The sequence below is a fragment of the Coffea arabica genome, chromosome 6c, assembly GCF_036785885.1.
Source record: "Coffea arabica cultivar ET-39 chromosome 6c, Coffea Arabica ET-39 HiFi, whole genome shotgun sequence".
NCBI lineage: Eukaryota > Viridiplantae > Streptophyta > Magnoliopsida > Gentianales > Rubiaceae > Coffea > Coffea arabica.
This window is the reverse complement of record NC_092320.1, coordinates 10,746,745-10,874,631: the sequence shown is the minus strand read 5'-3', so window position 1 is coordinate 10,874,631 and position 127,887 is coordinate 10,746,745. Positions and strand designations below refer to the sequence as shown.

At 37.3% G+C, this 127,887-nt stretch overlaps 16 protein-coding genes, 2 long non-coding RNA genes and 3 pseudogenes across 41 annotated transcripts; 11 read left to right on the top strand and 10 right to left on the bottom strand.

Moving 5' to 3' along the window:
* The first annotated feature begins 10,131 nt into the window (after window positions 1-10,131).
* On the top strand, window positions 10,132-12,380 carry LOC113694337 (protein ELF4-LIKE 4). 4 transcript variants are annotated; one of them, XM_027213263.2, is made up of 2 exons: window positions 10,132-10,406; window positions 11,737-12,380. In XM_027213263.2, exons 1-2 carry the CDS (start codon window positions 10,388-10,390, stop codon window positions 12,081-12,083), a joined length of 366 nt encoding a protein of 121 aa, XP_027069064.2. In that variant the 5' UTR covers window positions 10,132-10,387; the 3' UTR covers window positions 12,084-12,380. The 4 variants fall into 4 exon arrangements, with proteins under 4 accessions (XP_027069064.2, XP_027069067.1, XP_027069065.1 ...); XM_027213266.2 differs by having other exon boundaries at window positions 10,133-10,406; window positions 11,701-12,380; XM_027213264.2 differs by having other exon boundaries at window positions 10,385-10,524; window positions 11,701-12,380.
* A 5,422-nt stretch (window positions 12,381-17,802) lies between these two features.
* On the top strand, window positions 17,803-20,626 carry LOC113692739 (small ribosomal subunit protein uS3x-like; annotated as a pseudogene).
* Window positions 20,627-20,769: 143 nt separating this feature from the next.
* LOC113692738 (replication protein A 70 kDa DNA-binding subunit A) lies at window positions 20,770-24,618 on the top strand. The gene is made up of 2 exons (XM_027211261.2): window positions 20,770-21,813; window positions 22,724-24,618. Exons 1-2 carry the CDS (start codon window positions 21,554-21,556, stop codon window positions 24,387-24,389), a joined length of 1,926 nt encoding a protein of 641 aa, XP_027067062.1. The 5' UTR covers window positions 20,770-21,553; the 3' UTR covers window positions 24,390-24,618.
* Window positions 24,619-24,924: 306 nt separating this feature from the next.
* On the bottom strand, window positions 24,925-25,493 carry LOC113692740 (uncharacterized). The gene has a single exon (XM_027211263.2). The coding sequence runs from the start codon at window positions 25,389-25,391 to the stop codon at window positions 25,017-25,019; it is 375 nt and encodes a 124-aa protein (XP_027067064.1). The 5' UTR covers window positions 25,392-25,493; the 3' UTR covers window positions 24,925-25,016.
* A 442-nt stretch (window positions 25,494-25,935) lies between these two features.
* LOC140008446 (mechanosensitive ion channel protein 10-like) lies at window positions 25,936-29,620 on the bottom strand. Its single transcript, XM_072052824.1, has 5 exons — window positions 27,650-29,620; window positions 27,423-27,546; window positions 26,856-27,149; window positions 26,555-26,760; window positions 25,936-26,458 (listed from the first exon to the last, which is right to left on the bottom strand). Exons 1-5 carry the CDS (start codon window positions 29,137-29,139, stop codon window positions 26,179-26,181), a joined length of 2,394 nt encoding a protein of 797 aa, XP_071908925.1. The 5' UTR covers window positions 29,140-29,620; the 3' UTR covers window positions 25,936-26,178.
* A 7,751-nt stretch (window positions 29,621-37,371) lies between these two features.
* LOC113692869 (mechanosensitive ion channel protein 10) lies at window positions 37,372-41,491 on the bottom strand. Of its 5 annotated transcripts, none has more exons than XM_027211470.2 (6): window positions 40,170-41,490; window positions 39,727-40,070; window positions 39,521-39,644; window positions 38,844-39,137; window positions 38,554-38,756; window positions 37,372-37,743 (listed from the first exon to the last, which is right to left on the bottom strand). In XM_027211470.2, the coding sequence occupies exons 1-6, from the start codon at window positions 41,217-41,219 to the stop codon at window positions 37,479-37,481; spliced, it is 2,280 nt and encodes a 759-aa protein (XP_027067271.2). In that variant the 5' UTR covers window positions 41,220-41,490; the 3' UTR covers window positions 37,372-37,478. The 5 variants fall into 5 exon arrangements, with proteins under 5 accessions (XP_027067271.2, XP_071908923.1, XP_071908921.1 ...); XM_072052822.1 differs by having other exon boundaries at window positions 39,727-40,332; window positions 40,618-41,490; XM_072052820.1 differs by having other exon boundaries at window positions 39,524-39,644; window positions 39,727-41,491.
* A 5,727-nt stretch (window positions 41,492-47,218) lies between these two features.
* LOC113692903 (RING-H2 finger protein ATL52) lies at window positions 47,219-47,770 on the top strand. Its single transcript, XM_027211510.2, has one exon. It carries the CDS (start codon window positions 47,219-47,221, stop codon window positions 47,768-47,770), a length of 552 nt encoding a protein of 183 aa, XP_027067311.2.
* A 1,536-nt stretch (window positions 47,771-49,306) lies between these two features.
* Window positions 49,307-52,636, bottom strand: LOC113693884 (vacuolar protein sorting-associated protein 2 homolog 1). Its single transcript, XM_027212645.2, has 5 exons — window positions 52,320-52,636; window positions 51,733-51,863; window positions 50,737-50,841; window positions 49,782-50,042; window positions 49,307-49,658 (listed from the first exon to the last, which is right to left on the bottom strand). Exons 1-5 carry the CDS (start codon window positions 52,354-52,356, stop codon window positions 49,521-49,523), a joined length of 672 nt encoding a protein of 223 aa, XP_027068446.1. The 5' UTR covers window positions 52,357-52,636; the 3' UTR covers window positions 49,307-49,520.
* A 554-nt stretch (window positions 52,637-53,190) lies between these two features.
* LOC113694397 (U6 spliceosomal RNA) lies at window positions 53,191-53,299 on the top strand (annotated as a pseudogene).
* Window positions 53,300-59,252: 5,953 nt separating this feature from the next.
* LOC113692164 (protein BIG GRAIN 1-like A) lies at window positions 59,253-60,793 on the bottom strand. Its single transcript, XM_027210531.2, has one exon. The coding sequence runs from the start codon at window positions 60,460-60,462 to the stop codon at window positions 59,392-59,394; it is 1,071 nt and encodes a 356-aa protein (XP_027066332.1). The 5' UTR covers window positions 60,463-60,793; the 3' UTR covers window positions 59,253-59,391.
* Window positions 60,794-61,996: 1,203 nt separating this feature from the next.
* LOC113694091 (uncharacterized) lies at window positions 61,997-63,186 on the top strand. Its single transcript, XR_003449249.2, has 2 exons — window positions 61,997-62,113; window positions 62,426-63,186. It is a non-coding gene; the product is annotated as an uncharacterized lncRNA (long non-coding RNA).
* Window positions 62,591-66,699, bottom strand: LOC113694090 (omega-amidase, chloroplastic). The gene is made up of 10 exons (XM_072052818.1): window positions 66,357-66,699; window positions 66,013-66,129; window positions 65,352-65,576; window positions 65,115-65,208; window positions 64,746-64,820; window positions 64,099-64,177; window positions 63,919-63,934; window positions 63,746-63,826; window positions 63,434-63,516; window positions 62,591-62,969 (listed from the first exon to the last, which is right to left on the bottom strand). Exons 1-10 carry the CDS (start codon window positions 66,444-66,446, stop codon window positions 62,885-62,887), a joined length of 945 nt encoding a protein of 314 aa, XP_071908919.1. The 5' UTR covers window positions 66,447-66,699; the 3' UTR covers window positions 62,591-62,884.
* Window positions 66,700-67,718: 1,019 nt separating this feature from the next.
* On the bottom strand, window positions 67,719-73,136 carry LOC113691424 (protein Brevis radix-like 4). 2 transcript variants are annotated; one of them, XM_027209553.2, is made up of 6 exons: window positions 72,975-73,136; window positions 72,644-72,887; window positions 72,061-72,461; window positions 69,337-69,472; window positions 68,692-69,086; window positions 67,719-68,282 (listed from the first exon to the last, which is right to left on the bottom strand). In XM_027209553.2, the coding sequence occupies exons 2-6, from the start codon at window positions 72,749-72,751 to the stop codon at window positions 68,204-68,206; spliced, it is 1,119 nt and encodes a 372-aa protein (XP_027065354.1). In that variant the 5' UTR covers window positions 72,752-72,887; window positions 72,975-73,136; the 3' UTR covers window positions 67,719-68,203. The 2 variants fall into 2 exon arrangements, with proteins under 2 accessions (XP_027065354.1, XP_071908918.1); XM_072052817.1 differs by lacking the exon at window positions 72,975-73,136 and having other exon boundaries at window positions 68,082-68,282; window positions 72,644-72,893.
* A 2,838-nt stretch (window positions 73,137-75,974) lies between these two features.
* On the bottom strand, window positions 75,975-77,470 carry LOC113692902 (uncharacterized; annotated as a pseudogene).
* A 369-nt stretch (window positions 77,471-77,839) lies between these two features.
* LOC113691711 (phospholipid:diacylglycerol acyltransferase 1) lies at window positions 77,840-85,738 on the top strand. Of its 3 annotated transcripts, none has more exons than XM_027209983.2 (8): window positions 78,869-79,009; window positions 80,103-80,189; window positions 81,143-81,365; window positions 81,734-82,017; window positions 82,409-82,733; window positions 83,731-83,990; window positions 84,290-84,783; window positions 85,380-85,738. In XM_027209983.2, exons 3-7 carry the CDS (start codon window positions 81,165-81,167, stop codon window positions 84,771-84,773), a joined length of 1,554 nt encoding a protein of 517 aa, XP_027065784.2. In that variant the 5' UTR covers window positions 78,869-79,009; window positions 80,103-80,189; window positions 81,143-81,164; the 3' UTR covers window positions 84,774-84,783; window positions 85,380-85,738. The 3 variants fall into 3 exon arrangements, with proteins under 3 accessions (XP_027065783.2, XP_027065784.2, XP_071908917.1); XM_072052816.1 differs by having other exon boundaries at window positions 78,874-79,009; window positions 80,112-80,189; XM_027209982.2 differs by lacking the exon at window positions 80,103-80,189 and having other exon boundaries at window positions 77,840-79,009.
* A 7,260-nt stretch (window positions 85,739-92,998) lies between these two features.
* On the top strand, window positions 92,999-98,522 carry LOC113691496 (nuclear transcription factor Y subunit A-8-like). 13 transcript variants are annotated; one of them, XM_072052812.1, is made up of 7 exons: window positions 92,999-93,305; window positions 93,544-93,829; window positions 95,646-95,976; window positions 96,490-96,644; window positions 96,735-96,806; window positions 97,117-97,284; window positions 97,758-98,522. In XM_072052812.1, the coding sequence occupies exons 3-7, from the start codon at window positions 95,670-95,672 to the stop codon at window positions 98,124-98,126; spliced, it is 1,071 nt and encodes a 356-aa protein (XP_071908913.1). In that variant the 5' UTR covers window positions 92,999-93,305; window positions 93,544-93,829; window positions 95,646-95,669; the 3' UTR covers window positions 98,127-98,522. The 13 variants fall into 13 exon arrangements, with proteins under 13 accessions (XP_071908913.1, XP_071908914.1, XP_071908912.1 ...); XM_072052809.1 differs by having other exon boundaries at window positions 93,000-93,262; window positions 95,588-95,976; XM_072052808.1 differs by having other exon boundaries at window positions 93,000-93,305; window positions 93,551-93,829; window positions 95,588-95,976.
* Window positions 98,523-100,865: 2,343 nt separating this feature from the next.
* Window positions 100,866-105,141, top strand: LOC113692483 (alpha/beta hydrolase domain-containing protein WAV2). Of its 2 annotated transcripts, none has more exons than XM_072052805.1 (8): window positions 100,866-101,328; window positions 102,101-102,136; window positions 102,252-102,330; window positions 102,428-102,482; window positions 102,566-102,682; window positions 103,752-103,916; window positions 104,283-104,520; window positions 104,813-105,141. In XM_072052805.1, the coding sequence occupies exons 1-8, from the start codon at window positions 101,091-101,093 to the stop codon at window positions 104,830-104,832; spliced, it is 948 nt and encodes a 315-aa protein (XP_071908906.1). In that variant the 5' UTR covers window positions 100,866-101,090; the 3' UTR covers window positions 104,833-105,141. The 2 variants fall into 2 exon arrangements, with proteins under 2 accessions (XP_071908906.1, XP_027066695.1); XM_027210894.2 differs by having other exon boundaries at window positions 100,867-101,328; window positions 104,708-105,141.
* LOC113692484 (PHD finger protein ALFIN-LIKE 4) lies at window positions 104,381-111,979 on the top strand. The gene is made up of 6 exons (XM_027210895.2): window positions 104,381-104,520; window positions 107,208-107,320; window positions 107,518-107,550; window positions 109,697-109,925; window positions 110,769-110,904; window positions 111,383-111,979. The coding sequence occupies exons 2-6, from the start codon at window positions 107,221-107,223 to the stop codon at window positions 111,629-111,631; spliced, it is 747 nt and encodes a 248-aa protein (XP_027066696.1). The 5' UTR covers window positions 104,381-104,520; window positions 107,208-107,220; the 3' UTR covers window positions 111,632-111,979.
* Window positions 105,772-107,244, bottom strand: LOC113692485 (uncharacterized). The gene is made up of 2 exons (XR_003448960.2): window positions 106,099-107,244; window positions 105,772-106,027 (listed from the first exon to the last, which is right to left on the bottom strand). It is a non-coding gene; the product is annotated as an uncharacterized lncRNA (long non-coding RNA).
* Window positions 111,980-117,307: 5,328 nt separating the features above from the next.
* On the top strand, window positions 117,308-119,872 carry LOC113691635 (uncharacterized). Its single transcript, XM_027209863.2, has 2 exons — window positions 117,308-118,224; window positions 118,620-119,872. The coding sequence occupies exons 1-2, from the start codon at window positions 117,652-117,654 to the stop codon at window positions 119,451-119,453; spliced, it is 1,407 nt and encodes a 468-aa protein (XP_027065664.1). The 5' UTR covers window positions 117,308-117,651; the 3' UTR covers window positions 119,454-119,872.
* Window positions 119,873-121,958: 2,086 nt separating this feature from the next.
* On the bottom strand, window positions 121,959-126,555 carry LOC113693777 (protein PLASTID MOVEMENT IMPAIRED 1-RELATED 1). The gene is made up of 3 exons (XM_027212461.2): window positions 126,414-126,555; window positions 123,727-126,001; window positions 121,959-123,599 (listed from the first exon to the last, which is right to left on the bottom strand). Exons 2-3 carry the CDS (start codon window positions 125,982-125,984, stop codon window positions 122,432-122,434), a joined length of 3,426 nt encoding a protein of 1,141 aa, XP_027068262.1. The 5' UTR covers window positions 125,985-126,001; window positions 126,414-126,555; the 3' UTR covers window positions 121,959-122,431.
* Window positions 126,556-127,887: the final 1,332 nt, after the last annotated feature.

The following is a 127,887-nucleotide window of genomic DNA, read 5'->3' as shown; positions in this document are numbered from 1 at the left end:
GATAAACAGCAAATCTCTTTACTTCAAATTTGTCATGCATAAATCGCATCGTTATCATGCATAGTAGCAAGACCATCTTTGCTTGTTTATTTATGGTAAGAAAAGTAAGTATTTAACCACATCAAGTTATTTTATTCTCACATTCAACAGTCAAGCAATTGTGAATTAACATGACATTATCAAGTGCTCTTCCGAGATTAAAAAGCAAAGCTACATTTTCATTTTTTTTTTTTTTCACATTGAACAGGGCGAGGAAGAGGATGGTAATTCCATTGACTTCACTGTAATTGTTTGGATTTGGGCCTTGGTGTTAGGTAAGGACTGCGAAGTTGCCCCATGGGTTGCAAGTCAGTGGTCCACTGGCCCACTTGAGAGATGTGACAAAATAAAATGTTAACTCAAGGTCAAGTAGGTCCGGTCGGTCTTCGTCAACGTTGCAAGTGTTCACACTTTCGACTTTAATTCTTTTTGAACACAAAAATAGGAGTTTCCACTGAGGAAATGAAAAATTATTATTTTTATGCCTAGATTTCACACGACTTTCGACTTTAATTCTTTTTTGACACAAAAGATTTTCCGGTAAAGAGATGAAAAACAATTAGTATTAATATCTAAACAAAGGCTTATGAAAGGTTTACCGCTGTAATGCCTGAGATGAGGTACTAGGGTGTGTTTGGATTGTCTCTTTTCAAAGAAAAATTGCTACGTTTTTCATGGACATATTTTTCAATCACCTTTTTATCTCATATATATCAAATTGTTACAGTAATTTTTCTATAAAAGAGGTCAGAAAAATGCAATCCAAACAAAACCTTAGTGTCTAGTCATATTTAAATTCTGATTATGCAAGTGAATTATTAATCAAGCCCTATATAGGTTGTCTTTCAGAGCAACCATAAATTAAATGCAACGTATATAATATGCAAAAAAAAAAATATTAAATGCAATGTTTATACACCAATTACCTTTGCATGATTTTGTATTTTAGCTAAACAAAACATAAAATCTCTAAACCCTTCTTTGGCAGTATGAAAGCAAGAATTCTTTTTGCTGCATTTGCACTAATTTGAAACAAAATGATTGATTGCATCACAAAATGATTTTAACTATCCTATATATCTTTCCAATCATTTTTTATTATATCTTTATATATATATATCTTTATATATATATTATCACAAAAAAATGATGTAGTATTATTATTTCCAAAAGAAATTTAAAGTACTTACCTGGGATTTATTGTTTTTGGTGGGGGTGGGGTTTGGAGATCAAAGTAGTTGATCGTTATTCTCAATCATTGTCAGAGAAAGAGGACAACCTTGTAATATTCCCAGAAATTCAGGGACTGGCATAAAATATCAGAAAGAGTCTGGAGGTACGTGGCAGGGTATTGGAGTACATCGTAGGAGCAGTAGGTTACGTCAGGGGCCTAACGTTGGCATAGGGAGGCGTGTCTCACAATGGCCAAATTGTGGGGCCCACTGATGTATCGAGTCTGAGTTAGGCTTGGATCCGAAGCTGTAGATTTCCCGAACCTAACTGTCCACGCGTCCTCGATTCTTTCGTGCAGAACCAGTCATTCGGGAAGACTTAAGACGCTGAATAATAGATTAAACTTCAAAGAGAAAATTCCATTCTCGGCCAAAACGAAGATCTTCGGGTGGCCTTGAGGCAGGCAGGTGAGAGACATTATTGGGTTCCTTAATTCTTGTGTGACCATTCCATGTTCCATAAACACCAAAATAGCCTGCCAACCCTTAATAATAATACCTTAGCAAATCATTAAAAACTGCAACTAGCCAGTAACGGTGATTCATTCGATAGACTGTACGGGTGGCAATCGGGTCAGAAACGGATTGATGAATCGGGTTGAAATTAAAATACAATAAGAAATTCGTTGATTCGACGTCAATCCGAAAACGGAGTCAGAATATCTGATTCGAACTCCAAAATTTCGGGTTGACGGGTAAACCCGAATGACTTGAAATATAATTTCTACTTATTAATTTATCATTATAGTTTCTAATAAAACTAATTTCGCACAATACTAATTATATAATCAAGTAATAAAAATTTTGATAAAACAATTCCAAACCAAATCTGAAATAATTTAAAACACCATAAAAGTGTTTTATTCCAAATCAGATCTAAAATAAAATAAAATACTATAAAAATATAAAATAATGTAATATATCATTTATCCAAACTTAATAATTCCAACTTTCACACAAGTTAAACGAATTCATTTAGGATCAAGTGGTTAATGCCTTTAGGGAAAAAAGAATAACTTACTTTAGTTAGATAAAATGTTTTTATATTTATTAAATTATTTTTAACTTTATAAACAGGTCATCGGATTAACTCGTTTGTGACCTGAATTCGACTTGTTTTTTTTTTTTCGAATTCATCGGGTTCGACCCAATTATGATTCAAACACGCGAAATCTCAATCTAAACCCATTAATTTCGAAGTCGCAATTGAACATTGCCACCCCTAAATAGACATTAACTAATCTTTATAATTTTTTTCCTTTCTTGTGGGTAGAGGATGATAATCTCATCCTAGCAGTTGTATGATTAATCAATCCTTGAGGAAGAATAATCTGAAAGTGTTGCAGTGTTTTGGAGGGCTGCTTACTCAATTTATGGTATTTATCATATACAAAAAAAGAAGGAAAAGGAACTATAAATTTACAGTGGATTTTTTCAGAGGTGCACTCGATGCTATATATAATTACACCTAACTTCGATGTGAATACATACATGGACTTTTCCTTGCATCTAGACGTTTTTAAAAAAAAAAAATGAAAGGCGACATTAATATGAAGTTTGATCCAAGTACGCATGCTCTTAATCTGTCATCAAAAAATATATACACTCTCCTCTCATTGTTCAATAATAATACCGTATACCAGTAATTAATACGTACATAGTGTGAACTCACATGCGTACTTTTATCAAATATCTCGACTTGAAAGAAACAAGGCATTCATCCAGTCGAAAACTGACTGAAACGGTGGTTACCTTAATACTGACAGGAACAGCTCAGAAGCATTAATTACAAGCGGGTGAAGTCCTCATAGAAACATGACTATTATTATTATTGCCACATCTTTTACGGGTCAATCCTTTATTTTATGCTTGGAACTTGTATGTTCTAGCTGTAAATGGCTGTCAATTTTTATGTGGTGGATTATGCATAATTTAAACAACAGCAAAATTCCATAACTGGATATTAGAAGCATGTTAGCACTAAAGCATTGGCCGGTTATATATGGAGGCAAAAACTATGCATCTGCTCTTTGAAGCATGTGGCGTCCAAATCAATGTTTCAACAATTTTATATGTTTAGCATGAACTATTTGGTGTTGGTGTTTAAGTCCTTTTTTTCCCCCATCCCATCGATCGATCCCTGCCACCTGTCATCGACGTTTCTTGTTGCTACCCTTTCCAGTTTTGTTCCTTTTACCGAACCATTAATGATAATGGACGTACGTCATAGAGAGAAGCTGGGTACAGGTCAAATTAATAGCTGATTGGTGCGATGAAAATCAATTACAATACTGTAATTACAATACTTTTTCACAAAATTATCTCAAATAATTTACAATCCAAACACACTAATGTCAAGCGGGAAAAAGACGTCAGAACCATGGACTACTAATAAAGGATTAATAATCAAGTGTATGTTATAAAACTAATAAAATACTATAATATGAATAGAGATATTAGATAAAGGAATAGAGAAAGGAAGAATGATATTCTTATATTTCAACAAGATACAAAAGTATTTTCAAAGGGTTTCAATGTACCTCTATATATAGGCACTACAAGATTAAAGGTACATAAATCCTATTAAACATCCACTACTACAATAATATGAAAAAACCTATGAAACGGTTTTTCCACTACATGAATAGATTTATGAATTGTAACTTCTATACATAATGTAATCATAAATCATGAATTAATTCTCTTGAGAATACAAAGGGACATCCATATTTTTAATTGTTTCATAACACTCCCCCTTGGATGTCCATTACACGAAAAATATGCCTCGTTAAAACCTTACTAGGGAAAAATCCAGTGGGACCAAAAACCCTAGTGAAGGAAAAAGAGTACACTATTCTTGTGTATTAATTTCTCCCCCTGATGCAAACATCATTTGAGATCTTTTAATCGTCGCATTCCAATATTCTTTGCCAATTGCACTGAGATATGGTACTTCAGGACCAAGTATCTCTTCATCTTCCTCTCACGATCTAAAAGGATCTTTATTAGGATCTAATGATCTGACGATCATTGGAATACTTAATATATGTGTCTTATCCATATAAAACCGCTTTAATACCTTCCGGGTATATGCAGTTTGGTGGACAAAAATTCTACATTTCAAATGCTCAATTTGTAAACCAAGGCAGAATTTTGTCTTTCCAAAATCTTTGATCTCAAATTCTTTTCTCAAATATTCAACATTATTTTGAATCTCTTCAGGAGTTCCAACCAAATTTAGATCATCAACATATACAGCAATTATCACAAAATTTGATCCATTTTTCTTAATAAAAACACATGGACATATTGGATCATTGGTATAACCTTCTTTTGTCAGACATTCATTGAGACGGTTATACCACATACGTCCAGATTGTTTGAGCCCATACAGAGACCTTTGTAATTTAATAGAATAAATATTTTTAGGTTTTGATTTGCATGCTTCAAGCATGTTGAATCCTTCGGAAATTCTCATATAAATATCATTTTCAAGATTCCCATATAAATATGCAGTAACGACGTCCATTAGACGCATATCTAATTTTTCCTGTACTGCAAAACTCACAAGATATCTAAATGTGATAGTATCCACTACAGGTGAATACGTTTCATCATAATCAAATTCAGGCCTTTGTGAAAATTCTTGGGTTACAAGTCTTGTTTTATATCTCATAATTTCTTTTTTCTAATTTCTTTTTCTCACAAATACCCATTTATGTTTTACTGGCTTTACACCTTCAGGTGTTTGGACTACATGTCCAAAAACTTTTCTTGTAGCCAGTGAGTCCAATTCAAATTGAATCACATATTTCCATTTTTCCAATCATTTCTATACCGATATTCATCAACCGATCTAGATTCATGATTCTCATCAACTTCTATAATATCAAGTGCTGCATTTTATTATGCTCCAATTAAATTTTTTTTTTTTATGATTTCATTCTCTTCAGAAATTGGCTCTTCAGGAGCAACCTCTTCAAGAGTTTGAATTTTGTCATGACATTTATTTAATCTCCGGAGATATTTGAAATCAATTTATACCTTGTTTAGGTAGGCCGGCGTTACATTTATTTGTAGCACTTGTGTATGTCCTTCAGGGACATCAATTTTAACCAGAGTATTTCCTGCAGGAATAGTTGATTTAATGACTCTTCTGGAGTCGATAAATATAACTTTCTACAAGAAGAATTTCTTGAACTTGTAGTTCATATTATTTTGTATGAGAATCGAGGAAATTCAATTTTTCAGGTAATTTCCTTTCGGTTGATTTTTTCCTCCCCCTAATGTCGGAAATCGTAACTCATCAAAATAAATAAATCATTCATACCCAACATAAATTTTAAATTTCTTTTGGAGCCATATATAATATAAAGGGGGTATGTATAAATACTTGTCGGCTTTCAAATATTCTCACTTTTGTCAAATCATATATCCATTGGAATCAGTAAACTTCTGGTTTACTACAGGTGATGATTATAAATCAAATGAGAATGAAGACAACTATATCGATAACCATTTCTCTCTCGAATGGTTATTATGATATAATTAACCTTTATCTCATTTGATTTCTAAACACGATCTCTATTATTGTCTCATTTAGTGTCTCAATTTGATATCCTTTTCGACGAATATTCTAATTCAATAATTTTTCAAGACATGGTAAAAAGTAGTGCTTTATTTATGATAAATTTTTCTTTTACAGGGAGAAATATAGTAGTGGCTCTTCTGGAGCTTTCAATCATTTAAACACTACAACTGATTGTGTTTGTCTCTCTCATTAGAATATAGTGTATATAGTAGCACTTATTAATGAGACACATATCATTGTCACCATAATTCTTATAGGACAAATATCATCACCATAATCCTTTGATCCCAAATATTTAACATCCATTTCTTCTTCAGGAAGAAAAGTCAATTAGTATCATAAATTAAATTAATCATCATACACCTTCAGGGCGTTTAAAGAAATTTGCCATATGAAAATGCTATTATAATTTTGATTCGTCAAATGTACTTCGGGACATTTATTTTTAGGATCTTTAGTTTCTTGTCCTTATCATTATTATCCCACTTCAAGTGGTAACTTTTTCTTTTGTCATGATAAAATATATATTTACCAAAATCATAGTCATGGCAGCAACCATAACTAAAAATTGAAATTTAGTCACATTCACTTCTGGAAATGGACTAGAACTAGTATGCAATAAGTACAAAATACGGCTCAAATTTTCTCTCAATATTGCTACTACAAGAGCATATTTGAGAAGTATGTAGAGAATATTATTTTCAACTAAAAAATAATTCTAAACATAGCAGAATCGTGTACTTACAACCATAAGTAAATTTATCATACCAAATTTCGAAATAATGACCATCTTCTGGTGGCCAAATCTTTTTGTTAAAGAATGACCATCTTCAGGCGATCGGATCTTTTTTTTTTTAAATATTTCAAAGGACATGTAGATTTTCAAATATAATTGATTTTCTATAATAATATCTCCAAAATTCATTGCATCAGAATATAAGTATCTATAACGAATAATTCTAAAGATAAATAAATAGAATTAAAAGGAGAAATATTACCTCAAAGATGTCAAACAGTATATATTTGTGTTTAATGGTTGCTCAGCAATAGACACTTGTATTTTTCGATCATTCAAATATTAGCCATAAGAAATTGAAATAAGTTTGTGGGTTAGAAGTTTACCTCAAGATTTTCTTGAAGAAATACGGGCAAAATTTTAGCAAAATCTTGTGTTTCACTTTTGTTCACGGTAGAGGCTCCGTTTTCACCTTTTGCTCAAAAATAGAGACTCGTGCTGATAACGTGTTATAAAACTAATAAAATACTATAATATGAATAGAAATATTAGAGAAAGGAATAGAGAAAGGGAGAATGATATTCTTATATTTCAACAAGATACAAAAGTATTCTCAAAGGGTTTCAATGTACCTCTATATATAGGCACTACAAGATTAAAGGTACATAAATTCTATTAAACATCCACTACTACAATAATATGAAGAAACTTATGAAACGGTTTCTCCACTACATGAATAGATTTATGAATTGTAACTTCTATACATAATGTAATCATAAATCATGAATTAATTCTCTTGAGAATACAAAGAGACATCCATATTTTTAATTGTTTCATAACAGTGTATATATATATTTTTTTTATATGCACGAGTAGTAAGGTAGAACTCTTCATGGTGAATGTGTACGGGGGAATTAATCTTGATGCAGACTTCGTAGTCATCAAGACATGTTATGGATATGGATGATAGATACATGTGCTTATTTCAGTAGTAGGGTTTAAGGGTACAATCCAATGAAGATGAGGGATGCGGTTGGCTTGCCACTATAAACCAAGGACCACAGCAGACCCTGGCCCATAATTTTTGTTGACAATTCCACTTTCTTGGAGGACATTTTGTAATGTTTCTGGTACAATTTTATCAGCATACCACTTGGAATTGTTTTTAGATCATTGAGGGCATGCATGCTATACACTGAGCATTGGATATTTTTGTTCAAATTTAGTAGTATATCAGTTAGCTCCACGGAAGGCGCCTGGTGTTTCATGTTTCTGGGCCAGGCGACTTCAGATGGGATGATTGGCAGCCAATGGTTGAGGAGAAAATCTGAAATTAAGACCAAGATTTGCGAAGAAATTTCGTACTCTTTTCTTTGGGACATACGAGATTTAATGGTCTACCTCTATACTACTACTATATCTTATGGGACCACTGCGATATAGCTTCTTTTTTTTTTCTTTATTTTCAACGGAATAGTTTTCTATTCATTTTAAATCTATTCCTACTCTATATTGAGAGATAGAGAGAGGGTAGGCTCAAATGGACTAAAAGAAAAATTTGAAGAGGACTAAACTACCATCAGATCATCATTAGACGGATGACTCTGCACCCGCTGGCGAGACTTTCGAAAAATCTTGAAATAGAATGCAAGTAAGGGTTTCGATTCCTTGACCTACTACACCTAAAGAGAGCCTCCTTAGCGGCCGGCAATTCTAAAAGTAGCCGAATGAAGTATAGTTCGTGAGGATAACGTATTCTACATTTTTCTTGGGGATGAAGTTGATGAGGAACCAGCTGCTTGCGACTAATACATGACTGCATTTTACTTGCTGATGTGAGTCAAATGACCGGAAAGTATTCAAATGTTGACGGCCAGCCGTATTGCAATTATGTAACGGACCTATGAATATAGTGCACACTTTATTTGTTTTTGCAAGGTATTGTTTGCAAGCATTTTAATTTTTCCCGAAGACTGGCTGGCATTTCATGCATGTTTGCTACTCTGATAAGTACTGCTAAAAAAAGGGGTAATTTGCTCCTGTATTTAAAGTGAGAGGTCAAAGACAAATTTTTCCAAAATTAATTTAGTTTTCATTAAGAATGGATCGCCGGTTGACCATAGCTTGGGAAGAACGTTAAAATTTTAAGGGGAAAAAAAAAAAATTCCTTTCTACTGTTTCCCGAGATAAGAAACTTGTGACAAATCCAAACCTCGTAGGGTCTTGGGGTCCTACCGAGAAATTTTCAACGCTGGACACCCTGGCTGATTTTAGTTTAGTTTGTTATTATTTTTTTAATAGGAAAGAGTTGGAATTTAAGGAACAAGAAACAGAGAGGAGAATTGAACTTAAAATCTTGCCTTGTTTGGATTGCGATTTTTCGCCGAAAAATTATGTTGTTTTCCGTGATCACTTTCAAGTTGAATCGCTACAGACTCACATTGATACATGGCGCCGAAAAATTATGTTATTTTCTGTGATCACTTTCGAGTTGAATCGCTACAGACTCACATTGATACGACTGCATTTTACTAGTTCGAGTTGCAGTTACCCGTACAAGGCTTCCTTCTCTCGGTTTTCTTTAACAAGAGATTTGACCCATACCAGGCCTTTTTTTTCCTTCTTTTGAGCAGAAGGATAAGATTAAGTTGGACAGATATCACATATATAGTCCAGAATCAAAATAGAATCAAGATTTGGTGTCGTCGGAATAAGACAGTCACAGGTGAAGTTGGGTCAAATCAATTCTGCCTCCTAGCTTAACTTCAACCCTTCCGCATAATTATACAAGGAATGACTTTTGGAGCATCATTGAATTGTGGGATTAACGATAGGGATCTACACAAAGGAATAATTTCAGATTACATGGACGTAAATGTAGTTGCTTCCAAGGATATAACTCTTTCAACCTTTTTTTTCCCCCCTTTTAACGCTCAAGCCTTAGATGGGTCTAGAGAAAAAGGAACCCGTTTGAAAATGAAACGCTCGCGATCATTTGATTAATATTTTAATCAACCGAGTTAGATTCTGAAGACATTTACATGTACCATTATTTCATGCTTAAGAAGTCGTATTAGGAGCCTCTCTCCGAAAGTTTGTTTGGATAGAGTATTATTTAAAATGTTTACTGTAGCACTTTTTGTGATGTGAAATATATGAGATAAAAAGTTGATTGAAAATATAAAAAAATGAGTTAAAAAATGTGTTTATGAGACAAGCGAAATATTATTTAAAATAATTTCACTGACCAAACACTCCCATTAATAGTTGGAAATGTTTTGTCAGGTTAATTTTATTTTAGACAATTGTTGAATATTGTAGGAGTAGTTTCTACGTCCAAAATATGGAAAGTTGGAAAGTAAGCCAGTGTTCATTTATTCACTATGCAAATGCAAAGCAAAAAGAGAGGTAGAAAAACAAAATGGCTAATATCCTATCTAAAAACAAAAAGAGCAGAAAATTAGATGCTACTATTTGGACATAAGGTAATACTAGTTTTTTTTTTTTTAGTACTATTTATTAGATGCTATTATTTGGAGATACGGTGGAGGGTCGGATCGGAGCGTGACTGTCAAATCTACATATTCTCTCTCTTTCTCTCAGTTTCTCTCACAAATTCAGGCAGAGGGGTCTATTTCTGTTTTCTCTCTACTACTGCTCCTCCTCCTCCCCCTCCCTCTCCCTCTCTATTTGTCTTTCTCTCTCCTCTGGAGATTCGATTTAATCGCCGATCTTTTCTATTGTTTCAATCTCTGTCCCCACTCCCTCTCTTCTCTCTTACCCGCAATAATGTTCCCAGATTTTCACGGTAAGTGTACAAATACTCTCTTACTCCCACACAAGCCTTTTTAGCTATATACACGTAAAAAAGAATCAAATTTCGTGTCTCTGTACGGACGCATATGGTATATCTCCGCAAACCAAAGGTGTGAACTTTGTTTCTGTTAAAAAAAATTTTTTCTGGGCTCAAATAAGTTCTGGGATTGTTGAGTTCTTGGAGTTTTCTTAAGTTGTTTTGATGGTAAGCGCTTAAAGTTTTGATTTTTATTATCCACAGCTTCTCCATGCAGCAAAATTTTCAGTTATTTATGTGTTTGTTTCAAGTCTTGCAAATGTATCATTGGAGAATTTTCTATATTTGTTGGCTTGATAATTCATTCCTTGAATTTGAGATCCTTTGGCCTTGTTTGGTCTTATTAGAGGAGTTTCATGGGTTCATTCAGATTTTCCTTAACTGTGCTAAAATCATTTCCATACTCTTCTGTAACTACAAGGAGTTGTTGATATGGTTCCTATTATTTGAATTCCCAATTTCGTCATTCTTTTCTGCTTTTCCAGAATTCCATGCAAAACCCGTTTTCATAGTCTCCTCATAGTTTCTTTTACTAGTGCGTTTTTATTTTTCACTTTTTCATTTAGTCAATTGAAGAAGAAAAAATAAAAAGAACACAGCTTTTGTTGAATGTTAGGTTTGTTAATATGCTTTGTTCGGTCATTGGTGATTGTGATTACTGTACACTGCATCATTAACTGTGTTTATCTTCTTTTTTTTTTAATTAGTTTGATTTTTTTGGGTTTTTAAGATTCTTCTTTTGAAGCACTCTAACTTAGGTTTGGGTGGGTATTTGGAATACACATTGAAAAGTTCCCTTTTATGGAAATGGGATCTGCTTTTAACATATCATCATGTCAAAAACAATAATAAACAGTAATAATGATGATGATAATGATAAAAAAAATAATAGTAAACGATTTTTGTAAATTTGCGCGTACTACACTGTTTGTTACATGATCCCTTTTCCTGTGAAAAGAAGAACCCTGGAGGAGACTAGGGAGAGAGGTCATGATTTCGAGTTCAGACCTCAGAGCTTGTCTCTTCCTGCACAAATTGTCTTAAACAAATAAATACCTTATCATGTTTTGTCTGGGCATTTTTTTTCTTTTATTTATATAAGCAAAGTACAGATGAGAGGATATGATGATGCTTGCTCCTTAAAAGTTAGTTATAAAATTCTGCAAAATTGTCTCATCCTCTAGTGTTTGTAATCTCATTATCATTATTCTGCTGTTTTATGTTCTTCAATTTGCAATTTGTGCTGCAGCACTGGCTTTATTTTGATTGAATCCCGTTGACCCAGAGATGGAGGGGGATGCATTTTCTGGCCTTGGTAACGGGACCCAAATAGATGGCAAGGTATTGCAGACATTTCAGAAGAGCTTTGTTCAAGTACAGAACATTTTGGATCAGAATAGGTTGTTAATCAATGAGATTAACCAGAATCACGAGTCCAAGATCCCTGACAACTTGAGCAGGAATGTGGGACTAATCAGAGAGCTCAACAACAATATCAGAAGGGTTGTTGATCTTTATGCGGATCTTTCGACTTCTTTCACAAAATCCATGGACGCTTCATCTGAAGGGGACTCAAGTGGTGCCTTTAAATCAGATGGAAAAGCTGGTCACAAAAGGAACAGGCCTGGTTAGATATAGTTCAAAGGTTTAGTGCCTCATTCTTTCTAGTGGACGGAGTACACAAGAAGAGGATGCACAATTGTGTTGAGGTAGTCAGGGGGAACGTGTTTTAAGGTTGCATTACTCGTGAACTCTCTTTAGTGGCCCGTAAAAAATAATGGCTCAAAAAATCTCTTAGATTGTATCTATGTACCTGCAGATCTAATTGAACAAGTACTCATGTCTGTATCATCTAATCTTGTGGCTTTTTACTGGTGTTCTTCTAGAATACATGTTTCATAGTAATAAAGTTTTGATCTTTGTTGATAATTGAGATGAATAATATAGCTTATCTCTTTCTTTGGAGTAGGCAGGCAAAATTAATATATATTTTTATGAAAGGTGACTGCATTAGCTGTTCAACTTTTTCAGTTTGTCAAAAAGCTATAATATCTGATGTGGGAATTGGGAGATTGTTCCCATCTTTCAAATGTAATGGAGTTTCCATCTACTTTTTGGTGGAAACTCCCTTTATTCCCTTTTCCAATCTCTGTCCAAAGGCATTTTTCTTTTAGAACTTACATAGAGAGACTGAAGTTGAAGTGGTGACAGATACTGTTTTCAACCTCTCCTATGAAATGCAAACTCCTTTTCTGCTTTGATTTTGCTGGGAAATTACTGTGCATGATCCGTATGTGAAGAACTGGTCCACATTTATGCATCCCTGCAAAGATGCTCTGAAACAATTGGAGGAAAGCAGCTTTTTGAGATAATCTTTTTAGTTCCCAATCACACAGCACCACAAGAACAGAATCTCAGAAAGAGATGATGGTCGTTTGACCCCAATTTATAATTTTTTGGTTCTCCTCATTTGTTTACCAATTTGTTTGTTGTATCCAATGAGATTATATTGATAGGGAAATAAATTGATAAACAATTCAATGGTGGAAACAATCAATAAAAAAAAAGCTTGCTTAGTTCAAAACAAGGCACCACACTTCCAAGAGACGGACAGATTTATGTGAACAGTGACCCCCAACAACATGACCGGGGGCCCTAAAGGTTCTCCTTTTGGAATGGGAAGAACTAAGTATTTCAGCATACTTATCCCCTTCCCGTCTCTACTACTATTATTACTACTATGTTCTTTCTCTTTGCATCTGATTAGTTTATAGTACATAGATTTTCTTGTATCCTCTTATCTTTAGACAAAGAATCCGTTTTTCCTCTTTTCAGAAGGCAAATATTTCTCAAAATATAGCGTGTGAATCAAACTCATGTTTGAATTGAAATTGTAACCCTGATGCAAGTTCTTCCCTTATGAATCACATACATAGATTCATATCTGAAAGAAGTTGACGATAAGTTCTTTCAAAATTGACTAAAGTTCTTTATTGCTCATTGTATTCATTTCTTGCGACTGTTTCAAGTCTCTGTTGGAATTAAATGGCCTTTTTATGAGTGGCTTCCACTGCCTCTCATTTCTCTCTTTCACACAGACACATGCACACACTAACAAAAGATACGGAAATACACACACCCCAAATTCAACCACTGGGCAGATGGCTCAGTAGCCATCAGGAAAAAACTACTTCATCAGCAGCGAAAAAAGATCTAAGGGTTGTGTCATAATACTCTTTTGATTTAGTGGCTCTTTATACCCATTAGCCCCTATCACAGCCTCCTTAGGCTCCCCTCCCCCTAGATTAGGATATAGTAGGTTATACAAATGTATCGTTGCTGAAAAAAAAAAAACACACCCCCAAATTCATTGATTGAGTAGGTGGCCCCGGTAAATGGGATACTAATTTACTCATCTTAGATCTTAGGAATGAGAGGTCCACAACACAAGGGTTTACTGCTGCTGCGAGAGAATGGTTTCTTTATGTTGTATTGAGATTTTATTGTCACTTATCTAATGCATACTTGATGAGGTTGGGGTTTTTCTTCCTTGATATAGTGATTTCTCTCCAACCTTGTGAGGTCGATGCTCTGACCTTTTTGAGATGGGAATTATTGAAAAAGAATATGATCATCATTCTATCATTGATTCCCAGGTACCTCATGTCATCCACCACCTGTACTATTGAAAATGGGACACTTTCTCCTATGTTGAATTTCCTGTATTGGTCGTGAGATTTACCGTACTTGTTGGAGGTGCAAACAAGTCGAATCGATTTCAAGAAGTATCATGTTCGAGCTCGACTTAATATAGTAGTGTTGGGGATTGAAGTTGACTCGATCAGTATTAATTTTAATGATTGAATTTGATTCATTAAACTTTATGAAGTATTCTAAATCGACTCGTTTAAGATCGAGTAAGTTTGAGCCTATCTATGTAATTTGAACTATGTACTAATATATATATATATATATATATATATATATATATATATATATCATTCAATAAGGTTTGTCGAACTCTCGAATTTAACATATCAACATATTCAACGTTTGATACTCGATTCGCTTGACTAATCGAGCAGCTCGAGATCAACTCGAACTCAATCAATACTGAGTAGAGTCGATCGTTTGAACGAGTTGCTCTAGTGTTATTTGTGAGTTGTTCGATTCGTTTACAATCTTATTATCAAAGGATTTTCCATTACAACGAAAGGTGGGACTTGCGAATTATGATTTTTGAGGAATAATTTGGGTTCACATCACTTAGGACTTTGGAGCCTCGACATCCAGGAAACATGAAATAGAAAGCGTAGTTGAGATTTTTTTTTTTCCTGCTAGAATATGATCAAAATAAAATTTAATTAACTATAAGGTAATTATAGAGTTACTTTTAAAACCAATAAGCTTCTTGTTTGGCATGTTGCTAATAGTAGAAAATTGGGCATGTACTTTTTGCTATTCAATCATTTGTTGGAGTAAATATATTTCATCCGTCATCTAGATTAAACATCTTTGAGTTGCCTCATGCCGGATTCGTCGAGACGGTTTACATGTAATTATATATTAAGCTTTTAACAACCTATTAATTAGTTATTGGGTTGTACACTAAAACCTATACTTTAACAAAAAGATGTCAAACATAAGATTTCTTGTAACGTCATTTTCTGAAATCAAAACCTAGGTTTAGCAATTACGACACCAATAATTTGCACTAACCCTTCTAGATCTCAGACACTTTTCCTCAGTCAAGCCCCATTAGGAATCTCCCCATGAGATTATCAAAATAGCCGCCTACCTTTCAGGAAAATGTGGATGAAAACCACCGGATCAAGATGCAGGATTGTCATACTCATAATCGAATATTTTACAACATACTTAAGCTTAAGGTAATCATGAAGGGGGCAGAAGATCAGATCAGTTGGTCCCCAAGTCCAAGCCAAGACAAACTAAACATGCTACTACTATAAAAACATAACATGTGAAGTGGGAATCTACTTTTGCCTTTCTTTCCTTGCGGTTCCAGCAAATAGCCATGGAAAGAAACCATACTCTATTTTTGCCATACACCTAATACGGTAGTGCATCTTATAGCCACCTGCATCATTAGTCGGATCCAGTTACGTTTGTCTCGCTATAATAATCCACGCTCGTGCTTGCATTACCTTATTAAATAAATTACCACATCACTTCTTTGCAATGATGATAGATGCTGCAGCGTTAAAGCTAACCAAATCAGGATGGTTTTTCTTTTTCTTTTTTTTTTTTTTTAAAAAAGAGCTCTTTTACGTGGTGTGGTTCTAAGAAGTTTCCTTTGAATAGCTTGCAAATTTCTATGGGCAAATAAATTTGTTGGGAAAACTGTAACGCGTTGCTTGGATTGCATTTTTCTGAATTTTGTTGCAGAAAAATTGTCGTAGTAATTTGATATATGTGAGATAAAAAAGTGATTAAAAAATGAGTTTACATAGCAATCCAAACAGTGAGATCCAAGTCTGAAAACGAAAGCAAAAGAAAAAAAAAAAAAAAGAGGCTGGATTGAAACTTTTTATCCTTTGGACTCCAAAATGGTTAGCGTATGTCAGTTGCAAAAGAAGTAAAAAGGACACATGGATTCCAGTTCTTCTTCCCAGGTCCACCAAACAAACATGGCCTAAATGCGTTCTTTGAAAATGACAAGCGAGGTCGAGGTGGGATGATAAATGTTAAAATCCCATGACCGAGGAATCCCATGAACCGCTAATACTAGTATTGCTTTTCATTGCTTTTGAGGCCCTTATCTGTCTTTTCCTGACACCTCGCAATATGTACGGATATCCTGACTAATTTCTCCTCTACCATGCCCTCCAGAAAACACAACTCCCAAAGAAAAAAATGCAAGTATTTCTACATCATTGCCAAACGTTTACGGCTACGTTTGGATAGCAAATTTTTTCAAAAAAATTTTTTCGCTTATATCACAACTATATTTTTTAATCCATCATTTTATATTTCTAACCGTTTTTTTATTTCACATACATCACATCACAAAAAATATTACAGTAATGATTTCAAATAATACTCTATCCAAATAAAGCTGCACAGATTTTTTAGCTACTACAAAATGGAATATTTATTGGACATAATTATTAGAAATGCTGACTTCGATCACAGGATTGAACATCTTCAATTGTTTTCCTTCACTTTCAAGCATGCACTGCTGCACCCAAAAACCTTTTTTTTTTAAAAAAAAATTTCTATAATACAAGCAGTTGATGGTAGGATTGCGATCTTTTTTCTTTCCAGGTGAAAAAAGAAAAATCTTTGTAAAATTGCAAATGCAGATGCCCCCCTTTCTGTCTCTCTACAGGTTGCAATTTTGATCACTGATTTCCTTGTCAAGCATTAGTTAGATTTATAGATGCAGGCAACACTGCAGCAAAACGGCAACCTGGAACCTAGTCAAGCGTAGAATGATTCAGCTTTTGATCATTGTGGGTCAAAAGTACGATCAACAGTGCGATGATTTTTGTCATGGTATAGCATAGCATAGCATAGCATGAATGATTGTGTTACCAGGACCAAAGTGGTGACATCACTTCTAAGCAACTTCGCAGCAGCATTATCAGAATCCTTTCCCCGTCCTATCATTTCAAGAAAGCTTAGAAAGTGCTCGGGCTCTTTGCATGTACTAATTAGCAGTTGCTTCAGGTATCACTTAAATGGCCGGTGATTAGTAATATCCCAATCCTTTTAATCATCCTCCAACAATGCGTACTTGCTTAATGTTCAGTTTAACACTCTCTTGAATTACCTTTTTACTTACCTCAAATCATTTATAATACTATGTCTTTTTATGAACACTTCAAAAAAAAGAAACAAAAAAATAGCAATACGTCTTTTCTTTTTTGCATATTCCTGTAATATCCCAATCTTCTCAATCATTCTCCAATAATGCGCGAGTGCTTCTTCTTTCTTCAATAAAGCAGGCTATAAAAGAAGATTTCAAACTTTACAAAAGAGAAGGAAAAAAAAAATTTATTTTTGATGTAAAGGGGGACTCCAAACTTCAATAGAGAAAAAGAAGGTTTAAAAGGTGGGCTCGTCAGCCTTGAGAGTAGAATCAAAATCCCATGGCCCAGCAGCACCGACTTCTTACAGGGCCCAATATTTCCACGCCGTATGATTTTAGAGACTCCAAACAAAGTGGACTTTTTCAACAGGCTTAACAAAGATTTCCCCAGACACTAACTTGTATACGGCCCCGCCCGACCGGAGGCAAAGGGAGCCCAATTCGCTAAATCGATTGACAAACAGCGCTGCACAGAAACCGATCTCGACCGTCCGCTACCCTCAGGCCGAGATGGGTTAGATCCCATTTCCGCCGTCGGATTATTTCTTCCTTCCCCACATATAAAATAAAACCCTCTGGAAAATAACCCACCCCATAAACCCTAAATCAAACGAAAGCATCATAAAGCCTTGCGCGCTGCATCTGCAGTATACTCGCGTCGGAGATCCCACCCCGGCATGGCTTCTCAAATGAGCAAAAAGAGAAAGGTCAGTCCTCAGTCCATACTGTTTTTTCAAATAATGCCACACTTGTAGGTGTAAACACAACTGTTGGCGAATATTCATTATTTATTATTATTTTTTTTTTTTTGGGGTAACGAATTTCTGGTGGGCAAATTGCAGTTCGTAGCAGATGGAGGTGTTCTATGCGGAGTTGAACGAGGTGTTGACTCGTGAGCTGGCGGAGGATGGATACTCTGGCGTGGAGGTCAGGGTAACTCCCATGAGGACAGAAATCATTATCCGAGCCACTCGCACCCAGAATGTTCTCGGTAACTACTACCAGAGTTTAATTATTATTAACTTTCCCGATGTTTGTTGAATTCAATTTTTGTTTAATTAGGACCTGTAGTTGATGATTTTTAGTTGGTTATGCAGTGTTGGACTGTTTCGTTTAGTGTTGGTGTAGAAATTTAGTGGATAGGGTTTCTGAGAAGGGCTCTTCTGATTCGTTTAGGCGAGAAGGGGAAGAGGATTAGAGAGCTTACGTCGGTGGTGCAGAAGAGATTTAAGTTTCCGGAGAACAGCGTGGAGTTGTATGCCGAGAAGGTTAACAACAGGGCACTCTGTGCCATTGCTCAAGCTGAGTCGCTTCGATACAAGCTGCTTGGTGGCCTTGCCGTCAGGAGGTAATGATGTTGGGTCCGTATGCTAGTTTATTAGTAATGTTTTGTTCATTGCATCCTCTTGTAGTTTTTGCCTGTTTGATTAAATGGTGGGATGTTGGTATGATCTCATAGATGTGAACAGTCTTAGCAGAATTTCGTCTTTGTCTGTATGAAGAATGATGATGACCGTGTCTTTATTTCTTTGTCATATTTTGCCATGTGTTCTTGTTTGTTGCAATTATGTGCCAGTAAGTTGATAATGTTATGATGTTTTGCAACTTGTACCATACTGTTAAGTAATAAAGTTTTCTTTTGCAACTTGGTAGGTTAAAAGGAGTTGCATATCCTTATCATTCTACATTTTAATTGATTTGTCATCGACAAAGCAGATTGGTCTTCTGGTACCAATTTTGTGTCGGATGATGACTATAGAAAATGTTTTCCTCTGTGCTATTATTTTCATGAACCTTATGATTGTTCATGCGATAATGTTTCAGAAGGTACATTTATTTGGGATAAGGAAATCCTAAGTTCTTTCATTATTTGTTTCTAGGGTCTCAGCAGTGGATGTTCTAATCAGCACTATGAACTATTAAACAAAAGTTTTTCTTCTGTTTGTTGACAAATGAAAGGGAACTATGCTCATTAGCGTGCTGTGTTCCATTTGCTCCGTCATCAACAAAGCAGATTGGTATACTTAGTATCAATTTTGTGTCGGATGATGACTAAAAAAAATTGTTGTCCTTAGCATCTCGAGTCCTTGTCAAATTGATGATTGTTCATGGAATATGTTTTAGAGGACACATTTGGTTTACAAAGGGAAATCAGAGGTTACTCTTAGTATTATAAACATACAGGTGGTGGCTGTTTTATCAGTCCAAACAATCAACCATGTGGATTTTGGTAGTTGCTTCTTTGCTACCATTTTTTTTTTTAGTTTCTTTGTCATTGACAAAGCAGTGGTATTCTCGTACCAATAGTGTGTCAGATGATGGCTAGAAAAATGGCCTCCTCTATGAGGTCATCTTCGCAAATGTAACAGGTTTTCATGCTGTTGTTTTGTGAGAGGATGAATTTGTCCCAAAATGTGAAATGACATGTCCTTGCAATACTGTGATCTTCTCAATGCTGGAATGTGAAACATGCATAATATTCTTTTACTAGCAGTACTTCAATTTTCTCAACTAGAAGCTTTTCTGACTTGGGTTCTGTATTTCAGGGCGTGTTATGGTGTTTTGCGATTTGTGATGGAGAACGGAGCCAAGGGATGTGAGGTACGTACTTAATTCATATGAATTTGACCTTGCACTGTAGTTTAGCCCATCCTACTTCATTAGTATAACATACTTGTTTCATCTTACAGGTCATTGTCAGTGGAAAGCTGAGGGCTCAACGTGCTAAGTCTATGAAATTCAAAGATGGTTACATGATCTCTTCTGGACAGCCAGTCAAGGAATATATCGATTCTGCTGTCAGACACGTTCTTTTGAGGCAGGTTGGTTCTCCCCCTCCTCTCCCATCTCCTTTCCTTCTTTGGCGATCTGGTTATGCATTCAGGTTACCTCTGATTGTGGCCCAATCATGATATTGTGCTGCGATATTCTTATCATCTAACTGGTCGTGTGTACATATACAGGGCGTACTTGGTATCAAGGTAAAGATTATGCTATCTTGGGATCCGAAGGGTAAGATGGGGCCAACAACTCCCCTCCCTGATCTTGTCACAATTCATCCCCCCAAGGAGGAGGAAGACTACATCAGGCCGACACTGGTGGCATCTGAGATTGAGGTCCTTGCATAAAGCAACATTTGCTGTCTCCTGTGACGGTTGCTGATGTTATATTTATTCAAATATTTTTAAGGATTCTTTTGGTGAAAATTAATATGCTAGGTGATGTAGAACGCGCCTTGACAAAATTTTTGACTGTAGAGCCTGAGTTTTGTTCAACTGTATCTTCAAAGAGATTTTGTTTTCTACCCTGTTGTCAAATCTAAAAGGCACTTATTTGTCTGTTCTCTTCTGTTTGATTTGAATGTTTAAGCTCCAATGCATTAATCATTTTTCTCTTTTGGGTATTGAGATATTGACTGCTGTTCTCTAGAATTGGAGCTGTGTGAGAATAGATGTATTCAAGTCCCAGATTTAGGAAAAGCATATTTGATTGGCTATAAGCTGGTACGCGGTAAAATGGCTAATTGGCTGTTTTACCCGCGTATTAGGTAAAAAATTGTGGAATTCATTTGCTAGGATTAGGTTTAAATTAGGTGGCAGCAGTATTAAAATCAAACTCTCTGTAGTGGCTATAAATATTTTTAGGTACCTGTACCAAACGGAAAAGAGCAATTCTTAGACTGTCATTTAACGTGTAAAAATATTTGTGGGAAACATAAACGAAATAAATCTGGAAAATGTTGACCGTGATGCTGCTGTTCTCGGCTGCCTGACTTTCATTTCAAATCTGGACATTTATGCGTATAAATTTGGGTGACTTGGGCCACGGTTTTGGCATAGTTTCAATTTTCAAGGGGGGAAAGCATGAGGCTTACGGCCCAATTTGGGGATGAACCAAGTGTTTAGTGATTAGTGACAAAGGCAATCTGTGTCGTACTAATAAAGAAGAGTAAAAATCCCTAATCTGAAGGTTATTTGTCGTTTGTAATTTGATCGCGAGTAATTTACTAATTTATCCTCCAACGACCTCAGCAGCCGCGGTTTCTCCAAGACTTGGAAGTCAGTTGCGGTTGCTGACCCCCCGCCATTTTTTTCCCCTCCTAAACTTCAATCTCTTTCCCGAAAATACCCCTAAGCTCTCCACCATTTTCCTATTTAAAATCCTTTCTTCAACCGCACGAGTTTCCTCTTCGGCAGGCAGAATTCTAATTCAATTTCTCATTTTCCTAGGGTTTCCCCACCCATTTTCGTCTATTGAAAAGAATTCAAAAATGCCGGTGAACCTGACGCAGAATGCCGTCTCGGCTATAACCGCCGGCGACGTGAACTCGAAGCCGCTTGTACAGGTTCTGGATATTAAGCTCATTGGCTCCACTCAGGAACGGTACCGCCTTTTGATCTCCGATTCGGTTCTGACTCAGCACGCGATGCTCGCCACTCAGCTCAACGACTTGGTCAAGTCAGGCCGCATCCGCAAGGGTACCGTCGTTCAGTTGATTGACTATATCTGCAGCACCGTCCAGAATCGCAAGTATGTTAATACTCTCAGCTTTAAGCATTTGACGAATGATATGTGTCTTACATTAGGTCTGGAGGTAATCAGATAGTTATGTCTTTGAATTTATGATAATCTAGCTTTCAATTCTGTATGATAATTTTTTTTCCATGTATTTTTTTTTTTACCATAAAGATGTCTACGAGCAAATCTTTGCTTTGGCATCTCGCTAATTATTTCATTTTAATAATTTCATTTTAATAGCTCGTGCCAGTTGCATTGATTAAGTTATGTGTTTTAGCTGTCGTTTGCTTTATTCAGTTATAATAAAATTAAAAATGGTGAAACATGGGCGTGTAGGACAATGTTCAAACCCGCCTTTCATATACTTTCTGAGGAGTTTAGTTATGTTTTCCTATGATTTGAAAGCAAAAGATATGATTTCACTTTCACCTTAGACCTGCTTGTTTGGATGTACTCAAAATTTTAAGGACTGAGAGACAGCGGGTGGAGGAAAACTGGCTTGGATTGGAGAAAAACAGCCAATGCTGCTATTTATGAACGTGTAATTGAATTTGAACCTACCAGGGTAAAAGATAGTTACATCTCTTACTTTTCAATTAGCACCAGGAAGAGATAAATCTATTAAAATGAGAAATCAGATGGTACTACTTCAGCAAACTAAGATGAGCATTACTTCTGCCAAACTGCTGGATTAAGTATATGCTTTGTACTTTGTTAAGTTAGGCGTCCACATTGCTTGGTTTGTCAAGAAGATTACTCTGTTGGATAGCTTGTTTAGGAAAAAGTGTTTCATGAATTTATGTTCAGGCTTCAGAGAGTACTACTATGCCAAAAAGCAGCTTCTATGATCTTTTTCTGATTGAAAGTTGATTTTATCTCTTGTTTAATTTTGACTTGAAAATTTTTTTAATCGTTCTTGCAGGATAATAGTTATCCTAAATATGGAAACTATAATTCCGGATTGTGACATAATTGGGAACCCAAAAATGATTGGCGACTTGGATACAGGGGTTCAAAGATCAGTGCCTGATAGGAATAACGGGTCTGCTACATTGACTAACAATAACAATTTGGGTACTCAAAACTCTGGGCGTTCAAACTTCTCAAACAGCAATAATTTGATCTCTCGTAATTCAGGGAGCAATAATGTACAGAGTTTCAGGCCAACAGTTCAACCCGCATACCTACCTCCTCCAATTTACAAAAACCATGGTGCTATCGTAAAAAATGAAGCCCCAGCACGCATTGTTCCAATTGCAGCATTGAATCCTTATCAGGGTCGTTGGGCTGTTAAGGCAAGAGTGACTGCAAAAGGAGATCTTCGTCGCTACAACAATGCCAGGGGAGACGGAAAGGTCTTTTCTTTTGATCTTCTTGATTCTGATGGAGGGGAAATACGAGTTACCTGTTTCAATGCCGTTGTTGACCGATTTTATGATATTATTGAAGTTGGGAAAGTTTACATGATATCAAAAGGTAGCTTAAAACCAGCTCAAAAGAACTTCAACCATTTGAAGAATGAATGGGAAATATTTTTGGACACGAGTTCAACTGTAGATCTTTGCCCAGATGAAGATGCTTCAATACCACAACAGCAGTTCTCATTCAGGCCTATTAGTGATATTGAAAATGTTGAGAATAATTCCATATTGGATGTTATTGGTATAGTAATTAGTGTTAATCCTTCTGTTCCTATCTTGAGAAAGAATGGAATGGAAACACAGAGGAGAATCCTGAATTTAAAGGATAGGTCTGGAAGGAGTGTTGAGTTAACTCTCTGGGGAGACTTCTGCAACCGGGAAGGCCAAAAGCTACGGGAAATGGTAGAAGCTGGGCATTTCCCTGTTTTAGCTGTCAAAGCTGGAAAAGTTAATGACTTCACTGGGAAATCAGTGGGGACTATTTCTTCCACTCAGCTGTTCATAGACCCTGATTTTTCAGAGGCTCACGTCTTAAGGGACTGGTTTGATGGAGGAGGAAAAGATGTTGCTTCCCAGTCCATATCTAGGGAAATTATGCCTGGAGGATTGAAGAATGAAATACGTAAAACTGTGTCTCAGATCAGAGATGAAGGCCTTGGAAGATCAGATAAACCAGATTGGATCACTGTCAAGGCCACAATATCTTTCATAAAGACTGACACTTTTTGCTATACAGCTTGTCCACTAATGATTGGGGAAAGACAGTGCAATAAGAAAGTAGCGAGGTCGGGAAACTCTAGATGGCTATGTGACAGATGCAATCAAGAATTTGAGGAATGTGATTACAGATATCTTCTTCAAACCCAAATTCAGGATCATACGGGGCTGACATGGGTGACTGCTTTCCAGGAATCTGGTGAGGAGATATTGGGTTGTTCAGCAAAGGATTTGTACTTGTTAAAGTATGAAGAAGAAAATGAGTTGAGATTCGCTGAGATGATTAAGAGCTGTCTGTTTACACAATTTATGTTCAGGCTAAAAATCAAAGAGGAATTATATGGTGATGAACAGAGAGTGAAAATTACAGTTGTCAAGGCTGAGAAGGTGAATAGCTCTACAGAATGCAGATATCTACTTGAACAAATTTCTAAATTTTCTTTCCGTTGACTACATAGGAAGACAGAATAACTCAAGGAACAAGGTGTTCCCATTGCCATAGTTCTAGTTCTTTGTATATTGGAGATACAAATTTAATTAGAGATTTCCATTGGTTTCTCGCCATATTCACGCTGAGAAAAAGTGTCTTAGATTGATTACTGACGTTTGAGTTGGGCTCCACGATTACCAACTCATTTATTAGTGTGATTTATCATCTTATAGATATCTTCGTCATCCATTTTTTTTTCCCCATCTAACAGTGACATCGTCTTTTATTTATTTATTCATTCTTTTGTTGAAAACTGACACGGGACTGAGGCATAGCAAATGATGATGAAGATCCAGGATTTCTCCGCTTGTCTTGCTCTCAGTTTTGCTTCTAAGTTGGTCTTCTTTTCTGTGATAGGAGATTCAGTGTTTTGTTTGAGCCAGTAAATTGCCATTTGGTAAGCTCAAGCTGGTTTTCCTTGCTCGACTTTGGACTGGAACTTAAAAAACTTTGACATTCACGTCTTTCCAGCACAATAATAATTGGAGGCATGAATAACTCAAAAGTACAAACATTAGTCATTACTAGCAACATAGATACAAGTTGGGAGAGAAAATTGGAATGTGTGTATTATTCCGAACAGTTTTTCAGCTCCGCTTGACAGGATCAAAGTTGGCAACAGCTATTACAGCACCAAAGAGCAAAGCAAGGACCACTCCTCCAGCAACAATGCTCAGCAAGAAGCTCTTGAGGGACGGTGAAAGACCAGAATCAGCAGCCTCAGCCACATCCGGAATCATCATCGAAGCAGTCAATGCAGCTGCTGTCAATCCAGTCACCGCCTTTTCCTTGAGTGAAGAAGCGTTGACCTGAAACTTGGCAATGGGCTTTGCTGCTGCAGCAGCATTGGAGGGCCTCACTGGCAATGGCTTGAAGAAACTGTCTGCAGCTGGTAGCCTCTTTCGGCTTGCGTAGGTCAAAGGCATGCCGCCCATAGAGACTGCTGATGTAGAGGCCATCATTGCTTCTCTCAACCTCTGAAGCCCAACAGTTTCTTTCTCTGAATTTTGAGAGTTGGATGTTGTTGATATTGCTGTCTTTACATAAAAATGATGGAGCAAAGAGTGTTGACGAGAGGTGGAAAATGGAGATGCGATTGTCTCTCTTATTCTTTGTCCTACGTGGCAGCTCCTCCAATGGGCTATCTTGGATAGGGTTATCTAATACACAAGCCCGCCAATCAAATAATAGAGAAAAAGAAAAGGGCTTATGGAACAAAAAAGAGTTTTTTAGTGAATTTGGAGCCCAAATTTTATCTCTGAGCATTAGAAATTCTGTTTGGATTAGTATTTACCTTTATAGGGTCTACTTCAAAACAAACTCACAGTTTCAGTCTCGGTTCAAAAAAAAAAAAAGAAGAAATGGACTACACCCAAGATTTTTATGCATTGTGGAGAAGCATCAGACGACATTCTTTTATACATTCAAGCCGGTTATGTAAATCCAATGTTGAGAACTTCTAACTTTATATTACTAGTATTAAAAAGGAACCATGAGCTTCAAAACTCAAGCAAACACACTCTGCCCGGTGTCCGTTTTACTGCTTGCATTCACTCAGACTCGGGTCTACATTGGTTTATTGCCCAAAGGCCATGGCTACCTGCCTACCAGCATTTTTAATTATTACTAGTCTATTACAATTGGATAAGTGCTTTAGTAGCAGTTTTGATGACTGGAATATGCATACATTCTAGTCATACATAGTACTCTACTACAAGATAGGCGTCGGCTGTCTTCATCTCTGAGAACTCATCTCGTCTGCATGACAGATGCAGAAGTTGCCACTGCAGATCCAATGTAACTGATATGCAGTTCTTGAGGGAGAAGATGATATTTGATACCAACATCTTCAAAAATCTTCTTGAGTGCTAGCATAAGCTCAGTCCGACGATTCATCTTCTGCAGGAAATCTTGAAAGTTCATTTTGTGATTGACAAAAAGAGCCATTTTCATCTTGTTCATTTGCTCAATCTCTTTAATCTGCACGCTATGATCTGGGTGCCAATGATGAGGATTACCATCTATGTACCTGAAATTGCTCATTAAGTTACCGACTGAAAAAAAGAAATTTAGCAAATATTGATAGCTGCTACTTTGTCAAGATGAGGAAGTGGAGCTAGCTTACTCTTTTATTTTTGCTTTGAGAGCTTCAATACTTTCAAATGAAGTAGAAACATCAACGTCAAAATTCACAGTATCACCCATCTTATCGGGGCTTCGATTAAAATTGCCGATGGATTTAGTAGCCAAAACAGCATTAGGATAGTAAATCATTTCGTTGTCATATCTATAAAATGCAGTTTTCAAGATATCCATCTCCTCGACAATCATCTGTGAGCATAGATTGAGTTAGCATCATCATCATGTGCATGATCAAAGAGCATAGATTTGAGTTATCAGTTAGCCTGATGATCTTTGTGAATTACCTGAACGCCATCAATGACACAACGATCGCCGACATCGAAGGGGTGCATGACAAATACAAAAATCATGGCCTCAAATACAGTCCGGCAGGTGTTGCCAAATATAAACACAACGAGTAAGATTTGGGATGACAAGAACACGAGTACTTTGGTTGTTGCGAATCCCATCAGAAGTAACCACACAACAACAATCAAGACAAGAACGACTCCAGACAGAATTCTGTTCAGCTCTTCAATAGCTGTTTTGGCGTCTTTCAATGAATGTGACAAATATTCCCTTTGCTTGTAGACGTTTACCTGGACCATACAGCAGGTTAGTCTACTGAATACAGTGCAATGCAAACCAAACTCAAAATTTTGAGATTCATCCTCTATATTAGAATGTTATTTACCAATTTAGGTTTCGTTTTATTTTATTCAAGAGGAGATGCCTCACTGAACCAATTGTTGAGGTTCACGGAGAAGTTGAACCGTGTAGGTAGACTAAGCCAAAGACAGACAGAAAAAACATAATGATCAGGTGAAAAAAGAAGAAGAAGAAGCAGCCGAATGGAAGCTGCTACGGCTTACCGCCCAATCAGTTAAAGACTCCTTAGATATCTTCCCTTGTTCCGCCACTTTCTCAAACCAAGCGAGCAGACAGGTTCCATTCTCCTCATTCATAAAATGAAAAAGATCACGCTCTTTGATGTACCTTCAGGAATTGCGAAATGATACACGTTAAACCTCCTGAAAGACAAAACAAAGGAATCAAATTGACAAGGGTAAACGAATTTATGCACGAATATATGTCTTACTCGCGGCCATGCCTTCTAACATTGTTGAATATTAGGGAAGCAGCTTGTTCTGCCTCATATCTGCTGGTAATATCCTTCTGTTCGCCTAGATCATCGAGGCTCCCATCAAGGGCACTTGAAACAATAGATAACTTTGAGCTCCTTATCCTATCAATCAAGTTTTTCATGGTTGAAGCAGGCATTTTCCCAGCTTTCATCCTTCCTAGCTTCTTTAATGTCATCTCCTCTTTCTTCTGTACATGATTAGTCTTTTCCTGCACCACCTTTTTGTGATCTTCTACCTCAATTTCCTCCTTATTCTCTTTATTTCTCCACCATTTTGGAGGTCTGAAACAACAAAATTTACCACTTGGCCGAGAATTGTCTCCATTTTCTTCTACTTTCGGCATCGGCGGCACGGACAGCATCAAAAGAACACACTCATCAGAGATGGCCTCTCGAATTTTCTCAAAGAATGTCTTCACATGAAAAGAAGCAGCTATGAGCTTTACCAGTAGAGTCTTCACCATCCACATGACTGCCCCAATAAGAGATGAAACAAGAGCCTTAGAGATATAGTTCAGAATCTTGGTAGTCTCCTTTGACCGATTTACACCTCTATCAATCAACAGAACCCATGCCAAGAGAACTAAACCCAACCAAATCACAACCCGCACGCTCTGCTTCACACCATGTAGGAAATACACGACTCTCTCATTGAACAAGAATTTGGTTTCGATCACGAAAACAATGGCATCCTTAGCCCACTTGGTTACCAAACGACCGCAGAATATCACGGCAACCAGCAAACACCATTTCCAAAGTTCTAAACCCCATAGTATACTAGTCTTCAGATTGGGAGCATATAAGCCAGCAACCATCATAGCCATTGCACATATAAACAGTATCCATTCAACAATAACATCCATGGCTTTCAGATTCTTACCTATTTTCTTAAACCTTTGAGTACGTGCATTTTTCTGAGCGCCCTTATGCTGCTCCTTCTCCACTTCATCATCACTCTCGTCATCATCCTCGTCACCATTGGCTTCCGCTGGTGGTGGCAGGTTACCAGCTCTCATAGAATTAATCTTCTCGGAAAGGAAGCGTCTGGCAGTCGAGCTAGTAGCCCTCAATTCGCTGCCTTGGCCAAACAAAGTCGAGCTAGTAGGATTTGATTCTTCCACTTCCAGCACTCTTGATTTGGTCTGTGAAAATTTGGACCTTTTCATTGATAGGTTTCCGAGCTGGAGTTCACTTAGTGTTGAATCAGACTCACTGATCCTTGAAGAAAGCCTGCGCCTCAGATTCTGAGGATTTGTTGAATTCCCATCTGATGCCTTGTCCTGAACAGAAGCATTTGAGAGGGAATGTGCTCCAGATTCAGGTGTTGCTGAATGTCTAGGGTAGCCACCTTGCAGGCTGGTCTCAGATGCTTGTGCACTGCTTACGATTGCAATTGCAATATCACCTCCATGTGGCTTCAAGTCATTGCCTCTTTCACCTTCCATTAGCCTCTTATGCGCATCAAAATGAAAAAGAAAAGGGAATCTACTTGTCTTTCTTTATTTAGTTTCTTTCTCACTTCTAGAACTCTAAAAACCAGCAGCTCACTGATCACCTTTTCTTGAAAGCCAAGAACAAGTTGCATGTGAAATTTGTTCCCTTGCCATAGCCTAGTAAAAGACAGCAGATATATAAAGGAGCAAAATAAAGCTGTTCTGCAACCAGAATGGAATTTGACAATGAGTGCATCGCCAGATGAGATATATAAAATGCCCCAACAACTTTCTGTCGGATGTTCTCAACTATTCTCCCTGATCGCATTCAGACATGTGCACAATTCACCCCTCAAAAAAAAAAAACACACCCCCACAATGGGTGTCTGGAAATTAGGAATGATCGTTGCCTTTTTTGAGCAGTTGTTTATCCTTAACTAACTACTGTATCGATTGATTAGTAGCAGACTACCTCGAGTGAGTAACTGGGAAAGGTTTGTAAAACATGTGCAGAGGCTGCAGAACACAGGACATTATAATTTATAAAGGGATAATTTCAGAAACCTCCCCTGAGGTTTCTGACACTTTCACTGACATCCCCTGAGGTTCTCAAAATTTCACTTACCTCCCTTGCTTTTGATTTTGTGGTAACAATCCAGTCCAAATCAGATTAAAATATTATTTTCATGTGTGAGAAGGTATTTTTATTCCATAACTACCCTTTGCAGAAGTTGTATTAGTAGAAGATTCAAAGAAGAATAAATGATTTGGACTAATTAGTAAAGTTGAGGGGGGGTAAGTGCAATACAAAAAATTGCATGCACCAGATGTGCCATGCAACAGTTATTTGGCAGATTTTGCAACGGCTAGCTGCAAATTGCAACGGCCAGAAGGTTTGCTGTTTCAGTAGCAATAGCATATAAAGCAAAGCAACTTAACTACCTCTGAGGTTTCAAGCTATTAACATTCTTTGCTACTAATTTGGAGTGATAACAAGTGCATTTGCTGTGCTACAATTAGAGCTCTGAGTAAAAAGTTTTAACTGCAACCATGGCCTCTTCAAGCCATAGGGGAGAATCATGGAATTCACCTACATCTTTCTCCATTAAAAACAGGTTTTGCCGCTGTAATCGCAAAGCAACCGTAATGATATCAGAGAGTGAAAGGAATCCAGACAAGTTGTATTTCTATTGAGAAATTTCCAACTTTGTGATGAATTTTAAAAAAATTCTACAAAAGGAGTGATTTTGGGTTTAATTTCCGTCAGGGGGTCTTCGCATTTGTGAAATGCGAGCTTGAGCTCGCATTCCACGAATGCGAGCTCTTCTCAATTTTTTTTTTTCCTTTTTTAAGAGCTAGGGAATTATTTCTAGGAAGCAAATGCGAGCTCTTATCTTTTTTATTTTGGTATTTTTTGAGAGGTAGGGAATTATTTGCAGAAAGCTTCTAATTTTTGTTTTAAAAAATGTTGCAAATATTTAAAATTTTGCAAATAGCTCGCATTTGTTAAATTTGACCTGCAAAAATTGTATTTAACTTTTTTGTTAGATTTCGCATTTATAAGTATGACTTGTAGAAAATTAGATTCAAATTTAGATGTATTAGGGTTTTAAAAATATTATATAAGTGATAAAAATTTTATAAATTGTAAAAATAAAATCAAACTGCTTGGATAATTAAATGTTATATTTGCATAAGAAATAATACAATAATCATAATAATGATAATACAATAATATTGGTGTAATAAAACTGCCATTAATTTAAATATTTACTTATAATGCCCAAAGAGCCTAATTACCAATTTTTTCTTCTCGCGCTCAAATATAACATTAACCCGCATGCGAGCTAACCTTGAAATAGAAAAAACACAGAATCCCGCTTGCGGGTTTCAGGAGTATTCGGATATTCTCATATGCACCTATGCAAATCGAACCAACCGGATATCTTATCCGTATCCCATTTTTTTAAATAAAAATCTTATAAATTTGAAAAATAAAATCAAATTTAGATGTATTAGGGTTTTAAAAATATTATATAAGTGATAAAAATTTTATAAATTGTAAAAATAAAATCAAATTTAAATAATTAAATGTTATATTTGCATAAGAAATAATGACTGGATTAATTCATGTATCAGGAATCAAGTTTCTATTATTGTTGTTAAGCTTAATTAATCATATCAGATGCCATTATGTAACTAAACGGTAGTAATTAACCCCAACTACTTGGGATATATCTGTAATTTTGACCCTGATGACGTCAGAAAAGGGGCCCAATTTTTTATCAAGGGAGGTAAGTGAAATTTTGAGAACCTCAGGGGATGTCAGTGAAAGCGTCAGAAACCTCAGGGGAGGTTTCTGAAATTATCCCATTTATAAATGTGTCACTCAGGTTCAGAGCTATAGGTTGTTGAATATTAATAAATGAATAAACCTGTCTCATGTCGAATCCATCTCAAGTGCAATCAATTAGAATTTGCAATCCTCATGTACACTGTGAATTTGTGATGCAATAAAATTTGATGGGACAATTTCAGAAACCTCCTTGAGGCGAGATTTTGACCATTTCACTCAACTCTCTCGATATTTTAAAAATTATAGGTACCTCTCTTTCTCCTTTGCCATTTTAAATGATAACATTACTCTTAATCATTTTAATGAAATTCACTTGTTTGGTATGCTTATACTAAGATTGTGTTTTAAAATTATTTTTCAGTCTTTTTCTATCTTATTCCTCTCTTTTAATTTTCGCCAACAAAACTATAGAATTACCACTATTGTTTCTAGATTTTATTTTAATCAAATGTCGAGTTAGGTGATTTTTTGACAAGTTAACTTTATATGCAATCCAATATTTTTTGTAGATTTTTGTTTTGTTTTTTTGTTTTTTTTTTTTATCAAAATCAACAATAAATCAAAAAGATCTAGCCCACAATTTCTACTAAATTAAGGTAATCCTACTACACAAAAAATTCACAAATTGTAAAAAACTGTTTCAACACTTTTCTCCCTATTTTATAAATTTAAATTCATAATAAAATATCATCAAAAGTATTCTATCATAATGATAAAATTATTATTATTATAGTTGTTTAACAAATTGTAGATATGAACATAAAAATTTTGATACATTTTCCTTATAATTGTGCTAGATAATCTTACAATTATATATGAAAGTAAATTAAAACTCATTATATGAAGGCATTGTAGGGTATTCATCAATGTTGTTTCAAGGTTTGGTTATTAAAACTATCAAATCAAGGGTGGCATATGCAATTTTATAAATCTCAAGGGAGCTTCATCAAATTATCAAAAAGTTCGGGGGAGGTTTCTAAAAGTATCCCAAAATTTATTGCATCCAGCGCCCACTTCCCTGTGGACCCTGTAGTGTCAGCTAGAGGCTCTAGTTTTCCAAAGAGTAATTAAATCGGCACAGTAATACGTACTTTGCATTTAATGCTACATTGATGGGGACTACTAGGAATACACTTCATTTTGATTTCAAGATAATTTCATAAACCTTTCTTAAGATTTTCAGTAATTGCGTTGAGTTCCCTTGAAATTTTTAAAAATTACACCCATCTCCCTTAATTTAACACTTTTGGTAATCAAATATTAGACTTTGTCAAAAAAAATTTTTTTTTATATAAATACCCTAAAATGCCCTCAAATTATAAAGTTTAAATTACTATCCAACATAATCGTAATATATTTAACACAAATGTAAGAAAAAATTGTCAATTTCTCAATACCATATTTATTATTTGATAAGCAATTATGACAATAGTTCCACCACTATGATAAACTACTTTTAATGGTGATTTTAGATGGATAAAGGAGATAAGCGTAATTTTTAAAATCTCAAAAGAATTTAGTGAAATTATCAGAAACCTCAGGGAAGGTTTCTAAAGTTGTCCCTAAAATCTCACTAGAAACTTCAGAGCGTCCACTTTCTGCGCTACTGTTTTATGGTAAATTTGTGAAAATATTCGAACAATGAATCTAACCTCTTCGGATGCTGAATAGGATCAATTCATTTCTTGATTTTCAATGGGCCTTGATCTTTGTTGTTTGATAAGTTGCTATCCCATACGATAACCAAAGGATATATGCTACCATGGTTAGGTCATCAGCTCCACATATGCTGGTATACCAACCTTCTTAGGATTAAGATTGTGGGTGGCAGCTGGTGATATACGTTAGCCCCATTGATCTTCCAGATGAAATGTATGATTATGGGATATGCAATTTGCAATCCAATTCGAGCACATAAAGATTGATTATGTTTAACAAAAAAGTAGGGCCAAATAATAACATACACAAACTGTTTCACAATGACTTGAGTGGATAGCAAAGATTAGCAAATGCTCTCGGAACCCATTATTGACTTGATTGGATACATCACAATAATGTACTATTATATTCATGCGATCACAATCTTCCATTTAATAATTAGACCAAAAAAAAGAAGAAAAGGACCAGGACCTGACAGTCTTTTTTTAATAAAAGAATTCAAACGTAAAAAATAAATGATACACGACAAAATATCTGTCCTACTACACAAATTTTTGGTCAAAAGAGATAACACTCACATAAATTTTTTTTTTTTTTAATCAGAGATGATAGTTTACAACAAAAAAGACAGACATGATTGGGGGGTGATATCAATTTAGGTGATGTAATTTAGGTGATGTAATAAAAGGATTAGCCTTTTGAAAATAAGTGGTGAACGACAGAGGAATCTGATAGATGGATGGATGGATGGATCCCAGATGCGAAAAGACAAAAGGCGGTCCGGTTAAAGTGCAGATTTCCAACTTGCCATGCCCGCCGCCTCTACTAGTAGTAGTAGTAGTAGTAGTATTTTCTTTTTTTTTTTTCTGTGACGGAATGGATATCCGGACCTTTGATCTGACTAATTTCACTCCGATCAAGGAGAGAAGGCCCCACTCCACTCTGAGCACGATAGCAAGGAGGCTCGAACCCTAATTGCTCAGATAAATTTACCATACTCTAAAAAGAGGGAGCTGACCGCTCGGGTTACTCCTTGAGGGCTCCGCCTCTAGTAGTTGTGCTCTTCAATTTGTCAGTGTAGGCTAAAAGCAATGGATGACTGAAAGGAGAAAAGAAAACAACACTCCAACTCACTAATTCTCTACTACTACTACTTCCCAAGTGGATGGTTTAGATTGATATGTGGAACCGTCTTTGTAAGTAAATGTGCACACCCCATTTTTTTAATTTTTCCTTTTCTGGTTAAAACTTGAAACCCGGTTAGTTTTTTCCCCCCCTTCTGGTTAAAACCCGAAACCCATTAAGTGAATATAGCGCAAGTAATTTGTGAAGAACTCATAAAATTGCCAAGAGCCCGAGCCGCTGATTGTCTTAATTCAAGAATTGCTGAAACGGTTCTGCCATCACAACAAACAAATTTGTGAAGGTGAATTTTGTGGCGAAGCTTGCAGTCGGTGAGAACCTTGTATTTGTATATCAGACAGTTGCTGCACTTGTTATCCCTTCCTTTCTCCAGCAGAAGAAGTCATTTTTGGATAGCCCTGCAAAATTAAATTTTGGTAGTTGCAATATGTCTGGTACCAGAGTTCAATGTTCATTATTCACTTCCTTAATAAACTTTTGCTCTTGATTGTTTTACTTTAAAAGGAAATGATAATTAATTACTGCTTTCTTACTTTATCTCCACTAATTGTTCTGGCTCCGCGAGCTTTGGTTGTATAATTCGAGCTATTTAGTAGATTTTGATTGACAACCACCAAAACCAAAAACAAGAGGTAAATGAATTTATGATAGCAAAGCTAGGAGGAGAAGCCAACCAAATAGGAGTTTATTTGGATGATTTATTTGAGTAATTATTTTAACACTTTTTATAACGTGACATATAAAAAAAAATGATTGAAACTCGTGAAACAAACTATTTTTTCAAAAATCATCTCAATCCAAACACACTTGAGAATCCAAACACACTTGAGAAGTTTTACAGAAATACCATCAAATGAAGTAGTAGTAGTATGACACAAATTCGGTAAGACTTGAATTGTGGAGTTTATAGTAACAATCCAGACGCTAATACAAGTTTGCTCGATTAACAAGAAAGGTTCTCTTTTTTTATGAAAGATTCTGTATTCAAATTCGTTGTCAATGTGAAAATTATTTTTAGTGAAATAAGAAAATGTTTGTAAGTGATCTGTCGATGTGAAAATTGTCTTTGTGGGACAAGAAAATATCTGTAAGTGATCGGACACATCCTGTGACACATAATAACGATTGAAATCGAATTCTCCTAAACTTCACTTTTATTTGTCATGAAATAGTAGCGAGAGAGAGAGAATCCAGACTCAGGCGCTCTTCATCCTCTTCAAGGGTGTGCTGGCGCACACAACGTAGAGGGACCAAATCAAAGCGAAGACACCCAAAAGGATCCAAACAAGTAGGTTGTTGCTCAAGCCGACGGGAGCCCAGTTCCACTTATACTCGCTCATGCTCTCATCCACAAGTGCCATGGCCAGGACATGGTTGCAGCATTCAAGGATGCACCAGTCCACAACTTTTTTGACTCACTTTCCCTGCATGGAACACCTCGCCTTTCCCATCTTTACCCTCGCTGGCAATCCTGATCCATCCATACTCATGCCCCGCAAAGGCTTATGGTCAAAACTCGTTTTCTGGACGCATCATGCCCAAGAAAGCTAGCTAGAATGTGGATGCACTAATTCACTAGTTTTTCTTTTCTTTTCTTTTATTTTAAAAGGAATGAAATAGAAATTGTCGATCATATTATGCTTATCCAGGAGTGATCCAAAACTTGTAGGCTCGCCCACACATGAAACCAAACTTGAAGGAGGGAACATGATACTCCCTCCGTCCCACTTTGATAGTTTTGTTTTCCTTTTTCGTCTGTCCCAAATTGTAATCCACTTTTCCATTAAGAAATGTAGTAATCTTTCAAATTGTCTAAAATACCCTTATTAAATATCTTGTTATTAATACATTGTTATTAAATACTAACCCACTACATTGAATATATTGAGCTTTTCCAATACTAACCCCATTAGTTATAACTGATATTAATTGGCACTCTTCGTGATTAGCATAAGGGTATTTTAGGAAATTATTAATCTAAATTTATGTTTCCAACCAAATTAATTATACTTTCTTAATATATGTGAAAAAAAAATCAAGACTAACAAAACGGGACGGAGGGAGTATCAAACAGTAGCATGCGCGTGCAACACGAAAACTAGAAAAGAGTGAAGGCTTTGCTGTATTGTGGGGTGTAAATTCCAAGCTGATGCATGACAGATATGTGAGCAGAATACAATAAGTAAAAGATGACAGTAAAAAAGGGTGAATCTCTCTGCTTTGGAATTTCAGAAAAGAGGAGACATGATTGATACTTGATGGGTAATCAAGTCAGGCCAGCTGCTTTTCTCATAGTCCCTCCTTGGGCCTATTCCTTCACCTCAGCGTAGAGTTAAACAGAATCAATGGGTTTGATGTGAATGGATGAATAGGTTTGTAATTCAATAGTTATTTGGATGAATGATTTGAATCAGTTCGATCCAAATCCCTCAATCCAAAAAAGAAAAGAAAAGAAAAGAAAAGAAAAGAGAAGAGAAGAGAGGGAGAGATTCTTGATATTGGAGAAATGATATTGGGTCCGATTGGAATTACGTGCTGCCATGCCATTTTATCTCTTCGCTCCATGGCGATATTAGTGGATGTAAAGCCAAGAACTGTCTTTTTGGAAGAACAGTGCACGTTTTTGGGCATTGCCAATAATTACAGGGCATTGTTACGCTGCTCTGACCGACCATGCTTCCCAATGCTTGGTGCTGTCCCGTTCACTTTTATTTCATTTTCTAAGGTTGTCAAAGAGAGATTAGATGAAGCCTTTTAGTTTTAGGCAATTATTAAAGCAGAACCCGGAAGAAAACAAAGGTGAATGATTGTCTGAATTGGATAATAACCCGAATAATAATAATGGATTCTCGATCTTTTCCATTGGATGACAAATCCATTCGTACTAAACCAGAACCATGCATGATCTTTACTCTTTGAAGGATTTGGCAAACCTACTGCATTCTCAAAACGACAAATTTTTGTGAATTTTTGGGGAAATTTTTTTTTTTTTGAAATATTTTCTTGACGTATTGAGTAATTAGTATATTTTCATCTCGTTCGTATATATGGCTACAGTATTATTTTTCTCCAAAAAAAAAAAAAAAAACTCCAAAAGAGGGTGTGTGTGTGATTCCAAATGCTAATAATGCCACGAGCAACTTTGTTGCTATAGTTTTGAAAGAATGAATGTTGAAGAAGAATATATCATCGTTCAATAGGTGTTAGATGGAGGAAACTCTGATCCAACATATCTGACATGCACTTCTTGAGGAAGAAGATGATAATTGATTTGAAGAACTTCAAAAATTTTCTTCAGCGCAAGGACTAGATCAGATCTGTGGCTGCTTCTCTGCGATGATGATGAGTTTATGGCATGAGTAACGTAGAGAGCCATCTTGAGCTTGTTCACATCCTCAATTTCCTTGATCTGGACGCTGTGGCTAGGCTGCCACTGTTCAGGCTTGCTCTCCAAATACCTGAAACACACCACAAAGTACCTTGTCCATTAAAACACTACATCTACAACCAATTATGGAAGTTTCCTTCTTTTTCATTTGGGCTCCAGAAATGAAATGTAAAAGTACTGGGCAGCAACAGTCAGACTAAGTAAATTTCTTTTCTGGTTGCCAATGCAATTTGCATTACAGAGCAAGGTTTACTTGTACTACAGCAGAAACTAGAAAAGCAGGGGGAGTTCTGTGTATCCAGTTGGTTCTTTTGCCGAAATCAATCTCGTCGAGTGTGTGTTGGAACTAGAAAAGAACAGCTGCAGGATGGAACTAGAAAGGAAAATTGAAGTTGAACTGTCCAAAGTCATTACATGAAGCTTGGCGTGCGAAGCAATAATGAAAACCTGAAGAAACGGATGACACTATTACAGTTGCGGAAATCAATCCGAAACACAGGTGAATTGCGAACATCTTTCATGGAAAGTATCATCCTGTATCAGCAGATATCGAGTTCTTGTGAAACCTCAAATCCTAACGGACTAATGAATTGAAAGCTGGCTATTACCATGCTTAACTGGGAGGCTAATTTGGAAAATGAACTTAAAGTTGAATACTCTAAAATTTAGAAGCTCCTAATAGACTGTATTATTCCTTTCTGCCCCTGAAGCCTTCTCAACACAAATTGGCATCAGCCAACACCCATGAAACAAAGACAAGAAGGGAAGGGCAGGGCAGGAAATTCTCAAAAAAAAAATAAAAATGAGAAGGCGGCAACTAAATATATAGTTATCATTTCTTTCTGAATCATAAGATGAAATATACGAGGTAGAGACATACCCTTTTAGTTTGGCCTTCAGAGCTGCTATGCTCTCGACTGAAGTGGAAAAATCGACAGAAAACTCCACAGAATCACCCAACGGTGGACTTCTATTAAAGTTGGTGATTGGTTTAGTAGCAAGAATGCTATTTGGATAGTATATCATCTGATTGTCATATCTCAAGAAGATTGTTGTCAAAATGTTCATCTCTTCAACAATCATCTGGAGAAGTTCAACGGGGTTAGGGTACACTAGGAAGAAGAAGTGGAACAGAAAATAAAGGATATGCACTTTGGGATAAGGGATCACCTGCACCCCATCGACAACGCATCTATCGCCAACATCAAACGGGTGGGTTCCAAATACGAAGACCATTGCTTCAAATACCGTTTTGGCTGTGTTGCCAAACATGAAGACCACCAGTAGAAGTTGAGATGAAATGAAGACCAACACTTTAGTTGTAGCAAATCCCATCAACAGCAACCACACTATAATGATGACTACTAAAATAATTGCAGAAGAGATCTTGTTAAGCTCTTCAACAGCTGTTTTGGCATCATTCAGAGAATGTGCTAGATATTTCCGTTCATTGTAGACCTTTACCTGTGACCAATCACCACTTTTATCAGAACTGAAAATAAAAACACTTCCATAAACAGTTTGTTCAACAGTCTCCGTATTCATACATCTGTTATATTTGTGTTCTTGAACAAGTTAGTAAATCCCTATTTTGCAGTCTAAAGTTAGTTTTCCAAGTAAATGTTCAAAACCAACCACTCAAAATCTGCAAAATGCTTTTATTTGAAGAATCTCAGAAACATAAAATGAGTATTAGAGCTCAACTTCCGTGACCTGTCAACTAGTCAAGCTGATGTTATTGAAGAATTCATGATAGAATGCAAGAATGAACCGCGTTTAATAACTATAAGTACTTTTCTGTGAGTCCACGAATCAATTTGAAATTTATAAGTAAAGACAGATCTCACCACCCAACTCTTGAAGGATGCTTTCATGATCTGTCCAGTTTGTGCAGTTCCTTCGAATAGTGGAAGCACATTACCAACTTCCTCAGGTGGAAAAAACCGCAAAAGATCTCCTTCATCAATATACCTAGGCCGGGATGAAAAGATTTTATGCAACAATCAGTGTCAACCAAAATTGAAGAATCTAAATACAAGGCATTTTATCTTACCTGTTGCCAGACTTGGCTACTTTCTTAAAAATATCTCTAGCAGCAGCCTTTGCTTCAACCTCACTTACAATCTCCTTCTGTGGAACCTCTTCGTCATCATCGCTCCGCTCAAGCGCATCAGAAATAGTTGATAATCCTGAAGTCCTTATTACTTGAACTAACCCATTCATTGTGAAAGAAGAAATCTTCTCTCGTGTCAGATTGTAAAGTTTATCCACATTAACCACCTCATCCCCTTTCCCCTTTTGTTTCCCTTTCATTGAGTACTTGAAGCTCAACCTCCCGCTATTCCTGAACCGTCCAGCTGTATCAGCATTTTCCATCAATGCAGGGCCTGAAAGGGTCTGAAGAACATACTGATGAAAAATGGATTCTTGAATCTTATCAAAGAATGCCTGGACATGATATGAAGAAGCTAATAGCTTTACTAGGAAAGTCTTTACCATCCACAAAACTGATCCAATAAGACTAGATGCAAGAGCCCTTGTAATATGATTCAGTACTCTCATAGTATGCCTTGACCGCTTGACCCCTCTATTAATCAACAATGCCCAAGCTATCAGAACCAAGCCCAACCAAAGCGATACTCGAAAACTCTTCCTCAAACTGTAAAGAAAATATAAAACCTTGTTCTTAAGCAAATAATTCCTTTCAATCACAAACACTAACAACTCAGTAAACCATTGAGTAACCAAATGCCCACAGAAAAACACCAATACCAACACACACCATCTCCATATGCGCAATCCCGAAACGTACAAACTACTCAATTTATCTACAGTTAAGCTAACAATCAAAAAACCCAATATGCTAAACAATGCAATCCATTCAATTAAAATGATAAATTCCACTTTTTTACTTCTTTTCTTTTCAAACTGATCCGGGATATACCCAGGCTGGTAAACTCCACCATCATCATCATCATCATCCTCTTGATCTTCATGATATCCTGGCGATGCCATTAATGGAGTTTTCGGGGTAATTGAACCTGTAGTCTTCGGAGTGTTGGGAGTACTAGTCCTTCGTATCGGGCTCCTGTAAGGCGAGGTTGTCGTAGGTGCAGGTGGTTGTATGTTACCGTCCTCAATAAGCTTCACTTTGGGAGGCTGTGGCGGCTCCACTAGTCTTGACTTAGGCTTGGGGCATCGAAACTGGGCTAATGGCCGCCTCCGAATACTAATACTACCGGTACTTGTTTCAGATGGAGGTTGGTTTGATGTTGATGGTGGATTCAGCACTGAACTACTCAACCTGCCTGTTGCTGGAGAAGAAGAAGAAGTGCTCATTTGTACGGTTGTTGACTGGACATTTCCTTGCTCCATTGCAGAGTAAGAATAGAATGAAGTAGTAGATTCAAGAATTGTAGGAGTTGTAGTATTTCCGTTCAACCCACCAATCTGTTTGGTCGATTTTGAAGTTTGTTGGGGATTTGGAATCATTAGTACAACCTCATCTGTCCCAACTTTCTGTTTCAAGACTGCTCCACCTTCCATTAAATAGCCAACAGTATCTAATGTGCTGCTGTAATCAAATGAAACCCCCGAGCACCAGATTTAGCTACACCCAATTACTGAATCAATCAGCAGTTATTTCAGTTGCTTGTTGACGATGTATACATGGAAAACTAAAAGGATCCCCAGTTTTGGATACGCTTCGGTGAGGGTCTGCCTCATGAGCATGATTGGTCATTCTGAATGCGGATAATTGCAGAAACCCCCCTGAGGTTTCTAACACTGGCACTCATCATCTGCTCTCTTGTTTAAGAAATAGCACTGACCTCTGTTGAACTTACTGATTATTTGTATATTCAGTCTAGGCTAGAAAAAGTGCCATTAAAAAATTATTTTAAAGAATGAGATGAGAAATTTGTGCCGATTTGCTAACAAAAGATTGTAAAAATTTACTTTTATACCCTGATTATTTGGAGAAATCTAATGAACAAATTTTGCAAAAGAAACCTTATTTCTTGTCAACAAATTAAGTAACTAATTAAACCACCTGTAAATGGTACTTTCACGTATTTAATTTTTGTTAAATACAAAACCTACTAGTTTTCTTTTTGTAAAAATATTAGTGTAACACTTTTTGAATTTTACGTACAAACAATTATGTATTTAACATAAATTAAATGATTCAAAATAAAATACTTGGTACTTTGTTCTTGTAATAGAGGAAACCCATAAAGAACTCACTCGGGATCCTCGATGACATGTTTTCTATGCTAATCCAATGCCACCTATAGTATTGCACCAAGTGTCTTGTTATTATTTACACTTTAATTTTCTAATAATTTAACTTGGTTTGGTTTAACACAAGTGTAAATAATAACATGACACTTGGCGCAATACTATAGGTGACATTGAGTTGGCATAGAAAACATGTCACCGAGGATCCCAAGTTGAAAGAACTGGTATGTTATAGGTAATTTCTTTTTTTTTTTTAGTTTCACACATTTAATTTTTATCAAATACAAAACCTACCAATTTCCCTTTCTTAAAAATATTAGTGTAACATTTTTTTCAATTTTAGTTACAAAAATGTATATATTTAATATAAATTAAATAATTCAGAATAACATGCCTATAAAGAGCCGATACTTTATTCATGTAATGGAGAAAAGCCATAAAGAATTAATACTTTATGAGCCATTTCTTTTTTTAAAAATATTTAATTTATATTAAATAGATAATCTACCGGTTTCCTTTTTGTAATAATATTACTATAACACTTTTTGAATTTTACTCACAAGCATTGATGTATTTATCATAAGTTAAATGTTTGATAGTAAAATGCTCATAAAGATCTGATACTTTGAATGGGTAATGCCCATTTACCCATAAACTACAGCCCTTAAAGTTTATTAATTATTAATTGATTTGTAGTATTTTTTCATTCATTCGCTAATAGTACTTGGTATGTAGCACAAAGGGCACATCTAGCACAAATTTCTCATCTCACTCTCTAAAACAATATTTTAATGACATTTTTTTTTAGTTTGGACTGAATATGCGAAGAATCAGCAAGTTCAAGAGAGGTCAATGCTATTTCTTAAATCACAGAGGAGGTGGTGAGTGCTAGTGTTAGAAACCTTTCCCTTCTTAATGACTCCATCTATCTAACCCAACGACTTCAGTAGCAGGTAACTAATGGCGGGCTTAAATAGGAGAAAATTGGTCATGCTTAGGAAATTTGCAGAGGGACAATAGAAATGCAAATGGAATTTTTTTTTTTTTGGCCCTTTTCTTTTATCTTCAAAAACTTTTTCTGTGTCCGGGTCCCCTTCTTGTTTTTATCTTTTCTTAGTAAAATATCTCATCATTATTGCAAATGATTCCTTTTTATCGTCTTTTTTTTTTTTTTTTGGGAGCAGTTGCATGCTTTGAAATTCATGGCGTGGGAGAGTACCATTAATGCATGGCAGTACCTAAAACAAAACTTATGATAATGAGAAACAATTATAGTAAGGAAAAGAATTAGTGATTTAGCGGAACTTCCAAACTTAACAACGGCTTTATAACTTTCCCGTTCTCCGGAAGAGAAACACTACTACTAACTTTCTTGTTTTAATCCTTTTTTAAAATCGAAAAGCACAATTACTACACGTTAAGCTGCCAATTCAAAGTCGGACTCGGGCGGTGAAGTTTCACTGACTAAGACTAATCCACTGCGTTTTGCGTTTGAAATTTTTGACAGATCAAGTTCGTCGGCTTGCAAATGGTGGTCATCAGTATCAATTCAATCTTCATTTTGTTAAATTTGTCAGACGGCTAAGGAGCAAGTCATTGTCTTATGTGGTCCATCATATTTTTTTCTTATCTGTTTGGAAATTTGGGCCTAAAAGTGGTTTCAAAGCACAAGAGATAGGTGTCTATATGGACTTTAGAATTTCTTCTTCGGCCTAGCCCTACATACGTCAATTTTAGTTTTTGTCTTTCAAGTTTCAACATCTGTGTGTAGTTGTATTTATAGGCTCCGTCTTTCAACTTCTGTAGTTGTATTTTCGAAAAAATTTTCAATCCAAATAACTAAAATGAACCGAAATTCTGACGAGGGTTTAGAGTCGAGTTTGAATATGGCTTCAAAATTGAATTACATTTTGCATCCCGAATGGTCCAAGTTTTTGGTACGAACTTTGAGGCTGAAAATATTTATAATTTATCGGCAGCATTCATTCATTTAAAGGCGGTTAATAATTAGTCATAATTGGCTGATGGTGGCCATCTTATCCTAAAAGATAAGAATGGATAGTTACCACTGTCTCCATGACTCAACTAGAGTTGTTATGAAGCCTCTTTTCATTCTAAGCAATGTTTTGAAAATTGGATCGAATCGACCGATTGAATCACGAACCAGTCACGTCTCTTGTGAAGATTTTTCGATCCACTCCCCGTTCGAATTTAAAAACATTGATTCTAAGCAATATTTATGAGTGTGCTGCGAACTTCATGTTTCTTTTAAGCAATACGGTAACTTTCATTCGCAAGTCAGTTTTTTTTTTTTTTTTTTTAAATCAGTGGTATCTTCTTATAATCAATCACTTTTGATACGAATTTTAAGTCCTTCAGACTGCTCAAAGCAGGACGAACAACGATTGTCCCAAAGCAGGACGAACACTGGCCGTCTAAGAAGTCAGCATCAAATCAGCGCATTCGCATTTTCACCAACATCAATATGTTATTCCATTGACAACAGTTCATCGGCTGTCAAAAATCAACGTCAACACATGGATGGAATTGAACTCAAGGCTCGGAATTTTCTTAACCGAATTCTAAGAGGATGGTACTAACAAAATGTAGAAGAAATAAGGGATAATTGCAGTTGGTGAGGTTTATAACAATTGCAGGCAATCATGACGGAGACAACCCGTCACATTTACACTGTATGAATTAATAATTGAGAATTTGTTTCTTCTTGCTCCAGGACAAAAGCACAGTTAATTCTTTTACTACCAATTTTGCCTTCTACCCCAGACTTCAACAGCATAAATCCATCCACCGGTTTCGCCGCCACCATCATTGATCATTCTGCTGCTGCTCTCTTACTTCACTTCTTTCGAAACTTCCTCTCCTTCCCCTTTCCTCCGCCGCCATCGAACACCGATTGCATTGGAGGAGCAAGCGGCAGCATCTACAGAGAGAGAGAGATTTCCCCACCCATTGATTAGTAGAGCCATTCTCTCACAAACTCCCTAATATCCGATTTTTTTTGTTTTAATAGACTGAAGAAATTTCTCCCATGGAAGTAGTTGTCCGCTGAATCTTCATCGGACAGTGTCGCCGCCATCTTCTCCTCCTAGTTGTCTTCCCTTTTTCTTGCAAAACTTAAAGTTTATTATTATTAATTTTTTTTTTTTGGTAAAAGCTACGGAAAATTTCAAAGAAAACCAAAATCTATCCATAAATTAATAGATGTATGAAAAAAAGTACAGAATTTAATAGAAAACAAAAAAAGAGCACGTTGCGACTTGCGAGTGTTCAGAGATCTTTGCCAGAAGTTTGGGGAAGAAACCGTTTGGGGAAAGAGAGAGGAAAAGGTCAAAAAGAGAATAGAGAGAGCTTCTCGCCATTTAATTCATAGTGTTCACGTGGCAGATTGTAGATCTCTCTGTCCATGAGCGGGCCCGTAGATCGGGTTTACCAAATTTTTGTCAGACGAGATATCGTACACATACATATTATATGAATTTTTTTTTCAAAAGTCCGATGAAAAGTTAGGAATAAAAATACGTGTTCGGCAAAATTATGCATACAATTTTGTATGTGAACAATACGAATATATTTGAAATTTACGGATCTAAAAATATGGATAATTATATTATAGATTTGTAAGACTATGCTACATTTATACTAATTTTAAACCTATTTTTATATATGAGACATTAAAATTATTTAAAATTTATCACCTTATTATTTAAACATAGATACACCTACCATTTTTATGATATCATATCGTTTCTATTTTCTATATAGCTTAGAAAGTATGTCATTATCCTTATTCAAAATTAAAAATTTTTTTTTTGAAAAATTGAAGTATAATACATTAATAGTTTATTGCATGTTTTATATGATTAGTTAAAAAATACAAGTATTTTTTAAATATATGAAATATAAAAGTTTTTTAAAATGACATATACGAACATGTATTATATGATTATAATACAAATATTTCCTAATTACGGCCATTAGACAGTGATTACACGTCTGCAGTATTGTCCTAACTCTATCAAAATGATTGCCTGCCGGTCAACATCCCCCCTTCCCCTCCCCTCCAAAAACACACACACACACACAACCATGGTTATTGTGCTGGAAACTATAACGTTATCCGGTTAGAAAGATTCTAATTCTAAGAGTGCTTTTTCTAACCAGTGAACCTACTCTAGCGGTTGCATTGAAACAAAACTTGATCTAACAATATATAAGGTGAAGACTATAATTACCTTTCGGCAGAGCAGAGGTTCAGGAACCTGCATGAGAGAAGCAAACCAGTGTGCTGACAGATTGGTAAAATTGGGTGTTCAACAAGACGTGAATTTTGTATGCTATGAAAGTATCCCTTATGTTTTGAGAGGTCTAGTAGATGCAGATCTTAAGGGAATTTGTTTCCCGCGTTTTGTACCTATACCTTAAGTTTATTTAATATATAGTCCCTTTTATTACCAAAAAAAAAAAAAAAAGAAGACTATAATTGCCATAATCATTTTCCATTTTCTTTGTCTTCAATACATTAGTACTAGGTTGGAAATTTGAACCTGATAAGTGAAGTGCCAAAGTAGAGGGGCTGGAAGGATAGCTTCATTTTGATGACGACATGAGCCTGTTCTTATGGTCGACAATTATCCAGCAAGTGGTCCACAACTAAACGATACTCTGGTCTTTAGTGTTTTATGGTAGCGAACAGAAGTCTTACTTGAACTGCCTTCACTTTGACCATTGACATGGTATATATTGCCATAGAAAACGGATTCTATACTCGCGAAGGAATCTACGGGAAAGTCGGACTACATTTCGCAGTGTTCCACATAAGAATTCATTAAAAAGCCTTCTTTGCTGCTATAAGGCTGTTAAAACGGGAAGGTTGAAACGGCCGAATCTGTGTCAATTTTTACGGTTTATTTGCTGTGGAGCCACAGATTTCCGTGCGGATTTGGACACAGCAAAATTTTGACCGCAAAACTAGAATCTTTTGATCAATTTTCTTTTACTCTCCACAAGAAACACACCAAAAACTAATCAAAATTCAGTTTTATCAACTTGTCCACTGCTTTCTGATGTACGCTGCTTTGTCATTCTCTGCATCCTGAACAACCAATCGCAATTCACAGGCAAATCCTTCCATGTCTATGCTCCTTACCTGGCACGGTTTTAAAGGCTATACTTCTATCATACAAAACAGTAAAAAATTTAGATAAGAGTTCTGTATATTCTTTACTAATTAGTTCATACACTGTAAACCTTAACCCTCCGCTAGCCTAAATCATTTTGGTAGAGCCATGGGAAACTCTCCAATCCCCTACTCACCACCGTCACCACCCCCAACAACATCAAACAATATGCCTTTGTTTTATTATGGAATGGTGGTTGCCGGGACAGCAGCTCTAATTCTTGCAGTATACAACTTGATCATCCTGAGATGGTGCTCTCAGAGTCAGGCAGACAGGCCGCGTCAAGGCATGGCTGCTCCGTCGCGGTTCGAGGCTGCTTCAGCATCAAGTCAGAGCTTGGATAGCCTTAATGTGAACTTGATTTCCAGTTTCAAGTACAAGAAAGGAGGGTCATCAAGAGATGAAGCTCACTATAGCCAGTACGAATGTGCAGTTTGCTTATCTGTGTATGAAGAGGATGAAGAATTGAGGCAGCTTCCAAGGTGCAAACACTCGTTTCATGCTTCTTGTATAGATATGTGGCTATACTCTCATCTGGACTGTCCTCTTTGCCGTTCTCCGGTGGATCCACCAGTCCTGAACCGGGTTCTCAACGAACCTACAAGGCGGGCAGGGCATTCCAGAGAAGGATTGCAAATCTCCAGTAGGATCCCCGTGTAATTAATGTTTCTCTGGAATTACCGTCCTGTCAAATTGGCCCGTCGTTGTATTCTGCATTTTTGTCGGCATATGACATTTTAGTCTGTGCATGAACGCCTGCAATTATGGAAAATTTTGGCCTTTGACAACTCAAGGTTAATGTGGACCCCGATGGAGAAAGATGAAATTGACAGACAAGGAAATATAGAACCCAATTCTTCCCATCTCGTTGGTAAACAGTAAAACTCGTAAAGGTAGCTGCTTTAGCTCGACTCGGTATACATATGGGAGAAACAGAGAGAAGATGAATCGATCAAAAGTGTAACGGGCATAAATTAATGCGTTTTTTTTTTTTTTTTCTTTCTAAAACGTTGGTAAGAGCTTAACTGTAGCGAGCAAAGGCTCAAATAATGCTGTATAACTTGTGGCATAAGAGTTGATCTGCTCACTAATTTCATTCCTGTTTTCACTATCTAAACAAAAAGACCACATTTGAAACAACACCTTTAAGCTTTGTATATCCTCCATTAGAGTTGCCACCTTGCTATCCAGAGCTGTCTGAGATATTAACAACAGTTCCTTGTTCTGCATTTGTATTTTGATTCTTCTCCATTGCTGTTCCACTGCCCTGCACATTACCAGTTTGATCGCCACAGTTTCATTAACATTCTTGCTTCCCGAGCTTCGTTCCTTCATGGCCCAGCTTGCAATTGTTATGTTTGGGTTAATCAATCATGGCTGTTACACCAGTTCCAAGCATGGGTTGCCTTTGCTGGCTTTGCGTCGCAGTTCTCAGAATTGCTGTTCCTTCTGCTTCTTGCTCCCGGTAATGCTCTTCCTGGATTGTTGCTGTTTCTGTTGTGCTCGTTCTGTGTTTTTTGGACACTGTTTCTTCTTCTTCCATCCATTCCCTCTGAGCATTTTGCACAATTCTATTTTCTTTTATTATATAGTCTATAGAAACAAAAAGACAAGTTATGTCTGTAAACATCTTTTTTTTTTCCTGTCTATATGAAATAACTGATACAAGACGGGTTGGCTTGGCATCATATCCCATCGAGGTTCCTCTTTTGTTTTATTTCTCTTCCAAAACGCGTACTCTCGCCTATCGAGGCTGTTCTCTATTAGCAGGCGATCCGTGCCAAATCTTTTTAGCCCCGTGCAAAATGATACCTAATAGACTCTGGAAGTTATGTGGAGATGGGCAACTTATTATCCAGTCACATTTCACGATTATTTATAGAGCAATTTCAGACAATTCGTTCATGAAACGTGTCACTGAAATCCTTACATGACATAGATCTTTCCACATTCGTCATTTTTTCTACTTTCCCAACGGAAATAGAATTTAGAAGCATCCGATTGAATACTTGGAACAAAAACAACCATTAGTCTGCAAAACGGCAAAAAAGGGTACGGGGGATGGGGTGGGGATGCGGAAGAGAACAGAATAAACAAGAAGAAAATTACCGGGGCTGAAGTCAGGCGAGACAAGATAAAAGCAAAACAGAGGTGGATTCCCGTGGCTGCTGAATTCCAAGTCGGTGACAAAAACTATGCAAAACAATAATATATCTCTCGTCTGTATAAGGAACTCAGATAAAAGATAGGTTCACGGTTTCACTCCAGAAGTAATTACATGGAGAAGATAAATATTGGCGGAGAAAATCCTCTATCGTTATATCAATCTTTGCCAGAACATAGTTTGCAATATCTTCACAAATGTTACAAGACCACAGATCATCTCATCTTCCAGAACTTTTACAAGTAATCACATCCTTCTCAAGTTGTCTAACCTGGCCTGTAAGTCACTATCTATGCCACTGTCATCATTTCCAGTTGCCTCAGCTTGTGGAACTTTAGTCTTTGCAGCTGGGGCAGCCACAGCTGATGAAGGTGCATTCACGAGCTGGCATTGGTTGGAAAACAACAAAAATATATAAATCTTCTTCATAAGGCAAGTTGGTGCATGTGAGTTCATAAGATCTGAATAAGAAGAGAAGAGAAGAGGAGAAGATATAACACAAATTACCTCAGAATTGATGTCGATACCAATCTCATCAAGGACTTGGTTCACCAATTCTTCTGTTTCTTCTTCTTCCTCATCCCCTTCCAAAGCCTCATCAATAGCATCGCCCATCACCTCACTCATCATTTCCATCTTTTCGTTCTGTCTCTCAAATTCCTGCATTATTCTCTGTAATGATGGCAAGTTCATCTGCCTATTCATCTGCCCCATTGCCTTTGTAACACCTTTCATTGCCTCTCCCATTGCTTGGGTTGATTTTAAGGTCTGATAGGTACAATTGCAGTTATTTTGAGGAAAGATATCCAATATCAAACTTAACAAGCAGAAACTCGAGGTGTCTGCACTGTCAATGCAAATCAACTTTTTGCATAACTTCTCATGAAAACTAACAGAATAAAACAATGAAAATTTCAGCAGGGTCATATGTGCTATGGAATCAGAAAAGAATAATCCATGGCTTCCTAATCAGGAAGATACAAGTTCCTCCAAGACGAACTCTTTAGTTATCACCATAACAGGAAATTATTGTGTAGACCAAGTTAAAAACCACTTGAATAAAGGCAGCTTGCCTTTACCATACTTCTGCTACACAGAAAAATAGCAAACATAACTACTAAGGGGCAGAGACGTAGCTATTTAGCTATCATGATAGTGTATCCCCAAAAGTTTCATGAGTCAATAAGCTCAAAGTGCAAATAATCACCCATGAAAACATAGCAACAGTATCAGATTTTCAGCTTTCACCCATTAGCTCTAGTTGAGTGGGTGTGGGTGTGTGTGCGTACAAGAGAGAGAGAGAGAGAGAGAGAGAGAGAGAGGGAGGGAGGGAGGGAGGGAGAGCGAGAGAGAGAGAAGCATGGCAGAGCAGATTACAAAACGAACAAATAAAGTAAATCAATAATAAAACAAGCACAATAGACAATCACCACCAATATGTAACTGGAAAAAAATGTAATACCTGAATTCTGAGGGATACACCTTGGAGCTGAGACTTGAGCTTATAGAATTTTTCAATTTGGTGTCTTGTTCTGATAAGATCTTTTGCCATTACTTTGACAGCTCCCTGAAAAATAGCACCCCAAATCATTTTACTGTGAGAATCAAAAGAAAATTTTCACCTATGAAAAAACAGCACTACAGCTCAGGGATAGCAGACTAGGACTAAAATTATGCCATGATTATCAGAAATTTGTGAAGAAAGAGAACATCTTGATCAAGAAAGTGTACTTCCATAATAAAAATGCAGGCATAAAAAATTGTCATAACCAAAAAAATTCTACCCAAATAACTAAGTCACACACGACACCAAATTATGCAAATTTGTTCAGATCAACTTCTGAATTCTACACAAACACTAGATACTTCACTTGCACTATCACCCAGCCCAACATCCCCAAACCCTGTAATATCCAATGTGCGGTCAACACAACCAAATAGCTGTAAGATGACCCAGAAACTGATAAAATAGTGTCTAAACAGAGAGTAGAATATCTGATAGGGATCTCGGAATCTAATCTACTCAAAAGAGTAGAAACAAGCAAAGAAGCTAATTGTATGACAGCCCAACATCCCCAAACCCTGTAATATCCAATGTGCGGTCAGCACAACCAAATCTCTGTAAGATGACCCAGAATCTGATAAAATAGTGTCTAAACAGAGAGTAGAATATCTGATAGGGATCTCGGAATCTAATCTACTCAAAAGAGCTGAAACAAGCAAAGAAGCTAATTGTATGACAGCCCAACATCCCCAAACCCTGTAATATCCAATGTGCGGTCAGCACAACCAAATATCGGTAAGATGACCCAGAATCTGATAAAATAGTGTCTAAACAGAGAGTAGAATATCTGATAGGGATCTCGGAATCTAATCTACTCAAAAGAGTAGAAACAAGCAAAGAAGCTAATTGTATGACAGGTAATATTATGAGGAATGATGCAGAAGATAGACAAACCATTTGGCCTTGCTTAGCACTTTTCTTTATCTCCGCGATCAGCTTCTTCTCCTGTGCTTGTAATCCCTGTCTCTCCCTTTCTATATCTCTGATCGATTTATCCAGCATCCGTTTATTCTCCCGCAGGAGTTCTAAAAACAATAACAGTATTTGTCAATAAGGACAAAACTCTCGACCACTGTACTGTGGCTGAACAAAAGCTCAAATTTGAACAAGCAAGTTTACTGATCCTCCTAGTTTCAATTGATTCTAATCAGGATCATCATCAACTGTACATTCCAGCTCAAATTTTCTTCTCTCTCTTTAACCAAAAAAAAAGGGCCCACAGCGTTCCTAAAACTCAATACTGGATTCAAATTGCTAATCCTTTCTTGATCGGAATCTCGATCATCCACAATAAAGTTAAAATATAAAACCAAATTTTCTTTAAACACGACAAATTTCGATCACCCATACAAAAAAAGAAAAGCCAAATTTTCTGAGCTTGACCTAGATAACAAAATGATAGGATAAAAACAATCACTAACATAAAAAGATAAGAACAAACAAAATAGAAATAGAAATTGAAATCGAAATAAAGAAGAAACCTGCGGGAGTTTTCCGCTTGCCGAATAAGAAGCTCATGACGATGATGATGGCAAATTACCGACCGATCACAAAAAATATCGTCACTATAAGTATAAGATCGAAAGATTAAGCTAAGTTTTTTTCTTCTTTTTTTTTTTTTGCCCCAAATCAATTAATGGAAGTAGCCCCGAAAAGTTGTCGAATAAGAATAACAATAAGAAGATGAAGATTGAAGATGTTTGTTGAAGTTCTATTTTAATCTAAAGCTTACGCGGTATAGGCCGATAGGGGCTGCGAGGGAATAACAGAAGCAAAGTAAATCAACGCGGATAAGATTAGATTTTTTTTCTTTTTCCTTTGTCTTTTATTTATTTTCTTTTACTACTCCAACTTTTTTACTTAACCTTTATTAATACTCTGGATTTTAATAGTAGTAGTAAGATTTTTGTCGCTGGAGTTGGATTGTCGGATCAGAAGCGAACTGGGATATATTGCTGGGCTTAATTCGGAAATGCGTAGACGGTTAATGGTATTCACATTTGGTCAAGGCCGGAATTGGGCCTTTACATGGCATGTCCCATATTGGGCCAGGCTAACAGTCACATTGCCACTTGCTACTGCCTTTGCAAGCAGCGAAACCATGACCACGTAAGTAAAAAAGACACTGTCAAATGATCCAAGACCCAATTTAATCAAAGGGACTTGGTAACAAACTAATAAACACAGAGATGCATGCAGATGGAGCAAGAACCCACATATAACACAAATCAATCAATTTGTCACATCTAGTAACTTAGAAATACTTTCATATTCGCCACTTCTAATCTTTTAAATCACCTACAATGTCATATATTTTTATTATTTAAAAGAGGAAAAAAGCGGCGATAGAACGTCTGTCGTTCGGGGACATCCGATAGAATTGAAAATAATACAGAGAAGATTAGCATGTTCCCTGCACACAGGGATGATGACACGCATAAAAAAAATGAGAAATGGTTAATGTGATAGAACTTGAATATTCATTTCACTAAATTCTAAAAAAAGACCATTAGTTAGCTTAGTAGGCATCTACTTATGAATAATTGCTACGTTTACTGTGAACACATTTTTCAATCACCTTTTTATCTCACATATATCAAATTACTATATTAATTTTTCTACAAAAAAAACTCAGAAAAATGCAATCCGAACAAGGCTAAGGAAGATAAAATAAATAAATAAATAAAGATGGAAGAGGAATGATACAATTGAATACATGCACGACTTGGAGTTAGGACTTGGGACCATGAATTGTAGTACAGTGCTACTAAAGAGAAATAGTAAGTGGTGCAGCAGTAGCGTCAAGTGTCAACTGCGTCAAAACTGTGAGGGGCGTAGAATCAAGAACGGACGATCAAATCGTGGTCACGCCGGGAAAGGGCAACCTGACGTTTGTCTCCTCCTCCTTTGTTTCAATCATCTCTTCTCTCTCCTTTTTTTTTTTTTGGGAATTTTTGGATTGTGAAAGCTGCCATAGAGGGCGGAGCAGGAGATCTGATCAACAGTAGCATAAGCAAATTGCAAAGTCAGGTGGTCACGTGCGCTTCTCTGTCTTTGTCTCCATTTTATGATTTCTGACTCCTCACACGTTGCAGTCACGCTTTTGTAAGTCACCCCAGCCAATTCTAGTGCACGTGTGCCTATTTTGTTTTTCTTTTTTTATTTTTTTGATTTACTTCTAAATACTAGTATTTTTTTTTTTTTTTTTTTGCTGACAGAGTGGGTGTCCGGGTCAATTCTTATGGGATGCGACTAATCCCACTCCAATTCTTGAGGAAAGGTCCCATCCCTCCGAACACGATAACCACACGATTCGGACCCTTGCAGGTACTGGACACCAGCTCCTAAAGAGATTTATCGAGACCAATCGAGTTGCCCATGAGGGACAGATAATTTAATAGGAGGCAAGGGTTGAACCCTGACCTCTCACCCCACTAGTGTGTTGTTCGCATCAAAATTTCTACAATTGTTACTTTCAATTGGACTACACAACGTATGCACTAGCAATATCATACGACGACGCAACAAATATTATTATTGTCTTATGATCAATTTATCCATATAAGTTTATCTTAAATGAAATTAGGATGTGCAATTGCTTTAACAATCAATTGCATGGAATACTAACCCAAGTATGTCGTCCAGCTTTGTTCTACTATAGCACATAGCCCCACCGTTCCTGCAATTGGATCAAATAATATTCGTATCAAAATATTGAAAATTGTCCGCCTAAATAGACCAATTTCTCCCTAAAAATTTGAGATTTTAGAATTTAAAAACCCTGATTTCAAATCTTACTGAACGTGAGTTTCTTCTCATACTTTATGCAGGCTAATTTGTAGTGATATATAGTTATAATTCTCAGCATTCGCAAGTTAATCTGCATGGTAATTTGTTTATATTGTTGCCACTATTCTGGGCTCATTATAATCTTATTAAAAAAAAAAAAAGGACCAACTTCCCCAATTAAGGTGGGGAGACCGATTGAGCAAGAACTTGGCTGTCCTTGAAGCTTGTAAAGGAATCAGGAGAAGAAGGACAACCTCTATTTAAACCATAAATTCATCTACCAAAACAACCTTCTTTTTTAAGTTGCTTGAATTAGTATTTTAGTTCAAGTTCATTTGCTTGCAATTAAACCTACCCATCCATGCCTTGTATGTTACAACAGCATGTGCAGTGTTCAATTTATGTCGGTTCACTTAAGCTCAATTTTGTTTACATAACTTGTGTTGATAATGGAAACGCGCAACCGCGATTCGAGAATGCACATTGGGTAAACCTACGAATGAGATAAGACGCACTGGACAAGTTTTATAGGACGAGCAGATGTTGGCATAATTTCGTTCTAATTTGTTTCCTTTTGGAAGTGTAATGTTTCACATTTACACAACATTTTCATGAATCTCTACATGTAATGGTCAAAAGAGGCACCTTGGATGTTGAGATCATCATCAATTGACTTATCATTAGTAAAGCTACATGGCCCTTTAAATTTATAAACGGATGATGGGAAGGGTTGGTACGTTTGTTCCAAATTTGCTGTATTACACTCAGATTGCTGTATCAAATTGTGAACAAATTACAGAACAAGTGCGAATTGGACGAAGGCTAGCTAGCCGCCTCCTGGCAGGACAAGGGCATTTAAGGGGATGGCACCAAAGAAACTGACAGCTGATCTCTGTTCTTTGGTTGGCTTGTTAAAATAAAAAAAAATAGTAATAATTCAGATGCAATTTATGGTATCTGCTCCAAAATTGCTAGGTCGGTGCGGCACATGAGATCAACCTACATACATTTTCTGTGGATAATGTGTGCCGGGATAATTACAGCAATGTCACTTCTTCATTACTGGTATCACCAGTTTACGGGTCGCCCCAAAAGAACAAAAAATCAGAATTTTTATGATTGCGATGCAAATGATTATGTTTGACTTTGCTGTGCTGAGAATATTTTCTCGTTTTAACTTTATTGAATCCAAAGTGGCCTTGGGTCAGTGATTTGTACCGTGTCAACTGGCCATTGGACAATCACCGTACGTGGTAGAAAATGCGAGGCCAAGAATGGCAGGTTATTTCCATCACTTAAGGATGTGGAGGGTATTTGGATATACATATAAGCAAAAAAGCGTCTGTTTAGTTTTAACAGCTTGAGAGAAAAAAAACAAGAATGATTGGCTGGTAATTAATTTGCAGAACAGAGAATCTCCCATGATGTTGTCTTGAGCAACAAAATTCCACTACTATTTGAAATGAACACTACTGACTTTTCAGTAGCTAGCAGCAACACAAAGTTGCCACCAAGTATCAAAGGCCTCCTTCTTCTATCCCACATCGAAAGATCGCGGGATTTTCACTCTAGGTTTAAGGAAGATCGTGGGATTTTCACTCTGAATTTAAGGTTCATGGGAGCATCTTCCTGTCATCAATTGGCTGGATGAATGTTTCTCGTGGATCCCACCTTAAATTGCTCGTTTGGGCCGATGTGTTCAATGCATTAAACAAACCCATATAAGTGCATGTGTTCATTGTGTGTGTGTGTGTGTGTTAATTTCGTTTCGAAAAAAACAAACCCATATAAGTGGTGTGGCTTGCGCCGGGGGGGGGGGATGAGAGTTCTTCTATCCCACATCGAAAGATCGTGGGATCTTCACGGAAAAAACAAACCCATATAAGTGGTGTGGCTTGCGCCGGGGGGGGGGGGAATGGGAGTTCTTCTATCCCACATCGAAAGATCGTGGGGTCTTCACTCTGGGTTTAAAGTTCATGGAAGCATCCTCCTGTCACCAATTGGTTCGGGAAAAAAAAATCAAAGGCCTCCTCTTTTTTTGTCAGGAAAATTGTTGTTACTGTCCTAATTAATGCGTCTTTCTCCTGGCAATTGATTCTGCAACTTTGTACAAGTAACTTTCGGGCGATATTCATCCCTTCTCTCTCAAATCAATCTTCAAGTTAATGAGCATCAATCTCAGCTGAATGCCAAATTCAATTGGCATTGCAATTATGGCCATATACGTTTTTACCACCACCAACCAATCTTTTCGCAGCTCTTATTATTATTAGATCACCAACCCTTATTATTGATGTATCATATTTTCACCACCACGACTGTTAGTCTTTTCTCGAGTAATAAATAAATACTCAAGAGGTCGCCAGTTGAGTTAATAATCGCAGGGTTCAAACAAAGTTCACTAAAAAGCGGGTTACAATGGAAAATTTTGCACTGCGCCAAAGCACTAGCAATTGATCGATGATAGTCTCAAAATTCTCAATTAAGAGGAAAGAGCAATGAAAGTACTAAAACAGAAAAGAGAATTATTAATATGGATATTGAATCCTTTTTTCTACATCTAGATTTTTAATATAATACTCAAATAATTAGTGGCTCCGCAATGAAGCCATGCCCCAACGCCATGGGGGGTTGCAAAGTGAAGTCCTGCAAATCTACTTTTTCTTGGTTGCAAAAGCGGAGTGTGCATGTGCGCTATCATGTATGATCCTGCTATACTTTGACTTCTGAGATTCCTCAGGGGTCCCTTTTTCATCCACTAGGACTCCAATATAATTTTTTTCCCCCGTCCTGTCCTTTCTTGCGTGAATGTGACATAGATATTACTGTGTGCTTGGATTGGCCTTTTATCTGTTTGGCTGGGCGCAAACAGTAGTCAGTCATATCTTAATAGAGCAGCAGCAGTACATGCTTTATCAAAGTCACCTTACCTGCTGCTATATTTAGGTATAGAAGATACATGACTTGTTCCTGCTTTCGAACAGTAGTCTTGCTTGACAACCATAATTATGGCATAATAACAGTAGTGTCAAATTTTAACTGTCCTGAAGATGTAATAAGAACGATTGCAGTCTACTTACCCCAGAAAATGAGATAAATCACGAGTGAGGGCAAGCTGATGATCAGATTTGGGTTTGACAGCTGTAACTGCTCAACTGTATTGAATGGTCCGGACCATTTTAGTAGTAGCAGGAAGCAGCAGACTCTCTTTTTTGAGTTTGAGAGTTATATTTGTAGCTTGAGTTAACTAAAGCTAATAAAAATGTAGCTTGAGTGACTGCCTAATTTTTCGTATGACAGAAATGAATGTGCCCTGACTAACTTGGGCCGCGTTTAACCCACACGCGGGAGGGGGGGGTTAAATCCGCTAATTTGTACCAAAACGGCCCAACTCAACTTCCCTCCTCTCATGCGCGCTAGTCCACACTAGTTACCAACTTAATACAAGCCTGATAAAAGGTAAGCATTATAAACGATAAGAAGTCGCTTTAATTTTTTAATATGGGACAAAGTCTTTTGAAATATCCCTATTATTTACAACAATATTTGCTGCCCGCAACATGTCAAATTAGTCCCCCTGCGAGTGGAGTTGGTTGGTTGAAAGCAAAGGCGCATTGGTGGTGCAACTTTTTTAAAACCTGAAGCACGGTAAGAATCAAAATAGGTGCAAGTTCCCAGTTTTTGTTTGAAGGGTTCAATTCAAACGATTTTGTAGCAGTCTTCCTTGTTCTTCTTTTCACATTTGGAAATGTTTCTAGGTCAATGTTGTCCATCTTCTCAACAACTATGCGTATGAATTCAATTCCAGCTCTTGTCACAATAGTAGACAGAATCATACAATATCACCGTGCTGTAAAGATGCTGCTGCCCTTTCTCTGAAGAGGTCGCTTTTGAAACTTCTCTTTTTGTCCAAAAGTATGGAATGCAATGCGTGGTCGCGACACATTGAAATTAACTAAATCATGAAACAGTTTCACATAGTGACATTTGAACAATTTGATAATAAGTAGACATATGCTCCACTTATTAATAAATTGCAAAAGTTAAAAAGAAATCATTTTTCTTCAACACAAAGAAACATGTATAGATCACCATCATCACGATTGTGACAGTAGAAAAAGACCTACCAGAACTTGAAATTTCTCCTTGCATTATCAATAATATTATGGCGCTGGTCCAAGAAGTTGCTTTTGAGATGTTGAAGTAAAAAAACACTACTATCAAACAAATATTTATATGTTTTCCGGAAGAGATAAGGCTAAAGGACAGATATATGTTGATTAAGGGTTATTCCTTCTGGAAGGAAAATTTTTTGCAAGTTACTCATATATGGTGTTTCAAGAAAGCCTTTGCGTGCTTTTTAATTCTTTGAGATTAAAGGTGTATTTGATTTACTCCTTGGATAATTCTGATGCCAAAATATCTGGTGGACTGCAGATGCTTTTTAGAAGAACAATAACGCGCATAGAGTTTGGAAAGGCTATTTGCTAGATTCTTTCAGAAAGAAAGAAAAAACCGAGGATCATTAGTAGATTTCATATTTCACGAGGCCGTAAATGTCTCTGCTTCCACGCGATAATTCCCATTGAGCACTTTTTTCCCCTGAACTTTACAGAACCTTGAAGTATCCAAAGTAGTCTCGAAAATCAATTTCATTATGATACAAACCTAGATAAACATAACACAAACAGAGAAGAAAATGATCAGTTATCCATGAACCATTCATGTTACATGACTCGTCTAACTAGCTAACTACAAGTTGAGCTACATAAGCAACCCGTTGGCAATCGCCTGATTGATTTTCAGGTTTGTAGTTCCATAGACTGGCAACTCCTCCCTATGAGCTCCATGGCCAACCCCAACAATGCCAATGTTATCGAGTTCAAACAGATCCGAACTAGTACAGCTATTACCATCATCATCACTGTTCTCATAAAATCCCCTGAAGCCATATTTCTTTGATTTCTTTTCTTCATAATTCCTAAAACTGTCAATGTTCTTCTTGAGGAAATGACTGTTAATATTTGGCACCAGTGTTAGACTTGGATCATGATGATCATTTATGCTCTTGTGCCCACAGGGTTGACAATCTTCGTCGACAATAACACTAACAGGACAAAATCTGACAGACCGCTTTGATTTACCTCTTGAAGGAGGTGGTGGTCTGTTCAAGCAAGACCTGGAAGTCAGAGAACATGTGGTAGATGAGTCCTTGACTGATCTCGATTTCCTCACTGAACTCCAATCTTCCATCCCTTCATGTTTCTTCAAATTTCTTGGAGTGAAAATGGAATTCAAAAAATTCTTGATTTTCCCACCTGGAGAAATTGGTTGTTTCACCTTCTTTAAGTCTCCATAGATTTTCGGGGCCCTTGATTTTGTCCGCATGAACCCGCCCTCATGTTTTGGAGTTGCTCCAGGAACAAGTGTTTGGTGAGCTGCTTTCGGTGTTGCATGAAAAACTGAAGATTTTGGAGTGGATTTTGATGCAGAGTCTGTTTCTGAGGATGAAAACAAGCTCGAGTCTGTTGACGAGCTTGAATCTGAATTGATGTGCCTCGACCTCGAGCCTCTAGTACTGCTTCCGTAGTTTTCCATCCATTTCTCAACCATGATTGCTCGTCGGATACTTGCAATCTCTTCTTCAAATTCAGCTGCATTGTTTCTCTTTCTATGGAGGAGAGCAGGATCCAGTTCTTGCCTTGGCTCTTCTTCTTTGCCTTGGGATTCATCAATGGAATGATATATGGCATCAAGAAGAGATGAAGAAAATGACGGTGTTTTTCTTCGCTGTTGATGCCTTTCTCCTCTAACAGGCCTCTCCCACGTAGTCATGTTTGAATATGTATATGTTCACAAACAAGAAGAAAGGAAGAAAGTTACAAGGAGAAGAAACAGAAAACTGGCATTAATAGATGGAAATGAGATTCATGTGAAAGAACTACAAAGAGAAGAAAATGTAAGCGCAAGTGATGATGTTAGATTGAGAACAGAATTATGTTTGACATGAAAACTGATGCAGGAATGCAAGAGAGCACAGTGCTGCATATACTGTAGTTGATGATTACGAACTGGTTAAAAGAGAGAAAATTTGAAGGGAATGATAGTTGATATCGAGATTAGAGTGAAATTGAAAAGCCCAATGCTACGGCTTAAATGTTGGGACTAAATAGGAACCAGAGAGAGAGAGAGAGAGACACATAGAACTGGTAATTGATGCCTGTTGACATGTAGAAAATAGGAGGGGATTATAGGGATAATTGCAGAAACCTCCCCTGAGGTTTTTTGTGGTTGCACTCACCTCCCTTGAGGTTTCGAAAATAGCACGAACCTCCCCTGAACTTAACGTTTTAGTAGCAAATTCAGTCCATGCCAGAGAAAATACCATTAAGAAAGTTTTTTGAGAAGTGAGATAATAATATTGTTCCATTTGTTCCCTTTTTACCTATTGTGAGTTTGTATTATTAAAAGAATAAAAAATATTAAAAGGTAAAAACAACTAGTGAAATTCAAGGGGATATAAATGCAAAGAGAATAAGTGGAGCAGCAACAACTGGAAGAAAGAACGAACAAACGTTCAGAAATCTGAAATTCTAAAACATATAAAGTATACAACTAACTCAAAAAATTTTCCTTCACTAATATGCATAGAAACTTTTCAAAAACCACTAACAGTAATTTTTTTTTTTTTTGGTGATTAGTTTGCTAGTTAAAAATGAAGTAGTGGTGCCAAAAGAATGGCTTCGTCAAGCCACTGGGGGAAAATCATGGAATTCACCAAAATGGCAAAGTCAGAACAACCAAATGCCATAGTCAACACACTACTCATCATCAATCTAATAATTGCTTTAATGACTATTGATATTGTACCTTTATTTCTACTTTCTTCCTCCTTCCGTTCCATGAATGCTTAAGATGAAGTGAATTTAGCCAAAACCGTTAGAATTTATTCTCTTATGGATCCTTATCTGGAGGTTTATTTCCCCCGTATTTTTCTTACTTCTGCTTCTTTTATATGCAGATAATATATGATTTGGATTATCCTCTCAAGTGCTATCATTCACAAAATGGCACTATGCTAGAGCATCAATTGGCGCCATTTTGTGACGCACACTTGTAGTGCACAATCAAAGAAGAAAAAATTGTTAATCTTGTTGAATTAGTTGTCATGAACTTGTTTATTGTCCTAATTTTTTTTGCCTCATATTTGTTATTAACAACCTTAAATTCTTAGGGCATAGAAGTAAATTCACTCCATCTTATGTTAGTTATAGGTCCCAAATTCAAGTTGGGGGAGGTCAGTGTTATTTTCAAAACATTAGAGGAGGTGAGTGCAATTGAGGTTTCTGCAATTATCCCGCCCGGGGATTATATACACACACAGTGAAGTGAAAGGTCTTGCCGCGCGTGCGTGTGATTCTGGTACTGACAGGGTGGCCTCCGTGAGAGCTGCTCAGTTTCGCTTTACTTTGCCGCACCTTTTCAGGTCTATTCTCTTATATTATATCCAACCACAGTGGATGGTTCAATTTTGAATCTCAAAACCTAAAAAATTTTGCTTGTTTCTTAAATCCCACTTGTCTCCTGCTAGGAAAAGGATTTTTTTTTTAAAAAAAGAAAAAAGAAAAGGCTTTCCGAATGTCTCCATTTCTATGCTAGCATGTGAGCGCAAACAACCAACATAAGTTAGGCGGAATTACTTTCTTCTTTAAAGGGAACAAAGCCTTACACATTAAATTTTAACAACCATTAAGCAGCAAAACCTGTAAATTCACTTTTTTTTTTTTTTCCTTGTCAGAGGCGAAGGACGGTGATCTGGGGGAGAAAAAGGGCCGGATGTGCCATCCGGAAACCCTAAATTGGAGTCTAAAGCAGCATGGGACACGTTCAGCTTCCAATTTCCGCACCACTGCTAAGCCAACGGAATGTGGATAAGTAAATGACAATAATGCTTCAATATTCGTTATTCAAGCTGATCAAACGCACTAAATTTGCATTAGACTTAACCAAACTTTTGTTGCAAGAATTCGAGTTCCGCCTATTACCTCAATGAGCAAAACCAAGAAAAAGCCTTGCATCCCAGTGTATGGCACAAGGATGGAGGGCAAAAAGGTCTATACAGTAATGAGTATCACAAGTCGCAGACGCTGCTGTGGCCCTGTGAACTACAGGGACCAGGCATTCAAGGCATCCTCCAGATCTCCAACTGATTCCTCCTTACAACCGGATCTCCGCTGTATCAATGGATGAGAACTTTTTAACTCTTTCCTGTATTTAGCCTTTGGACGTCAACTAGCTGATAAAGATCACCTCGTCTTTGCTTCTGAAATGGAAGGTACGTCCTGTATATAAAATACGAAATGCGTCAAGTGAGTGATACCAGTGACAGGAGACGAGCACAGAAATAAGATGGTGGTACGTTAGCAGCACATGCTCGCTAGGATGTGCTTCATTTGTTTCTCTTTCTTTTCCTTTTAGTTGGCATCTACTTTCATTCCAGATTTGAGGAATGATTTGGCATGCATTTCAAAGTATCAAAGCAATATTGAAGTTCTTTCCTTCTCGGTAACAAAAAGAAACCGTTCACATCAATAGATCAAGCAAATTATGGTACCAATTGATCTTCATGTCAATCAGAAATCACATTTAGCAAGCACAAACTATAACCATTTAGTCAAGAGGATATATGAGCATTTATTAATCTCTTGAACAACATGCATAAATGCAAAAGCAAACACAGAAAGAAAGCCAAAGACAGTTATGCCTAATTGTAAGTCTAAATAACTCTGCAAACTCAGCATTTTACCTTCGCTGTTCTATTAATGAATAGTCAATCTCTGCTATCACTATCACCTCTTCATGTTCTGTTGTCGCAATCACTTCCCCAAACTGCAAAATAAGTTTCTTTAGCACAGTACTTTATGTCCGATTAATGATTCAAAATTATCAAGGCCAACATTAGTAGACAAAATGCCATCACATGGCTGGAATTGATGTCATTGTAAGGCTTTGTTCACAGCAAATTGGTGGCAGATCTCATACTTTCGAGTACTTGAACAAATAACATTTATCACAAACGCAAGTGTCAAAAGAAAAGGAGGCATTACAAGTTACTTACAGGCCCAACAACAGTAGAGTGCCCCCAAGCCACATAACTAGCATTATCCACTCTAGCAGGTGAACAAGTAGCAACGTACAACTGTCCAATCAGGGCAGGCAGACGATAAGTCAACAGATAAAACTTAACAGATAAAAATTGCACCAGAGATTATGTTGATATCCATAGATTACCTGACAATCTGCTGCCCTGGAGGTCAAGAAACAAATACTGAGTATTAGTTCATGAAAGATTCAAGAAAACATCCATATGCTTAGAAGTGGACAACAAGTTGAAGTCATCCATCAGGACATTGAACACACCAAATGCCAATGAAACATTCCTGTATTCAAAGACATTTAATTTTCCATTACCTTGCCCTTTGCAACAACTCCCAGTGCAGTGGACCAGTGGTCATGTTGAAAGCCCCAGGATAACAAAGCAAGTGAGCACCTAGATAAAAGACAGATAAGTTTTCTCAAAGAGTCATTTCTAGCAGATTAACCAGTATAAGATGTAAATGATGTTGAATATTGAAGTAGAAAAAACTGCCAGGCTAATTAAATTGGCCAGAAATGCGGTGTTGTTTCTCTTTTCCTGTGGAAGAAAATCAACATATAACTATTATAACCTAGCAAAGTATTTTTAAACATGCAAGATCAATAATTTTAACAAGCTTCTAAAAAAGTTAAGAAACTTTTAATTGCCAAGAAGGTGTATATAAAATCATCTAATTAACTTGAAACAATAAAAGGTAATTTCCCAATGAAAACTGAATCCATTTCAAATAAAAAATCAAGGCTGATGGCATTTCCTGGGTACATAAATCCCAGCACGTCATCTCAAAAAAAGTTCGTATATCAAGCACCTGCCCATTTTAGCACTATTGACAAATTAATCATGATGATACGCAGAATGACATGTAAAGTGAGTACAATTATAACTTAAGGGTAAAATCTGGATTTTTTTTCTTTAAATACTGATTATAGGTCAGTTGTAAGAGAAAGAATTAAAATTATACCCCTTGCTGCATATATGGCAGCCAGTTCTTGAAACCGAATGTCATAGCATATCCCAATTCCAATGCGCCCAACTTCTGCATACAAAACCAAGGTTTTCCATTTGACTAAATTGAAAATAGAAACACAAGTAATGAGTTCATTCAAGCAAGTAAACATTAGTTGACATTAGCCGAATTTAACTGGTATCCTATTGAAAGTAAGCCAATTAACTTTGCACTTCTCAAGCTATCAGCAAACAGAACAACAGTCTTCCTTAAGATAAAGAAATGTAGTTTGCAGACTGGATTTGGCATAGAGCTCTTAAACCTGTGTCAAACTTTAAACAATTATTCTTTAATTGTATCAGTACAAGAGAAAGCACAAAGAACCTGTGTCCACAATAGTTGGACTCTCCCCTGCTGTAAAAGTCATTGATTCTTTGAAGGTCATCCTGCCTGGAATGTCAATGTCAAAGAGATGTATCTGTAACAATGCAGTGTGGTTGAAATAATTTATTAAATCAAACAATTACAGCATCATTTTTCTCAGTGAATTCAGAGTTTGTAAGCTGAAGACTTATATTGGACATTGGACACATAACATTAGCCAGAACCGTAAAGACTGACCTTACGATGCTTGCCCTTAATTTTTCCATCTGCACCAAAGACGCAGCAAGTATTATACAATTTATCCCCACTACGTTCAGGTATGGAGCCACCAATAATGGTGATCTTGAGCCTCTCAGATAGTTCAGACAACATTGCAATTGAAGGAGAAGCACCAACGCCGGCATCTATATCCTCCGCATATACTGGAAAATAATCATTCGAATACGGAATATTCCATATTTCCTGACGTCACAGGAGGGGTAAAAAAGGTTGCTATTTTTCTTTGACATTACAAGAAGCAAAGGCATGGATGAAGAGATACTATAGATAAATCCACACAAGTAGCACGACTGACCAATGCACTATCGTCGAGCTTCCTCCCTAGATTAGATTAGACAGTGTTGCCGTTTTGGCCAACTAGTTTTTCAGCTTTAAGAAGGGAAAAATCTAGTCATTTCAAGCAACTTTACAATTTAATGAAGCATGCAACAACAGGTTGACTAATACCAGAGAATACAGGAGAGACAGCCTTCCTCAACGTAGTATCTTAGCACCCAATCAGAAGAAACTTTTAGCTTGAGAATTTTGGCAAGGATAGATTGTAATACCAGAAAGAGACATAATCCACAAGTCTGAATTAACTAAAGAACACAAGAACAAATTGAAGTCTGCTACTCACGGGAAGAAGGACAAGCTGAGCACCCTTTCCTGCAGCCTCTTCTATGGCCTTCCGAGCATGGGCAATGTTCCTTTCCTTGTCAGCTGTTACTAGCAATTGACAAAGAGCGATTTTGAACTGAAATTTATTAAAAACATAGTTGTTAGGGACAATAATTCAAAACCCACGTTAATTTCTTAAAGTGAATGGAATTTAAGGAGCAACAAACTCCACAAGATTCGACAAGCACATGATCATAGTAGGACAGTTTAGTACACAAATGATGATAATTAACTGATAGTAAAACAAGCATTTCAAACAATTCGGATACAAGTAGTATTTTCTTAGTCAATCTCTAAGCTTGCCTTAGTAATAGGAGGTTTCGGGATGGGAATCGCAGGCGGAACCCTAGCTTCCTCCGGCTTGTACGAAGAAGTGATGGTGCACATTGACATTGGGGCTGGCAGAACTGTTCTGATCGATTTTCCAGAATTCAAAGTAAACGAAAAATGGGAGTTAAATTTCCGAGAGAAATGTGAGCTGTCGAGATGAGAAGCCGAGGGAAAACAACTCGGATTTTTTTGGCTGGCGAAGTTGAATGCTGAAGGATGTGAGTGCAGTTGAATCGCAGTGACGGCCGCTTTCACTCTCTCTCTCTCTCTCTCTCTCTCTCTCTCGCTCTCTCTGGGTTTCGAAATTGTGAAATGTCGCCTCAACGGATTTAACTGAACTACTTAATTCATTTTTTATGCTATGGTGGAATGTGAATGGTCCACCTCAACCCTTATTGCCTCTCTTTTTTGGGTTAATTGCAACTTTCCAACCTAGACTTCCAATTATTCCACTTCAACACCTTGTACTATTAATTTGTCACAAAGGATTGATTACAAAGAAAGCACCAGCCAACTCAAAATCCCTTAACTATATTTATGTTATCTCCTTTTACTATCTTCATATCACCCATCTATTTTTGCTTTTCGTAAATCTTTATTCCTAATTCTCTTGCTGGTCATTTTGAAGAATTAACCTGCTTGGATTGCCGTTTCAAGAAGTTTTTGTAGAAAAATGTATTGTAACGATTTAATGTATGTGAGGTAAAAATGTAATTGAAAAATGTATTCACAGAAAACGTAAAAAAATTTTTTTTTCTTTTTTGCAGAAAATCACAATCCAAACAAGTACAATGTTGATAAATCCATTTGAGCAAAGTTTATTGGAAAGTCTATGAATTCGTACTTCTTTCAAGGAGGTTTAAGCATGTCCATTGTTGGTCGGTTTTCTTATGTATCATCTGCTAAATCAAGATACAATTTTACAACTAGACTGCATGCTTATTGCTTATTGAATAATTCTTTGGAATTTGCTCTTTCTCGTGAATATGACTGCTAGAATGCATGCTTTGGTGAATTTATTTTTTTTTTTGGGAATTTGCCTAGATACAGCTTGTGGATATTAATCAGTATGAACTTTTTTGCAGCGTTAATACCTTTTGCTAGTTTTAAGATTTCATAGTTCAAGAGGCACCATGCTTATGCTTACTAGGATTTCAGTTCAAAAATGATTTGTTTCTTGTGCCTTTGCGTAGTTTTGGCGTTTGAAATTGTGTTTAGAAATATTATTGTCTTCGGGTGTGTGAACTATTTTGATTAGTGAAAAGAAGATGGTCAAGACCGCAAGACTCATTGCTCAACATGCAAGGCAACAAACCAAAATAAGAAAAATGAGGATTGATCAAATTCGATCTCTGATTCATTCTCCCAAAGCATAGCATGAAACATTTACAGACCATAAAGGGTGATTCATTCATAACATGAAATATATTAATGGGTGGATAATATGGAAAATTTTGCCCACATAAACATCTTTTTTGATGTGCACCTTCAATATTCCTGACTCTCAAATTGTATACCAATTAGACCCCCACAAATGGTATGGATGCTCCCCACCCATCATAGTTTAGACAATATAAACATGAAAAGCAAAAAGATTATAATGACTCACAACCAGAAGGTTGCGTATATATAATTGCAGTCGAAAGGCTTGAACTCTTCTAACATGATGCATCACTTTCATGTGTGAAATTTGGTCCATTTTCTCAGAGAGGGACTCTGGTTTTTTTGGAATGAATACTGCTGCCTTCTAGCAGGCAGAAGCTCTCCTCTTCATTCCTCAAACAGCAACAAGCAGCGGTATATGTAGAAACCCGTCCAACTTACAAGTATTGTTTATGTATCCTGGCTCTGTTCTCTTCCCACCATAGTCTAGCATGCATCTCCCCAAATTTTTCACGACTGCATTTGACAGAGAATTATACATGCAAAAAAAATCAAGTTAGCATGCCCTATTTACCTAAATATAACAATAAACAAAGGGTTAGACTCTTGTAGTTTCATTTGAGATGCGTCAGTGTGAATCAAATGAAGTTCATCTAAACAGATGGTTGGTTAAACAATAGAAGCTAAAAGTCCTGTGAGACATGACTGAATTGTCTGAATCAAATGAATTCGCTTATCAAACTGTGTTCTGCTAGATTTCAGTAAGTGTTAAGCAAACATATGGTGAGGGCAGTAAGTTTCTATAAGTAAGCTTTACCATCCAACAGCATAGCATTCTTCTCTAGGAAGCTTGTTGACCATCTGCTTCAATGCATTCGAAAACGTATGCAGGTACAGTAGTGTGCAAAGATGCAGAAGAACAAACCTGAATCTGACACGTCTGAGTTCTCTTCTTCCATCTGCTAGTGCTCTGATAGTGATGTAAACTCCTGGCTCATCCTGTTCAACCCACTCAGTTTCTAGATCACTGACATTGCTGATTGATATGTCTCCAGAGCGATCTGCATCTCTTGATGAGCTGGTCCTCATCGAGGCATCAACTGATGATGTTTCTGTCTTAGCACCACTTATGCTTGAGAGTTTTGGAGTAGATGCAACACCACAAGAGTCGTAATTATGACGAGATATTGCCGAATGTTGTTCAAGGGAATCAGAGGAAGAGTATCCCATTCCTGTTGGGCGATAGAGGGTACGAGGAAGCGGTTCTCTACTCAATGGTGGAGTTACGGGGCTGTCTTCAACGGACTCAATTTTTGAACTCTATAAAAGAATGACACTTTGTGATTAGAATGTCACTGTTAAGAAGAGCAAGTCACTAATTTGTGTGACCTGATTAGCTTAATCGGATTAATACTAGTCAGCAGCTTGGAGGATGCGCTAAAATCCACAAAATGGATGTTCGGATAACAAAGTGTACATAATGTCCTCAGTTTGAAATTGGTACTATGTCTATGATGCAGGATCCAACTGCCAAAGCGTTTAACATAATCTCATGGTTAAGTACGCTCACCTCATCTTCAGATCTCGGAGGTGTTGGAAGAGGAAAAGCTTGGCGATTCAACCTCTGGACATTGTAAAGCTCCATAACCTTTTCATAGTTCTCTGCCCACCATCTTTGTGCTTGCCATTTGTTGAACGTTTCTCGACTAATGCAGATAATAAACTTTAATCAGATGCCTTGACCAGGCCGATGAACAGAGTATATCAGCAAACGTTAGTTAGCTTATCTGCATGTTACAAGTGAAAAGCATACATTCTGATGCATCAAAAGCTATCAGCTACACAGATGACGAGCGTAACAATGAAATTATATTTTATCGGATGTCCCCGAAGAGACGTGCAACAATGAAATTAGGTAGCAGTAAATATTGTCTTGAGGGATAAACTTGATGTTAAAGATGCAGAAGATTTCATGACCATGCAACAGATAAGTGATAATACGTCTTTCTTCTTTTAATTTTGTATATGCCTAACTCATAGCAATGGAAACATCAATAAGAGAAATTTCTTGTGCTGCATTACTTTGTTATTGGTTTTCGTGGTGGACGAAGTAGTGATTTGTTCCCTATACCTGCCATTACATTTCTTTATTGTTCTTATTATTATTCTTCCTGAATTCTTATGGTAAACAAGATTACACCTAGCAAAGTAGTAGTTCATTCTTTATTCAACCAGTGTTAATTGTGGTAGGCCACTAAGCTAGGCCACCACAAATTTCTTGGAGTAGAGGACGCCATTCATACTTAAAAAACCACAACTATCCATGGTGCATGGATGATGAAAGGGAATAGATTTGACTTTGGATGGATGCTTTCAGAGTGTGAATAAACAATGGGGTCATGACTCATAATTTGCGAAAGCAGCCAACCAAGAAAACAGCCAGTCATTTCACGGGTTTGGATATTGAGTCACAATCCATGAAGAGATATTAGAAGTCCAGAAAGCTAGTACAATATGTCCAACCTTACAAAATATTAGGTTATTTGGGATATCCGTGGCACGAGGGTTCATTATCATCATCAAGAAAGGAAGAGAGTTTTATGGTCCCCTGGAAAATGAATCATCCATCTCACAATGCTACATCCTTATCATAGTAGTATTTACTCTAAGCAAACAAGAAAGTGAAAGCTCCCCAGTAATGTCCCTTATTTAGAAGCCAATTTCAGATTCACATTTTGTCAAAATTGCAGTTGTAAGCGACCGCAAGTGCAAATGTTGCAACGCCTACATCCTAGTCCTTCACAGACAAATTGACAACAATGGTACAAGATGACAAATCAAACGGTGCGCGTGAGGAAGATGGAAAATGAAAGCATTTGCAATCTTCCGACAAGACTGCAACAACTAGTGAAAGGTTGGCCAACACAATCAAACCTGACCCACCAAAGTCTTGATGAATTTGTTGCTTTTTTGCCTTTGTGGACTTTGAAAAGTAGCCAAAGTCCTATAAATATTCTCATGGCCTTTCCATTATCTCAAGAGCATAATTGCTTCAAGCCCTGCTAAATGCTGGTGGTTTGAAATTAACGGAGGATTAAAACCCACTTTTATGGAGCGTCAAAATTTACTTTTAACACGCTTGCTTTTTGTAATAAGTGCAATAAGTATCCTTTTTGCATGGCAAACAAAAACCAAACCCCCTGTTTCCTTCCCACCTACACCATAACCATACCTGACATTTGCACATTGCTGGAAATGATAGAAACTACCAATAACCAGTATTGGGCCATCATTTGTTCGCCATTTCAACATAAAAAATATGCATGATCAATTCATTGTATTGGGTGGCATTATCCACAAGATGCAGGAAAGCAGCAAAAGGTATAAACAATCCTATAAAGAGAAGAAGTTTTTTAGGTGAACTTTTAGAAATCTTTTACAACCCTTTTTAAGGCAACTCACGAACACAAGTCAATGACGCAGCTTCCCTCTCATATTAGAGAAATCCTTCCAAGAAATTCCCCATGTCATTATATAACTAGGCTCTTTTATTCTCTACTTGATGTATACATGTTCTCTTGCGCTAAAGTGTCTCACATTATGATGGGCATGACTTGACATTCAATTAAACTATAACCCCACATATCACTCGAACGCGAAAGTGAGAATTTTCACTCTTGAAGTTTTCTGCCCTCTGTAATTTTTTTAGATTCAAAAAAAAAAAAAGGGGGGGGAGGAAAGGAAAGGTAAGAAGTGAAATTAGAAGACTAGAATAGAGAGCTTTTCAATAGCGTGGCCAGTATAAAGTAAATGTATGCATTAAAAGGTTTGCGGCAGTTTCTTGGCTAGTAATGCAACATTTGCTCATGAAATCCACGAGAGGGCAACTTTGTCAAGATAGAAACTTCGGCAGCAGGTTGGTCCAAGAAATTAATTATGCCAAATCATAGTCACCACTGACAACTCAATTATTATCACAACTAGTGTTTATTTCTGGAAAAGAAATAATTCACCTTTTTGGATTACATGTAGTATGTACGATATATGCCAATATCACCATAAAATAAATAGTAAGTAAAATATTGTGATTTTTAAAAAAAAAAATTACTAGTTTTTTTTTTTTTTTTTTTTTACTATCATATGCGAAAAGTGAAAACTAAAGACATGGCATTAATGGAGAGGTCTATATCCAGAGGAGAACAATAATTTTAAAAAAAATAAAAATAAAAATCTCACCAAACTCCGTCAAAATTCAGATAAAATTATGTGTAGAAAATAAGAGAGTATTAATTACCTAAACCGAATTCGCTTAAGATCATTGCCGCCGCGTGGCAAAGAGACAAAGGTAATTAAAACACCGGGTTCCACCTGAGCCACCCATTCTTTAGGCTCGTTCTCTTCCACGAACACCACCGGGTCGACTCGCCGACCACTCGCTGATACCGGCGTTCCTTCGCCGCTGGAAATTCCTTTCAACCTAGCCTCCAGCTCCTTCCTCCCCGCAGTGGAGCTGGAGTTGGAGCTCCCCGTCCGCCTGTAGGACCACCGGAACCTCTCGGACGAGGCGGACAACACCGAGTCCGACTCGCCGCCGCTGCTGCTCCCATTCTTCCGCGGCTGCTGCTGCACCGGCTGAGTCGTGCACGGGTTGCAGTGACGATACGCCCCTGAAGCCTTCAATGCCATATCCTTGATCTTTAACACCTCAAAACCAAACATAAATTTTTTTAAAAAAAGATGAAGTTAGGAAACAATCTGCCATTGAACCATAAATCAACGTAAGAAAATGTGTGGGACACATAAAAAAGTTTATGCGTTCAAGTATATTTCAGAGAGAATCTCTTTAGTGATGAAGGGTGTTGGGAATTGGATTGCACCTGAGAAGTGAGATTTCTGATGGCTTGTTTACTAGTGGGATTGCCATTGGGCTCATGATCAACGGAATCATCCGTGGGTTGCTTGGAACGTGCTATGCATGTTAGCATCTTTTTAATGTTTTTGTTCTTCTCTCCGTTTGCCCGATCGTATTGGTACGGCTCTCTGCTGTGGGAGCAAATTTGAAAGTTGATCAAGGAAACAACGTTGTCATGATATACCAGCCACTAGAATTCTGCAAATAACCTTCGAAACCAGAAACAGCATAAGATGAAGATACGAAATTGAGAAGAAAAAATGAAAGAAATGGGAGTGAAAGGCATATATTAGTACCCGAATATGGGGAAAAGAAGAATGGGAGGGATGGATTGTGGAGAGTGGGGAGCAGTAGAGGGTAGCTAGCTTGGTGGGGTTGAGTTGAGAAAATGGTAAGAAATGAAGAAAGGGGTGGGGAGATAACGAAGCACTAGCCGCTAGGGAAATGGAGATGGTGCCCAGGCAACTTTTTATTGCATCCCTTAAATTGCGCCATCTAAGAGATTCCAATGCATTAAAATCAACCCTCCAAACCCCTCCCCCAGTCCCCCGCCACACCCCTCACCTCCCCTCCCCTCCCCTCCCCTCCCAGAAATAAAAAATAAAAATAAAAAATCATACACACAGACACGCACGTATATATATATATATATATATATATATATATATATATATGTTAAGAAAATGTTATTTATACCCCTATTTTTTAATCACATTTTTATTATAATTTTAATCATATATTATTCACATGCCAAATTATATGATAAAATAAATAGTGACAATACAAATAACATTTTTCTAAAGTTAAATAAGTATAACATTTTCTTTGGTATGTAATCTGCAACATCAACTGTACCTAAGGCTTTGTTTGAATTGCATTTTTTTTGAAATTTTTATAGAAAAAATGCAGTAACGATTTAATATATGTGAAATAAAAAGATGATTAAAAAATATGTACACGCGGGATTTGTTTGGATACCTTATTTTTTCAAATAATATTTCTTTTTTTTTTGGCAAATAATATTTCGCTTACCTCGTAAACACATTTTTCAACTCACTTTTTTATATTTTCAATTATCTTTTTTTTATCTCACATACATCAAACCATAAAAAAATGTTACAATAATTATTTCAAATAACACCCTATCCAACCAGAAGAAAAATTGCAACTCAAACGCGCCCTAAAATTCCTCGGATCATGAAGTTGTAACTGGTACTACTAGTACATAATCTGGTACTACTAATTACGAGACCGTGCTCTGTGTACGTATCACACCAACCAAAAAGGTTGCGTTACGAAACGGATATGCTTGTCATTATATTTTTATACGCATGTTTTTGGTCTTAATTAGTACATTTAGGAGAATTTTTAGATTTTGAAAGACCAAAAGTGGAAATATGGTTTTATTTGAGTTTGGTCATGTTTCACATTCTGGATCAAGGTCACAAGCCACTTTCAGTATGTAATAATAGTAATCTATGGTACGTGCTGACTAAGTAAGTTCGAGTAAAAGGAGAATGCTCACTTTACCAAAAATCTTTTTTCTTTTCTTTTTTCTTTGAAAAACAAAGAAAGAAAAAAAAAAAAAAAGACTCAGTGGCTTTGGATCTGCGAAGCTTAAGCTAAAGCTTTAGTGGGCCTTTTGTCTTCTTTTTCTTTTTTATTTCTAATTTCCTTTTGTATTTATACTTTCAAAGTTAGATTCTTCTTTTAAGTGGTTGTTTGGGGGGGGGGGGGGGGGGGGGGGGGGGGAGGACTGGGGACTTTGCTTTTTGTATTTCATGCAACATCACTGTCGCGGGTTAACTCATGAACATAGTGGTGGCGATATTTTTTTGTCCTTTTTGAGCCTTTAATCCAAATGGACGAGCCGCATCTTAAAATGGCCCCCTTTGGTAAAAAGACCTTTTTTTTAATATATGTATTATTTTTCCTGTATAATCTTTTTGCTTAAGTGGGCTTGGGCTCTTCCTCTTCTCCTTTGCCCTTGTGAGATCCAATTTTTTTCCTCGAGCAACTCAATCTGGGCTGGCAACTTATGGTGTAAAATTGGTCCATTTGTCCCTACGTACTATCTGAAGGACCTCTACCTTGGGTTCATTGGATGATTACAATTTTAGTTGGATCATATTTTTCTTCGTTACGTCTAGTTTCCATAGTGTTAGGAAAATTAATCTTCAATGGGTTTGATAACTAAAGGACTACGGTGCAAAAAAAAAAAAAAAAAGGAAGGATTGCTTGTGTTGTGAATATGGAGAAACTATTGGGCTGCAATGGCTTGAACGCATTTTTGTCAAGCCCATGGAAATAGTAGCTTTAAAATTATGAGGATCTTGCACAAGGACTTTTTTGTCGCATGCATAGACGGCCAAGTGCGAAGTCCGCAGCACTCAGATTCTGTCAGCATTAGCATTATTATGGATGCTGGGAAGGGCAGCCCCCTGTTTCCTTAAACGGACAGTAGAAACATGTCATAGGGTCGTTGTCATTACTTTAAACCAAATGGACGGTAGAACCATCAGATATGTTCCGTTTCGTTAACTCGACGGACAGTAGTAGAAACATGTCATAGCCTCATAGGGAAAAATATTGGAATGGCCTCAGCTGGGCCCCTCCACCTTACATAAGCAATCCATCAGAAATTGACACCCACACATCTCCGTTCCTTTATCCAACAGAGATGGACATGACCTACGCAGCTCTGTTTGTAATCGCTGTTGTAATTTATTAAAGGGTTTTTTTTATTATTATTATAAAATAAGTGCTCGTCACGAGAATACAGTAGTGTGTGTTGATGACATAACCTATTGCGTGATTTCGTACACTGACAATTAATTGTTATACCCTGCATTGATATATTTTTCTTAGAACGAATTGCACGAAATGTCACTAAATTATTTCAAAGTGCCGGTTCTGGTCACTAAACTTTTTTATTAGCGCGAAATGTTACTGAACTAGTAAATCTGTACGGTTTTGGTCACTCCGTGTATTTGTGCCGTCAGGAGAGACGGAAATCAACTTTTTGAGGGGCAAATTCGTCTGCACAGTCTCTTCTGTTGGTTATTTAATATAGTGAGAAAATTTAAATTCTTTTTTTCCAATTTATGATTTGGGTGCAATTCTCCTTGTTTTCCTTACTCTTGATATATTTTAACCATCCAGCTTGAAGATCTTGGCCTTAGTAGCAGCTTTTTTCCTTTTATAGTTGCTGAAAAGGATGTTTGCTCTGATATCCGTATGTTTGAAAGTGAAATGGAATTACTTGAGACAGATTGTCTTGGTGTGAAAATCGAAAGTAGAAAATTGGCCATGGATTTTATACATGAATTTGGTTGGCTTCTCCATAGAAGTCAGTTGAAGTCTAAACTAGGGCACTGAGATCAAAATTCTCATCCATTTGCTTTCACACGATTCAAGTGGATTATACAGTTCTCAGCAGACCATGGTTGGTGTGCTGTCGTGAAGAAACTCCTAGATCTTCTTCTTGATGGTAATATAGGTGCAAGAGAGCAGCCTTTGTTAAGGTCTGCAATGTTTGAGATGGGTCTCCTTCACAGAGCAGTGAGAAGAAATTCCAAGCCTTTGGTGGAGCTACTATTAAGATATGTCCCAGAGAGAATAGCAAATGAACTGAGTTTGGAATACGCTTCTCTGGTTGGTAGTGAAGGAAGCCCGTTGTTTAGACCTGATGCAGTGGGTCCAGCAGGATCTTGAGTCAAACGAAACCTTGACGCTTTTAGCCCGATTTTTGTCCAAAGCCAAGTCCAAAAGCACAATCCCAATTCCGCCAAGAACAAACATGAACCCAGAGGAGAGCCCTTCGATAATATACTGCCCATTGACCCGACCCGGGAGGAAAACAACAGGTCTAACTGATCCGGTGCGAGGATCCTGAGTAGATCCGATGCCCGGAGATTCAACAATGACATCGTAGACGAGCCCTGACACGACGAGGAAGTAGGTGAGGAGGATCAAGGCGTAGATGGTCATGGTGGATGGAAGAGTGAAGGATGGGAGCTTTAGACGTAGACGAGGAGGGCGGAGGAAGGAATAGGGAAGGATTTTGAGGACGTGGAAGAATGGGTCGATGGCGGATGCAATAGGATCCTGCCGGGCTCAAGCACTCACCTATTTGTTTCCCAAATTTTCTCACAAAAGTAAGAAATATTATGGGCGCTACTTGGCAGCGTCAATTAAAGAAATATTACACTGATTGAACTTGGTTTTTATTTAATATTATGCGTGATGTAAAGATGGCAGTTGAAGCATGGAAAAATGCTCGTGACAACAATGATTTTTGACTGTGCAAACGAATTTGCCCTTCAAAAAGTTGATTTCTGTCTCTTCTGACGGCACAAATACACGGAGTGATTAAAACGGTACAGATTTACTAGTTCAGTGATATTTCGCGCTAATAAAAAAGTTTAGTGACCAGAACCGGCACTTTGAAATAGTTTAGTGACATTTTGCGCAATTCGCTCTTTTTCTTAATTAATGTTATGTTTTTCAAAATATGAACATCTAAAGTTTGTGTTACGAACACTCAGTTAGAAGGATGAAAAGATTTGTTACTTCAATCTTTACCGAGTCGAGAGAATCGACGGGAATGGAGACTGGGCCTCGTTCATATTGTATTTTTTTGAATTTTTTATAAAAACAATTACAGTAACGATTTGATATATATGAAATAAAAAAGTGATTGAAAATGTATTCACGAAAAATATAATAATTTTTCTTTGAAAAATGATAATTCAAACGCACCATGAATCATCATCGAATTAGACGAGTACATCACGTATCTCTATGAATTTAAAAGAAGTCACATATGCGACGATACGTTAATGAGAATTAAGATTTAAATCCTTGATCTTCCATCCCACAATTCATATAATCTGGCCAACTTCTACGAGGAAGTTGGTTGGATCATGCGTTTTAGATAAATAATTGTTTGTTGTACGGTTTGGTTGGTACAGATGATGCTCCTCCATTTTAAATGACCACCATGAGCTGATCACAGTGTACCTTCCTTGCACCTCTAGATGGTTCCGAATACAAAACCCAGAAAAAGTCTGAAGGTTGTTCTGGAAAAAGAAAGAAAGAAAACCAAAAGCAAAAGAAATTTCTCCTCATTTTAGCGCCCACCAAAACAAATCTCAATTGTATTTTTGGCCTTTTTGGCTGTTGTTTGTTTGAACTTTCTATTCTAAGTTCAGACGGCGATTCAGAGGACCAGACTTGCAGAGGATCTACGTCACATTCCTTTTTGGCTCGACATGCAATGATTCTACGCTAATTACACATCACTCCTCAACGCTTCCCAAACTCCCAGAAAAACCCCATTTCCACCAAAAGTTAAGGCCCTCCCCCCCCCCTCTGCCATTCATCGCGCCGTCACACTTCAGTTCCCCACCGTCCGGTCTGACGATCTCCAACCACCCCCGTCATTTTCCACCCATTCAACGGTACCCCCATTTCTCCACGTCATCCACTGGACACCACACGCATCCCTCCATTTCCCTCGAATTTCTTTCTCCCTTCTTCTTCTTCTTCTTCTTCTTCCTTATTCGATCCCGAAAAATCTTCATTTTCCGATCTTTCACCGGAAAGATCTTCTTCTTCTTCCCTACTACTGATTAAAAGTGCGGTTTTGGGTTGACTCCAATGTGGAGCATGGACCCAATCATTGGAGTTGGGGTTTTAGATTTATCTAACGTGATGGTCAGGCATTTAATGAACTAATCATTCTTTTGGTGTATACATACAAAAACATGTATGTATAGACTAGGTTTAGTTGCAGCAATTGTATACGTATATAGGCACATGCATCGATGATTAGGCGTAGAAAGGCGGGTGCGGAACCCAAAAAACCTCTGACTTCATCACCGCTGCAATCAGAATCCGACGAAAATAAGGATCAAAAGAAAAACTTTGAAGCTGAAAATGGAAAGTTAAATGTAAATGAGAACGAGAATGAGAATTCCAAGAATTTGAATTGGAAATCGAGTACGAAGTCGAGGGGGAGATCGTGGAATTGTTTGGATAGTTGTTGTTGGTTTGTAGGTTATATATGCTCGATATGGTGGTTTTTGTTGTTCTCTTACAATGCAATGCCGGCGTCTTTCCCGCAGTACGTGACGGAGGCAATCACAGGGCCGTTGCCAGACCCGCCGGGAGTGAAACTGGCGAAGGAAGGGTTGAAGGCAAAGCATCCGGTGGTTTTTGTGCCCGGGATAGTGACTGGAGGGCTAGAGTTGTGGGAAGGGCATCATTGTGCTGAAGGGCTGTTTAGAAAGAGGCTCTGGGGTGGTACATTTGGCGAAATCTATAAAAGGTAGCGTTGCTTCCCAGTGTATATTGGGTGTTTTCTGTTTTGTATTATTTTGATGTTGAACTGGGGGTTGTTAGATTAATCCAGGAACCTGATTTTCATGTTTAATTGGGCAACTGTAATTGTTGAAATTGTTAAGAGCTGCTTTAATTAATTTTGGTGTGAAGAAAAAGTGGACGGTACTGAATGAATCATAGAATTGATGGAGTGCAACATGTGTTATCAGTTGACATGCTGAGGGATTATTCTTTTTTTTTTCCCCTCCTTATGAGAAATGGTATGCTGAGGTTACTGGGAACTTGAAAGCTCAAGTTTTATACTCCAAACTGCAAAAGAACTTGCTTGTAGATCTCTTCTTCTTCTTCTTCTTCTTCTCTCTCTCTCTCTCATTTCTTCTCCTTTGTCACTTGTTTTCATTGAATTACTTTGTCCGTTTCTTTGTGAAGGCCGCGTACTTTCATTGAACTAATCATGGGGACTAGGTGTTCTCTAGACAGGGGAATCTAGTTTTTTTTTTTTTTTTATAAATTTTATTTTATTAGGTGAGCCTTTGGGCAATAGTCTAGATGTTTCCCCTCCCCCTTTCCTTAAGCCCACATCGATTGTGAGTGGTGTGTGTGTGTTCTACTTAAGGTCCTCGGTGTGGCCTGAAAGTCAGCATGCCTTTTGGATTGGGCCGTGGATTCCCCTTAGGTAGTGTGTGCGTGTGTTATTTACGGTTGCTGAAGGATAAATTTTATTTAATTATAGGCGACAGGGCAATCTAGTTACTTTTCACTGAATTTGTAATTAGGTATAACTCATAAACTTGGAGATCTTGTGCAAAATTGGACGATTTCAAGTGATGGTCGGCTATGTTGTAACAACTTCATATTGTAGATTTCTCAGAAAGGAAAGAGAAATTTTCAATGAAAACTCAAGTTTTGCTTCATGTGGGTAGTCTAAATTCTATGTAGTTTTGATTTGTTAATTAGTTTGTACCAAAGCTTGACGTAATAGGAAGTTTTGATATGGTAAATACTGATGGGGGAAAAATGGACTCAAATACGAAAGATTAATATGAGATGTCATCTTTACCTGTGGATCATTTGTTTAGCTGATTCAGGGACATATCTGATCATTAAGACAGAGGATGACGACACCAGTTAGTGGTTACTGGGGCAAGGTGACTATTGCTTTTAAGGTACAGAAGTCTTAAATTGCATAAATTTATATCCTTACACCATTTAGTGGCAAAGATTGCTGAAATGTTGCTCCTGTGGCTCTTAAGAAGTGTTGGATGTTAAATGAAAATTTAAGGATCTGAAATATAGGATAAGAAAAAAAAAAAAAAAAAAAAAAAGATCTCAGGTGAACAAGATTTAGAAAAGAAGTTGTATACCAGCATATGATTGATGTAATTGGATCACAGCATCTTATAACGCAATGCTAGGGGATACCAGTTTTTGGTGATTTACCAGTATGTTAATATTGTTTATTGCAAGAGATTAAGCTCGGAAGAAGTTGTAGTAGTAGTGTAATTTAGGTTCAATTGGTTATTTATGCTCAGACTGTAGCTTTGTCTTGCTAACTTTTGCCCCTTTAGGTAGATTATAGTGTGCTTATTACTTCGATCAAAAGCAAAAGGCAGTGTCTTGCAAAAGAATACCGCATAGAAAAAGGACTAACAAAATTATAAGACATTCTTGAGAGCATCACTGGCTAGATACAGTGGTTTCTCTTAGATTGTGTTGCATTTTAAAGCTGGAAGTGGATACATGCAAGCAGGATTTTGTAGTAAGTACATTTAACCACACAATTCTGCTCATTTATTGCATATTTCTGTGATTGTACATCCAAAATGATCAATTAAAGTTTGTGGAAAAAGTTTTATGGTTTAGTCAAGAGACAATATCTTTTCCCTGCACGGTAGATTTTTAACGCATAGTTTCATAGTAAAATGCTGGAGCACTACCTTTCATGCTCTCCCATCATGTGGGAAATCCAATTTAATAGGTTACTGTAGATGCCGTTGTGAATATCTTCCTTTCTGGTCGAATGGTGTTCCTTTTGTTCTCTCAATGTCTCTTTAGTTATTTTTCTTTGTAATCTAAGTTCTTTGTCTTGGTTCCTTGAGTTTATCTGCTCTTCGTGCAGACCTTTGTGTTGGGCTGAGCACATGTCACTGGATAATGAAACTGGTTTGGATCCTCCTGGTATAAGGATCAGACCTGTATCTGGACTTGTGGCAGCTGATTACTTTGCACCAGGTTATTTTGTATGGGCTGTTTTGATAGCTAATTTGGCGCGCATCGGATATGAAGAGAAAAACATGTACATGGCTGCTTATGATTGGAGGATATCGTTCCAGAATACTGAGGTATTGAATTTTCATAAGAACTCACTTCATAGATCTTTTCCCCTCTCTCACATGACATGCTTGACTGCTTTCATTTGTTATGAGTTTTGTGCACTGAATACATTAGGCTGAAAATTGGAATTTGACAGCTCTTAACCTTAATAATTTCTCAGAGACGATAGGAAGTGTCTTATTGGATGAAATACTTTTGAACTCCATCCATGCATGAGAAACACTCGAGAAAATTTTCTCCTATTGCATCTTTGATGATTTTCTGAGGATGTTGATGGATGTAGAAATGGTCTCTTCTGCCTTAGAAGTTTGCCTAACCTTGCCTTTTTTCTGATCTTACTCTTAACAATTTAGATGAATGCTTTACAAATGATCAGGTTAGAGACCAAACTTTGAGCACTATAAAGAGTAACATAGAACTGATGGTAGCTACAAGTGGTGGAAAAAAGGTGGTGGTAATTCCTCATTCAATGGGTGTTTTGTACTTCCTGCATTTTATGAAATGGGTTGAGGCTCCAGCTCCCATGGGTGGCGGAGGTGGCTCAGACTGGTGTGCTGAGCATATCAAGGCTGTAATGAATATTGGTGGACCATTTCTGGGTGTCCCAAAATCAGTTGCTGGGTTACTTTCTGCAGAAGCCAGAGATATAGCCGTGGCCAGGTTTTTCTCGTAACTTATGATAAGTTGGTTCTAGGTCCCTCTTACCTTGATCTCTCTCTCTCCCTCTCCCTCTCCCTCTCTCTTTCCCCCTCCCTCCCTCCCTCCCTTCCGCAATATTTACCTTCATATAGTGCTTCTGTGTCAAGTTCTTGTTTTCACTGTCCTTTGGTGCAATACCTTGAAAACTATGCACCAAGTAAAATAGAGTTGAAAGCGTAAATTTTGTTTTTTGTCAACATAAGCTTGTTAACTTTCTTTCTTATCATGTAATGTAGAACTCTGCCATGTTCGTTGATAATCCAAAGCTACTAGGAATTTATTCTGGCAATCAAAATTATTCTCTATAGCTGTACCTTGTATCTTTTGCTAAGCAGATTTTATCTTCATACAGGGGTATGGCACCAGGTTTTCTGGATATGGATGTATTTGGTCTTCAAACTTTGCAACATGTCATGCGAATGACTCGTACCTGGGATTCAACCATGTCAATGATTCCAAAGGGTGGGGACACTATTTGGGGTGGCCTTGACTGGTCTCCAGAAGAAGGGTATGAGTGTAGCCCAAAGAAACAGAACAACAACAATAGTGAAACAGGAGGCCAAAATGGGTTTGGGAATCTGGGTAATGCAACTCAGGTTCATTACGGAAGAATGATTTCATTTGGGAAGGGTGTAGCTGAGTTACATTCATCAAAGCTTGAAAGAGTTGATTTTAGGGTAATATTTGACCTTGTTTTTCTTTATGATATATAGGCCATTTAATTAAATTGGAAACATACCCGTCTGAACCTCCCACCAGTAATCTTTCCAAAATCCTGTACAAATGGCTCATTCTTTTAAGTAGATTGGTAGTGGTGCCAACTTTTATTTATCGAATAATTATGTCCCCTAAAAAACAATTTTGTCTTCATTATGTGGTTGATCCATATGTAATAGAACCATTTATATCTATGCTTGTTTTTGTTCCCTGGAAATTGGTTAGCATAGGGGTTATGTTCTTTTTTTGCAAGTTTTCTTTGGAAAGATTGATTTTTTCTTGACAAGTAGTGATGGAAACAACATCACCTATTAGTCAATTGTGCAACCTTTCCAAGGTTTTTGATAACTTCATTGTGGTGTGTGCCAATCTAATTGACTTGTAGTTAGGTATCTTGTAGTTATCAGGTGGCCATCGTGAATAGTGTAAAAACTTGGATCAAAATCAACCAGCTCGTTCCCTTCCCCCCCCCCCCCCCCCCTTTCTTTTAAAAATTTTATTCAACTGTCACTTTGATTTCTACCAAATGCATGCTTGGAAATTCATGTGATGAATGCTCCTATTATGCAGCCTTCTGAAACTTCTGAGTACAATTTATTGTGCGAATGATGAGTAATTAGGATTCAGATACAGCACTTTAAGGTGGCAGTTATATTTTCTTGTATGCGATGCATAATACCTAGAATATTGAATATGAATCCAGTTGCAGCAATAATCAGTATCACTATTTCTTATTAGAATCTAAATGTTGTTGATGCAAATGCAAAGTGGAAGAGAGGGACATGCCACTGTGCTACAATTTGTGGCTGATGCATGATGTTGCAGAAGATTGGATTCTGGCTCATTCAATTAATTAACAGAATCTTTTTCTGATTTTCTGTCATGTCATTTCTGTCTATATCAAATTCAAAATGCATGTTTTTTTTTCAGCTTACCTTCTTTCTTATTGACCTTTAGGGTGCTATGAAGGGCAATCACCTTGCAAATACAACCTGTCACGATGTATGGAATGAATACCATGATATGGGTGTTGAGGGTGTCAAAGCTGTTGCAGATTTTAAGGTTTACACAGCAGGATCAGTTTTGGATTTACTTCACTTTGTGGCACCAAAGATGATGAAACGAGGTGGTGCACATTTTTCATATGGAATCGCTGATGATCTGGATGATGAAAAATATGAACACTACAAATATTGGTCAAATCCTTTGGAAACAAAGTGAGGTTCTTTCTTGGAGTTTAAACCTAAGTTTATCAATAATCTTCCCTTCTTCTGATTAAATTTTGGGTGAGAAGTGCTTCCTTCTCACCACATAAATACGCCTTTTTATGCATATATTTACAATGAGTTTCTAAAATTACTTTGTGTTATTTTTTCCAAGCATCCAATTGTTCATCTGTTGGGAGTTGGCATTATAAATGAGAATGGAAATGTTCCTTTATCATCTCTGCACAAATTGCATGATCAAGAGGAAGCCTTTTTGACAGCACAAAGTTCTTTATATGTTGCTTTTGCAGATTACCAAATGCCCCAGACATGGAAATTTTGTCAATGTATGGAGTTGGCATCCCCACGGAAAGAGCATATGTTTACGAGTTTAGTCCTACCCCTGAGTGCTTTACCCCTTTCCGGATCGATACCTCAGCTGAAGCTGGATATGAAGGTACTTGTTTAAAAGGGGGAGTATTTTCTGTTGATGGAGATGAAACAGTTCCTACACTTAGCGCAGGTTTCATGTCTGCAAAAGGTTGGCGCGGAAAGACTCGGTTTAATCCTTCTGGCATCCGTACCTACATAAGGGAGTATAATCACGCGCCTCCAGCTAATCTTCTAGAGGGAAGGGGTACACAAAGTGGTGCTCATGTTGATATAATGGGAAATTTTGCACTGATTGAAGATATTCTCAGGGTAGCAGCTGGTGCTACTGGTCAAGACCTTGGCGGAGATAGAGTGTACTCTGATATTTTCAAATGGTCTGAGAGGATTAATTTAAAACTCTAGATTTTAGAGTGTAAGTTTTTTATGCACGTTACTCTACTTTCTTTGAACAATTTGAATTGTGTGTATTTCGACTGTGCATCGCTTAAGTTGGGTAGTATTGGTTTCTATGCCGCCAACAGCAGCGGCTCTTCTACCCTGGAATGGATAGAACAACTTCCTCGAGAGTGAAATATGTTGAATACTCGAGTCTTGAGAAACTCAAGCTAAAGTACTTGATGTGGTTTCACTGTCATTGGTATGTGAGGTTGCAGGAAGAAAAACGAAGAACAAAAATTTAATGTATTAGTCTTTTGATATGACCAGCTAGGTCGTCTGGTTTTATGGCAAATTGGGTCATATGTTTTAGGGAATCTGAAATGTTTAAAGCTTGAAAGTAATTGCTGCACTGTTGTTTTGTTATATCATCTCATCTCAACCATTGAACTCTAATAGTGGTTGGTAGGGATGCATTTTCTTGTAAAATGTACTTTCTGTTCCGCTGCTCATTTTGTTGTTTCCATTTGATTTTCTTCCTTCATTGTCAGCTATAGTTATCTGCCTTTCTTCTTGTCTTTGTGAATTGTGATGGATGAGACACGCACTAATTATTGGTTGTTGTTGATGCAGGTTCCAGTGCGGAGGCTGAGTCACTAAAGGGGCAGTTGTGCCTGCACAGGAGCATTACAATTAGGTTGAAGAGGAAATATAATCCATCTGTCATCGGAAGCTGGATGCTGTTCCTCTCAAAATGAAGTTGTGCAGGCTAAGCTAATCTGTAGCGTATATTTGTACGCTAGCATAATGAATGGGAAACATGGATTCTGGTTTGCATAACAGCGGCCTATATCCATGGCCCCAGAAATTTTGACCTTTTCTTTGGGGGTTGGTTATTGTTCTTGCGTAATTAACACTAATCTCTGCAAAAGTTAGAGCGTCTTCTGTTACAAATTTTGGCAGTCGTAACCATCATTTTGATTTTGTCATAACTTTTCGTAGCATTTGTTGTTAGGATGTTAGAATTGCATGGTGCACTATTTTCCTGATCCTGTCGAAGTCCTGATTATCTATCTGGTCTTTGCGGAACGCTGATTTGATTCCCCATGCTCCAAATGTTTTGGTTGAAAGTAATAAGTGTAGAAAGGTGATGGCAGTGCGGTGCAAGCAATAATCTCTTTTCGGAGAAGAGAAGCACTAAAAATTAATAATAATAAATGTCATTTACGTTGTCAAGATGTTGTGGCTGAGCTCGTGTCACCCGTGTGTGTGGGTGTGCTGCGTAACAAAATCTCGTAAGATTACGTTCGGACCTAACAGACTGCAATTGGGCAAAATATAAATATAGGGAAAGCACGTGTGAGATCTTTCACATCGGTCGGATTACCTTTGAGGATACTCTAGTCTTAGCAATGACAGCAAAAACATTTTTTTGAGGTCAACCTTTGATTACTGAAGAGGTGAATCCTCTGGATTACTGAACCCAACAGAGAAGGGATCCACCTATTAATAAATCTGCACAAAGAGCACAAGGCTTTGTCCTCCGGTCCCACTTCTTCGATGATCAAGTCAATTCGGATACTCAATTGCAAATTAAAAACAAGGATCTTTTAAGTATCTTATATAAGTGAGAGTGAGAGTGAGAGTGAGAGTAGGTACCTTTCCTACGGATGGGTGGAAGAGTATTTACAGGAAATAATAATACGGTGGGGAAGAGTGACAGGTCCCATCTTCCATGGATCTTAGGCTGACACTGTCAGGTTGAGACTTGATGGAAGGGACATAACACTAACCATTTCACTGTCACGTCATTTCATCATCGTGCACAAGTCAGCTTTCTCGATGATACGTCACATGTCAAATAGGAGGTATGGGATCACCCCTAGAGAGAGCTGACTCCTGAAGAGGTGAATCCTCTGGATTACTGAACCCAACAGAGAAGGGATCCACCTATTAATAAATCTGCACAAAGAGCACAAGGCTTTGTCCTCCGGTCCCACTTCTTCGATGATCAAGTCAATTCGGATACTCAATTGCAAATTAAAAACAAGGATCTTTTAAGTATCTTATATAAGTGAGAGTGAGAGTGAGAGTGAGAGTAGGTACCTTTCCTACGGATGGGTGGAAGAGTATTTACAGGAAATAATAATACGGTGGGGAAGAGTGACAGGTCCCATCTTCCATGGATCTTAGGCTGACACTGTCAGGTTGAGACTTGATGGAAGGGACATAACACTAACCATTTCACTGTCACGTCATTTCATCATCGTGCACAAGTCAGCTTTCTCGATGATACGTCACATGTCAAATAGGAGGTATGGGATCACCCCTAGAGAGAGCTGACTCCTGAAGAGGTGAATCCTCTGGATTACTGAACCCAACAGAGAAGGGATCCACCTATTAATAAATCTGCACAAAGAGCACAAGGCTTTGTCCTCCGGTCCCACTTCTTCGATGATCAAGTCAATTCGGATACTCAATTGCAAATTAAAAACAAGGATCTTTTAAGTATCTTATATAAGTGAGAGTGAGAGTAAGAGTGAGAGTAGGTACCTTTCCTACGGATGGGTGGAAGAGTATTTACAGGAAATAATAATACGGTGGGGAAGAGTGACAGGTCCCATCTTCCATGGATCTTAGGCTGACACTGTCAGGTTGAGACTTGATGGAAGGGACATAACACTAACCATTTCACTGTCACGTCATTTCATCATCGTGCACAAGTCAGCTTTCTCGATGATACGTCACATGTCAAATAGGAGGTATGGGATCACCCCTAGAGAGAGAGAGAGAGAGAGAGAGAGAGAGAGTGGGACTCGTTCATGAGAAAGAGGCAACGAATCGAGGTAGCAAGAAACTCGCGGAGATCACCTCATCCGATCATGAAAATCAGGGGGGTCGAGGTGGACGCCCTCAATTACCTTTAAGATCCCTTAACCCAACCCAGATGGAGGTCAGGTCTTAGCTACGTAAGCACGTATTTTCTGTCAGGTGTCAGTCAAGAAACAGTAACTAGGCAAGGCCGGGAAGTCAAGGCGATGGCCTGTGCCGCACACAACCCAAATAAAATGCAGCCGGATGATCGTCTTCCTGTGCCCTGTGACCGCAACGTCTAATTACTACATTTACAAGAAGACGTAGCGGATGGAACATCAGAGTCTTGAAAGCAAATGATTGACGCGTGACGACGGGTCAATCATCTAACCCCTTCCCCCTCAGCTGTCATTATTCACATCTGCTATGTTGGCCGTCCTCCAACAATTCGATTCAGTCAATTCTCCTTGCCTGTCTGTCGATCAAACAAAGTTTTGGGACCCGAAACCAAAAATGTAAAACAAATCTTTATGGAGCCCTTTATTCATTCTTTTTCCCCCCTTCCACGTCGAATGATATACTTTTTCCATTTGTTCGAAAGCAATCTACTATTCCATTATTCTCTTCAAAAGCTTTGCAGAGGGAAATTGCTAAACATTACACCATTTTCTGGCACCTTTCATAAGTTTGCTTAGAATTTTTGTTTGCACAGCGGCACCGGCACCTCTTTTTTTTTTTAGTAATTGGTGTGAAATAGCTCCAACTTATATGTCGAAAACATGTTTTATTAATAAGAAAAAAAATAACGTTATTCAAGACCAAGTTCGAACTCAAACTTGCTCTATTATCTCATTCAAACGCCTTCTAATTTTGACAAGTCAATCTGGAGCGGCCATTCAAGTTATATCCAATCAAACTCAAGCTTGGATATGCAAAATATTTGGCCTGAGGCTGAGGCTCATCTTGTTGCAAACCTGAAAGTATTGAAGTGAAAGGCACGCCTTTTAAATCTTTCCACGGTATTCTTTTCCCCCACAGGAAACCCTATTGAAAACCCAACAATTATATTAGTTTCCTGTATGAGAACGACAATATCATCTTTTGGATCACCAATGGCAATTGTACATGCCACCCACACTCCAGGTCCCAAGCCCAACCATAAAAGTGTCCTTTTCATTTAGGAATGCAAAAGTCCGACGATGCCGATTGATGCCTCGTCTCCTGGCTAGACTTCTTCTTTTTATAAAGACAAACAGACGAAAGGAAACATGTTTGGGATAACGTTGTACCGTATTTTTAGGATTCGCCAAAAGAAAAAAAAAAATCCCACCCACCTTCGAGTTACTGAACTGCTCTATCAAACCGGATATCAAATGTTGTCCGCTTAGATTCCCTTTCGTCCTTGTGGTGCCCTATTATAACACAGTGGCCCCTTTCTGCATTTTGTTTTTTTTCCCATCTTAGATTCTTTTTTTTTTTTTTTTAACCTTCCAAGTCCTCCTCCTGCCCTTTTCATCTCCAAACTGTGAGTCCTTTTTTTTTTTTTCCTCTCTCTCTCTCTCTAAGGGTACTTTTTTTTTTTTTTTTTTTTGTCGCCACTTAGCACATTGAATCACATGGGAGGAAAAGTGAAAAATTTGTACCCATATTGTTGTTGTACTTTTTACATAATATGATCTACTCTTGTAAAATTTTGTTGTGCATATAGATTTTATTCTTATATATATAGATATATGTATATGTATAAACTCAATACATAAATGCGACAATAAGCGTCGATCAAGTTAGGGATGAAAATCCAACCACCACATCACACTATATCTAATTCAATCGTACCTGTCCTAATTCCGGATTTAATATCATTAATTGCTGCTGATGATATCCTTAAATAAATGAATCCCAATTCTGACACCAACATCCTCGAGTCCTTCCAAGTTCTTTGCTGATGAACAGCGAGGCCAGTGAAATCCAATATGGTGGTGTCTGAGGAATCAATAATAATATGCTTTTATCATTTTGTGTCAATTCTTGCCTCTCTTTTTTTTTTTTAATTCTCCTTGAACAAATTAATCGGTGGTTTGTGTAATTTTTGCATGTTTGTTTTTTCAATTGATCACTCTTTCTACAATTACTTCAAGAAAAGACTATGACCCTAGTAGTATTCAAGTATATGGTCGTAGTGTTGAGCTCCTATGGTCGTGGGGAAAAAAGAGAGAGTTTATAATCGAGAAATCAATCTGACGTCTACAAATTCATTATTGTTTGAAGAAAAGAATGTCAACCCATTTTTTTTTATTAAAAGAAAAAAAAAAAGAATGTCAACCCAAAATATCAGTCGGAGAAAGTGCCTTTCAAAGCTTTAATTAAATGAAGCTATTAGAGGCTAATTAAACCATGGGAAGATGACTCGTGGCACCCCTACTCTAAGCAGGCAGATTAATGTAGGAGAATTTTCTATTAAGTGCTTTATTGACTAAATTGTGCACTTGTCCAAACTTCTTTAAAGTCCTCTCTCTAGCCCGGATTTCCATTTGAGAGTCTTGGAAGTCATCAATACCTATCAACTTCACATGTTTTCATTGATAACGAATGATGATACTACTGTCTCATATTCATAACATATTGTGGCATTGTTGTGGGGGGGTTAATTTAAAGGCAATTGTTCAGATTAAATGTACATTAATTTTCTCTTCACCCCCCTGAAAAGTTACTTTTTGAGCAGAAAGTTAACGGAATGTTGTGGTCTTGAGCTAAAAATCACCCTTTCTCTGGGAACTATATAGTTAAAATGGCACATACAAGTTGATTCCCATTCCTAACATAGCAAGAAATTACCTCAGCCCTGATGTGCAATATTTGTTACACCATGACTGACTTTTGCATCAACTTGTTCTTTTTTGTTGCACCAACATACTTGGTTCTTTTTTAACTTTTACATCAAGTTAAAGAGAAATACTACTGCAGTTTTTTAAGTGTCTATACTGTCAACTTGTTAGGGGCTGTTTGTTTCACAAATTGGAATCGGAATTGGAAATGGAATCATGGACTCTGGTTTTGGAATTAAACTTTTCATTCCAATATCTAGCTTGGTTCACACATTGGAATTAACATCATTCCAATTCCTGATACTTGGTTTGATGAGTGTTTCGGAATTAAATGTAATTAAATTTCAAATTTACCCATAATATAACAATTCTTATAAAATAAAAGAATTACACATACGACAAATTAACATCTCCATAATTGTAACTACAATAGTTATTAACTTTTTGATAAAACATAAGAAAATCATAAATTTTAAAAAAATTAATACCAAAAAAAAATGTAGTGGCTACATTAACAAGGAGTAAATTCCCAAAAAGAGAGAGTTTTTAAACTAACTTCCCAAAGGGTAGCGATTTTTGAGTCTCTTCCCAAAGGGTGAAAAATGCATCCAAGGAATGCGTTCTTCCAAATCAAAACGCAACTTTCAAATAGGTTATTTTAATTTTCATAAATTTGTTTAAATATGAAAAATTGGTTAAATAGCACATAACATACCAACTCTTTATGGGAAACTGACAGGTTTTGTAATATGTTTTGTACCAATTCTTTATGGGAAACATACCAACTCTTTATAGGAAAAATTGGTTAAATATCAGCCAAAGGAAAACTAGTATATTTTATATTTATAAATTAAATATGTGAAAGTAAAAAAAAAAAAAAATAGGGCATAAGATACCAGCTCTTTATGGGAGACTGACAGGTTTTATAGTATGTTTTGTGCCAACTCTTTATGGGAAACACACCAACTCTTTATAGGAAAAACTTATTAAATAGTGACCAAAGGAATACTAGTGTGTTTTGTATTTAACATAAATTAAATATGTGAAAGTTAAAAAAAAAAAAGAAATAATTCATAAGATATCAGCTCTTTATGGGAAACTCACAAGTTTTGTATTTAATGCCCATAACTATGAAACTGAAAGGTATTCAGACAAACAATTTTACAAATAGGTACAAGGCAACCAGAAACCTACCCAAACTATACTAGTATTCACGGATCAAATAACCAAAATATCAAGAATCGATTGACCCTTTGTTTTTGAGCTTCCATTGAATACGTAATTCAAGAAAACACAGTGAGTAGAGTGAGTGGAATAAAAGTGAGAAGGTGATGGGTCCAGAGCATAGCATTTTTGTCCAGTTAGTGTTATCGTGTCAGATTCCCTTCTTTTCTTTTTTATTTTTAGCTAACCAGTGAGTAGCCTGAAAAAACAGAAAAGAAGGAAGAGAAAAGCTTGCATACGGAGAAGAAAATTGCAGAGGCAACGGAGAAGAAAATTGCAGAGGCAACGGAGAAGAAATTTTGGATAAGAGATGAAGAAGAAGACAGAGGAAATCTAATGAAGAAGAAAAACAGAGGGTGGTGCGTGTGATAGAGAGAAAGAGATGGTAGACCCGTCATAAATATTGTTTGAGTGAATCAGTTGAGGGTTTTGTCCAAAACCTCCCAATTTGCTTGAGAATGAAGGAAGTCCGAATTTTTAAAAATGATTCCAAAATTTGCAGTCCAATAGACTTAACCCAAGCAACAAATAAAGGGTTCATTCCTTTTTGTGATTTCCAAACCCTTTAACCAAGCAGCCCCTTAATATTCTTTTGCAAAGATTACGTGAAAGCAACATATGATTATGAACAAAATTAACTGGCGGCCACATAATAGGTAGAGGCAACTTTTCTCGCATCTATTAACCTTTAAAATTTTTTTGCCTCCATTTATTTCACTCGTATCTTACCATGTGCTTATCAAGCCAAGTGCATGTTTAATCTGACATTAGTACAATGATATAAATCAACTCCTTCTGGACAATTCTAGTAATAAAATTTGCATCTATATACATATATAATACCATATGCCTTAATTACCTCATTTGACACAGAATTAATCTTCAATGTCTTAACTCTTAACCAATGTGATATCGCGCATACTAAATGAAATAATATTCAATGATAACGTACAAGTATAGGTGGCAAACAAATCTATTTAATTAAATTTATCCATACCCGTCCATAAATAGATGGATATGAATATTTTAAATTTTTGCATATGGATATTGGATAACCATTATTATTGTTCACTTATTAAATAGTATGTAATTTTGCGATATAGAGTATGGATGAAAAAAATTGGTAAGTACACTTATTAAATAGTATAAGTAAACATTTAAAATTAATGATGCGGTGCAAAAAGTGATATAAATTGATAACTTAATTTGTAAAAATAAATTTAAATGAATTTATAAAAAATTAAAATAAATGGATAATTAAATTATCCAATTTATTTTTTGACTTATTCATTTATATCCATCTAATTAAATAGATATAAAAGAGTTGATCCACTTATCGCCCACTGCAGATTTTAACCCTTTCAAATAATCCATTTCGACATCTCTGCGTACAAGTCGAGGCACAAGTTGTAACATGGAGCTGGGTAACTGTACCATTTCTATTTGCCCCCAAATAAATAAATTTTTTTTTTGACATAGGGTGGATGTCAGGATTAAAAAGGCCCATTCTCATCCGCGTCAGCGTGTACAATCACGAACAAAAGCCCTACAATTTAAGCCATCAGAGGAAATCAACAGACGCTGAAGCGCGTGAAGTTTACAAAAGCAGGGGCAGCTGGAAAGTGCTACACGTAGCCGGAGGAAGCAGAAGCAGTAAGTAGATCACTGGCGGTACTCTGCAACGCAAAATTGTAAAGTATGCTTGCTTAAAATCGTGACCTCTTCAGTCTTTGCCCTTTGTACTGGTAGTTGAAATCTTGAGGACGGATGCCAAGTTTGCTCTGTGTTCCAAATTGGTTGTCCATGTATATAGGAAATGCATGCGTTGATACATAATTTGTAGTAATAAATTATTTTCTAAGTAACATATGATTCAGAACATGCCTGGCCACGGTGACGATCAACTCACATGGACTTTTTTTTTTTTTTTTGAGTGCCTAGAAAAAAAAAACAATAAAATAAAGGGAGATGGACGGATGGATGGCGGGGGTGGCAAGCTGAGCCTGGGAGGTGTTATGATGGCAACTATCTATTGAGGTCCATAATGGGGACAGAATTTGGTGGGGCCCACCTTGGGAGAAGATGAAGAAGAAGAGGAAGTAATGAAGAAGACGTTACGCGCTAAAATACAAAATGCCCCGAAAAGGGGTTGGGGAATTGGGGATGCCTTTGGCTTTGAATATATATCAACTTATTAGTTATTACTACTACTCCTGCATGGTGAGTAAAGTAGCAGTAACACTTGCTAAAACACTACTACTATGATCCGATCCTATCCTATCATCATGAATGGTGCTGGTCGCTGGTGTGTGTCTTTATTGTGCTACTAGCTAGTTAAATGAATACTAGTAGCTTTTTGGGTTCTTCTTCTTTTTTCTTTTTTTTTATTGCTTTCTAGCGTGAGAATTACTGTAAATATTTTTATTTCTTGGCCCCGGGAGTGTGGGGGAGGGGGGTAGAATATACAACAAGATTCTTCAAGACGCGAGAGAGATAAATAGGAACTAGGAAGAGAGAGTTTGAACTTTGAAGTGAGGAAAGGGAACATACCCAATTTGATCCCAGCAACTGTTGTTTTTCTTGCTTCTTCTAGTTATAGCAGATCCCGAAGGTATCCATCCGTCTTTCCTTCCTTTCCTTTTCTCTCATCTATATGCATAATGCATGGGTTTATATACATATAATAAACACATCTGAAAATTTTTCTTTACTTTCTTATCATAATTAGGTTCTGCAACTTTTATTATTGCCTCATATTTTCTTATTATTAATTATTTAATTGCTTGCTGTATTGTCATTATGTTGTGTTTATTTCGCTTGCATGTCTTGGATGCCTCCCTCTTTCTCTTTTTATTTATTTTTATCATTATTATTATTTTTTTTTTGGTGGGTTGCGGGAAAGGGGTGGCGGGGAAGGGAGACGGGCTTTACTGACAGATGCTTTTGGGATGCATGTAGTTTGAGGGAACTGGGGAGGGCATTGCTTGTGGTTCTGTTACTGGATAGAATTATCTGTTTCACTGGAGTTTGTGTACTTTTTCTTTTATTTTTTCTGGGTTTTGCCGGATCAGTCTTTTATAAACTTTGGATTCAGCAAGGGGTAATTTCTTATTAACTTTTCATCATACAACTATTTGGTTGTTGATCTAATCTTGACCAATAATTCTCTATTGCATAGTCTGTTAACAGAATGGTGGTCTCTGGTACTGGTGGTGATTGAGAGGCAGATATGGCTAAGAAGAGAATATCGCCTTCCTTTTTCTGGGATATGGCTCTTCCATTTCCCCCTTTCTTTTTTGCTTTGTTTTTCTTTGAGGCATGCCAAAGTGTTTCTTCCGTTTATTCTCATAAAAAAATTTTTTTTTGCTGAGTTGATGCGTTTAAGCATTCTTGGGGAACAATTTTTCTTTTATTGACTTCTATATTCATTTACGTTCCAGTAGACAATAAATTTCAATAATTTTTTGTTCCAAAGAATGAAGCCAAACTTCTCTGTTTGACATAAGTTTAGGGGATAGAGGATTTGCATGTAAGAAAGTTGATTTTGCCCAGTTACGAGTGTTGGTCTTGATATGGGCTCCAGGATCAGAAGCAAATAAATGTTGTAAAATGTCATCGTATTTTTGACTGATGATGGTCCTGGAATGTCCTCTCATTTATTATACCATGTAAAGTTCAGCATACGAGGAGGAGGTGATTAGTTAGATCCGTGTTTCGGATAGTTGGATACTAACTTTGTATCCAGAAAGCTCACCAACCCCCTGAAAGTGTTGCATCTGTATAATCTGTTACATTTTATTTCGTTTCCTGGTTTATTTCTTCTTTAACCTTCCAAACACACACACGCTGCTGATGATTGATTTAATAATCTGTTAGTTGTTTATTAGACATACTGGGCACATTGATCTTACTCATTTCATATTAATTGGAGATGTTTGGAACAACTTTTTCATCATCTCTCGTGTTTTCCTTGGGCAGATGAAGTCAAGTAGAAACTCTCAGTCTCAATTGATTTTGGGCATTTTGGGTTGTGCAGAGTTTAGAATGCTTCAATGAGTAAATGGCTATACGAGTTGAGAACATTCACAGTAAAGTTTTAGGACAAGATTCTACTTGTTCAATGCCCCATCTTGTCAGTTCACCATGGTGGAATTTACAGGAACAACAGTTGTCTCAGACATCATCTAAAAATCTCAGTTTGAGAGTAGAAACTCCATCTCTATGCTTTGAGGAGGCAAAGCATCTAGGCCAACAGATAGAAGAAGACCAAAGCTCTCACTCAATGGAGTCAAGCAGCCAGTCTCAACGTGGAGCGACTACTATGGGAAAGTCAAATTCTCAAGATCAATGTATTTCATCAGAATCTGGTAATGGTGCATTAGCGTCCTGATTCTCTTGAATAGTTGCCTTTTTACATTTGAAACTTCTGCTGTTTGCTACTTATCCTCTAGGGAAATGGAAAACAGAAAATTACTTATTTGTTACCAAGTGTAAATTCTGCTGCTATATCTACTACTGGTGCTACAACTTTTGTGAAATTTTGGAAGTAATATAAATCTTAGACCTTTGATGATATATAATACTCCTCGATTGATTATGCTGCAATTGTTAATAACTTCGGATGAGCCACATCTACTCTGATAGATCTGTATAGATGTCAAGCTCAGTATGAGGTGGAACTGTCCCTGCAACACAGAACACTAACTTTATGATTTAACTGACCCAGGACATTAAATTTCATCTACATCTTCTACATTTTCTGTTTTTCTATTTGGTTATAACATGCAATTGCTGTTATTTTGGGTGAACTGTTATCATGTATGGTCATACTAGAAAAGCAAACATCATAGTGGATGATATCTTGTCCTAATTTGTTCTAGAAGGTCCTCCTTGGCTAATTAAAGCTATTCAAATTGATCCAGTGCAAAATGAAAGCTTTGGGAAGCATGTAGAAGAACAACCAAAACCTGCTTTCTTTCCGAGTAATTTGGAATCTTCAGCCAATCCTTCGCAAATTGAATTCCTCCAATCAGCTGTAAGTTGCTGCAGTCACTTCAGAGTCATCTTAGTGGCCAACAATTAACAACTTTTACTTTTCACCTGATGAATTCGTCTCTTATTTTAGGCACAAATTCCATGTATTTACTCGGATCCCTACTTCAGCAGCTTATATTCGGCTTATGGGCCTCAAGCCATGGTAAGTACACCATTCAATGTTTTCATAGATTTGCAGAATCAAATATAACCTGCAATTCGATGATTTAATGTTAAAACTACACAGATAAGGATGAATGCAGTGTGCTTTTCTTCGTGTATTTCTGAGCATGAACTACAGTTCAGAGAATCTATAAAATAGGAGTCTATTTCTTAATTTTTGACTTTCCAAAATGGAATTTTAGGCTTCATGTATCTGGATTTTTAAAGTATTAAGTGAAGAGGCAAGTCCTTCATTTTAGTATATGACCTTCATGATCTTTATAATGCCATTGCTTGTGGAATTTCATTAGATTCAGCCGCAAATGATGGGGATAGCACCTGCTCGCGTCCCACTGCCTCCTGATCTTGCCCAAGATGGTCCAATATATGTGAATGCAAAACAGTATCATGGTATACTCAGACGGAGACAGGTGCGTGCCAAGCTTGAGGCTCAAAACAAGATGGTGAAAGGTAGAAAAGTGAGTGCAATGTCTGCTTTTCTTCCATCCTAGTCAGTATTAGTATGTTTCTTTAGTTATTTGCTTATTCTGTGATTCAATAAACTGTACTAAGCATATTAAGCATGGTGACGGAAGAAAATATGTAAAACGATTTGCATCTTCATCAAAGATACGTGCTGTGTTAGCATAAAGATTAGAGAAGAAACTGATGAAAATGATAGAATCCTCCCCCCCCCCCCCCCCTAGTTTGTGACTTTTGTGGGAGGTTTTTGAGCTGCCCACTTGGAACGTTGTTCCATATCTTGCCCTATTTAATTTATCGGGTGATTTGAAGGACTTTTTATTCTACAAAGAACGATGAGAACTTGTCCTTGTTCTTTGGGTCTCCCTTTTGTCAATAAACTCACTACTACTAAAGCTTAATAGTTTAACTTCGCATGTAAACATCATTGTGCACGTGAGGTAATGCTTTCTAAATCAATTAAATACAGCCATATCTTCACGAGTCCCGTCATCAGCATGCAATGAATAGGGTTAGAGGTTCTGGTGGAAGGTTCCTCAGCACAAAGAAACAGCAGCAGCAATCCGAGTCAACTCTCTCCACTGGCTCCTTTTCCGCATCCATCCATTCTTGTCAAGAGACCGATGCGCTGGAGATGGAAGCTGAAAGGTCCAACGACAGCAGGCATTATGCTTCAACTAGTACCAGCTCTTCTGCCATGGGATACACTCCTGATGATATCATTTTCCAGCAGCATGCCGACAGCTACATCAGCCTTTCTGGTCAAATCGCTGGTTCGACGTCGTCGGGAGGCTTCATGCAGAATGGAACTCCGCTCCATGTTCCGACTACCCGGTGAAAAGCGCAGCAAAAAGCACCGGGACTTGGCAATTCATCCTTGGCTTTGTTACATTCAAGTTTTAGCTTATCTTACATGATGGACATAAGAGTACCGTGTAGAGAATACTACTAAGAATACTTCACCAGTTTGAGTCCGTTTGACACATACTATGCACCTGCCAGTCGAAACCCTATGTCATGGCTCATGATAAGGAGCTTCCTCTGCCATTTATTTAACCATGGTTCAGTTTGTTAAATGCTTAACTCTGGATCTAATCTTCTTCTGCTTCTTTTTTTTTTCATGTCGCTTTAGCATTCTATCAAGAATCTGTACCCCTAGATTAAAGTGAGATGATGCAGTGGAAATGCCTGCCGTTTGGTTCTTTAGGTATTGAAAATTGAATTTTTGTGCTAATATTCTTGGATTATTTTATGGGGTAAACTTTACGGGTTGGCTGGTTCCATATCGGGAAGTGCCGTGTACTTATTTAAAGGGTAAATCACAAGTTATCACCCTAAAGTATTTCTTGATTTTCACTTCAACCTCTATTCTTTATATTTTGTTACTTGACGCCTTGAAATATAAAAATATCCTTCTAGTATTATGTAAAGTTTTTATTTTCAAACTTTCTACTCCTTTTAAACATTGAATTTAGACTTGTGATTTGATTTTGACCACTTTCATTGATAGTGGTAAAGTTTCGCATGAAATTTGTGTGTGTGTGTGTATTAGGGAAGACACTTACAATTGAATATTTTTTAAAAAAATGCCAAAGAAAAGATCCTAAAAAGCAAAAATTCATTAGAGTAAAAACAACCAAAAAAAAAATTTCCAATAATTGGTATGTGAATCCTTATCCTTATACTATATAAGAATGAGTTTAGGGTAAAGATGATCTTTGGATTTTAACTGCAAGGGTGGGGTTATTTTGGGAATGTGAGAGTGTTTGAAGTGCAATTAGAGCATTGAATATGAGACATTGTAGTTAATTTGATTTTGTTGTAATTATTTAGATGTCCTTTTAAACATTCAAAGCTAGGGGTAAGTTTGACATGTGATAGTGTTCGATATCCGATCCAACATTGGGTACAATTGAATTTACCTTGTGTTTTAGTGAAATTACATAAAAGCCCTTCTAATCCTTTAATTGTATTGATATCCAAGTCTTTTAATTTTCTAAAGCCTTTCTCATCAGTTATTTGCAAACTTATTATATATAGATGTTAAGACATAATTAATGTCAATTAGTAGAGAAGTTTGATTTCTTGACGATTACCATGGCAACCCCCATCTATTCAAATTCATTTCATTTACTTATAGTTTTGTTCCATCACAATCATGCAACCTATTTGTTTCTCAATAGGTATGTTTTCTTTAGCCAATCTACTTTTTGGTTGAAGAAATCTATAATCTTGCAAGTTGTATGTGAAATAAGTTTTTAGTGTTTTAATTCAATTATCCATGTTAGACAAGCTTAATAGGGAGAATATCACATTTGTTAATTGTTATTTGTGGTTTAAAATAAGTTTATCATCATAAAATTTTCCATTTATAGATTGTAGCTACTTCTTTTGTTGTTTTAACTATTAGTTATGATAATTTTCAAATCGTTTACTATTTTATTGATGATTCCATCTAGGCAAATTTTTACTTCATTTGATTTGCCAATATGTTTAACTATCTACTTAAAACTATTTGGCTGCAAATCTAAAGTATGTATTTCATTACTTTTAATTGTTTTCTTGAATTGAGTGGATTGAGATGCTTTAGTACTTTTTTAAGGTAATTATTCCTCTAAACTAGCATGTTAGGTGTTGTATATCTTTGCAATTAGCTCAAAAACTGATGTTTCGTGATTGTAACCCTTACTGAGAAGGAGATTCTTTGCTATATGCCCTAAATCATACAATAAATCATAATTGATTGATTGGTCAATGTGGAGGTTTCATGATTATATATCCTTGAAATCAATATAAAATCAAGAATTTGGCTTGCAAGAACCGAAATTCCACCAGCAATGATTTCTTTAAGTATGTAATTGTCCAAATCTCATTTGTATGATAAGATAATGTGGTGGATTGCCCTCATATCAAGATTAAATTCAAGCTAAATAATAGATTTTAATATTCCTAAAGTGCATGAGCGGATATAAGTAGGTTTTTTATTCTATTAGGTTAGATGCAAAGTGATTGATCGTACCTTATAATTATGTTTCATTGCATATTATATATTTTGACTAATGATTTTTCTGTTTAATATTACATAATAAAATTGTCATACTTCAATTCTTATACTACAAAATACCAAATAATAATTATTAACCATCTCTAATTACAAGCACTAAACTCTCGCGCGTTGTGCGGGCTTTTTCCCCTAGTGTGTGACTATAAAAATGGGTAATTGACTTTGAATTGTCTAATTATAAGGAAAGAGAATAAAAGATATCTTAATTTGGAAAATAGATGAAATTGATTTATAAAAAAAATGTATATAGCTTCTTTAATTTTGTAAATTAGACAACAGACATCCTAAAATTTTTATTGGAGAAAATTTTTTATTTGCTTATAAATAAAGATTTGAAAAAAATAAAACTAATGTCAAATAAAAAAGAGAAGAGACGCAAAATAAAAAAAAAATCAACATAGTATAGGAAAGAAATAGAAAGGCTAGTAACAAGAAACAAAAAACGCTGTCGTTTAGCTCCACCACAACCGGTCAACCGCAACGCCGGTCTCTTTGGTTTCGTCCCCTCAGCAGCACTCGCACAAGCAGCATCACTCTCAGTAGTCAGTAGACAAGAAAAACTGTGAAAAAGAGAGTGTTCCTCACTTCATCATCTCATATACGTGTACATACGCACAAAGATTTAGATACAAGCACCGTCAGACTCTCCATTTAAGTATACGTGTATATATATCTATATATATATATAGAGAGAGAGAGAGAGAGAGAGAGAACGGGGAGATAGAGAGAGAGAAGAAGATGGTGTCGTACATGAGCGTATTGCTGTACGGAGTGGGTGGAATAGTGGTCGCCGGGATGGCGTTACTGGTGGCTTTCCAGGAGAAGCTTGTCTACGTCCCCGTCCTCCCTGGCCTTACCAAATCCTACCCCATCACCCCCGCCCGCCTCCGCCTCCTCTACGACGACGTTTGGCTTAGATCTTCTGACGGCGTTCGCCTCCACGCTTGGTTCATCAAGTTCCTCCCCGAATCCCGAGGTGCTCCTCTTTACGTCTTATGCTTGTTGTAATTCTTAATATTGTTGCTTAATTGCTTTGGGAATTAGGGCTGGGTGCTTGTTTAGGATTGGCGATTGCCGGAGTCAGAGAACTTAGGGCTAATTGTATACAGATATTCGTAGCTGTTAATTTGTTCTCACTTGTTAATTTTGTGTAAGAAAGTGATTGGCGTGTAATATTGCTGTGAATTGGAACTATTTTTGAGCTTGAGCGATGTAGTTAAGTAAGGTCTTCTGAAATGAAAGAGTTGGTTTCTGATTTCATTATACGGTTACATGCATTCACGAGTAGTTAAGTTAGGTATTGCACTGTTTAAGAGTTGGTTTCTCAATTGGTTGTGTGGCATTAAATTTCATTTATTCGGATAGTTGTGCATCTTATAAACTGGACGGCTTTACTTTAAAGTTTGTTGGATTGTAAATGAAACTTTCTCATCTTTTGACCATGGAACCTTTTGTATGTTTTAGATTATGAGCTTCATAGGTTATTTTAAGACGTAGAAGAAATGCAGGAGGGAAATTATGTATGACTTTATTTCGGCTTAGTTTTGGTGATACTTCTGTTTTCTCATGTAGCTGTTGCAAAAACTAACTGATGACTGCTGCAAGATGATTTTTAAGTTTTCACTTGCCTTGTAGTCTTCCATGATTCAGTTTTATTTGCTTGTTTATGCTTCATAAGTGGTAAACTTGTGTTCTTTTGAAGGTTCAAATTAGCTTTCAAGCTGATGAAGTATTTGTGTCAATTGCAGGTCCAACTATCCTCTTCTTCCAAGAAAATGCAGGAAGTATCCTTTTGTGTCCTGTTGCTTATATTATGATGTCTTTGATTTCTTACCGCTTTTTGTTTATCTCAAAAAGTGATTTCATGATCAATCTTTTGGAGGACTTTACTATTTATAGATATTGCCCACCGTCTTGAGATGGTTCGCATTATGCTACAACGTCTGCAATGCAACGTTTTCATGCTGTCTTACCGAGGGTATCTACATTTTTTTTTGTGTGTACCATCTGGCAGTGTTCATGGGGACATAATTATATCTTGTAAATTGATGTAAACTGTTCTGTATGGATTGTAGTTACGGAGCCAGTGATGGATATCCTTCCCAGCATGGAATTACAATGGATGCTCAGGTTTGTTTTTCTGTCTATATGTTTCTTTGATGCACCCCATAGATGATATGAGATATTTTCTTGTGGCTTCTGCTTCTTTGTAGGCTGCTTTGGATCATCTGGTTGAAAGGACAGATATTGACACATCTAGGATTGTTGTCTTTGGAAGGTCACTTGGTGGCGCTGTTGGAGCAGTACTTGCCAAGAACAATCCTGACAAGGTACATATTAAACAAAAATTTTGTTTTCCCAGTTGTGTATTGCAACAGATCCTGGTATGTCTTTTTTGTGATAGCTTTCTTATTTTAAATGCCTTTTAACTTGTGTCATCAAATATTTTCAGCTCATCTGTTTATGCAGTTGTAGAATATCTGCTCTCATGGAAATTTTCTTTAAGAAATTTGTGAAATCTAACTGGAAGCCTTCTAATGGGTGAGCTTTTGTTTAATTGATCAGTAGCTTAGGACACTAGTTCCTTATGGAAGGTCCTGTCCTTGCAGGACGAAATTCCGGTATCATGTTCTTGATTGTCTTGAATTACCACCTATGGGGTTGATAGAGACATCCGACAAGCCTAATTTTCTTTGAGTCACCGCATAGAAACATTAATAGGAGTTTTTTGAGTCCTCCTCCTGAAAAGTCTGCTGAAGTTTTTAGAAGCTTTCTTTATCTATAATTGAACAAGAGAATCTGTTCAAGTTGTTTGGAGAAAGTAATGTATGTGCTACAGCTTCTGTGAGAAGCTGACTTGTAGAAATTTTATTGTAGACTCTCGTTTCCTTATGGGGCAAGGGCTGTTTAGGACCTTGCAGTTATTTTGCATATTACTGTGCGAGAAGATCAATCAGTTGCTCTGAGGCAAATTTACGAAATACACTGTCTTCCTCTCTCTAAAACTTGAATGTATCTTTTTTGAAGGCTTCTTCCTGTTACAAATATATTATCCAATGAAGTAACTATTTCTCTGTCATGACTTGATTAATCTATTTCTTGGTAATACATAGTTTTCCCTTCCTTGCTAGTTAACAGTCCTGTCAATCATAATCTGTATCCCAGGAAATCTGTGCATTTGAAATTGCTATTAGTAAGCATTTCTATTCTGTGCTTGTCACATTTTCTTTTGACCATATTGGACCATAAATTTCCTTGCTTGAGTTATGCATAAAGTACAGATTTGTCTGAGTTTGGCTGCCTTCTTGTCATTTTAATCGGTCTTTTTAGTTAGTTATGTTGTTGAAAGTATACTCATTTATGGTTGAGACACATTTTTCTTAATGTGATTGTGCTCAGGTGGCTGGGCTAATTCTGGAAAATACTTTCACATCTATCCTTGATATGGCGGGAGTTCTTCTACCCGTTCTAAAATGGTTTATTGGAGGGAGTGATTCAAAGCACCCCAGACCTCTCAATTTTCTTGTCCGCTCTCCATGGAGGACTATTGATGTGGTTGGTGAGGTGAGATTTCAGGGTATTGTAGCTCCAACCCTTCCCACCCCCACCGCCCCCCCCCCCAACCCAAAAGCAAAAACAATGTATTGTAGCTTTTACTCTGCACTCAGAGTGATTTTGGGTTTCCATTTCATGTTTCTGAAAAGTTGTAACAGGGATCTTTATAGTGTATTTGTTGAATCAACAATATGAAAGGTCTTGCGTTATTTAAGGGCAAGACTTGGTTATTTGATATTGAACATCCTAATTAAGTCTAGCCTAATAAAATGGAAGTGAGGCAGTGACATGTTTTGTGTTTATTCGATGCTGTGATTTTGTCCTTGTCTAATGACAATTTATTTGCACCTCTTGTGTTTGAACTCTTTGCTGCAGGTCAAACAGCCCATTCTCTTTATCTCAGGATTGCAAGATGAAATGGTTCCTCCATCACACATGCAGTTGCTGTATGCTAAAGCAGCTGCGCGCAACAATCGATGCTTATTTGTGGAATTTCCAACTGGCATGCATATGGATACATGGTTGGCAGGGGGTGATCAATATTGGAAAACCATTGAGGATTTTTTGGAACAGACTGTCCCGGAGAAGAGGTTTGGTGAATCTTCGCACAGGGGTGAGTGTTACATTTCATGTTCTCTAAAGTTCCATTATTTCAAGACTAAATTCTCCCAAGTTTCGGGAGGACCGTGTGATGACTTTGTGCTTCATTATGCAAAGCAAATTCCAAACAATGATGTGCCAAGCACTTTTCAGATAGTAACTATTCATTCCCCCCCCCCCCCCCCTGCTATGCACCTTAGGTTTTGATCCAAGGTGACCTGCTGGGGTGCAGTTATTTGAGGCGTAGTCCACGAGTTCAGGCTGCTGTGACATTCAAAGTTCTGTACCTTTCTTTGGTATTGCAGTGACCGCTAGCTCATTGTGATTGCAAGACCAGTGTTGATGTGTCCCCCAAGTTTTTTGTCTTGTGGACACAATTTTGGGTACACCAATTACAAATTATGCGAAACTGTGGACGGCCTTCGTAGATATACATATTGACACTGACAAATTGCTCTTGCAAGAAAAGTCTGACTGATTGTCCTTGTGTGAATAAGAATCTAGAAGAATCTCAGAATTACACTTGGAGTTTATCAGTAAAATTGCTTGTATCACAACTCTTATTGTGAACTATGGCACGAGTAGTCCATACTGTTAGTTACCAATGAATCCGAGGTCTCAAGTTCCACTGTTATATTAGGCTTGCTTGCCCTGATTATAGTTGCTGTTAATATGTATTTATTCGGATTGATGGGGCTTCTAGAGGATATGATTCGTTTATCCATCTCGTGGATTCCACGCCAAGATACTGAATGCAGCCTTACATACTGCATAATATAGGTTTGGGGGGCGTCTGCGTGCGCTATAAGGTGATTTTGCTCTATCATCAGTATTTTTGGCCATTCATAAGAGATTTAATTGTGATTAGAAATGGCCGGAGGCAATAGGTCAGATTCATTCTTTTTCTTTTGTAGGAGGTCAGGTCTCACGCCTCAGCCCTCGGCTAGTAGTTTACCTTAGATGCCGCCATAAGAGTAGTCTGCTGATACATATTATCAGATTTAGTTGTAATAGAAATGGCCGAATTTGCTCCTTCCCCTCTTCCCTATGTCTTCTTCTGTGGCTGTCTAATAGTATTGGGTTATGGTGGAGATGGATCTGGGGAGCTCGTTAGCTAAAGGAATATATATGAGAAGATAATTAAGCGCGTGTTGGCGGGGAAGTTGAATGTGCATCTCCTGTGGGATGAATAACGCGGGCCCTCGCGGAATGCTGTGTCTGGGGGGAATTATGGGCTGCGACCTTCCTAAGTCAAAGCTCAGTCTACAATAACCAGACCCAATAAAAAAATATAAAAAATGATGGTCATGGCTTCGAGCGTGCCCGACGGCCAACAGTTGATTTAGAAGAGTTGGGAGTACCCAACAGAAAAAAAAATTTGGGCAGAAGGCCTCGAAAAATAAATGACGTGGAGCAAATTTGCAGACTTGAAACTTTCCGTTCCTGCTATTGGTATTTGGTAGTTTATTAGTCTCTCTCTTTCCAGAGCAGTATTGTGAGATTCGAGTCCGTGGCTGCAGCTGCTTGCGCAAAACATCAACTTAATCAGTGCAAAATTTGGATGGGTGGATGGATTTTTTTGTGTGTGTACCTGGTCTGTTGATCCAGCTCTGCCTGCCGGCCTCAAGTCGGTCCTTCCTTGATTTTGTCCTCCTCCACTCCATTGACACCCAGAGACCCAAGAAGTTGTTGGTTCCGGTTCCGGACCAGCCAGTTGCCAACCCAACACCTCTACAACGTCTCGTCTCCCCTTCTTGAGACGGGCCAGCAACTTGTACTCTCTCTCTGCTGCGCTCTGCTACCCCTTCCTAGTCCTTCCACTACTTGTACGGCTTCTACATTAGCTTCCATTTGTGCGGAGCCCCTGATCCATGATGCCAATTCACCACCCAAACCTATTCCCGCCACGTGTACCCCCAACTCCCCTGTGGTCCTGTGCCCAACAAACAGCTGCAACCCCTACTCCCTATCAAGTCCCCCGCCGTTGGATGCCCATCCGTCCACCATCATCAGCATCAGTACCCTGATGCAGTCGGGGTGCAGGATAGCATTTCTCCAACCAATTCCCATCCCTGCAGCTGCAAGCTACGAGTAGTATCACCCCGACCCGACCCCTCTCTCTCTCTCTCTCCGTGGCACTTCACTTTGCACCTGTGATATGCTGCCCATCGATCGCAAATACTCCCAAAATCACAGCTCACAAAAACCAACTCAGATCACACCTCGGAGGATTTGGCGGGTTGCCCCGTCAGCACCCAAAGAAAAGTACCCTTCCCACGGTCACAGAACCTCTCCTCCCCCAACCAAAAAAAAAGGGGGGGGGGGGGGAAAAGTTAAAGAAGCCAAGTGAGCGAGCGAGCGAGCGAGAGGGACCATGGTCCATGATGAAAACTGCTCCCCGGGAACGAGAAAGCGACACAGGACCGCTAAGAAATAATTTAAAATTCCAAACATAACCCTCCCGCTGGCCCCTATTTGGGCCACTCCAGATTAGACTCCTCCTTTTTCAGACTCATCGACTCCATAAATAAATATATCCCTTTAGTAATTATTTATTTATTCTTTTCCGTGTTGTGTTACTGCAAGAGTCAGATAGAAGCAGCCAAAAAAAAAAAAAAAAAGGAAAAAAACAAGCAGTACTCTTGGGCTTCATACATTCTCTGTGAGTGTGTGTGGGACTGACTGCGTGTAAAAAACTAGAAAGCCAGCTCTAATGGACGGAGGAGGAGGAGGCTATAATCCTCGAACAGTGGAAGAAGTTTTCAGGGATTTCAAAGGGCGTCGTGCTGGCATGATCAAAGCTCTCACTAAAGGTACTTCTTCTGCAATTTCCCATACACTTCTTCCCCTGTTTATGTCCTTGCGACTTGCGAGCCTTTTTTTTTTTTTTTTTTTTTGTTTCTTTCTTCTGTGGTTCGAAGTTTTCGTTGCTTCGTTTCCAATTGCATTTTGAAGCACTAGGGTTTTGGATTTTCGCATCATAACGTGGTTTTGTTGGCATTTTTGGCAGAGGTTGAAGATTTTTACCAGCTTTGCGATCCTGGTTAGTTTTGCTTTTCTCTTCTTTTCTTATCTTGCAACGTTTATTATTCCTACGTGTCTTGTAGTACTAATTAATGCTCCCTTTCATTTCGTTTTTCCTGGTATACGGGCTTGCATACAGTAGTAATTTTGTCCTGGTTGTTGACATTACTCGCTCTGCAGTTGCATTCTCTTTATTTCTGCCTTCATTTTGATCAGAAAATTACAGTCTTCTGTTTCTCCATTTTACCCATTAATTTTTTGTTTGCTTGTTTCTTTTCCATTTCTTTGTATTTCTGCTCTTCTATGACTTTGTGGGTGGAGTTCTGTGTTTTAATGCTACTGAGTAATTACTTTTTTTTTTTTTTTTTCTACTCATCATCTTACTTGTCAGATTGCTCTTTCTCTCTTGTGAGCCTCGCTGTTGCGTGAAGCTTTTTTTGTTTTTTTTTTTTTTTTTTGTTTAATAGCTTGATGGATTCTATGGTTTTATTATGAAACTCTGGCCCATGTGGAATTCAATTTTGATACGATTTGCATTATCTTTTCCGGCATTCTTTCATCGTGATTAGCAGCATTAGTTTGCTTTTCTAAGTCTTCTTTTTTCCAAGTTTGATAGTTTATTGCCAGAGCGATTGTGTATTGGCTGTTTCTGGAAGGAGGAGGGTCTTGTGGCCCTAATACAATTCTTGCTTGGTCCAATGGACGTTAACAAATGGCTGTTGCATTGTCATTAGCATACCATTCCGATGCCTAATGAGTAATTTCGCTTTATTTGTATCAAATGTTTGACACTTATGCTCCAATAAGAGTCTCTCACCATAATTTTGTACTTTTCTTTCTGACTCTCCAATTTGTTGTCTTTTAAAACCTGTTAATTCATCTTTATTAAATTAAAGTTCTATAGCCAGACATATTATAGTTTACACTTAACCTAGTGTTACATACAAACTACAAAGTGCTTTAGAAACTCTAAAGGTTTCAGTTCCCTTTCAAATACAGCTATCTTGTAGTGGTATGGCTTTTTAGAGAATATGAAAAGGCGCTGGAAAGCAAGATAGCTTTGTTATTTGCGGAGGACTGAAATAGATGATGGTGCATGACTGATTAAGTACGTCATATCATCTTACACGTATATTTAGTTTGGTTGTCATAGACTGGTGCCAGTCATACCTTAGGATTAGAAAGGTAGTCTTGTGTGTACTGTTCACTTTGGCCCTCTATTGATATTTCTCGATTTTATCCTCGTACTGAACTAAAAAGAGTGCAAAAGAAGTTTACTGCTCTTCTCATCTTATTATTTTTTGAGGATGAAAGTTGATTACTGTGATGTTCATGTTTCCATTTCTTTGCCTTCTAATTGAATGCCTTAGTTCTCAGAAAAGTCCTTTACACTCCCCTTTCATACTTCAACATGTCATATTGCAATACTAGTTAGATTACTGTAGGTGTATTTTTCGTTTCTATGTATATGGAGTGTTAATTCATCTAATATGAAATTCTAGACACACTTAAATCCAATTTAAGGAACAGTGGAACACTTGTAAGTGTGCCCTGGCTTTTCTGAATGCTTGATTCTATTCATACCATTGGAGTAATTGGATTGGATGACTTTTCAATTTTTGATGGACAGTAATGCCAAGTTTCTATTATCTGACATATAATTCTGGTTTGACTTTTTCGTAATAGTTTTTCTTGTTTAGAGGACTAATGTCCTGTAAGGAATAACTAATAAAATGGTTGTCTTGCTGTGGTGTATGCCAAAAGTTAGTGAAGGTTGTCTTGTTGATTTTATTTTATTTTTTTTCAATCAATTTAAGGGAGATAAAAAGCCTTACTAGGGGGAAGGGGAAAGGGAAAGGCTTTAGAGTTGAAGGTTGCCATTTAATTTTCCTACCAGCTGAGCTTGGTCTTGAGGACATCTTGATGATTTTCACAAGCTAATGACATGTAATCTTTCTCATCATGTCCTTGGAAGCAGAGATGTGCTATCCTACATTTGTTGTATTTGTCTTCTCTCTCTCTCTCTCTCTCTAATGTGTAAGTGTACTTGTCAGCTGCTTGGTCATATAATATGAGTTCCTTGTACATTATCGTAATAAAGAATACTGAAGATGCTAGTGTATCTCTTGATTGCTGCATAATTTGAGAGTTCTTAAACCTTACAGAGAAGGAAAATCTTTGCCTTTATGGTTTTCCTAATGAGCAGTGGGAAGTTAATTTGCCTGCTGAAGAGGTGCCTCCAGAGCTTCCTGAGCCTGCATTAGGGATAAATTTTGCCAGGGATGGAATGCAAGAAAAGGACTGGTTGGCCCTTGTTGCTGTGCACAGTGATGCGTGGCTATTTGCTGTTGCCTTCTATTTTGGGGCCAGATTTGGTTTTGATAAAGCTGACAGGTAACATGTGAAGCTAAGTGATGATACTTTTCCACTTTTGCCTGTTCAGCATCCTTGTTTCTTTTTTGCTCTCAGTCAGTTTCGTTTGAAATAAAATGTGACTAAAACAATAAATTTTGTATCAAACTTGAAGTGCTAATGTTGCATGGGAAATTAGACTGAATTTTAAGTTTCTTTCTATAAATTCAGAACTCAGCCTTGTTATTTGCTGGTTGTTGGTTATTTGGCATACTATTTATTTAGTTTTTTACCTTTTAGGAGCTACATTTACATCTGGAGGCAGTTGTGAAATAGTGTGGAACCTGAGGTTATGGTTTTTTTTTTCTTTTGCTGGCCAGCATGTAAAAAGGGCAGCCTCATGCCTAGTAAAGACTCCCTTGAACAGGACTGACAAAAATATTACTCTTAACTAATGTTTAGCACTTCAGTGGGGTATTCTCAAGGCAGGGGTAACTGTAACATTTAACTCCTTGATGCTGAGATTAACAGATGAATGGTCCTCTCCGTTGTCTTCAGCAAGGCATTCATACACCAATGGGTTACATCTTGGACCTTGGCCACATATTAGTCCTGACCATCATTGTGTAACATAATTGTGATACTTCTTTCAATAGTGTATTTTAGGTCGCATATGGTGTGAAAATATGCTCATTCTAACAGAGTTTAAAGTGGTCTGGAAGTAGGCAGTTAAGACGATGGTAAATAAATACCATACTTGCTAGTTTACTTCCAGCAATTGTTGTTGATTTCTGTGGATGCATCAAATTGAAACCAAGTTGATTAGTTTATGTTTTCATATTGGTTGGATGCGGTTTCATTAACTTCTTTGGCTTTGTGATTCAGGAAACGGCTCTTTGGTATGATAAATGATCTCCCAACAATTTTTGAAGTTGTAACTGGAGCTGCCAAGAAGGAACTTCAAGAGAAATCATCTGCCTCAAATCATAGCAGCAGCAAATCCAAGTCAAACTCAAAACCGGTACAAGCATCTAATTTGGTTCTATCAGAAGATTATTCATTATGTGATGTTCCGTGGTCTGATCATGTCAAAATGGCTAGAGGAGTTTTAGAGAGAATGAGCCTTGGAGGATTAATTATGCTGAGTCTGCCATATGTCATAGATGATGCCTTAAAGGTTCTATTGCTCTGATATCTAGGTTGAGGAAATTTTTAGGCAGCTCTTATTTGCTTCAAATGTGTTTTACTTGCAAGTTGCTTTGAGCATGATCTTTCAAGTTTTATTCATTATTTGGTGTATTCTGTCAATTGTTACGGCATAAGGTATTGGAGTCGGGGTCTGTACTTTCTTTCTAGTAAAATTGGTTGGATTCTCTATTAAGCATTTTCCCAGTAATTGGAAGATTTTGACATCAGCTTTTTCTCGAATAGATTTTGTCTTACTGTCTGTTATAGCAGTTTTTGCCAATACGAGTTAAATTATTTGGTTTCAATCACAGAGCAAGTACTCAAAGGTCCAAGAAAAGGACGAGAATGAAGACTTAGTAGATGAAGAAGAAGATGAGGATCATGGGGAGACATTGTGTGGAGCATGTGGGGAGCACTATACTTCGGATCAATTTTGGATCTGTTGTGATGTGTGTGAAAGGTGGTTCCATGGCAAGTGTGTCAAGATCACTCCTGCGCGGGCTGAGCATATCAAGCAGTATAAATGCCCATCTTGCAGCAACAAAAGATCGCGTCCTTGAAGTATTTTGTGCGAAGGTGTGGTGTTGGGTCTCAGGTTCTGTAATTGCCCCAGTTTTAGACTGTAGTAGCTAACCATCTAGCTGGCTGGTCATTAGCTAAGCGTGACGGAAATGTCTCTGTGTTAGTGTCATAATCTTTGTTTAAACTTGTTTCTGGGTAATATTTTCTAGCTTAAACTCTTGGACACCTTTGATTGATGTGACTCTGATTTAATTATGTAGAGATTTTATCATTTTAGGGAACTAGGGGTGAAGCTTCCTTGATGAATGGTAATGCTATGAAGTTTTGCAGATTGTGATTCTGCAAGGTTTATAATAGAGACTCGCACTTTCTCTCTTGTTTCGAAATCAGTTTTGAATTTTGATGCCTAGTCGAAAGCAGTATAATCTCTTCAATTGTGCTTATGCTTATGATTCCACAACATTAATTTGTTTCATATGCGATCGACAACTTAAAAAACCAGATCAGAGTACAATGCCCTGAAACTCAGCAATGACTCGATCATATCATCCAACTCTCCGGTGGTAATTTGAGATTCCAAATCAGTAAAATCCACTAATCATTCTCTGTCTTGGAAATCAAATATTTAATTGGATTCGACCAAAAAATTCCTTGGCCTGCCTGCCTCTCGTGAAAACTCTCAAAGGTTATTTGTCTCAGATACTTAATTCAACTTCCCCAAAGCAAACTGGATAAACAAGGGAAAAATAATACAGGAGAGAAGCCAGAAACTAATTCTCTTGTTAATAGTAAAGTAAAATTCTCAAAAAAAAAAAAAAAAGGCTATTGCAAATTATTTGAAACAAAGTACGGACCAAAGTGCCAAACAACGAATAACATACATCATTAAACTTGTAATCTAGTGATTAAGGTTAATCAATGAATCTTTTGAACTGATGATCAATAAGCACTCGTTAATGCACATAAATTTCAATCAATTTATCATGTATATACACATTAACAATTATTGTATTTACTTATATATATATTTTTAATTAATTTTATATTTCTCAAAATATAACACTTGAAAGGGTGGATTGTTTGATAGACCTTTAATCAAATTTACCCCACCATTATCATTTTCTCCTTCTCCATGGTATCCATCCATCCTTTGATGCATTCATAAGACTAGGAGATGTTCACCGTGCTCGCGCACGGTGGTAAGTTGTTGGTATGCCCAGGTTGAGAGTACAGTAAATATTTATTTTAGAAGAGATTTGTTGTATAGAGAACTTATTAAGCTGGGTTGGAATTTTTTTAATTCTATAGGTTATTTTATATTTAAAGAGATAGAACATTTGAAATTCCTTGCTTTCCTGGTGTACACTTAAGTATGCAAAGAAAATGAATATGCTATACTTTAAAATGTACACACGAGAAGTTAATGCTATTCCAATATAATGCATTCAGTTTCACTTGGATTGATACAAATTTTTCTTCTTCCCCAAAAACAAAGACACCATGGTGAGTCTACAGGGAGGAGAAACTCTAAAGCATCATCCACTCAATAAGCTAATAGCAAAAGCTGCTACATATTGACCTAGAGAATCCAGTATAAGCAGCCTGACATCCAATACCCAATTGCAACAGAAGGAAAAAGAACCAAGGCAAAGAATCATAAATGCAAGAAACACAACTAAATAGCAACCTAGGCAAGAAGTAAATTATCAAAAGGACACCAAAGCTTTCATAGTACCCTTTAATTTTCCAGTTTTGTGTGTGCATGTAAGAGAGAGGCAATAATTAATAAAAACATTACAATGCAAGTTCCAAATCACCGTGGTAAAGAAAAATGACATAATCCAAATACATTTTCGTTTTCTTATTCTATAACCTGTGATATGCACTCTGGCTGCTTTTTAGCAGTGAGTGCAGAGGCATAGAGGCTAGAAAAACGAAATGTTTGCAGGCAACTTTTTCGGTAGGAGAGTTTTTCATTTGTTAAGTTTAAGCTAGTAAAGAAAAAGGAGTTATGGAGGATGGAATAATACATGAGCAAAAATAGTCCTTGTTAGAGGTGGCAATTTGGATTGAAATCCATTTATCCATCCATATAATCCATAATTAAATGGATTTGGATTATCCATTTATGGTATTGGTTTTAAATGGTTGATCCAAGTAAAACCATTAAATTAAATGGATTTATATGGATTATCCACAAAAATCACATATATCCATTTCCCTAAAAACCAAATAAAAGAAACGGATAGATCCCTCTAACTAGAACCAACTGGGAATGAAGGACCACATGTGACAGCTGTTGAATGAAGGATTGAGTGGGAAAATCTTAACAACTTAAACATAACTAATTTCCAACGCCCTTTGCACGCTGAAGACTTGGGGCATGTGGTTGTTAATTGACATCTCAGATGCTGTAGAATTATTAACGGAAACTTGCAGAATAGATCCACATCAAATTAATGAAGGTGAGAAAAAAAGTGATTAGGACGTCCAGAAATTCACGATTTAGACTAGTCCAAGATTATTGTGTTTATAAATATTCCGGCTTTTTCTCAAAGCTATTCATATTACAAGAAATGGTAATACAAAAACAAAGTAACCAAAATATTTAAATGGATTATAAATGGATAATTGGTTTTTATTTAATCCATTTAGATCCATCCATTTAGATCCATTTATTAAATGGATCTATATGAATTGGATAAATTTCATCTACCATCCATTTAGTCAAAACCAATTATGAACCATTTATCCATATTGCCACCTCTAGTCCTTGTACTAAACGCTGAAAAAAGATGGCGCAGGAAAATTTCTTATTTTGATAGATCTAAATTCACTCATTTTTCCTGATGGAGTACACATGGAAACTATGATACCACGAGAACTGCTTTTCGACACCATACTCATAAAAAATTAGAACATTGTAGGTGTAAGCTGATTCAGGAAGGAAAGCTAAAATTTCATCCAATTCCAGTTGATGCTCAGCAGCAAAGACGTCCCAGAGATTATCCTTCTTTTCCTGTGGCATTTTTGCATAACGCTTGCGATGCTTGGCATTTCTATCCATTAAGCTGGCACCAATGAAGTAAATAATTCACACACTCCCAAACACAAGTTAGCTATCAGCCAAAAAATGCCAGAATAGTAGCAAGACATGAAGGTGATATATATGGCTACTCTCATACCACATAACATCTATAGTAGACAAACTATCCAAGCAAACTAACAGAAACAAGACCTACAAGAAAGGAATAGCAAATGATAGCAAAAAAAGTAGGAAAACTTGCAAAATAAAAACAGAAGAGGCTAAACGAATTTACCAAAAAGAATGAATGAGCAAGGAGGTTTAACAATAAAAGTCACATAGTTCGAAGAGTAGAAAGTGGCTACAACTCCAGGAGATGCACATATAATCTGCATGTAAGAAAGGGAAGCAGCACATCTAGTGCAGCAACAGTGCGAAACCAAGGAAAAAGAAGCAAACATCTAGTGCAGAGCAGCTAACATAAATTGAAAAGGCATAAATACGTTTTCATTGCTCAACTAACAGCAAATGGGACAGATAACATAAAACACTAACGATTTATATCTATAAAAGTGAGTCCCAGTGAACAAAACACACAACATTTCCTGAAAGAGGCAAGAGAAATAACAAAGAACAGTTCAAAGAGCAACGACATATGCAACGAGCAAATAGAATATCAAGCTAGACACACCGGAGGAACAACAGTCACTCAAAAACATTAGCATATAAAATAAGAGCGTCACGGAGAAACAAGAAAACAAGTCATGAGTTTACAAATGCAATGCACACTATATAACCAGCTAAGCAGTTGACAACCAGCTAATGCAAACCATTTAAAAGCAGTTACCATGGCAAATCAATATAATAATAGCCACTAATCTATTAAGGAAAACTGTTAATTAGTAAACAAGTCAAGCTGAATGCAGATTGGTAGAAGAACAACCTCATTGAGCTTTAGAACCTGGATAGCCAAGAAACAAGAAATATAATTTGATTAAAAGAAGTCTAAAGTAGAAACAGGAGGAACACCTATTCCAGCTCATGGCAACAAGGAGTATACCGATGCTGATGCCAAGAGCCAGAAAAAAGGAGCACACGCCTCCAAAGCAAAAGGATCACCAAGAGGAACAGGGACGCCGCAGCCAATATCTACAGGATTAAAAAAAAGATCAAAACTTCAGCATGCACAGAAGAACAAAAACAAGGCAGAAAAACACGGGCAAAAAGTGAGAAGAAGGAAAGCAGGTCACAGAAGGCACTAACAAGCATTACAGCAAACAAATAAAGCGCGAAAAGAAAGTATCAGAAAGAAAGCTGAGGAATGAGCAAAAAAATAAATAAATAAAGCAAGAGAAAATGAGAGAAAACCGAAAGAGAAGGAAAAAAACATCTGGAAACAAAAGAAGCGTGAACATGCACAGCATAAGTGCAAGCAACAGGAGACCATCTCACTGCAAAAAAACAGAGCAAAAAAAGATTAAGAATCCGGACGCGGGTTCACGGAAAATGGCAATGCAGCAGTAGACTAAAAAGCTAACAAAAGCAGCTAACGAAGAGGTGAAATGAGCTAAAAATCAATAGAAAAGGTAGGAAAATCTTTGGAAGCAAAAGAAACAGGAACATGCAGAACATTAATGCATCATAACAAAGCAGAGGAAGAAAGATTAAGAGCACACACCTGTGGTTATGGAAGGCGGCAATGCAACAGTAGCCACCTATAAAGCTAACAACCAGAAACAAAAGGAATATAGGATAAACAGAGGTAAAAGACAACAAAAAAAATGAAAACCAGAAGCAAGCATGAGGACAGACCACACTAACCATAAGCACAGCAAACAGCAAACAAGCGATAGCAGAAACCAGCGAGCAGGAGGCAGAATGAAGAGAAGCAGCCCGAACGGAACCCAAAAAAGAAAATTGTCCAACAGAAAATCGACGAAATTGTCCAACGGTTATGAGAGATCCTGCCATAGCCGTACAGAGATGAGCAGCTGAACTGTAAAAAAACTGAAAGTCTCAGACAGCCAAAATTTGGCGGCAAAGGTAATTTTACATAGATGGACACACCCCCACAAAATATTACCAACGAATTCAGAAAAACAAAACAAGTCAAAAAAATAAATCTTGGTGGGGAAAGCGTAATTTCACCATTGACCAACAAGCTTGCTATCCCCAAAAATGATTAACTGATGACTGATGACTAATGACTATGACTAATGACAAACAAAAACAACGACAGCATCACAATTGTCTCTGAGGAAAACAAAAACAAAAGAGGCCCATGAGAAAAAAAAAAAAAAAAAACTACCTGGCAGCACCACCGGCCAATCCCCAGTTGCCACATGGGCGGACGACCATCCTAGGTGGCAGGAGGCTTCCCCTCTTTATCTATATGTTTAAAGAATTAAACAAGGCTCCCCTTGCAACTATAACTCCATCGATGATTGACCACCAACAAGGAAACAAACAGTCAAAATATAGGTTAAATTTGCAATTACTCGTCCGAAGAAAATAAACAATATAATGCTTTTACCTCCATAATAATGAAAAAATAGAAAAACCGATGAGATTCTTTTAGCTACTTATGATTTTTTTTTTCTTTTGGATAAATCACCCTGATAGAGAACATGAAAGCAACAAAACGTCAGTTTTTTTTTTTTAACCATTAGTTCCCTGCACCTGAAGTCAAACAGGCACGGAAGCTTCAGTTTGGCAACAGCTAGTTTTCTCATTTGCATAATTCTCCGCTTTCAGTCGATCAGCTGCTGCCCCACCTGCCTTAAAAACTTAGCCAGTCAAACTAGGTACCCTCCCAATTTCCGTAAATGTAACGTTAATTAGAATTTGTGAGAATTCAAAACCCATTTTTTAGTATCCAATCTTGACTCCGTCGACACAAATTTATCCCCAAAATAAAGGAAAAAACAGTGTCCACAGAGAAAGATGGCATATATCTTTAAACAGGGAGATTGTTATATGATAAATGATATGGAGTATCACGCAGTATGTACAGAAGTCGCAAACTGAAGAAGTATGGAAAAAAGGCTATCAGAAGCAGCAGCAGAGGGAAATGTGGAATCCTTGCTTCAACTTCTCCGGGAAGATCCGCTAATTCTAGACAAGACTATTGTTTCCTGCGTATCAGAGACTCCCTTGCACACCGCATCAATCTTAGGCCACGTCAATTTTGTCAAACAACTGCTGAGCTCGAAGCCCGAGTTAGCATCCGAGTTGGATTCCTCCTGCTGCTCTCCCCTGCACTTGGCAGCAGCAAAAGGGCATGTTGAGGTGGTCAAGGAGCTCCTCAAAGCAGATTCCCAGGTGGGTTCGGTGAGGAATTTGGAGGGGAGGACTGCTCTGCATGTTGCTGTGGCTAAAGGGAGAGTTACGGTAGTGGCTGAGTTGGTCCGAGTTAAGCCCGAGTTGACCCGAGTGTTGACTGACCGCGGGGAGACGGTATTGCACCTTTGTGTCAAGTACTTTAGGTTGGAGGTGTTGAAGTTGCTGGCTACTGAGTCTGTTAAGAAAGATAGCGAATTGGTTAATTGGAGGGATTCTGATGGGAACACCATCTTGCATACTGCTGTCACCAAAAAGCAATTTGAGGTAAACTTTTAAACTGTGGTACTTTTTCCTTTTTTTTTCCCAATCTCCTTTAAATTGCTGAACTTTACTTGCTGGATGTAGTATTAGTATTTCTCTACTAGATTGATCTAGCAGTTTTTCGTTCTGTATATTTAATCTTGAGGAAAGGCCTCTTTCATTTGTCAATTCACAAAGTGTTGGACTTTGGCTCGGAAAAAGAGAGAACTTTTTCTTTGGAAGTTGAAATTCATTTTTAGTTGCGAATGATAGTTATGATCTCACTGATGTGTCTGATCCTAGGTTCCTGCTTTCTGCCTTTTTATTTTGTGAAACTAGCAAATATGAGAGTAATTAGAGTGTGGGGTGTCTGGTTTCTAGTTGTTAACTGCAAGCATTTTTTCCAATTAATTTTGCAGATTGTAAATCTTTTGCTCACTATGTATCCTGCTGAAGTAAATGCATTAAATAAATATGGTATCACAGCTTTGGATGTTCTAAATCAAAGCCCAAGAGACTTGAGAGATATGGATATTGAAAATTCACTGAGAAAAGCTGGAGCATTAGGTGCAAAGGATTTGCATTTGATCACAGATGATGGGCTTGAAGATACACTTCCTCAGATTGCAAAAAAATTGTCCTCCAAGCCAAGCAGTAGTGCACAGATACCATCTCCAAAACACAAACACACGGATTGGCTCGGCCGAAAGAGAAGTGCATTGATGGTGGTGGCATCTCTGCTTGCAACCACAGCGTTTCAAGCATGCCTAACGCCACCAGGCGGAGTTTGGCAGGATGATTATATGTCCGATGACAAGGGCAATCCGGAATCTCACATTGCCGGGACATCGGTGATGGCTTATAAGGCAGCCAAAGATTATGGCATATTTATGATCTTCAACACGGTTGCTTTCCTTTCATCTCTGAGTATAATCCTCCTCCTTGTTAGCGGTTTACCTCTCAGAAGAAGGCGATATATGTGGTTTCAGATGATCACCGTGTGGATTGCGATCACAGCTCAAGTTGGGACTTATTTTATCACACTGCGGAATATGTCACCTAAATCTACGAATGTTCAGAGAATGTTGAAAGAAGTTACTGAGATATCTGTTTTGACATGGTTGTCACTCATGGGTGTTGTTTTTCTTGGGAATGTAGCCCGGATGAATTTGTGGGTTCTCAGAAAATATGGCTACATCAAGGAGAAGGAAAGAGCATCTCTGGCTGAGGAGGATGATGAAGAATTACTATGATGCAATGAGCTCTTGATCATACCTCTTATCTTGCTTGCTATACTACCACCAGCAATTTTTTGGCTCGAATATACCGATTCAAGATTGGAGCAACTAGATCATATTACTGTGTCAATTTTGCAAGCATGATACCAGCAATTAATTTCTTGGATATGTTGAGAATCTGGTGTTTGGCAAAGATTCTAGGGAACAACAACTGGAGAAAATGCCCGCCTGCTCCCTGAACCTTGTTTTGTTACCTGAAATAGTTAATTCACCGCCCGCCCTAAACTGGATGTTGTCATTTTCTTGGATTTCCATGAGGATAATAGATACTCCCTCCGTCCCACTTTAATAGTCTTGTTTTTCTTTTTCGTCTGTCCCAAATTGTAGTCCACTTTCCCATTAAGGAATGTAGTAATCTTTCAAATTGTCTAAAATATCCTTATTAAATATCTTGTTATTAATACATTGTTATTAAATACTAACCCACCACATTTAATACATTGAGTTTTTCCAATGCACTTCTCGTGATTAGCATAAGGGTATTTTAGGAAATTATTAATCTAAATTTATGTTTCCAACCAAATTAATTACACTTGCTTAATCTGTGTGAAAAAAAAAATCAAGACTAACAAAATGGGACGGAGGGAGTAGTATGTTTTCATATTGAAAATCTCCCACATTTTGCAGAACCAAAGAGTTACTAGGTTCCTCCCGAGGACATTGAGAAAGTAGTAACTGCAATAATTCATTCAACGTTTTGTTGGGTTCAACCACCTTGAAGTTTCAGGTAGCAAAGAAGGAAGAAAGCCCGGTTGGTTATTGTCGATCTTGGGGTACGAGGCTGTCGAGCTTCTAGAAGTCATACGAATACGCGCATAAGAAAATACGATATAGAAACGTTCAAGAGTCGGAAAGTCAACCAGTGATCACCGGATTCGATTCAGACCAGTACAGCTGACTAAACTACAGTTTAAAATTGCACGGTAGGCCTTAAATAATCAAATGTAGTATTTCTAAAAATGCATTCCAACCAGCTTTTGACTTTGACTTTGACTTTCTTTTTTTTGGCTTTCTAAGTAATGGCTGAAATTTATTCTACTATCAGTTTTCCAAGATAGACTCTCTAGTCTCTACTAGTTGGCTTGGTCAATAGTCAACCTGGAACGCTGTTGATTCGGGGTTAATGAAAGCAAATGCAGTCCTAAATAAATGTTTCAATTTCTACGCATCTTTAGTTCTAATGATCCATTTTTACCGATTACTACCGAAATCAAGTCACACGTCAGAAACCAATTTTTTGAAAAAAAATTTGATGAAGTATTGCTAGCTATAATTTTGCAATAAAAGATGACTAATTACTCATATTTCGATCACGTGAGTATTTTTTTTATATATCATGTGAGTAATTAGTCTTCAACCATTTTTTTGTCAACAAAATTTTTGTATTCTACAGTAAAGAGTAATTACGTACTGTAATCAACATGTGAGTAATTAAACCCTTCTTACTACTCCCTCCGTCCCGTTTTGTTAGTCTTGGTTTTTTTTTTTTCACACAGATTAAGACAGTGTAATTAATTTGGTTGGAAACATAAATTTAGATTAATAATTTCCTAAAATACCCTTATGCTAATCACGAAGAGTGCCAATTAATATCAGTTACAGCTAATGGGTTAGTATTGGAAAAACTCAATGTATTCAATGTAGTGGGTTAGTATTTAATAACAATGTATTAATAACAAGATATTTAATAAGGGTATTTTAGATAATTTGAAAGATTACTACATTTCTTAATGGGGAAGTAGACTACAATTTGCGATAGACAAAAAAGGAAAACAAGACTATCAAAGTGGGACGAGGGAGTATAAATTATGGCTAACAATATTTTTCATTTTTTTAATATTTTAAACAATTGGTTGTCGACACGTGATAGCACGTGACCTGATTTGGTGGTAATTGATAAAAATTAGTCAGTGAGACTAAATATGATTAGAAAATGAAACGTTTGAGATTATATTTACTTTCGTCCAAACTTTAAAAACTCCATGGCTCATAATATTTGAGACCAAAACTATAATTTTCTCTTAAAGAACACTTTTACTTTCAGCGGAAGGACAGTGCTTAGAACACTGCATTGTACAAATACAAATTAAAAAAAAAAAAACAAATAATCCAGCCCTATCTCAAGATGTGCACCTGAACAGCCAGAGAGCGCGATTATGAACAAGTAGTAAGGCCCTTGTTAAGAATTATGACTTCTAAGATTTAACGGAACATAAAGGACTAGCAAAAAATGTCAGTCCATACAGGAAATGTGCCTTTGCTATGCCTACTTTCGGTGGGTTTTGAGAGCTGATTCTTTACTTGATTATGTTGCCTGCAAATTGGAAGCGGGATGCCGATTCAAAATTTAGATTGGCAAACTGGAGAAGCAAGTTATTTGGAACGAACAACAAAGGGAGAGAAGATAAGATTCGAAATTAAACAATCAGATATATACCGAATTCTAGCCAAAAAGTGCAGTTTTGGTCAAAATTGATTGTAATTTCAGTCTGATTCTTAATATGTCAGTGATACACAGCACCAAATGAAACAAAATAAAACAGAGCTGAACTGTATATTTCCAACCAGATGAAAAAGATGAGCGTTTCCCCCAGAAAAGACCAATATCATTGCAAATCTTGATTGCAACACTTCTACATGTACAAATGAGGTGAAAACACACGCAAAACCACCTGTACTTCTGCAGGAACTTGTATTGGTTAATTAAACTCATCCACAGCACATACAGGGGAAATTTTTACCATCAACAGTCGAAAGAGTGTGTCAGGTGTTTGATTGCTCCTGTCACAAGTCAAAACAAAAGCTGGCACCAGCTGCACATTTACACAATGTTGCCAAGTTCAGAATAGCTTGAACTTGTGTCACCCAGATATACGATCCTTTGATTTAGTCCTGTATTCGTCCTTCTTACATAGATGCAAATCCCTTCTTTTCTAGCGCAGCCTGATGGTTTCATTTGGAAAAATGATATTGGGATTACGAATATGAGGATTAAGTGCAGCCAGTTCCTTCCATTTGGCCCCCGTGCCATGAACTCGAGAAGAGATGCTCCACAAAGTCTCACCAGGTTGCACTGTAGTTGTCTCCTGAGAAGGCACTGGCAATGATGATTTCGCACCTGCCTTTGACTTCATCAGTGGATGTTTATTCTTCTTCCCCATTCCATTGGCAAGTAACCAACGAGAACCAGACTGCTGTTGGGTGTTGGAGCCCCATAGCTTCTTTTTACCAGGCTCAGTCTTTAGACCTGCAACATGTACTTCAGTGATTTTGAACTGAGGAATTTGCTCCTCTTCAAGGACTTTTTCTTCCTTAGGCTCCTCGCTGATGTCCTCTTTTTTGACAGGCAGAGTCTCATCATCTTCTTCACTAGTGTCCCTTGCTAGGGAAACTGTGCAGTATATTCTTGGTTTTGGTGGAAGAAACACTCTCTCCACCTGGATGAGTGCCAGCATTGGCGTACCAACTGGCTCATAATTCCTTAAAGGATCACGTAGCTGCACCATCAATGCAACAGTAAAATTGTTCCCCAGCAAACCACAATTTCGACCCTTTCCCCTTCTCTTGTCCGCCTTTGACCTTCCGCGAAACACATCCAAGCCTGTGGCATGGTGAGCTGCAAGTAATTTAGACGTTTGCTCACTGATATTATCCCCATCATCAATCTCACCAGAGTCCAGCTTCATCCATTCATCTAGAGTTAGAGATAAGCCCATCAATCCATCAACATCACCACCATTGTCTTTAATGTCCAACAGTTGTAACCCACCAGCTCCCTCCAGACCTAAGGACCCACTAGAACTGCCCCTCTTCCCCTCAAAGGCCGAAAATTCACGTATCGGTTGGGCATTGATGTTTAACGGAGCATCCTGATCCGACAAGCCAGATTGTATTCTCAACCCTTCAACTGCAAGGGCTTCGATTTTATCCATGGCCAAAGGAGCAAGATCTTCTAAGGAGACATACTCCATGTCCATCTGGTTGCCAACAGGATTTACCTCGGACTTACCAACCCTTGGTCCGGATGTTTTTGCTTGGATATTTCCATGCTCACCAGATATGCTTTGTCCAAATCCAGATTCATGCTGCAGCAAATCTTGACTGGAGGAAAAAAAATCGATCAATTGCATTGAATATTCTCAGAATTAAAAAAAAAAAAAAGCATGCATATTTATGCATATAGTAAAACATTTCAAACTTCAAAGGTGCTTCAATATGAGTGACAAACCTCTCAGGTCCATTCAAACTTGGTGCAGCTTCCCATGCTATTTGTTGCATTGTCATTCCAGTAATATCTTCCAAAGGCATCAGTTTATTTGCCTGCATTGAGAGCTTTTCAATTCCAACAGAGGCCAGATGCTGAAGTATGTCCATGACACCAGATCCCATTTCTGCAGGCATCACCACTGGACTAGACACTTGCATAATCAAGCTTCCTCCACTCTTAGCATTGCTGAAAAGCACAGGATTCATTGAGCGCAAAAATCCTCCATCTTTAGTCTCAACAAAAGGGCCTAAGCCCTCCCCAAGGTTAGGAAGCTGATGAGGAATTTCAGGAGGCAGATCAATTGGACTTCCAAACCCCCCAGAGCTATTAGGTGGAGAATGTTGAAAGGCTTTTTCATTCATGCCCCACTCACGCATTAGAGCTTCTGTCTCCAAGTCCTCTAACACAGAGGCTCTTGTTTTATTTCTCGTTGCCTCTCCTTCTATCTTAGGCATCTCTTCAGAAGTATGTACCATCGGATAGGGATCAAAATTCTTGCAAAACATACCCCACTCTGACTCGGTTGCAGCATCATAACATTCCTCTGGTTCGTCCTCATCGATACCAAAATTAAATAAGGAACACCCACTGGCTAGAGTATCCTTCTCAAATTGCCTCAGCAGGCGCTCTCTTGGGGATTCAGGCTCACTTTCAGAACTCAAGCCAACTGGACTATGCACACCTAGCATATCCAGAAAATCAATAGCTACAGTTTCAGCAACATCATCCAAACTGAGTGACTTTCCCTTCGTAAGCTCTCTATGACTAGATTGAAGCTCCAGGTGATTCCCTGGAGTTGAACTTTCACTTTCGTCTTGCGAATCGAATCCTTCTTTCCCTAAATCTGAGACATTGCTCAACGCTGACTCCAATTCTTTCAACAATGATTCTTTGGCTGAGACATCAGTCTCTCTAGATTTGCAGTCACTTGTCAAAAGCTCTCTTTCCTGACCCCCAACTGAAGAATGATGGTGAGTTTCTTCCACAGGCACTACCTCAGCACCATTGCTTTGAGCACCCTCTCCCGCACAATCATGAGCAGGCTTCCCAGTGTCCTCTATTGCTTTCTCCTGTTCATTAGAGGGTAATTCTGCCCCTTGATCTGTGATAGTGACTTCAGTAACTTCGAACTCATTTTCATCATTATCCACACAGGCATCAGATGAGGAATGGGTATCTGGCTTTACAAGCTCAACAGGATCAGGAAAAACATTAACTTCTGGTTTAACAGGTGCAAATGGAACATTTAATTTCTCTTCATCAAGTTTCTGATACAGAACTGATATTGAATCTGATAAATCTGAATTTGATATGGGCAAAACCTCATGAAGATCCTTTATATCTTCAACAGATTTCTCGGAGGTTGAAGACCTTGCAGGAAGGCTACCCGTTCGACGTATCGTGTTCAACTCATGGCCATCATTTAGCTCCAAGTGCTTCAAATTGCTCATGCTCTGCTGCCTTAAGCTCCGCAACTCGGATACATCCTTACTCTTATTTTCCCCATTAACTTCATACCCAAAGCTGACATTCAATAGTGCGCCTTTAGCCTTACCTGATAATCTAAAACTAGTTGTCCACTTCCCTGAGCTCTTCTCCTCCTCTAACTCCTCCAGTGTCAGAGGAAGCAGCCTCGTGAGATCAACCCGATGCTTTCCTAAATCTTGCTCTGGATAACCATAAACCGAAGCATACAACAAGAAATATTTGGCCTCATACTTAGCTGAGTGATGAGGACCACTCCTACTACCATATACCAAGCACGAATGTGTCAACTGTTCCTCAAACTCAGCTACCCCTTGAAAAACCATAACAGGACGAGTCATCAACTCGCCATCCCGCCTCTTCCAATGGACAAGAAGACTAAGGTCATCAAAAAATACCGGCAACCCTTCAATTGAATGTACTTGAAGAGAAAAACAACAGTTAAATCTACGGCTTCGGACGTTAGTTAAAGACCTTAAACCCTTCCAACTCCAAATAGACTTCTTATCCTTTTCGGCTGTATCCTTCTTATCATCCTTATTACTCTTGGATTTTGGCTCAGGCAATGGGATTTTTCCAACTGATTTAGATCGACTACTAACAGTGGAAAGCAAACTTCTAGGCCGAGTTTTATCCAAATACAAGGCTTTACTAATGGTTTCAATATCATTTAACAACTTACCCGCCCCCGAATCCTCACCTACTTTCCTTCTAGCATCCACCTTGGATAACATCTTCTACTCAACAAAATCTACAAAATTCAAACCAAGAAAAAACGATGAAATCAAAATTCACCAAAACCCCTGATGAACATAAACAATAACAACCAATATAAAACCAAATCCAAAAATTCCAATATTTTTACAGAAAAGCCCACAAATAATTACTTTCAAGAAAATTAAACTAACAAGAATAATTCAAGAAATGGAAGGTCCAAAGGTTACCAGCATCAATATAAGGGGCGACCCAGATGGGATGAAAATGAAAAATTAAATTAATTCATAGGTTTTAACGTCGTTAGAGATAAAATTTGAGCTTTACATGCATGTCCGACGGTTATCAATACGATTGAACGAAAGAGATTCGTGGAATTTGAAACTTAAAAAAAATAGAAATTATGAAGAAAGAAAAAAATGGAAGACTAAGAGAATAATTTATCTTACAAGTAGAGTAACCGATACAGGTGGCGGGGTTGCCTCCTTCTTGCCTGAGTTGTCTGAGGCCTCTCCTGATCTCTTTTAATCTCTCTCTCTCTCTCTCTCTCTCTCTCTCAACCTTGGCGTGACCGTATTGTTTTTTTGGAAGGAGCGTGACCGTATTTCAATTCAAAGTTTAAACCCCAAAAAAATGTAAACGAAATTGTAAGTTGTTTTGCCGCAAGCAGGTGACCTTGTACTTAAAAATATTTATGATTGTTCCCTGTACTTTGTTTGTATTTCTTTTTTCACCTCATATTAGTTCTCCTATGTTATAAATGGGAGAACTAAGGCCTTGTTTGAATTGTATTTTTCTAGATTTTTTTTATAAAAAATTATTGTAGCGATTTAATATATATAAAGTAAAAAAGTGATTACGAAATGTGTTCAAAAGGGTCTTGTTTGGAATGTTCAAAAAATGTTCTCCCTTGTTACTTCAAAAATATGTTCTCCCATGTTTCAAAAAAAATTGTTATATTTCAAATATTAACAAGCTTTTAAAAAAAACGTAGCAATGTTAATATTTCAAAAAAAAAAATGTTCTCCCGTGTTACTTTTTTCCTATTTGTCCCTTTTTTTTTTCTCCTTTTCTCCTGGTTTTCATTTTTTATTTTGCTTGTTCATTTTTCCCCTATTTTTCTAGACTTAGTATCAACACGCGGTGATTCATAATCTTAGGTCTATTAAACTTAATTAATTTTTTCAAGAGAGAATTTCTGAAGTACAAATTTGAGTTTTTATTACAACAACATTATGAATTGGTTGACTTTTATACCAATAAAATTTTAATTAGGTTCCTCATCTATATCTATATAAATTTGAGAAGGGATTTTCAGGAACAAGCCTCTACAACCCTTCCCACTCTCAACTCTATTTTCCTAGCATTTTACATTTATCTTATTTCGTAAAAAATATCATGGGCCCATTACATCCCCACGTTTCCCTCAAATAAGAAGTTAATTCCAACTAAAACTCCCACGTTCTCTCAAACAAAAATGTAACTTCCACTTACATTAAAACTCTAACACTCCCACGTTCCCTCAAACAAAAAAATAACTTCCACTTACATTAAAACTCTTCCCACTTACAATATAGTTGGTACTTGGCCCCTGATCCAACGGAATTGAGGATTGCACCTGATTTCTTCCCAACTGCCACGGAATATACTTGGTACTACTTTTGGGAATTACTACTTTTGGAAATTACTCTTACAATTTCACTCCACACCCACATTTCCATTTCAATTAAAAACCCTTTCAATCAACTTCCTTCTCGAACCTCTCTAATTAGCTTCACAATAGAACATGGCCGTTTACAGGCATGTCATCAACACCTGAATTTCAAACTCGCAAGATTGCAACGGAGGAAACATCTGCTAATGAAACGAAAAGGACGCCACCACGGTCCCGCACAAGAATTGGAACAGTTCCAACAACTTTGC

Bases quoted from the DNA above. Each gene is read 5' to 3' on its own strand.
- LOC113692738 (XM_027211261.2), top strand. From the start codon at position 21,554: ATGCCGGTGAACCTGACGCAGAATGCCGTCTCGGCTATAACCGCCGGC. The intron at 21,814-22,723 runs GTATGTTAATAC...TCGTTCTTGCAG, and splicing joins AGCACCGTCCAGAATCGCAA to GATAATAGTTATCCTAAATA.
- LOC113692740 (XM_027211263.2), bottom strand. From the start codon at position 25,391: ATGATGGCCTCTACATCAGCAGTCTCTATGGGCGGCATGCCTTTGACC.
- LOC140008446 (XM_072052824.1), bottom strand. From the start codon at position 29,139: ATGGAAGGTGAAAGAGGCAATGACTTGAAGCCACATGGAGGTGATATT. The intron at 27,547-27,649 runs GTAAGACATATA...CAATTCCTGAAG, and splicing joins GTTAGAAGGCATGGCCGCGA to GTACATCAAAGAGCGTGATC. The intron at 26,459-26,554 runs GTAAGCTAGCTC...GAGCAATTTCAG, and splicing joins CTCAAAGCAAAAATAAAAGA to GTACATAGATGGTAATCCTC.
- LOC113692869 (XM_027211469.2), bottom strand. From the start codon at position 41,219: ATGGAAGGTGGAGCAGTCTTGAAACAGAAAGTTGGGACAGATGAGGTT. The intron at 38,757-38,843 runs GTGATCCCTTAT...GAACTTCTCCAG, and splicing joins GCGTTGTCGATGGGGTGCAG to ATGATTGTTGAAGAGATGAA. The intron at 37,744-38,553 runs GTATGTCTCTAC...GGTGTGTTTCAG, and splicing joins CTGAAGGCCAAACTAAAAGG to GTATTTGGAGAGCAAGCCTG.
- LOC113692903 (XM_027211510.2), top strand. From the start codon at position 47,219: ATGGGAAACTCTCCAATCCCCTACTCACCACCGTCACCACCCCCAACA.
- LOC113693884 (XM_027212645.2), bottom strand. From the start codon at position 52,356: ATGAGCTTCTTATTCGGCAAGCGGAAAACTCCCGCAG. The intron at 50,842-51,732 runs GTTTGTCTATCT...GCTATTTTTCAG, and splicing joins GTGCTAAGCAAGGCCAAATG to GGAGCTGTCAAAGTAATGGC. The intron at 50,043-50,736 runs GTATTACATTTT...TGTACCTATCAG, and splicing joins GTGTATCCCTCAGAATTCAG to ACCTTAAAATCAACCCAAGC.
- LOC113692164 (XM_027210531.2), bottom strand. From the start codon at position 60,462: ATGACTACGTGGGAGAGGCCTGTTAGAGGAGAAAGGCATCAACAGCGA.
- LOC113694090 (XM_072052818.1), bottom strand. From the start codon at position 66,446: ATGTCAATGTGCACCATCACTTCTTCGTACAAGCCGGAGGAAGCTAGG. The intron at 65,209-65,351 runs GTCAGTCTTTAC...GCATTGTTACAG, and splicing joins TTAAGGGCAAGCATCGTAAG to ATACATCTCTTTGACATTGA. The intron at 62,970-63,433 runs GTAAAATGCTGA...TTTTATATACAG, and splicing joins TCATTAATAGAACAGCGAAG to GACGTACCTTCCATTTCAGA.
- LOC113691424 (XM_027209553.2), bottom strand. From the start codon at position 72,751: ATGCTAACATGCATAGCACGTTCCAAGCAACCCACGGATGATTCCGTT. The intron at 69,087-69,336 runs GTGAGCGTACTT...ATTCTTTTATAG, and splicing joins CTCCGAGATCTGAAGATGAG to AGTTCAAAAATTGAGTCCGT. The intron at 68,283-68,691 runs GTTTGTTCTTCT...TGTCAAATGCAG, and splicing joins CTCAGACGTGTCAGATTCAG to TCGTGAAAAATTTGGGGAGA.
- LOC113691711 (XM_027209982.2), top strand. From the start codon at position 78,507: ATGATTAGGCGTAGAAAGGCGGGTGCGGAACCCAAAAAACCTCTGACT. The intron at 79,010-81,142 runs GTAGCGTTGCTT...CTCTTCGTGCAG, and splicing joins TTTGGCGAAATCTATAAAAG to ACCTTTGTGTTGGGCTGAGC. The intron at 82,734-83,730 runs GTAATATTTGAC...ATTGACCTTTAG, and splicing joins TTGAAAGAGTTGATTTTAGG to GGTGCTATGAAGGGCAATCA.
- LOC113691496 (XM_072052813.1), top strand. From the start codon at position 95,670: ATGGCTATACGAGTTGAGAACATTCACAGTAAAGTTTTAGGACAAGAT. The intron at 95,977-96,489 runs GTAATGGTGCAT...AATTTGTTCTAG, and splicing joins ATGTATTTCATCAGAATCTG to AAGGTCCTCCTTGGCTAATT. The intron at 96,807-97,116 runs GTAAGTACACCA...GAATTTCATTAG, and splicing joins CTTATGGGCCTCAAGCCATG to ATTCAGCCGCAAATGATGGG.
- LOC113692483 (XM_072052805.1), top strand. From the start codon at position 101,091: ATGGTGTCGTACATGAGCGTATTGCTGTACGGAGTGGGTGGAATAGTG. The intron at 103,917-104,282 runs GTGAGATTTCAG...TCTTTGCTGCAG, and splicing joins CTATTGATGTGGTTGGTGAG to GTCAAACAGCCCATTCTCTT. The intron at 104,521-104,812 runs GTGAGTGTTACA...TTGGTATTGCAG, and splicing joins TGGTGAATCTTCGCACAGGG to TGACCGCTAGCTCATTGTGA.
- LOC113692484 (XM_027210895.2), top strand. From the start codon at position 107,221: ATGGACGGAGGAGGAGGAGGCTATAATCCTCGAACAGTGGAAGAAGTT. The intron at 109,926-110,768 runs GTAACATGTGAA...TTTGTGATTCAG, and splicing joins GGTTTTGATAAAGCTGACAG to GAAACGGCTCTTTGGTATGA. The intron at 110,905-111,382 runs GTACAAGCATCT...TTTCAATCACAG, and splicing joins CCAAGTCAAACTCAAAACCG to AGCAAGTACTCAAAGGTCCA.
- LOC113691635 (XM_027209863.2), top strand. From the start codon at position 117,652: ATGGAAAAAAGGCTATCAGAAGCAGCAGCAGAGGGAAATGTGGAATCC. The intron at 118,225-118,619 runs GTAAACTTTTAA...TTAATTTTGCAG, and splicing joins TCACCAAAAAGCAATTTGAG to ATTGTAAATCTTTTGCTCAC.
- LOC113693777 (XM_027212461.2), bottom strand. From the start codon at position 125,984: ATGTTATCCAAGGTGGATGCTAGAAGGAAAGTAGGTGAGGATTCGGGG. The intron at 123,600-123,726 runs GTTTGTCACTCA...TTTTTCCTCCAG, and splicing joins AGTTTGAATGGACCTGAGAG to TCAAGATTTGCTGCAGCATG.